Source organism: Balaenoptera borealis, assembly GCF_965194805.1.
Source record: "Balaenoptera borealis genome assembly, chromosome: 14".
Lineage (NCBI taxonomy): Eukaryota > Metazoa > Chordata > Mammalia > Artiodactyla > Balaenopteridae > Balaenoptera > Balaenoptera borealis.
This window is the reverse complement of record NC_138875.1, coordinates 63,846,524-63,968,214: the sequence shown is the minus strand read 5'-3', so window position 1 is coordinate 63,968,214 and position 121,691 is coordinate 63,846,524. Positions and strand designations below refer to the sequence as shown.

Below are 121,691 nucleotides of genomic sequence, written 5' to 3'. Positions count from 1 at the left end.
GGATCGTTAGGGTGGCCCTAATCCAATATGAGTGGTGTCCTTATAAAAAGGGGGAAACGTGGACACAGGGACAGACAGGCACCCAGGCAGACGCCTGTGAAGACTGGAGCTGGGCTGCCTCACGCCAAGGAACCCCAGAAGCTGGGAGAGAGGCCAGGGCACGTCCTCCCCTGGAGCCCTCAGAGGGAGCACGGCCCTGTGACACCCTGCCCTCAGACGTCCAGCCTCCAGAACTGTGAGAATAAATTTCTGTTGTTTAAGCTCCCTCACTTGTCGTACTTTGTTATGGCAGCCCAAGCAAGATTAAAAAATTGTGACCTTGCTTTACACACAAGGAAACTGAGGCTTGGGGAGACACAGTAACAGTCCTTCAGTCCCCAGGTGGGTGGGGAGGCAGAGTCACGAAGCCAGGAGAGAAGAGGATGAGGGCGAGGTGGTCCTCGGGGTCCTGCCACACCCAGCTCACCCTGCTGCCTGGCACCCCTGCCTTCGCCTCACTTGCCCTGGCTCTTGCCACTGCTCCTGCTCCAGGGCCTTTGCTCTCGCTGTCCCCTCTGCCTGAAGGGCTCCTTCCCCAGACACCCAAACCGCACTCCCCCTCGTGTCCCGCAGGTCTTTGCTGAAGTCCCGGGCAGTTGACCTGTCTAAGGCAGTCTTCCCTCCCTTGGTCCCTGCTCTGCTTTGCTCTGTAACAGAAAGCGCTGTCTGATGTGCTGTGCATTTTGATTGACTGTTTCTTGTGTGTCTCCCTGTCGGAACAAGAGCTCCAGGAAGTCGGGACCTTTCCTCTCTTGTCTACCCCTGTATCCTGATGCCCAGGCCAGGTAGATGTTAGAGCTGAGGATGACAGTGCTGGCCCTTCCCGGGCCCCGTTGGCTCAGGCCAGTGTCTGGAAGTGAGGTCGGTGCTGTAGGTGGGTTCAGGACCCTGGGAAGCTGTCTCCTAGAATTGCTTTTGACATGCCCAGAAAGGCCTCTGTGCTTGTCACCAGGTGCATCTGATCCCTGAGTCCCCAACACGGGTCTCTTCTCCTGGGCAGAGGAGACTCTGCCCCTTCCCAGATGAGCTGCTTCTGTTCTCCGGCTCCAGGATGGCCAAGTGGAGGTGTGCAGGCACAGAGGCTGGAGGCGTGGAGCTGAGCGAGGCAGAGGCATGTCTACGAGCACACGTGGCCAGCCCAGGGACACAGGGGACCTTGGGTCTAATCCCATCAGGCCTGGGCTCCTGGCCTTCTGCCCATAGAGACCCCCTCCCCCCCCATCATCCCATCTTTTGGTCTCATCTGCCAGCAGATGGCATCATCCAGGCTCTCCAGAGGGAAAAGTTTCCTCCCCCAGCTTGGGCTGGAGTTCCAACTTCCAGGTGTTGATCTTTGTGACTCCAAGGCTGGAGCCAGGTGGGGATGGTGGGGAGGTCCCGTGGTAAGGTCCTTGTTCATCACCCGGTTGGTGCCAAGCCGAGTGGAAGTTGGCTGTAGTGTGCAGGGCTGAGGTCTCAGGTCTGACTGGGGTAGGCGGGGCCCCCACCTCACCAAGCAACAAAGCGTGGCGAGGTGGCTAGTTGGAGGGTGGTGTGCTGAGGGTTCCCATGGGCTCTGACTGCGCTGGACAAGGTCAGCAGCTGGCTGAGTCCAGGAGCCAGACCCTTACGGGGCTCGGTGTCCACTGGGGTTCCTGGTGCTGTCCCCTGGCACAGCCTGACAAGCAGAGGGGCAGGCAGGGAGGGAAGGGCCTGGGTAGGTCTCCAGCTTAGTCACCTGCAGCACCCCTGCCAGCTTTTCTTTAGGAAATGATTTCAACTTGCTACAAACTTGAAAAAATAGAACAAAGAATCCAGTATGCTTTGCCCAATTCCTCCCAACTGTAACACTTTACCTAACCACAGTAAACTGTATTACAACCATGAAATTAGCATTGACCTTTTCTGAATTTTACCAACTGTCCTGCTAATAACCCTTGTCTGAGTTCAGACCCCTCATCCCACTTAGTTGTCTCTCCTTCAGTCCAAGACGGCTCCTCAGTCTGTCTTTGACTTGAACGATCCTGACACTTTCTGAAAAGCACTGGCCAGTTTTTTGGGTAGAAGGGCCTTCCTATGGGTTTGCTGGATCTTTCTTCACGATTACATTCAGGTTTTGCCTTTGGGGCTTTAATGTGGATACATGTCCCTCTCAGGAAGCCCTCCATACGTCCCTTTACTGGTGCTTTTTTCATTTTTATCGAGGCATCAACACACAAAGCAACACACGTCTTTCAAGTGCATCCTCTGATGTTGGTCATGCGCACCTTTGGTCACCTGGTGAAGGGGTCTCCCAGGTTATTTCTTGCAAAATCACTGTATTCATTTTGCAGTTAGAGTCTGGGGCGGGTGGGAACTCTGCAACTCTGCCCAACTGACAACCCCCGTCTGTTTCTCATTCTTTGCCCTCTGTCTAGCACCCCTGGCTTTTGTCTGCAGCAGCCACCGTGCCGGCTGCCGACGGGAGAGCGTGTTCCCGGCGTTCCTGGGAATTCCCGCCTCAGCAAGAACGGTCCCTGCTCCACGGCTCAGCACCTTTGTCAAGGCTCCTCGCGCAGGATCAGCAAATGGAAAAGTGCCAGACACTTGCGCACACTTGTCTTTTTCCCCCTAGTGGTTATGTTTAATGCTTTTAAATGGAAAAATGGGTGATGTTTCTATGTGTACGGTCTCGTCCGCACCGTCCACACCGGATAGGCACCCTCTACTCCCGGTTCCCGGCGTCCTCCGCGTTCTCCCGTTCCCGGCGTCACCCGCGCTCCCTGTTCCCGGCGCCCCTCGCGGCCGCCGTCCTCCGCGCCACGAGCCCCGCCCCGGCGGCGACCGTTAGCGCGGCCCCGGCCTCAGCTCCTGGTCCCGCCCACGTGGCCGCGCCATTGGGCCGTGCGCCGTGGCCGGGAGCGCCGCGCGCCGCCGATTGGCTGCCTCTGCAGCCCGCTCTGCGGTTCCCCCAATGCGGGGCGGCCGCGCGCCGGATTGGCCGCGCGCGCCAAGGTCCGCCCTCCGCTCGCCCCGCGCGGCAGGCGGGTCCCGCCGACTGGAGAGCGCCCGCGCGGCCCTTCTGGAGGGCGGCGGCGGCGGCGGCGGCCGGGCAGTAGGGGTCTCCGCTGCAGTTGGGCTGCGGGCAGCTCGGGCCGGCCGCGGGCGCCGGAGGTAGGTGCGGGGCGCGAGGGGCGCCCCGCGGCCGAGCGAGCGGGCGGGCGGGCGGGCGGCGCTGCGGCCTGTGTGAGGCGCGCCCTTCCCCTCCCTCCCTCCCGGGCCGAGGCCGCGGGCCGGGGTCCGGCGGGCGGCGGGGGCGCGGGCGGGCCTGGCCTCTCCGAGTCCCGGCCTTTGTGAAGCATCATGGCCACGGGCCTCGGAGCGCGGGCGGGGGGCCCGCCAGGGCCGGGTTCTGGGCTGGGGCCGGGGGCGGCGGCGGGCCCCGGGCCGGGGGGCGCCGCGCCGGTCGCTTTCCTCCCGGGCAGACACCGGGGTGTGAGGAGGTCCCTCGTCCCGCGGGCCCGAAGCCGTAGATGGCTTTCAGGCGGGAAAGGTACCAACAGGGGCGGTGCTCGCCCAGGACCCTGCCGGGTGTGACACAGTTTGGGAAATCTGAGAAGTCGCCCGTCTTCACCAAATGCTCACGGACTGAGTGTCACGTAGGTGATCAGGATATGGTTTTGTCGTAACAATGACCATGATAGAAATAAGTGGAAGGTGGCAACCTGTTGACAGTGGTACCTGTCAGGTGTCGTCCGATGGACTTGGGTTGCTCAGGGTAGGAACTTGATTTGTCATTTGCATGCTTGCATGTACCTTGTTACCCGGTGCACGACAGTCCATTCTGGGGCTGGGGACTGTGCCAGGCCAACCACTAGGCGGGGATCCTGTTTCCTGGCGGCGGTAGAGTGGGCCAAACCCTGCCACAGGCGGTCACCCACCAGAGGGAGTGAATGGCCAGTCGGCAGTGCCGCCTGTAAGCGCGGGATGTGAGGCCGATGGAGGATGACAAAAGGACGGGATGAGGTCATACTGCTGCTGGGTTGGGCGGGAGGCTGCAGCGCGGAGAGGCTTGAGCGAAAGGCAGCAGCCACAGCGCTGGACCATCACTGACGGCACCTCCAATGCCAGCCCAGCAAACGGACTCCAGTGAAGGGCACTGTCCAAGCGTCTCGGTTTTACCCTGTGCCGGGATCCAGGGGAGCCTGCTGCAAGTCTGCTGCTGGCTTACGGTCCACTTGGCAAGCAAGGTTTGCATCCGTGTGTGCAGTCAGCTGAAGCAGTAGTGAGGCCGATGGCAGGAGAGCCACCCTTTGAGCCCTTTGTGGCCAGCCACTGTGCAGGGCACTTCCCAGGGGTTTTATAATCTAACCGTGACCTTGGGGGTAGGAAAGTGAGTCTGACTGGTTTGGCCAGTCTCGGCTTCAGGTTGGAGCTGCCCTCTACTCCTTGGTGATCTCGTCCAGTCTCCTGGCTTTAATGCCGTCTCTCCTTGACATCTGCATCTCCATCTCCAGCCCTCGCCTCCCTTCTGAGCTGCAGCCTTATGCCTGTGGCTGCCTCTTCCACATCCCCACGTGTTACTTTGATGCCAAGTAGCCATGTGTAAACCTAAACTGTGATCTTCACTTACCCCAAACACTCCCCATGCTGCCTTCACCACCTCTGCGTGTGACACCTCTGTCCTTGAATATAGAGTCACTCCTAGGCCTCCATGCAACCCTCAGGACAGTTTCTCACCACCTCCAGCTTGACATTCTGGTCCAAGCTCCCGGTGAGCCTCTTTATTCTTTTCTTTGCTCTCACCCTTGCTCCTTCTACTGTCCACCCACCTGGGGTTTTTCTGGACCTACAGTGGTTCTTTTAAACTGCAAGACTCTAATCCCGAGGCAGTACAGACTGGAGCCAGCTTACCTGGGTGCTAAAGCAGCTCCACCACTTTCTAGCTGTGTGACCTCGAGCAAGTTGCTTCATTTCTCTATCCTTAACTTTTTCTCACAGTGCTGTGTAAGAGCTGGTGAGTGACAGTACATAAAGTGCTTAGAACAGGGCCTGCCTGAGGGTTGGTTGCCACTGCTGACCTTGGATCATGTGACCTCACCGCTTGGACCCTCCTGTCCAGTGGCCCATCTCTCAAGATAAGAGCCAGAGTCCTGCTCTCCCTCGCCCTCATTGACCTGGCCTCCTCTCTCCCCCCTGGGCATACTGCTGTCACCTGCCACCCCACGCTCCTACCCGGAGGCCTTTGCTCTTCTCGCTGTTGCCTGGAATGTCCCCTCCTCCCACCCCAGCTACCCACCCGGCCCACTCCTCTACCTTCGGGTGGACGTTGGCTGTGAGGCCTTTGCTGCCCACCCTTTTTGAAGCTACCTCCCCTTCCCCAACTCCTTGCCTTGTTTTTTCTTGAACAGTTCTCAGTTTTTCTTAGTTGTTACTTGTCAGTCTCTCTGCTAAAATGTGAGCTCTGTGGCCAGGGGTTTTGTCTGTCTCATGTCTTCAGCATCTAAAACGGTATGTGTGTACCACCTGGAAGGTATTGATAGGTACCGACAGGCAACAGGAATGGTAAGGAGCTTGCTTAGGATGGCCTGCTGTGGAGCCCTCAGCATGAGCTGCTGCCCTTGGGGCTGGGCAGCTTCCCTGAGCTCCAAGGACCACACTCTCCACGGCTCCTTGGAGACTCCACTCTGCAGCTCTTCAAGGCTTCTATTCTTCAGTTTTTATCATTATCATCCTGGCTTCGTGCTGCTCTTAGCCTTTGAACGTGGTAGCAGGTGTCCCCGTCCTATGCCGAGTGTATCTTCAGTGCCCCCCGTCTCCTCACATCTCTTCATGTTAGCCTTTTCAGCCCCAGAATCACGAGTTGGCTCTTGCTAGGGTCTCTGCAGACCTGCCTGGTGCCGAGGGGTTTGGTCCTGGTCACATCTGTGTTCTGTAGCACTGGGTATGCTGACCTTCTGTCCTTCTCTGAAATGATCTTTCTTGGTGCCAGGAGACTGGCCCTACTCCACTCAGTGTTCCTCGTGTGTGTCTGGCTACAGCCTCAGCGATCACTGCGGTTCTGAGTCTGTCATCATTTGTGTGCTATGTTTCCTTGGTCCTTAGCACCTTTGACAGACATACCTGTGGGGGAGGTATTATGTTAAATTCCCACTGAATTCAGAAATGTGAAGACATCTTAGAATCTAGGAAATAGATTGACAGTCAGTGGTCGTTGCCCTGTAGTTCATGGTAGCGCCCCCATCAGAGTAGGTAGTCTTTGGGTAGTTGTTGGATGAGTTAATCAAATCTAAACAAGTCTCTGGTTTTTATGTTATGTCCCCTTCGAAGTTCAACCACCACGCTCTGTCCCTTCACTGTAAACTTCTTAAACATGTGGTGTCTGCTGTTTCCTGTTCTGTCTGCAACCAGCAAGGTGCCCCGAGTGGGCTTGGGCACGCACATGTGTCTGCATCTGCGTGCATATGGCATGTTTGTGCGTGTGTCTGCACGGTGTGGGGGTGTACGTGTGAGCACATGCGTGCGTGTCTGCACGTGCTTCTGCTCTGGTGGGTGCCCTCCCTCCTGCAGGCCCCTGTGTTTGGATGGCCCCCTGCCCTGCCTTCTCAGCCTTGTGTCTTCCTTTCCGTTGTGCTTCTCCAGAGTTGCGTCCTCAGCCCTCTTCTCGGTCTGCATTCCCTCTCTGGGCGGCCTCTCCTGCGGTTTGGGTGACCGCCTGGCTGATGTGTCCTGGCGGCCTCAGCCCCGTTGGCCGGGTCTGCCCAGAGGCTTGGGGCGCCCTCCTTTGCAGACCCTGCTTGACTGTCCCTCTGGGGAGAGGCCTCGTTGGTCGTCACGGCCCCCTTGTCCCAGCTCTTCACCTCTGCCCACTCAGCAGTGCGGTCAACTCTATGTCTCTGCTGTTCTCGAGGGCGCGGGCACTGTGCCTGGCGCAGCTGTTGGCCTCCCTTCTCGAGTAGGGACTGAATTGTGGCCTAAGGGTCTCTTCACTCCCGGTGGCTTCTTGTTGCCCCCCAGGATGGAGCCAGGCTCCGGGTGGCTCCCAGGATTCCCCGTGCCTTGGCTCCAGCTGTCTCCTGCGGCTCCCCCGACCCACCCTGGCTGGGCTCCCTTCCCTGCGGCCACCACCCCTACCTCTCCCGGGAACAGAACCCCGCCACCTCTGGCTCCCCCAGCCCGCTGCATCACTGTCCCCATCCACGTGCCCCAGGGTCCCGGGTGACAGAGCCCCTGGCCCTAGTGCCGCAGAGTTGAGCCGAGGGTCTCCCGCTTGCCCTCTGACTGACCCAGCCCTCGCAGGTGAGTGGATCCATGTCGCTCTGGTGCTGGAGGGAAGCTGCACACCTTCTGTGTGTTCTGGAAAGGGCAGCCTTGCATTGCATGCTGGCTTGCCTTGTAAACTGAGTTAGGGGGTGCTGCGGTGAAGTTTAGTGGAGGATTTTTTTTTTTTTAATCCTTTTTGAGCCTAAATATAATATGGTTTTTGTGCTTCTCAAGTTGGAATTACAGTGGACAATTAAAGTATTTAATTTGGGACTTAAGGTACAATTTAGGTTCTGAAGAAAAAAGTAAAGTTCGATTGTTTTGAAACATAGAAGGTTCTCTTTTTAGGCAGCATTCTTTTAAGTTTTCACTGCGCTGTCAATAGCACTGGGCTCTTGGTACCAGGACACGGAGGGCTCTGTTGCGTTGTGACGACGCCTTTACGTCTCTTTGCAGGTGGAGGAAGACGGGTGCCCCTCCGGCTTGAGGACAGACTCGCTTAGTCGTCAGTCATTTAAGCTGAGTGCATTGTGATTTCCAATAATTGAGGCAGTGGTTCTAAAAGCTGTCTACATTAATGAAAAGAGCAATGTGGCCAGCTTGACTAAGCCGCCAGCGTGTGCAGCGCGGGCAGGACGGCACCCAGGTCTCGACGGACTTGTGCATGTTAGCTGTATAGATTTATGTAAGGTTTTTTAAAACTCTGGTCTTTTAAAATAGTCTTAACCACTTTTACTATGGAGACATGTGAGAGCCCCTCTCCTCTCCCGCGTGAGCCCGCAGGAGGAGCGGTGATGGAGAACCAAGCTTGCCCCCTCCGAGCGCTGCCCCGTGGACAGTCTCCACCACCTCCCCTGCAAACGTCCAGTGATGCAGAGGTAATGGACGTTGGCTCTGGTGGTGATGGACAGGCCGAACCCCCTGCTGAGGACCCACTCAACTTCTACGGAGCTTCTCTTCTCTCCAAAGGATCCTTCTCTAAGGCCCGCCTCCTCGTAGACCCGAACTGTAGTGGCCACAGCCCGCGCACCGCCCGGCACGCACCTGCGGTCCGGAAGTTCTCCCCTGACCTTAAGTTGCTTAAGGATGTAAAGATTAGCGTGAGCTTTACCGAGAGCTGCAGGAGTAAGGACAGGAAGGTGCTGTACACGGGAGCGGAGCGCGACGCGCGGGCAGAGTGCGGTCTGGCCCTTAGCCCTGTCAGTGGAGACGTGCATGCTTGTCCCTTTGGCGGGAGTGTTGGTAACGGGGTAGGCGTAGGGGGTGAGAGTGCGGATAAGAAGGATGAGGAGAATGAGCTGGATCAGGAAAAGAGAGTGGAGTACGCAGTGCTGGATGAGTTAGAAGATTTTACTGACAATTTGGAGCTAGATGAAGAAGGAGCAGGCGGGCTCACGGCTAAAGCGATCGTGCAGAGAGACAGAGTGGACGAAGAGGCCTTGAAGTTCTCCTACGAGGTATGTCGGCGTCCCCTCCTTTGGAGCACTCTTAGCAAAACCCAAAGAGAGGTGTTTGGGAATCGCAGCATCTCTGTAAAGCTGATGTTGCAGAGGAAAGAACACCCACAGGAGGTGGAAACGTAAATGTGAAAAGAGAAAGCCATCAGGAGTCCAGGTTTTCAAACTTTGCTAATGAAAAGTTTGGCTGACAGGTCTGCCTCGTACCCTTGTCCCAACTGAGTTGGAAGGAGCTGCTGGCCACGCTCCCTGGTGGCACGGGCACCTGCCTGAGCGTGTGCTTCAGCTGGCGGTTTCATCCCATTTGTTTTTCAGATGATCACGCAACATAGAGGCACACCTAGGCCCCCGAGAGCGCCTCCTTTCTGTGTCGTTGTCAGTGACACTGTGACACTTGCCTGGAGGGCACCGGGGGGCTGTGGTGTCTGAACAGCATATTTTGCAGGATGATTTTGACAACGATGTTGATGCTCTGCTGGAAGAGGGCCTCTGTGCTCCCAAAAAGAGGCGGATGGAGGAGAAATACGGAGGAGACAGCGATCACCCGTCAGACGGAGAGACAAGTGTGCAGCCAATGATGACCAAGATTAAAACAGTGCTCAAAAGTAAGTCGGGCCAGGAAGTAGCGAGTGTTCACGGGGCTTTGCACGTACGGGCATGAGAGCCCTCGGTGTCAGGCAGCAGGTGTGCGTCTGAGGCCAGGAGGGTCCTGTCTGGTGACAGGAAACAGACAAGATGTGAGGACACACCCAGATGCATGATGGCCCAGCTGCAGGTGGTGCAGATGCTGTGGAAACCAGAGCAGCTGGGCTTGTGCGGCGTGGCGGGGAGAGGCCTTCTGAGGGGGTTGGGCAGATCCCTGGGGAGGGGGCATCCAGAGGTGTGGATGGTGGGCCCAGAGGCGGTTGCTCGGCGCGGTGGCTGGTGATGGTTGCAGTCCGGGTTCTAGATTCTGTGCCAAGTGTCGGGGGAGCCACTGGAAGCAGGCAGGACTCGTTCCACAGTCTGGTCTGAAAGCACGGCTCGCGGTGCACGTGTGACTCCTGCACTTTGAGTGGGCAGAGGTGGAGGGGTCAGAGACGCGGTGGGGAGCGGTCAGGGGGCGCCCAGAGCTGGCCCGTGCAGCCCCCCTGCTGACGCGGAGAGGTCTGAGGGGGCTCCGTGTCTGTTTCTGTCTTGGCCTGGAGGCGCCTCTCAGTGTCTAGGTGGAGGTGTCAGCTGGGCGGTGGAAAGGGGCTGGAGGGACACAGGACTCAGGCACACAGGTTACACCTTCTGCTGAGCACCAGCGCAGGTGGCCAGCATGATGGGAGGAAACCGAGGGTGGCCGGCGTACAGTCTCCTGGCTGCGGAGTGGACATGTTGGCAGTGCTGGGCTGCGCGTCTGCCAAGTGGGCCGCAGCAGGAACAGTAACAGACTATGAGATGCACGCGAGCTCTCCGGGCAGCCGGGCCAACTCTGTGACAGCTCACTATCGCAGACATGCCTTGTCCCATGATGTGCTCAGCTTGAGCTGTGTGAGTGCCTCCTTCTCCTTACTTAGCCCAGAGCTGGTTGCAGACAGCTTCCAGCTCAGCCCACGGTGGGCATGGGGGTGCCTGACGGGGTCTGTGCGTGTCCAACTTCACATTCCCTCCCAGGGCCGTCCTGACACAGGTGTCTGCTGGTGTTGGCCACGTGTGGGTGTCAGACCTGGCACAAGGGTGTCATTCCCTTTTCTGTGAGAGTAGCTGGTGCTGTTTTCATCTCATATGTGTCTTTTTAGATTTCACTTGGTTTTTCACTTTCGTTTCTGAATTTTTAACTTGTTCCCAATACCTGTAAGAAAAATAAGTTTTACTTAAGTCTTTGCCATGTGCTTTTTTCAGCAGCCAGGGCTGTCAGTGGCAGCTCGAACAGCACAGGCTTGTCACCTGGTCACAGGGAGCAGTGATCCACAGATGTGCAGTTACTAGCGAAGCCTACCCAGGCCCTGCGGTGCCTCTGGCCACACCTGTGGGAGGTGGGCGGGGAGTCAGTGTCCACGGTGCTTGCCAGCCGTGGAGGCAGAGCTGTGGCGAGGCCCTGTGTCTTGCAGAACCCTGCTCTGGGCTCCGTGGTGTGCCTGTGCCGTTCTAGGCTGGGGAGTATAGCAGTGAGCAGGGTGGACAGCTTCCTGCTGCACGGAGGGACTTGGAGCCTGTGGGTCACACCCAGAGGGACAGGCACAGCAGCAGAGGGAGAGCAGAGTTTTGCAGGTGGGGCTGGCTGGGGCTTTCTCTAGTGGAGGGCGGGGTGTTCCCCCACTACTACTTCTTAGAGGTTCTCTGTAACGTTGGGTCCACCTTGCTGTTGTTTCTGACACGGGTTGTAACTTTGGAAACATCCTGACAGTTCTTACTCAGTTACAAGTGTCTTTAAGTGATTGCAGGGTGTTCTTGTCTTCTGTGCAGGTCGTGGCCGCCCACCTACAGAACCACTGCCGGACGGGTGGATCATGACGTTCCATAACTCCGGAGTCCCCGTGTACCTGCACCGAGAGTCTCGGGTGGTCACCTGGTCCAGGCCATACTTCTTGGGAACGGGAAGCATACGGGTAGGGGACGCGTCAGTCGTGAATTTAGTCTCGTAAGTTGTAGGAGGAGCATGCATGTCTGCTCACGTTGCATTGCAGCCAGACAGGCAGGTGAAAGGCATCGGACGTTCAGACGTTTGGGGCCATCCTTGTAATCTGTGTTGCAATTTCACTATCCACAGAAACATGACCCTCCTCTGAGTAGCATCCCCTGTCTGCATTACAAGAAAATGAAAGACAATGAGGAAAGGGAGCAAAACAGCGAGCTCTCCCCCTGTGGGGAGGTGTCCCCTGCCAAGCCCCTGAGCCGATCTGCAGAGCTGGAGCTCCCCCTGGAAGAGCCCGACTCCTTGGGGGCTGACTTGGGGCCCCCAGATGAGAAAGACCCATTGGGGGCCGAGGCCGCCCCCGGGGCCCTGGGGCAAGTGAAGGCCAAGGTGGAAGTGTGCAAAGATGAATCAGTTGGTAAGTTTCCAGAGTGAACTTGGTCCCTGAGGAGGAAGGGACCTGTCCGTGCTTGCCTGTCCATTCCCTCATGGCTGGAGAGGCCGTCTCCCCGAGCTTAGGAGATTCTGCCTGACCTCTTGCTCCCAACCCGCACACTGGTGCTGCCCTGCCTTTTTCTCTGGTCATGTTCGCGATCTTTCCTCAAGTCTGGCTTTTCATGAAAATGGGACATGCTCGCATGGAGTCCTGGTGTACCAGTGCGCAGAGTGGGCGTCTCCACCATGTGGTGTGGGTGCCGCCCCCTTCTCAGACCCTCAGTTGCTCTCGGGTGTGGGGCGTTCCTCCCTGTCCCTCCTGCATCTCTTCCGTGGTGGCATGCTGTCTTAGCCCCCACGCGTTTTCGGGGTCTCTGCCTCTGTCCTACTGCCCGGCCTGTCTGGGAACTCCTGCATGTGAGGGGCTGGAGCTGCTGCTGAGGAGGGGGACAGTGGTGTCTAGCTCCCCGTCCTGGCCAGCTCTGTCAGCGTGTGGGCTGTTCTCGGGACCCAGCTGGAAGGGAGCCCTCCCTATAAGACTCTAACTTGACGGTCTGCCTCTTCACAACGTCCTTCCGCACACGCAGGACACACCTGAGTGTGCTCCTGTTTTTCTGAAAACACCTGCCTCCCACCTCTGACCTCATGGCGCTTGTTTCCAGACTCGCTTCTCTGCACTCATGTGTAAAGAACTATGTGGTTTCGGTTTGTCACTAAGTGTGCAAGCATGTTGTTCTGTAGCGCACGTGGAATCTCAGGCATCTGCCTGGCTGGGAGGAGGGGTGCAGGCAGGGCACCAGCGAGGCTGACAGGAAGCCTTGGGGTCCTGGGGGAGAGGTGGGACGAGTGCCATGGCCCTGAGCTGCATGCTTGCTGCAGGGCGTGGGGGCAGCCACGGTGGGCACGTGGTGCCTCGGCTGCTGCTGGCCGTCTGGCACCTGTTTCCGTATGGGGAGAAAGGTCCCAAAGGCTGGTTGTGCTTGGCTTTTTTTTTTTTTTAGGTTCCTTTTTGTTTGTTTATTTTTGTATTCTTGCTCTAAATAAACTAAAGGACATGCCAGAAATTTGTCCCTAGGGGACCTGGCAGGGTAATTTGAGCTGGCAGAATGAAGGAACGTGACTCTTTACTTCCCTCGCCCTTGGAGAGGAAAGGGGAAGGGGGGGTATCGTGTGGCTGGGACCTGTCCTGCTCACTGGGTGGAGGGTGTGACCCACTGGTTGGGAGTCCGTGACTTGGGTCTCTGGTGAATCCCGTATAGACCTCGAGGAGTTTCGGAACTACCTGGAGAAACGCTTTGACTTCGAGCAAGTTACCGTGAAGAAGTTCAGGACATGGGCTGAGCGTCGGCAGTTCAACCGAGAAATGAAGCGAAAACAGGCTGAGTCAGAGAGGCCCATCCTGCCGGCCAATCAGAAGCTCATCACTCTGTCTGTGCAGGACGCGCCCACGAAGAAAGGTGAGCGGGACTCGCAGGTCTGATGTTCCTGGGATGTGTGCTCCAAGGGTGCTGCATCGGCCTGTGTCTGCCTTGCGGCGTAGAGGTCCTCTCCCTGCGGGCTGAGGTGTGGTCGCTGCGGCCCCTGCTGTTGCTGAGATGGCCCCTCCTGTCACAGAGTTTGTCATCAACCCCAATGGGAAGTCGGAGGTCTGCATCCTGCACGAGTACATGCAGCGCGTCCTCAAGGTCCGCCCTGTGTACAACTTCTTTGAATGTGGTGAGTGTGACCTTCCCCATCTCACTCCTAAAGCATCAAGCACGTCACTGGGGTCACCGCCGGGGAGGCGGGAGCTGACTGTCAGTCCCCTCTGCTGGGTAGGAACGAGAGGGGTGGTCGAGGGGGATCAGATGGTCACCTCCCCACACCCCCTCCCCACTGAGCCTCCGAGGGTGGAGGGGCCGCAGCCCTGCAATGGCCACCAGCTGTCCTCTGGATGCCCTCATCACTCTTTAGTGAAAACCAGAAGCTCAGCGTCCGCCATCGTCTTCCTGCTTCTCTGGCTCACAATGTCTGCGTCCCACCGCTCGCGCTCCTCCATCCATCTTTCTCAGACATTGGTCCCTGTCCCCCTCGACTTCCTGGCCATGCTCTCTGCCTGCTGACTGTCCCTCAGCCCCATCCCAGTGCCTCAGGGACCCCCCCGCCAGGCCTCTGCCTTCCAGCAGCAGCCCTACCCCCACCTCGTCTGTCTGTCAGTGTGAGCAGATTGTGTATGTGCACGTATGCTTTTAACGTCTTGGCAAGTGTGTTTTAAAATGGTAATTTTAATTTTAAGAGAACCCAAGTGAGCCTTTTGGTGCCTCGGTGACCATCGACGGTGTGACCTATGGATCTGGAACGGCAAGCAGCAAAAAACTTGCGAAGAATAAAGCTGGTAATGTGCCTGCTTGGTGTCAGAGACCCGTGTTGGCCCACCAATGGCTAGGGAAGGCTGTGGATGGGGCAAGTCTGTTTTATTTTTGTAATCTACTTGGATCTTTTTAAATTATGTACTCACTGGAAAAGATTCAAATAGAAAAAGTAAAACGTGAGAAATGAAAGTAGAAGGCCCTTTTCCACTCAGATGGCTGGGCCAGCGCCTCCCGCCCCGTCCCCAGTGCTCACAGATGCTGGTTTCTTTGTGCTGCCTGAGCCCAGGGCACCGTCTGTTTAAACCCAGCAAGCCAGGGGTGTGCTGAGAAGGAGAACAGGCGGCATCTTCCTCAGGTGGTTTTGACGTCCATGAGGACCATTTTCCAAGTCCTTCCAGCTCCAGACTTGGGACTGCCACTCTCGGAACACAGCCAAGCAGGCCCTTGGGAAAGCTGGTGGTTTTTGGTGGACGCCTGATGCTCCTCCTGCCCGTGGCCTGCCGCTGGCTATATTCCTGGTACACCTTGTTGTTGGCGTGCTTTTCCAGAAGCCACTTAGCCCCAGCACCAGGGTTATTTGGCCTCTTCTGGGGAGTGGACCACATCGCAGGCACGCGATGGATGCACCCCGGGCCCTGGCGCCCCCATCGCCACACTGTCTTCAGAGCAGCTCTGCCCCTTACACAGTGCGAAGCGTTTATCGCAGTCTAACCGAGTCTTGGGTTGGTGGAGTGTGCTCCGGGGCTCAGAGTGCCCCTGGGCCTTGCTCTCTTCTGGTGGCGAATGCCGAGGGTGATGGGACCCCACCTTACTGTCTGGCTGACCCTGTGTGAAGCTGTGCTGGGCTCACAAGCTCTGCCTGGTCCCCAGGAGGCCTCCTGTCCATTTTAGAGAGATTCTCTCCAAAGGCTCTTCCTGCTTCACAAGTGGGGTGTTCCTGGGGTCTCGGAGCAGAAGCCTGTGAGGGTCCCATAGTGGGTGGGGCCATCCTCGTGGTGCCCCGCCTCCCCCCCCCCACCCCATGCTCCTCCCCACGTGCTCTTCATTTTGCACCCCTGTTCATGGGGTGCCTGCACTCGGCTTCCCGCCACCCCTGCTCTCGGGCCTGCAGGCACCTCCCCAGAGTGTCCTTTTGGCCCGGCTGCTGCTCCCCACCGCACCCTCTGCCCGTGCCTCACCTGCAGGCTCTTGGGGCTCTGTCCCCGGGGCCCAGGCTCCCCTCGGCCGTGGGGACCCCACCCTCACCCTCAGGGTTCCTCTTTCCACAGCCCGGGCCACGCTGGAAATCCTCATCCCGGACTTTGTTAAACAGACCTCTGAGGAGAAGCCCAAAGACAGTGAGGAGCTGGAGGTGAGGGTCGTGAGCCCGCCCTGGTGTCAGGCTGTGCTTGGGTTTAATCGCCCTGGTGCCGGGTGCTCCGTCTCTTGTACTTCATCAAAGAGACCTGCTTGTCTTTGTGCAAGCAGAGGAAATGTTCTTGTCGGAGATTTCTGTCATTGTGTCTTGCCATGGGTCGTGAGAAACTGCGGGTAAATGTTTCGGAAGGAAGCCACGCTCTGCTGACAGCAGATCCAAAGTGGAGTGAGCCTTTGAGGCAGAGGCTGCAAAAGCTAGATTGTTCTTTATGTTAAGAACCATTTAAAACTATTTGTTAAGTTTTTTGGGTAAATATGGTCCTATGATTATTTGTAGCAAGGGCTTCTCACTCTGAAGAATGCATTCTTATTTATAACACCATAAATTTTTCCCTTTTAAACTACACAGTACAGTGGATTTTTGTACATTCAGAATATTTTCATCACTCCAAAAAAAACCTCTGTCCCCATTAGCAGCCACCCCCATTTCTCCCCGTTCCCAGCCCCTCAACCCCCAGCAGCCACTCATCTACTTTCTGTCCCTGGATTTGCCAATTCTGACGTCTTCTGTCAGTGGAATCATACGATGTATGTTCCTTTGCGACTGGCCTCTTCCACTTCACGTGCTATGTGAGTTGTGAGTATTATCAGATTGAGGACGTTTCTTCCACTCCTGGTTTGTTGACAGTTTTTGTCAGGAATGGGTGCTGGATTTTGTTTTTTCTGTTTCTGTTGAGATGATCTCGTGGTTTTTGTCTTTGACTTTACTGATGTGGGGGGGTGTTTCATTGACTTTTGAATGGTAAACAAACCTTGCATTCCTGGGGTAAATCCCACTCAGTCATGGTGTATAATCATTTTTATGCGTTGACAGGTTTGGCTCGCTGATATTTGTTAAGGATTTTTGCAGCTGTACTTACAAGGGATACTCTTCTGTATTTTCTTTGCTCGTGATGTCGTTGGTGTTGGTTTCAGGGTAATACTTGCCTCATAGAATGAGTTGGGAAGTGTTGCTTCCTCTTTCATTGTGTGGAATAGTTTGCGAAGGATTGGTATTAATTTTTTTTTTTAAGATATACCACACGCTTCCTTGGTGGTACAGTGGTTAAGAATCCACCTGCCAATGCAGGTGACATGGGTTCGAGCCCTGGTCCAGGAAGATCCCTGATGCTGTGGAGCAACGAAGCCCTGCGCCACAACTACTGAGCCTGTGTGACACAACTACTGAAACCTGTGAGCCTAGAGCCCGTGCTCCATCACAAGAGAAGCCACCGCAATTAGAAGCCCGCACACTGCAATGTGCAAGCCCCCGCTTGCCACAACTAGAGAAAGCCCGCGCGCAGCAACGAAGACCCAACGCAGCCAAAAAAAAAAAAGATATACCATGCAAGCACAATATTTATTCATTCATTCATTCATTCATTTATTTATTTATTTATTGGCTGCACTGGGTCTTCGTTGCGGCACACAGGCTTCTCTAGTTGTGGCGTGCAGGCTCTGTGGTTTCAGCACACGGTCTTAGTTGCTCCGCGGTATGTGGGATCTTAGTTCCCTGACCAGGGATCAAACACACGTCCCCTGCATTGGAAGGCAGATACTTAACCACTGGACCACCCGGGAAGTCCCGTTATTAATTTTTTAAACACTTGATAGAATTCACCAGTGAAACAGTCCGAGCCTAGACTTTGCTTGGTTTTGAAGTTATTTATTTACTGATTCAATCTTTTTGTTATACATCTTCAGATTTTCTACTCCTTCTTGAGCCACTTTTGGGATTTTGTGTCTCTCTAGGAGTTTTCCCACTTGATCTAGGTTATCTAATTTATTGATAAATACACATTCATAGTATTCCGTTATGATCCTTTTGTTTAAACTTTTTTTTTTTATAAATGTATTTTATTTTTATTTTTGACTGCATTGTGTCTTCATTGCTCTGCACAGGCTTTCTCTAGTTGCGGCCAGCAGGGGCTACTCTTTATTGGGCTGCGCAAGTTTCTCATTGTGGTGGCTTCTCTTGTTGCGGAGCACAGGCTCTAGGCACGTGGGCTTCAGTAGTTGTGGCACGCGGGCTCAGTAGTTGTGGCTCGCGGGCTCTAGAGCACAGGCTCAGTAGTTGTGGCGCATGGGCTTAGTTGCTCCATGGCATGTGGGATCTTCCTGGACCAGGGCTCGAACCCATGTCTCTTGCATTGGCAGGCGGATTCTTAACCACTGCGCCACCAGGGAAGCCCCTTATACCTGATTTTTAGCAGCTAGAGTCTTTCCTTTCTCTTGGTCAGTGTGACTAAAGGTTTGTCAATGTTGTTGGTCTTTTCAAATATCCAACTTCCGGTTTTGTTGATTTTTTTTCCTATTGGTTTTTTATTTTCTATTTATTTCTGCTCTTGCCTTTATTATTCTTTTTTTCTGCCAGCCTTGGGTTTAGTTTTTTCTTCTTTTTCTAGTGTCTTAAGATTAAGGTATTGATTTGGGGTCTTCTTTTTAAATGTGGAGTTCACAGCTATAAATTTTCTTCTGTGTACTACTTTGCATCCCGTAATTTTGCTTTAATATATGTTGTGTTTCTTTTGTCATTTGTCTCAAGGTATTTTCCTAATTTCTCTTGTAATTTTTTTCTTTAAACCAGCGGTTATTTTAGGAGCATTTACTTTTCATATATTTGTGAATCTCCCAAATTTCCTTTGGTTATTGATTTCTAACTTAATTCCATTGTGGTTCAAAACATAGTTTTTGTGATTTCAGTCAATCCTTTTAAGTTTATTGAGGCTTGTGTTGTGACCGCCTGAGAGGATGTGCACTGTGTGTTTCTGAGTGGAGTGAACAGGCGTCTATGGGTTGAGCTGGTGTGGGGTTTGCTCTTCTCGTTCTTGGTGGGTTTTCTGTTCTGTCTGGACTGGTGTTGAGTCCCCAGCTGTTACTGTTGAATTGTTTATTGCTCCCTTCACTTGTCAGGTTTTGTTTCATGTATTTTGGGGCTGTTAGGTGTGTATGTGTTTGTGATATTGTGATATAAAATACACGTTTGGTCTTTGTCCTTGGTTCCTGGTGGGACCTTCTAATGTAGTAAATAAATTAACGTTTGGTTTTTGTCTCCAGTTCCTGAAATAGTTCCAGTTGATAAAAGTGAAGGGAACGTTCTATTCTAACCCCTTCAACTACGCCTGAGTTCATGTTCAGGAGGTGACTTTTGGAAGCCCCGAGGATGGGGGTTGGTTGCCAGGGGAACCGTCGTGTAGTCAGAGGTTGGACTTCCAGCCTTGTCCTCTGCCTCCCCCAGTGCCCGGGGAGGGGTGGTGCTGGGGGTTGGGTTCATCCTTCGTGGCCAGGGTCTGAGCAGCCTGGCTCACACAGCGATGCCTCCGCAGACACCCTGACTAAGGGGCTCGGGGTGCCTCTGGCTGGCAGACCCATTGAGGTGCTGGGGGGGCGGGGTTGTGCTCAGAGGGGGATGATTTCCTGCTTGCTGGAACCAGGGCCGCCTCCTGATGCTGGGTGGGGAGGAAGCCCCCTCCCTGCCAGAGCAGCAGGTTCCAAGGCTTCTATACGAAGAGGGCAGGGCTGGGGTTGATGCTGCCACAAGCCGAGGGACACCTGGGGCCCTAGTAACTGGACAGTCTGGGAAGGCACCTCCCTGAGACGCCTCGAAGGAGCGTGTGGTTCTGCGTTATGGCTGCCCCGGGAGGAGGGCCACAGTCCTGAGTGGGAGCCGGGGGCCATGGGGTCAGAGCCACCTCTGGGCTGGCAATGCCCCTATCACCAGCTTCCTTTTTCTCCCTGAACCAGCTGGGCGTCGCCTCTTAAGAACCTTTCACGTTTCTGTTCTGCCGTATCTGGTCACTTTCTCTCTTCTATAACCTCACTTATGATGGTTTTCAAGCTTTTCTTCGAAGGTTGTGTGTCTTTAGACTTCTGACCGGTCGTCTGATCAGCCTCTGATTCAGGATGGGCTCCCCAGGCCAGCGGGCAGGCAGCCCGGCCCTTGCCATTCCTCGTTTGTGTCACGGGCTGCTGGGCGGGGAGGTGTGGGATGTGGGGTGCAATGTCTCCGAGAGGTAGTGGTGGGGGCAGGAGGCCCCTGGGAGAGGCGGCAGCACGGGAGCCGCTTCACGGGGCTGTGGGTGTGGCCAGCACTATGACCGGCTGCTTCATTTTGTAGTATTTTAACCACATCAGTATCGAGGACTCGCGAGTCTACGAGCTGACCAGCAAGGCTGGACTGCTATCTCCCTACCAGATCCTCCATGAGTGCCTTAAAAGGTAAGGGGGGTGGGGGGTGGGGTGCTTCCCTGGCCATTGGGCATGGGGGCCTCTCTGGGGTGCCCAGCACCCTTCCACCCAAGGGGCCAGATGGCGTGTGGTGGGAGAGTCCCTCCTCTTGGGCAGAGCAGCGGTTTGGGGAGAAGGGTTGGTGCTGTCTTGATGGGCCCTTGGAGGGCTTTCTGGAAGCAGCCATTTCGTCCCCCTCAGCTGATGTCACCTACTGTCTGTTTTCTCCTACAGAAACCATGGGATGGGGGACACCTCCATCAAGTTTGAAGTGGTTCCTGGTAAAAACCAGAAGAGTGAATATGTCATGGCGTGTGGCAAGCACACAGTGCGCGGCTGGTGTAAGACACACACCCCTCCCCCAATACACCCACACACAGGCTTTCAGTGATCCCGGGGACCACTGCCCTGGCATAAGCCGAGCCTCAGCTGTATGCTGACTGCCCACGGTTGTGCCCACAGCATCTCATGTCCACGTCTGAGTCACAGCTGGCCTGAGTGCAGCTGTGGGTGTCCCGTCCCCGGGCTGGTCATTTTGGCTGGGCTGTGTTGCTCCCCGGCTGCCACCACTGCCCCTGTCCAGCCCTCGATCCCCGTAAAGGGAGCAGGAGCCTCCTAAGACAGCAGCAGAGCCCCCCCGCAGGGCCCTCTGCTATTGCTGGGCACCACCTGTGCTCTTCACCTAATCTGGTGTTTGGATATAACCTTACTTGAAAAGAAACTTTGTGTAACTACTGTAAACACAGACCAGCACTGGGTAAGTGAGAAGGTCATGACCAAGCAGGCCCTGGATGTGCCCTGTGCCCTGCAGACACCATTCCTTGCTGAGACCAGCCCTGAGCAGGTGGGCAGGGCATAGGATAGATCCCCCATCTGAGCCAGAGGCCCTTGCTGCTCTCCAGGCCTGTTCTGCACCCTGGCCCCACCTTCTCTCCATCTAGAAATGTCCCCAGCACAGGATGCCCTCTGGATGCTCCCCGACCCCTGTGTCTGCCCTGCAGGTGCGTCCTCTGTATCGGCAGATGTGGACTGGGGGCCGTGAGGCCTCATAAGCTATGGCCTTGGGTGTGTCCTGACCTCCCCGAGCTTCTGATGGGCTGTTCTGCAGGACGGGCAGGGCTGAGGTGCTGTGCCCAGTGCAGCGGCTGCGCCTTCTGCCCCCTCCCGTCGGGAGTGCCCCTGTCTGGACGAGGTGGCCCTGTGGATGGCTGGTATCTGTGACTCCCTCTCTCCATGTTTCCTCTCAGGCAAGAATAAGCGAGTCGGGAAACAGTTAGCTTCTCAGAAGATCCTTCAGCTGCTGCACCCACATGTCAAGAACTGGGGGTCCTTGCTGCGCATGTACGGCCGTGAAAGCAGCAAGATGGTCAAACAGGTAATGGGGCCCCCTGCTGGCACGGGAGGCCAGGGGCAGAGTCAGGCTCTGGCTGCACGGGGAGGGGATGGGGTGCGGGCCAGGGCTAGAGGGAGAGCGAGCAGACCACACACAGCTCTCCTCGGCCAACTAACCCAACTTTCAACAGCCCGTGTGTGTCATCTGTTTTGTTTCTGCTCTTTGGGCCAAGATCTCAAGATTTTAGCCAATACCCTTAGGTTTTTGTGTTTGGGGTGGAGAGAAGTACAGGGAAGCGAGGTTTATGTTCTTTGATTTTTTTTTTCCCTGACGTTTACAGAAACAGTCTGGGTCACCAGCCACCCCAGTGAGTGGTGGGTGTGGAGGGTGGGGACTGTGGGTGGTGACCCCCAGGCCATCTGTGAAGAGCTCCTTGCTCTCGCCCTGACAGGGTGGGTGAGGGGAGGGGACACTGGGCCCCAAGGTGCTTGGCCCTGCGTTGCTGAGCCTCTGCCTTCAGGTCTGTGCTTCTGTGCATCGTGCTGGGCTGTGAGTGAGGGGAGAAAGCTTGCTTGGGCCCGTGGTGGGAGCCCCCCTGGAGCTGGCAGGCAAGGTGTCCTTCCAGGGGCAGGGGAGTGTGGCACCCATGGCCAGCAGGCATCCTCAGATGTGGTTTCTTCACCCTGGACGGGCCTGCAGGGAGTTCAGCGTCTGGGCCCCACAGGCTCCCAGGGGCCGCAGTGCCGGGGCGAGTCCTGTCCTGCAGTGTGCTGTCCCCCCGGCCGAGGCTGTGTCCTGGTCGCTCCTACCTGAGGGCTCTGGGCATGTCGAGTGCCTGGCCAGTGGCTATGTCAGAGGCCAAGGGGGCCGGGGAGGAGGAGGAGGCAGTGGCAGAAGTGGAGACAGCCGGTAGGCAGCCAGCCAGGCGGGTCAAGGGAGGGGTGGCCCCAGACGGTCCTGCGAGCCGGCTCTGCTCCCCAGGAGACGTCGGACAAGAGTGTGATTGAGCTGCAGCAGTTTGCCCGGAAGAACAAGCCCAACCTGCACATCCTGAGCAAACTGCAGGAGGAGATGCGGAGGCTGGCGGAGGAGAGGGTGAGGCCCGCCCGCATGCCCTCGGGCTGTGGCAGTGCTGGAGAGCTGGCGGCCCTGGCCTCCTGTGCGCTGATGTGGGGTCCCCGTGGGGCTTGTCGGGGCAGCTTCAAATCCCTGGTGGCTGTGACCTCCTTGACCCTGCACTCCCGAGCATGCGTCTTGATGCTCACAGGAGTGCCAGCACGTGGTGCCCTGCGAATCGCGCACATTCTGCAGCCCCGCCACCAGCCTTTCACCGAGGTTGGGCTGCAGGTTCCCATGTTGCCTACATCCCTGACCTTGGCTATTCTTCCAGGAGGAGACGCGGAAGAAGCCCAAGATGTCCATCGTGGCATCTGCACAGCCTGGCGGCGAGCCCCTGTGCACTGTGGACGTGTGATGGTTGGTGGTCCGGGCTCAGGGGCTGCCAGCTCTGCTGCGGGGGAGACCTGCCCTCACTCTGCAGCCCCGGGTCTCCAGTCCACAGTCCCCCGCCACTGCGTGTCTGACAGCCAGGTCCACGCAGCTCTTCCTTGGGGGCCACCCACAGGTCTGGGTGGCCGTGTTAAAGCATCGACTCAGCCTGCCACACAGGTGGACACAGAGAGGTGGGAGGTCGCCATGGACCTCTGCTTGTGTGGACATGCTGCAGACTGGTGTTATGAAGGTTTTCACGAATTTTAGTATGTAACAGGCGCTGACAAGAAATGATAGTTGGATGACATGAAATGAGAAAGCCCTGCGCCTGGGGCTCCCGTGGGCACCGTAGGGACCTGGCCAGAAGGTGCACGCTGGCACCCCATCCCCTTCCCCGCCTCCTGGGTTTTCCTTTTTTCTCTGAAAAAGTTATAGTTAGGAAGGAGTATTTCAGACCTCTTTGGTTTAAAATAAACACAACTTAGTATCAGAACTATTTTTCAGAGGCTGTAGGCAAACCACCAAGGTGATCATTCTTTGCCTTGAAATGCATTGCCCGTGATGTGGATGAAGGCACCTGTCCCTGCCCAGCTCGCTGCCCCTGCCTGGGCTGGGGTGCAGTGCATTCTTCTAAGTCTTAATGCCCCCAAAACATGCCTTCTTAGACACTGAGGCCCCTCACCTTCGCTGGCCTCTGGCAATTTTTTACTAGATTTTTGCACAGTCAAGTCTGTCCACCCATCAATTTTTAAAGCTTTTATGATATTTTAGCGTTTGGAAAGAAACTTTTACAGTGAAAGTAGAAGATAGATTTGGAATCATGTAGCAGATATGAACAGTTAACGCATTTTAGCTCGTGGACTTGAGAGGAAACGACTCTCAGTGCAGTGCGTTCACATGCTGGTGCTCCTCTCCAGAGCTGGTGCGAGCATGTTGGGGCGGCACTGGATTTTGAGAGCAGCCGCCTGGTGCAGCCAGGTGACTAGGTGGCCCCTGTGGACAGGTGTGGGGTAGATCTGTCCCCTCTGAGTCCCAGCAGTCCAAGTTGGTTGTGAGCCGTTGGCTCCCCGCCCCTGGCACCTGTTCAGGGCACCGTGTGCTCATGGCACAGTGCTGGACACCTCCCCTTGTGTGGTGTTTTTACAGGAGACAGTATTTTCTGTTCCCTGCCACCCCTGTGACTGAGGTTGGCGCCTGTGCTGACCTTTGTAAAAGAGTCCGCAAATCAAGTTGCTATAATTACACACTTGCTTCTGTCCTGCCCCATCTGCAGTTGTGAATAACCATTTGACTATAACTGTTTGCCCTTAAAACAGTCAGATGCACCACCTCGAACCAAAGCTTTGTGCACACTGGAGGCAGGTGAGCCTCACTGAGGCCTCCCCGAGTCCTTCTTTCCTTCCTCTGTCCTGTGTGTGGGTGCAAGTATCCTGTGAACACAGCCATACTGTGGGGGCAGAGGGCAGGGGGAGCCTGTGCTGAGGCCACTTCTGGGTGGCCACCACCCTGTGTGTACCTCCCAGGTGGCGGCTGGGCCATGGCTGTAGGGGTGAGCCTTGACTGTCTGAATGCATAAAGCAAAACTGTCCAAAAGGAAATGGCTGGTCTGTTTTTCTTCTGGCCATGGGTCCTGAACTGGCCAGAGCTGCCCTGAAGGCCAGAGCAGCTGAGCAGTGTCCCAACCCCACCCCTAGCTCTTGTGGTCACTGGGAGGTATATTCCTTTGGGGATGGGACTGCAATGAGGGTGGGGAAGGGCAACAGGGCAGCATCTTGCTCTGTGCTCCCCATGCCATGTGTACAGTTGGCCCTTGGCCACAAGGCCTGTGTCTCTCGTCAGACAGCAGGCTCTCTGCTGGGACGCCAGGACTTTTGGCCACACGAAGAGCTGGGAGAACTGTTCCAACTGGGCCAGTTCTTATGAGCGCTCCTGGCCCTGCCCCTTTGCACCTGTGGCGAGGGTAGAGGGGAGTCCCTGTGTGCCAGGCTCCGAGTTCTCATCACAAACATTGGTAATTCAGCACTTGTTTATTCCAGCCCTTGTGGCCCATTCTGGGGGTGAGGGGGGAGCAGACCACAGGAGCCCACGGGGACAGGGGTCTTGTACCCTCTGTGGCTATTGCCTGAGTATGCCAGGCAGGGCAAGGACTTGGGGAGCCCCTGGATTCTGCCCGTGATGCAGTCTGGGTACTGTTCTGGAAGGGCTGGTTTCCGCTGCCCCAGAGGACTAAGAAGCGGGGGAGGCCCTGGTTTCTGGTGGGGTGTCACCTGGGGGCCCTGGTGGGGGCTGGACTGGAGGATCCTGGGGCTCCAGGGCCCCCATGCCATTGGGGTGCTCCACTCTCTCAAACAGGATGAGCATCTCACAGTGTGGGGTCTGTGGGAACAGGTCCACGGCCACAGCCTTGACTGGCCGAAAGGGACTGCCCTTCACCCGGTTCGACGGGGCCCTGCAGAGGCTGTATGGGAGGGAGCGCCATGGTCAACTGCGTGGGTACAGCAGGGTCTCCTGGGGTGAGGCCCCGTCCACCCAGGCCCCACACTCACTCCACAAAGTTGCCCATGGCTGCCCGGGGGTTGCAGGAGACATATAGGAGTCGCTTGAGGTTCTCAGCTCTGCGGACAGCCAGGATCACTTTGGAATCTGGGGAGGCACAGACCCCTCAAGGGAGAGTCCCCAGTGGCTCCCCCTCAAGGAGCGGACAGGGGCCCGAGGCCAGGCAGCCTAGTTGGCCACCCTCTGCCTCCCCGCACCACGCCTCAGGTGGAGACCACTCACGTAGACCAGCGCGGGGTGGGTCCAGGACAGCCGTGAGCTGCTGGGACGCCAGTCTGCTCACCAGTGCAGGCACCAGGTCCTCGGCCCTCCCGCAATGGAACTCGACGTTGCTCAACTCTGGAGGTGGCACAGCAGCAGCCCTGCCATGAGGCCCGGGACACCCCCCAGAGACCTGCCCAGCCGTGTCCAGAAGCCCCCAGAAGACACCTCAGGAAAACCCTTCCCTGCGGGGCAGCCCCAGGCATCGTGGGTGCACAATAGGTCCACACAGTAGGGGCCCTTTCTGCCCTCACCCCATGAGCCCTAGGAGCCACTGGGTGGGTCCCAGGTGCCGTGTGGAGGGACACACAGGACCTGCCACCCACTGCGAGGCCCGCTGGCTCTCACCGTTGTCCAGGGCATTCACCCGGGCGTCCTCCACAGCCTCCTGGCACAGCTCGATCCCCACGACTCTCTTTACCTTCTGGAGCAAAAACAGGTCAGACTGATGGCGCCCCTCCCCACCCCGGACCTTCTGGGGGGGGGCAGCGGAAGAGGATCTGGAACAGTCTGAGGTTCTCTTGGGGGGACATGACAGAATGGGTGACGACACAAGAGTGGGGTGGGGGAGAGCATGCTCTTGACCGGGGTAGGAGGGCTCACCCGGGCCAGAGCCAGGCCGATGGTGCCAGTGCCGCAGCACACATCCAGCACCGTGCTCCCCGCGTCCAGCTGGGCCCAGTCCTGGATGAGCGTGTAGAGCACCTCAGCCGCGGGAGTGTTCACCTGGGCGTGGGTTACGCATCAGAGCAGCCTCCCTGCTGCCCTCCAGCCCCCGTGTCTGCATCCCCAGGCACTTGTGCTCTTGGTCGCCGCCCGCCCCCCCGCCACTCCCTTCCCCACCTCTAACTGCCTGAGAGCCCCAGGGTCCCTCCGTCCACACCCAGTCTCCTGGCCCGAGAAAGCAACTCAATGCCGCCCCCCTCCCACCTCCTTGAGAGCTGGACCCATGGGACCCCTGCAGCAGCAGATACCAGACCCCACCAGCGCCAGAGCCTGGTGTCGTGCCCACAAGCCACCCTCCCACAGGGTGGTCACCAGGGTCTAGCGAGTGGCCACGATTAGGAGCCCTTCTTCCAGGTGGCCGACCTCGCAGCCCTGGCAGCTCACTGCCTGGATGCTCTCCCCTCTCTGCTGCACCAGCCCGGAGCCCAGGGATCTGGTCACCTGGAAGAAGGCGTGAGGGGAAATCCGGAAGGTCAGCCCCAGCAGGTCCTCGCGGATGCACTGGTCCCCGGCCACATGCTCCAGAGGCAGGCCCTCTTGGCTGGGGGTCTTTCTGTAGGCGGGAAGGTGCGTCTATCGGTGTCACCAGTCCTCGGAGAAACCCACCCAGCCTCACCTGAGCTACTAACCGCTGTCCCTCCTCCACGAAGTAGAGGCAAGTCACCCCGCTGGTCTTGCCCGGCCCCTCCATGAAGTGCTGTGCCAAAGAAGCCTTCAGCCCCTCCAGCTCCTCAGGGCTCAGGTTCTGGAGCAAGCAGTAGAAAAGGCCCGTAAGACTGTGTCGAAGTCTGCTTTGGCCCAGACACCCCTCCCCCTGCAAGCCACCCGCTTGAGACCTGCGGGTGGAAGTAGGCAATGGCCATGGCTTGCCCACGGCGGCTGGTGCGCACAGTCAGCTGCTTCCAGTGACCCGAGTATGTCTCCGGGTCATACGCCGAGTAGGGAGTGGACCTGTGGGAGCCACAGATGGCCCTAAGTCCCTGACATCTGCCAACCAAGACTGGGTGAGCAGCGTCCCTGCTCTCTCCTCCAGCCACACCCACCAGACCCCCCAGATAGGACCCAGGTCTTCTGCTCCCAGACTGCCTCGGGATGTCCTGGAGCCACCAGCCCAGCCACGTGTCCTCACCGGATGAACTCCTGGAAAGCCTTCACCACCTGCTTGGTGGCCCCAGGAATATGCACGGTGTCGAAAGGAGCTGCCACAGCACACGTCCCACCCTTGTACTTGCCAAGCCGGCAGCCAACCGTGTTGTCTTCCCCATCCACCCCGACACCAACCAGAAACTCACATTTGTTCCGATACTCAGTCTGCAGGAAGGGGAGAAGGAAACAGAAAGACACCCACCCTTACCCCGGCGGTCCAGCACTCGTGCACGGAGGGTGTACAGCAAAAGACGCTGGTGAGCGAGACCCTGGTTCCCCCGCAGGCCCTGGCAGCCCAGGGCAGAAGGCTGACAACTAACAAACACTTGATGACAACCATAAGCAGATACGCAAAAAAAAGAGAGATGGGAGAGCCAGGCAAGAGGAGTTTCTGTGAGAGCAGAGGCCCTGACCTGCTGAGGTGACGGCCGGACCCCCTCCAGCGGGCAGCAGGCCTTGTTGTGTTTGTGCCTCTGTAAGAGCAGCCAAGGGAGCAGAGCGCGGTTGGTGCTCCCAATTTCCCTGCGGGGCAAAGGAGGGGCAGAGGTCAGGCTCCAATTGCCCAAGCGCCTGGGCCCCTTCTTGGAACCTCACTGTCCCCACCGGTAACACAGGGTTTTTACTGGTTAGTTCCCCAAAGGGGTATCTGAGCAGGCTGAGCGCACAGGGAGCCACCGATGGGCGCTCTGCCCAGAAGTGCCTGCACCCACACTCACTTGGCGAGCTTCTGCAGCACCTGCTCACACTCCAGCCGCTTCCGTTCAAGCTGCTCCGCGTAGGGCATGGTCCAAAGAGGGGTCACCACATCAGCGATGCACGTGGCAGGGGTGGCAGGCGGCTCCCCCTGATCCTCCCGTTGCCTCTTCCTGGCCAAGGGGTCAGCCTTGGGCCTGGCCAGGCGCACGCTGAGCGGCCGGCCCTTCCACAGGGCGCCGTGCAGCACACATAGGGCTTTGTCGCGCTCGGCGGCGCTGCGAAAGGTCACGAAGGCGCAGGGAGGCTGCCCGAAGAGCTTCGTCTTGTGGGGCTGCAGCCCGAAGCGGCCCAGGAAGCGCCGGACGTCGCTAAAGCTGGCGTGGCGCGGCACGTTCTGAAGCTCCAGCTTGAAGATCTCCGAAGTGAATAGGCCGGCCCGGATGTAGCTGTAGGGCCCCGGCTGAGCACCCGGTCCCGCGGCCCCGGCCCCCGTGGCCTGCTCCTCCCCTTGCTGGGGGCCCGGGGCCGCGGGGCTGCCCGGAGCGCTGCGGCCGTCCTGGTCGGGGCCCCCCACGCGCGCCCGGCCCTGCGTGGAGACAGCAGACAGGCGGGCTGGCTGGGGCCCGCGCGCCCCGAGCCTCTCCCTCTCCGTCCCATCTCACCACCCGCCCCCGGCTCCGCCAGGGTCTCCCTTCACCGTACTTCGCCGTCGAGCTCGTCACCCATCGTCCGCTCCGTCCGCCGCCTCGCCCGGGGCCTGGCACACGGGGGGCGCGCGGAGAGCGGCTGCGACTCGGCGAGGCCGGCCCTGCTCCGGCCCGGGCGGGGGCGGGACTCGTACCCTCCGCGCTCAGGTCCGGGTCTCGGGCACGGGCTGCGCAGCCCGCCGCCCTCCTCGCCGACCACTCGCTCGTCCGCCGGCGCGCGCAGCTGAGGCGGCGCATCTCTATCGTCCCCACTTCCGTCGACGTCATCGCCACGCGCCGCTCGGACCCCCAGCACTGTCCGCGAGCTCTAGGGGCGCGCGCGGCCGCGGACGGAAGTGCGCGCGAGGGCCGCCGGGAGTGCGCGCTCCCCGGCCCCCGGGCGGGCCGGGCATGCGCCGCGGGCGTTTTGGCGGGAAGCGTGGGGCGGGCTGGACAATGAGAATGTCCGCCGCCTGAGCCAATAAAGCTGCGCTGGTTTTGAATCGCGGCGCGTTTCCCGCCGCCGGGGTCAGGGGTCGGGGTTCGGGTCGCGGGGCGGAGGGAAGAGAGGGCGGGTGGGAGGTGCCGGCGCCAGACGCGGAGGAAGGAGCTGCGACCAGCCGCCGAGAGGCCGCGGAGCCCGCGACGACCGAGCCAGCCGAGCCGCCGCCGCCGCCGCCGCGCCCATGGCGGCCGCCAAGGTGGGCCGGGCCGGGCGGGCCGGGCGGGCTGGGGCGGGGGCCGGACGGGCCGGGGCCGCTACCGGCGGCCACGTGGGAGGCCCGCGCCGCCGCCAACCCTCGTCGGCCAGCGGGCTCGGGCGCGGGGCCGCGTGACCTTGGGGCAGCCGGGCCTCGCGCTCGCTCCTGGTCGCCGGGCCGCGGTCGGGCCCAGGCCTCCCGCTCGATCCCCGCGGGCCCCGCACCGAGACGGCCCCCGCCCGCCCGCGGCCCGCGCAAAGCCCCATTCATCCAGTGCTGGTCCCCGAGCCGCCACCGGCCTCCGCTCCCGCGCGGCCCGGCGGGCGGCCTGTGGCGGCGGGGGCCCGGGGGTGGCCGTGCGGCCCGGTGCGATCCGGCCGAGGAGCCGGCGAAGGCCTGCCTTTCTGGGCAGAGCCCGGGAGCTAAGTCTGGGCGTCTTATACTCCTGGGCTGTGGATTGCCAAGCCACGTGCTCCGTGAGACAACCTAAAACATGATCCTTTGTGCTCTACAGTTTTTTGCACTGGATTAGAATTCTGTAGCTCTTGTGTGAATTCTTTTGAATTATAAAACGTAATTTTCCCAACCTAGGTATAACTGCCGGCAGAACTGTGAATTCTGTATAAACGCTAGCAGACCCATCACAACTTTTTTCCTTTTAAGCAAGAGCACAGATTTTTCTCAACCAGTAAAAACTCAAAGGGTTGCTTTGTTTTAAGGGTAGTGTTTGTTTCTAGGCCCTCTTTTCTCCATCATCGTGTCCTTAGTCTGTGCGTGGCAGTACCAGCATCTGCATCTTACAGATGAGGAGCCTGGGGCAGTTTCTCCCCGGCACTGGGAGTTTCAGGGTTTAAGGAGCCCAGTCAGTCTGTGCAGGTGTGGTTGTTGCATCTGGGGGAGGGTGTCAGAGTCCGGTGTCTCCCTGCAGATCCCGGAGAAAAGTTTTGAGTTGAAAGGCTTTTTTAATCCCTTGCTTTGTGGTGAGGCCCTTCACTAGTGGGGATGATGGCTCTGGCCACTGGTGAGCTCTGGCGTGGCCAGTAGGGTCATATCTCCACCCTCCTCCATAGGACACCCATGAGGACCACGACACCTCCACCGAGAATGCCGACGAGTCCAACCATGACCCCCAGTTTGAACCAATAGTTTCTCTTCCTGAGCAAGAAATTAAAACGCTGGAAGAAGATGAAGAGGAGCTTTTTAAAATGTAAGTAAGTTGGTGTTTTTTCAGAAGTAGGCATTTTTAGTATAAGATAGTAACTGGTTCTTACGGGTGTCAAGGTCTTGGCTTGACCTTTAACCACACTGAGGGTTTTGTGATGGCTACTCCCACGTGGAAATCAAGGCTGTTGTTAGAATCCACTCATTCCTAGGTCCTGGGTGTCCTTGCTGCCCTGAGGCCAGTCCTGGGGAGGGCATGGGCACTCCCAGGTGTCATGTTACCACTGCTCTGTCCACAAGGGACATCTCCCCAAGACCCCTGTCCTTGCCAGCCTTGCCTCTAAGACTGTCTCAGCCCCCTGCCGCTGGTTGAGCATTGGGTCTTTACTATTATCTTTTTTCCTTAAATGTGGAGGTACTTTAAGGTTTATGAATTTCAGATTCAATACTTTTAGTGTACAAAACAATGCCTGGAATTACAAATGAGAGTGGGCGGTGCTATAGTCATTAAAGTTACTCTTTAAAAATCATACGTGATTCTTGGTGCTTTCAACAAGAAGCTACGGTGGCCGTGTCACTTTGAAGCAGTGGTCACAGAAGCCGTGCATCCAGATGTGTGCGACAAAGTGACGGCACCGGCGGACAGGCAGGATCGCAGGAGACGCTAATGTAGCTACAAGTTAGTGGAAATCAGGGGGAAGCAAACTCTCCACCCCTTCAAATTCTGTCCAAGATGCCAGGTTATGGTTTGAGTGCTTTGCTGTGGGTCAGGGGAGGGAAGCAGAGGGGATCACCAGCACTGCGACTCCTCTCTCTAAAGCAGGGAGGCTGGAGAGACCAGCCCCTCCCCACCACTCCCAAGGACCTGGGGAAGGAGAGCTGTTTGCACCCCTTGGGTCTCAGAGGGTGCTGGGCGGCTCCATAAAGACACTGGTTTTCTGGGTCTCTGATCTGCGTAGAAATGCTGCTGCACCTCCTGGCGTCCTGAGGGAAGTGAGGCCAGTGGGTGGGGCCTTCATGATGGGCCTGGGGCTTCTTCCTGAGGATGCATCTCCCTTGACAGAGTTGAGTTCGGAGAGCAGTCTTCCACAGGAAAGGGACTGGCTGAGCTGGGGTCCTGTGGGGAAGCAAAGGGCAGGGCTGCTCTGGGCAGGAAGGTGGGCTGCTGGGCCAGAGCCTGGCGGCCTGAGCAGAGGCCTGCAGCCCTGTCTTCCCAGCAGAGGGAAGGCTCCTCGGCCCCTGCCTACTTCCGTGCTGCCCTTGTGGTGCCGGGGACGCCAGGGAGCCCCCTGCCCCATGATTGCAGCCTTGCCCAGGATGCGGTGGGCTCTCTGAGAGGTCAGGTCTTCCTGTTGGAATATGTTGCAACTGTAGAAATTCTTTTCCTTTTTTTATTGTGAAGTAAAAATCTGGAGTTTGTTGAGCCGTCTCACTCTTTTGTTGACGTCTTGACTTGTGGTACTGGGAGTAAAAAGAAAGGCAGGGGTGTCTTGTGACGCCGCGGGCGCAGGCTCGTTCGTCCCCTCCTGTGCTTGCCTAACCCCTCGCTCAATGGCTTTCCTCAAAGGCGGGCCAAGCTGTTCCGGTTCGCTTCAGAGAACGACCTCCCGGAGTGGAAGGAGCGGGGCACTGGGGACGTCAAGCTGCTGAAGCACAAGGAGAAGGGGACCATCCGCCTCCTCATGCGCAGGGACAAGACCCTCAAGATCTGCGCCAACCACTACAGTAGGTGGCCCCGGGCACAGTGTGGGGCATCCAGGGAAAGCCACCCGCAGCTTGGCTGGCAAAGGGGTGACAGTAAGATTCCCCCCATGTCAGTCCCTTGGTCACTGGGCTGCTCTGGAGTCGCAAGTGTGTGTCTGGAAGCAAACGTGTCCGGCGGGGCAGGGCCCCTCCTCTGGGCACACAGGTGGCCCTGGCAGGAGCCAGAGGGAGCGGCCTGGAGGGTGATGTGGCCAGATGAGCAGGGAGGGGCCTCCTGGCACCACAGTCCCCCGGGCCTTCACGGGCCAGACTCCATGTCCCTGCCCCATGGTCCTCCCACCCTGCCCAGGCCATCGGCTCTGGCCTGGTCCTCATCTTCCAACCCAATTTGAGGTGTTTCCCCGGGGGTTTTCCCTGACCCCCTGCTTTTCCCAGAGCCAGGCCGGTCACTGGGTTGTTTGCTGTGAGCTGCAGGTGGGTCCCAGGCCTGGTGCCCTGTAGGAATGTGGGCTCACTGGGTGTCTGTGGGCTGGGATGACCGCTCTCGGCTCAGAATGTGACGTATTCCTGGGGCTGGGCATGTCCTGTATCTCAGGAGGCTTCTGCCAGGGGCATGGGGTGAACGTGGCTCTGGGGTGCTCCTGTTTCTTGGGGAGCTCGTCCCCCTTGAGTCTGTGCAAGGTCTGAGGAGATGGACAGCTGTGCTTATTCCCGGCCATGGCTCAACCTTCTGTGACATACGAGCAGGTCACGAGGCCTTCGGTGTCCACTTCCGGTGGCCTCGTTCCCCGTGGTGTCCCTGGGCAGTGCAAGGCTGAGAGTGGTTGGCCTGGTCTGACCATGAGCCTTCCTGGGTGATCACTCCACTTCCTGGCTTCTGCTCCTCTGCCGCTCCCCACTTTCTGTGGGCCAGGTCCCGGATGGAGTGGCCAAGCATGGACACAGCCACTGGAAGGGCTGGGCCCACCAGGCCTTGTGGCCCATGTCTGCCCTGGGTCTGGGGGCTGCTCAGACAGGGGCAGGGCCATGGGGCTGAGCGTGAGCAGCCATGGTGGCATTGGAGGCCTTGGCTGAGTTGGGATTGGAAACCCTCGCTGAGGTGTCCTCGTGGTCAGGGAATGGGCCACCCTGTTCCCCGATTCAGAGCGGTCCTGGTTTTACGTGAACATAGGGTGTTTTCAGAGGTTTGGGTAAAATCGGGATCCCACAGGACTTTGTCTAAGCCTGGTTGGCAAACCCCAAACCAGGCCTGTTTTGCCCCAATTCGGGCCTTCAGGGGTCAGGGTGGGTGGGCCAGCTTGACAGCTGCAACATCCTCATGGGGCTTCTCTCTCCAGTCACGCCGATGATGGAGCTGAAGCCGAACGCAGGCAGTGACCGTGCCTGGGTCTGGAATACCCACGCAGACTTCGCCGACGAGTGCCCCAAGCAGGAGCTGCTGGCCATCCGCTTCCTTAACGCCGAGAGTAAGCAGGCCTGGGCCAGCCTGCCGCTGCTTCTTAACGGTGTAGTGGTTTGGTTGCAAACGCCAGTGCTGTTGCTTTCCCAGGAGAGTTGACGGCAGCTGGGAAGCGTGTGGTGGGGACTGATCCTGCCCTGCTGTCTGATGGGCCCTTGGGGAAGGGACCTAAGTGCCCTCGAGGTCTTGCCCAGACTCTTGAGTCCATGACAGTGCGGTTCCTTTGCTGAGTTCACAGGGGGCTGTGCTGGCAGTCTGCCCAGGGCCGACCTGTTCTCTCACCATGGTCTGGGTGCCAGCAAGGGCAGTGCCCAGGCAGACCTCTCCCCTGCTGGGACATCTTTCCAGCTCGGGTTGTCAAAAGCAGCACCCAGTGGGCCCTGGGGGGTTGGTTGGGTGCTGGGGCTCAGCACCCCAGTAGCTGAACATCCAATGCTGAGTGGACCTCACCTCTGCTCTGGGAATGGGGCCTGCAGGAGCAGACAGCAGAGCACCTGGCAGGAACAAGGCTACCCTGCCCTGCCCAGATGGGTGCCAAGTCAGGCAGGGAGGTGGAGGGTTGGGGCACCCTGGGATGGGCCTTGTGAACCTTGGAGTTTCAGACCCACCAGGACACGTACTCCTCGCTGCTCAGGGACCTTAGGGGGGTATCTTCTCTTATCTCTGCAGATGCACAGAAATTCAAAACAAAGTTTGAAGAATGCAGGAAAGAGATTGAAGAGAGAGAAAAGAAAGGTGCCAGATGCCCATGGGGTGGCGGGCGCCCGGGGGGGCTCTGCAGACTCACTCTGCACCTGGCTGCAGCCCCAGGCGGGTGCTTTTTCCGTCTGCCACAGCAGCATTCCGGGGGGCTGTGACCACTTTGACCTGTCAAGGGCAACGCAGCCACCCCGGTACACAGGTGCTTTCTGAGGGGCAAGCCAGCCGTTGGGGCCCCGTGCACGTGCCCTCTGGCCTGGCCTAGCCTAGCAGCCAAGTCACGACGTCGCCTGGAGTCTCCCGGGGGCTGCAGGGGCTTGGAGAGGTCCTCGTGATCACCTGCTTACTCAGGGCCCCATGCTGGTCGCCAGCATCCTGAGCGGGGTCCCAGGCGTGAGCACGTGTTTACCTGGAGGCACACAGGGAAGTGGCCTGTCCGCTGCCATGGGGCTGGGCAGAGCGGTGATTCCTTCTTACCGCGTTCCTGTGTCTTGGCAGGATCTGGCAAAAATGATAGTGCCGAGAAAGTAGCTGAGAAGCTAGAAGCTCTTTCGGTGAAGGAGGGCAAGGAGCCCGAGAATGAGACCAAGGAGCCCGAGAACGAGACCAAGGAGGTGGCTGAGGAGGAGCAATGAGTCGGCTCCCATTGTGTTCTTTCTCCCTGTCTTTTCCCTTTTTCTTTTTTTAAATTTTGCCCTGCACCCTTCTTTTTGGTTTGTTTTTATTCTGTTTTGTTTTTACAAGGGACTTTATATAAAGAACTGACTTCCAACATTCAGGTTGTTTTTTTCTAAGTTTTCGCCCTAATGAAGACGACTTCAGAAAATCCATTACCCAGTCGTGAGAATGTACTGTGCTAACTTTCTTTTCCATAGTGGAAACACTTATTTATAGTCATCAAAATAGCAAATAAACAACACGTTTGAAACTTGCATGGAGGCAGGACCATGTGTGCGTCGGTCCCATCCTGGGACAGTGGGTTCCTGCCCCTTTGGCCGTCACACACGCTCTGCTGTGTGGCCTTTGGGCCGCGGTGCGTCTGAGCTGGTGCTGGTGGGGCAGGTGGCCTGGGGAAGCCAGTGCTGTCCTGGAGACCTAAACAGCCCTGCTTCGCCCCATGGCCAGGAGCAGGGAGGTTTTTTTCCTGGCCTTTGGGGGAGAGAGGAAGCCCACCAGGTCCCCTTGGCTGCGGCACAGAGAGACCCAATGGGTCCCCTGGCTTCGGCCGGGCATCTTTTGTTGGCCCTCAGCCCTGGCGGAGCCACCCGTCCACAGCGTGCACATCTGGCCTGGTGCCTGGCGCAGGTGGGGCTCAGCCCCACAGCCATCCTCGGAGAAGACCTGTCTGTGTGCTCCTGGCCCTCCGTCTGGGTGGAGGCCGGGGACATCTGCGGGAGATTTCAGTAAGGGACGACTTCAGGGATGCAAGCGGGTTAGTGCCATTTGGAGTTTGTCCTGTAAGGCAGGTAGGCCTAAGCAACAGAGAGGTTTTCCAAGCACAGGGTCATGCCTGTAATGGCCTGTGTCCCGGGAGACCACCCGGGCTCGGAGGAGCTCCCGCAGGGGAGGGGGAGGAGCACGGCAGGAGCCGACCCTGGAGCATCTCTCAGAGGCTTCCATCATGGCCGAGCCCTGGCCTGTCTTCCCTGTGTCCCGTGTCCCATTTAAACCTCACTTCCTTGGCCCCTCTGGTGGAGGCACCTCCAAAGGAAGCCAAACTGAAGACCTCACTGGCCTTGGTCACATGCTGGCATCCCTAGGCCTCGCTTGCTCGCCAGGCACCTGTGGTGGTCCTTCCCGCCCAGGGAGGCCCAGGGAGGGACGTGGAAGCTTTTGCACCTCCCCATTTCAGTCGTGATGCTGGTGGAGGTCATGATGCATTGACCGGAAAGGCTGGTGCTGGGCCTTGGTCCTTCTCCGGGGAAGGGTGGTCAGACACCCCTGCCAGCACAGAAGGGACGTGGAACGCCTCTGCTTTGGGCTGTAGTACATGGTGAATCCCACTTGCTGTAAAATGCCAGGCTGATTTCCCTCCTCTTGGGTGAGGAGATGTGTCTCCAAGGGGGGAACCCTGAGCGGGGTGGTCCCTCAGGGTGGCTGGGGCACAGCCGTGCTGTGACCAGGCTGCACTGCAAGGTGTGACAGCCAGGATGAGCAGGGACACTGGGGGCTTCTCTGAGCCCCCAGCCAGTATATGTCCAGGTGGACTCCCCGAGTCCCGGGTGTGTGAGGGGGTGTGTGATGGGGTGGGGGTGTGTGATGGGGTGGGGGTGGGGCACGAAATGGCCACGCTGTTCCAGGTCAGTCCCCTGGCCTGCAGCTCAGGCACTCTGCTGTGCTCAGGAGAGGACACCTGGGCCATGGCCTCACTGGGTCCGTCCCACCCGGGACCCCTCTGCCCAGGCAGTCGGCAGGGACCTCTTCAAGGGGGACACGTGCCTTTCCTGCCCACGCCCAGCGACAGGTGCTCACTGCACAGCTCTCACCCCGCACAGACCTGGAGGCCCTCCGGGGACCTCTGTGTGCTGGGCCACAGAAGGGCAGGAGCCAGGGCCAGGCCTGGGGGGGCTACAGTGTGTCCTCAGGCCCCGAGGCCACCAGAGGCTGAGGCAGCCTGGGCAGAGCAAGGAGGTGTCTGCTCTCCGCTCACCTCTGGGCCCTGGGCCTCCTGGGGTGGGTGGGCTCCCCGATGGGCAGAGGCTGTAACTGGGGGTGGTGGGAGGAAGCCCATTACCACCTCTGCTGTCCAGCAGCTGCATTAATGCCTCTGTTCTGGCCCCCAAGCCCAGCTTCCTTTCTAACAGCTCACGGCCCTGCCTGCTGGGCTAGGACCTTAAGGCGAGGTGAGGTCTTCCAGTCTGAGGAGTCCCAGGGCCTGTGCAGCGTGGCCCGAGGAGGTGGCCGCTGGGCTGCGCGGGGTTCTGGCTGTAGAGAAGCAGATGCCCAGGGCCAGGGAGGGTGAGGGCCCCACATGGATTCCGATCTGGGGAGGGGGCAGATGGGTCTTGGTTTCAGAACAGAGGACCCAGGGATGTGTTGGAGGGGACAGACTTGCTGGTCCTCACTGTGGAGGCTGTGGTCCACCCACGCGCGGTCCAGAACTGCGAGGCTGCTGGTCCACCTTAAGCGACAGAAGTGGCGGTGCTGGTGGGGTGGGATTTCCTGCAGGAGGTGGGCCTGCCCGCGGGCCTATCCCAGGCACGGGCAGGGTGCCCGGCCCTTCCCGAGGGGCACTCCACTCTGTCCTGGGAGGCCTGCAGCCTGGGCTGGGATGCAGAGGGACCAGCAGCCCCGCCCTCCTTACCCTGCCCGCTGGCCCTGTGGCTCAAGGGCTGTGAGGTGGGCAGGGGATAAACAACCAAGGTGCCCCTGCAGTGTCACAATCCCCCACCCTCATAAATGCTGCGGGCGGGGTGTTGCTCCAGATGGGAGGGGCCTGGCCCTACCCAGGAAGAGCTCCGAGGTGTTTAGGGAAAGGTCGGTGCAAACAGGGACCCGGAAGGGACCTACATGCTCCAACGCCGCGGCCTGTGGGCTGGGGACAGAAGGCCTGGCGGTCGCCGCGTGTACCCCGGTGGGCAAGACCTCAGGTGTGCGGCGGCCGCATGGCCTCAGAGGGTCACGGGCTCCCAGCCTGGAGTTGGAGGAGAGGTCCCGCCGCGGGAGGGTCTGCCACTGGCTCTGCCCCGAGCGCAGAGGGAGGAGGAGGAGGAGGGAGGTGGCAGGCTGGGCAGGTGGGAGGGGCCGGCTGTCGTGAGGGGGGCCCCGCCCGGCCCCATGGCCCCTCACCGCCAGTCCACCTTAAGGGGCGTGCTGACATCAGCACGCTGTCTCCGCCGGCGCCTGGGAGGTGGGATTTCCTCTGCTGCCACCGCTGCTGCCTGGGTCCTGCCCGTCCAGCCGGCCCCGCCCGCCCGGCCCCGGGGAGGGATGCGGCGGCGCGGCGCCCAGGATGCCCCGCAGCCCCGGGACGCGCCTCAAACCCGCCAAGTACATCCCGGTGGCCACAGCGGCCGCACTGCTGGTCGGCTCCAGCACCCTGTTCTTCGTGTTCACGTGAGTCGGCTGCGGCGCTGGGGCCAGAAGGGGCAGGGCTGCGCACAGCGGTGGACGCGGCCTGGCGGGACCGGGGCCGGGGTTGGGCTGGCGGGCTGGGCTGGGTGGGGGCACCAGGGCCGTGGACAACGTGAGACCCCACTCTGGGCCAAGGCTGATGCCACGAGTGTGCCCGTCCTGGGGTGCCAGGGACAGGTGAGTCCTGGATGTGAGGACACTGGTGTCCGACGGCCACCCCGTGAGCATACCAGGCAGGCCCTGGGTGCGAGGCGCCAGCCCGGGCAGGGGAGTGCGTGCGGGGGCTGCCCAGGGTGTGGTTGCAGCCCTGCCCTCCCCACGAGGGGAGGGGGGCCGCCCAGAGCCACCAGCCCTCCTTGCGAGGAGCCAAGGACGACTCTCGAGTGCCCTCCTAGCCGTCCAGCCCCAGGCCGGAGCCAAGTTGTTCCCGCGTAGGTGTGGCCTGGCCCGGCTGACACGTGCCTGCCCCATGGCCACCGCCGACGCTGGCCTGGCAGTGCGCTCTGCCTTTTCTTGACCTCCTTCTCAGCAAGGCCCAGTGGTCACAGCTGGAGGGCCCAGGCCAGGCCACACCCAGGGACACTGGCCTCGGTGGGCGCTGGGACCCTTGAGGCAGAGGACAGGCAGGTCCCGGGCCCATGCAGACCAGGGTAGGCGCTGACGACAGTTCCCTCTGCATTGTCGTGCCACCCCCCTCCCCAGGGCTCCTCAGGCACAGGGAAGTGTTAGGGACCCCAGGCTTCAGCCATGCAGGTCTGCGACCACCTCCTGCCACAAGTCCCAGGCTGGGACACAGCCAGGTCACCAGAGTAACAACCACTCTAGCCTTCCTGGGGACCTGAGGCTTGGGGTGGCCGCAGCCAGTGGGGCATCTGTTCCAAGGCGGGGGTGGGCAGGAGCCAGCTGGGTACCCTTTCACCTTAGCCGGGGCGAGGGCAGCAGCACAAGGACGGAAGGCTGCATTGGGCACCTTGGAGGTAGGCGAGCCCCGACCTGGAGGCTGGGCTGGGTGGGCACCACAGGCTGCCAACAGCGTGTTTAAAAAAGGCCTGTGTGGACAGGCTTATTTCTGGCTTTGGCGAGCAGACTTGTTCTTGTCACTCAGATGCTGCTGGCTATGAGGCTGTGGGCAGCGGGCGCGGGCCGAGGTGGGATGCGTCCCGCTGAGGCTTCTGGAGGGTGGGGCCTGGGCAGGGGTCTTGCAGGAGTCTCGGCTTTGCTTCCCTGCAGCCTGGTCTCCACTTGCTGGTTCTGGTTTCTCACTCCCCAGGTGCAATTCAGCATTTGTCCTGACTTTAAAAGGAATATGTGTTCTCTGATGAGAACTTGTGAAACGCTGGGAAAAAGTTCAACAAGCAACTGAGATCAACCCCACCCCAGGGAGCTCACCCACCTCCTCTCCCCTTAGGTGCACACAGGCCCCCTGAAGGGTGCTTGTCCTGAGCCTTCCCTTGATTTCAGAGGGTCCTTACTGTCCTGTGAACTCGACCCACCCCAGGGGCTGGGCATGGAGGCTGCCTACCCTCCCTCTGCTCTCACCGCTTGGGTTCTGGGTTCTGGGTTCAGTGACCCAGCGCTGAGAGGTTCGGGGTTGCCTCAGGGCAGCACAGGCGTGCCCTGCATCCTGCCCTGAGTGACTCACTCTGCCTGAGAGACCAGGCGGAAGATGGAGGTGCAGGGGTGCTGGCCGGCGTCCAGGTGCAGCAATCATCTTGCCAAGGGACCCTCACTCGTCCCCCGGAACTGGGATCCCTGCACCCCACGGCCACATTCCTTGGCTGAATGGCCATCAAGGACCCTGGCCGGCTCCCAGCCCGGTTCTGCTGGCGTTGTAGTTCCTGACGGGGTCTGCTGGGTGGCCCAGGCCCAACGACACCACCCACAGTGGGCTGATTCCGAGTAAGCAGGGGGCCAAGCAGTCCCCTTCTTGGGACAGGCCTCTCGTCACCCTGGTACCCACACCTCTGCCCTGTTACTGATCCCAGGCCCACTGCAGACTCAGACACCCGCTCCTGGGCCCTTCCCACCCTGCCCTCGGGGCCCCGCAGGATTCTGTCTGCTCTGCTCCTTGGACTTCACTGGAAGCTGAGTGGTCCCCGGCCCTCGCTCTACACTCAGTAAATATGAGTTGCCCCTTTGAGACAGGTCCACGTAGGCAGCAGCTCCGGGTGTCACTCAGGGTGGGGAGCCCAGGCCTAGAGGACCAAAGACCCATCCCTTGGGCCAGCTCTCTGAGGGGCTCGGCCAGCAGGACACTCAGATATGTCACCAGGAAAGGCTGGGGTGTGGGGAGGATGCCCAGAGCTGGGGGTGTCCCCCCCCGAGGATGGGTAGCATGCCTCAGGGTAGGTTCCTGGTGGCCCTCCTCCTCCAGGAAGCCTTCCTGCGTTCTTGGTACAGTACTGTCCCCCTGGGCCCCAGAAGGCTCAGCGTCAGGCCGGGTCAGGTGCTGGGAGGGGTCCGAGAGCGCCGAGGCCAGGTCTCTGCCCCTGCCCCTTCCCCTTCCTCCTCCTGGAGCCACCTTACAGAACGACAGGGACCCTGTGAACATCAGAGGGCCAGGGCTGCTTGGTGGGATACCCATGCCTGGGGCCCACACTGGGCTGTCTTGTCTCTGTCTGGGGCCAGTGGGCTGACTTCTGGGATGTCACGGCAGGTCCCCAGGATGGGCCTGAGCCCTCCCTATGCTTAGAGGCCCAGTCAGCCACAAGGCCCAGCCTAGGACAGTGAGAGTTCCAGTCCAAGACCAAGCCAGCCTGTGGCGGGCCTAGGTGGATGGAGCCGCTGGCAGGGACCATATGCGGAGGGGGACACTTGGTGTTAGCCCCCTGCCAGGACTTGCTGTGTGTACCCCTGGTCCCCTGAGCTTCAGTTTCCCCATCTGCTTGGGTGTCTGTAGGGGGTGCATGTGGCCAGAGGCCCTGCCTGGCTGGACCAGGGCAGAGTGGCCACAGACCCTCTGGTTCCGGGTGTCCCGTGTGTGAGCTTCATTAGTCAGTGTTAATGAAGAACCTGATTTAAGTGAAAACATCTGAGTTAAAATTTTCCATTCTGCATTTAGCCGAGGCCGCATGCTACGCTGCAGAACCCCATCCTGCTGGGCGGCGTCTCCTGCCGGCCCAGGTGGGGCCATGGTGGAGGCTCAGGAGGGGGGCCGGCCCGGGGGAGGGGCCTGCAGTGTGTCTGCCACCAGTGGGCAGTGTCCAACCCCTGCCCGGCAGGGCGAGCCTGGAGCACACCATTCCCTGGGAGGGGAGTGGGGTGTCATCCCTGAGGGCAGAGAGGTGCTCCTGGAGCCTGGCACAGACTCAGGCGGCCGGAGCAGTGCTGCCTGCCAGGCCTCACCCACAGAGCTCGTGTGTCCTCACACATCCTCACACTTGCCCATCCCACAGGGAGCTGAGAGATGTCCAGAGAGGGCTGGGGTGTGGGCGTCAGTGGAGGAGGGGCAAGTCTGCATCTGTGTTTGTGCGTGAATGAGGGTACAAATGTGCCATTGTGTGCACGAGTGTGCATATCCGTACACACGTCGGCACACACGTGCCTTTTGTGTTGATCACATGTGCGTGTGTGTATGCATGCTTGTGCAGTATCCACACATGTACACCTGGAGCATTGTGTGTGTCTGCGTGTGTGCTACACACGTGTGCATGCATGGGTCCCTGCATGTTCATGTGGATGTGCGTGTGTTCTTTCGTCTTCTCCCCTACTTAGCCGTTCCTGGGCCCTGGCAGCATTGGCTAGTGAGCCAGTCCTTGTTGGGCATGACCCAGGCCTCAGCCCCTCTTATGGCACAGCCTGGGGGTAGAGGCCCCCGGGGCGAGGATGGGGGGACAGGATGCGTGGCAGTGCCTGATCCTGGGTCTGAGTGAAGCCTGGGGGGCTGGAGGTGGTGAGTGGAGGGTAAAGTGGCTCAGGTCCCAGTCAGAGAACCCATACCCTCCCAGACTTGCCCAGCACCGGCTAAAGCCCCACCCTGCCCTCCCCGGTATGTGCTGCCCACGCGTGCAGTGGGTGGGTGGTGTCCAACCTGGGTAGAGGCCATCTAGCACCTCACTGCAAGCGTTACTCCGTCACCTTGCAGCTGCTGCTCTCCCCAGCCCCACCCGTGTCACTCAGGGTCATCGAGGCCCAGGGAGGACAAAGCAGTGTGGGCCTCCGGGGAGGGGGAGGGTGGCCTGAGCTGCCCACCAGGGCTGGCCTGAGCTGCCCGGCAGGTCACTGCAAAGGGCCGGTGGGCAGTGGGCTCTCAACATCTGCCGGTAAAACTTGGAGGGCGATGATGAAGGGCCGCGCTCGGCCCCCGTCCCATGTCCTCCCACCTTCAGCGCCCGCCTGCCTGCTGCACTTCGTGTCTGCATGTCTGTCCATTCTCGGCCAGTTCCCTCCTCTCGAGAGCAGGCTGCCTTCCCAATGTGCGACATTGCAGGTGCCTGAAAGCCACGTTTTCCTTTTGCACAGACTACGTGGTCAGCCCTCCCAGAAGGCGCGTGGGGAGCTGGCTCACAGAGCCAGGGTGGGTCCGCGGTGCCCACCTCTCCCAGGTTCTGGCTGTGCCTGGCTCTCTCTCACCTGTCTTCACCGGCATCTGGGCTCCTAGCCCCCTCCCACCCTGTTGGGAGACCATGCCTCAGGGGCCCACCGTCATCCTGCCAAATGACATTGGATCGGAGGTCACAAACATACATTGAGCGCTGTCTGCACGCCAGGCTCCAGCGTGCAGGGATGGGGAGTGTGGAAGGTATCTGCTCTGGGCCGCCTGGGCAGGGGTGGTGGAGGAAGGCCTCCCGGCAGAGGGACCCCGTGTCCTCAGGTTGTGCATCACTTCCACGACGGGTTCTGGAGAAGAGGAAGGGGCAACTCACGGCTCCCAGCCCGCCGAGTGTGCTGCCTGCCGTGGGAGCGGAATCTTTAAATAGCCTCTTGCTTTCCACTAAAAATAGAGAAGTTCCGCTACCATGGAGGTGGTTGCTGGGGTGGCAGGGCTGGCTCCCAGCCAAGGCAGGCGTGGGCGTGCCAGTGTGGCCGGCGTATGCCGTGGGGGTGGGCAGGGCCACGGGCACGACTCACTCTGCGGGTGGCCACAATGCCCTATCCACATGGTCAAGTCTGGTGTAGGGGATCCCCACCGGCCCCCCAGCTCCACAGAGGGCCTGAGTGCGGGGAGGGAAGCAGAACCACTGGGTGCGCCCTGCTTATCACAGCAGCCATGGGAGAGATGGTGAGCCTGAAGCCAGAGGGGCTTCGTAGTAGCCTAGTGGGCAGAGACCCACCACAGGGTTGGGGCAGGGGGTCACAGGCCATGTGCCCAAGGACTGGCGAGTCTCCACTGAGGGGGTGCTCTGGTCAGGTCCTGCGAGGCCTGAGGAAGATGCTCTCTGTGCTGGAGTGTCCACCAGGGAGGCGTGTGAGACCTTTGCAGGGAGCCAGCAGTCTGAGAAGGCTTCATGGAAGAGGGGGCAGCCTTGGAGCCAAGTGGCGAGGGGTGATGAGAGATGGTGGAGGGGTGGGGGGCGCCATGCTTTTAGAGTCTCCAAGTATTCTGCACTGCCCTATGGAGAGTAAGGTGACAAACTAAAAAGAAGAGGCAGCCTGGGCAGGGATGCACCCAGGGCCCAGGTCCTGAGACTGCACCCCTCAGGGAAGAGCAGGCATGATCCCCCCATACATTTACAGACCGAGGATTGGGGCTCCCCACACCACACCCCAGAATCTCCCTGGCAACAGGGCCCTGCCAAGCTGGGGACAGGTCTGGGTGAGGCCCAGGGCTGGCCTGAGCTGCCCGGCAGGTCACTGGCCTCTACCCGTCAGAGCACATGGGCAGAGCCAGCTCCTTTCCCATCCTGGGCTCCCACCTCCTGTCTGTGTCTCCCCATCCAGGGCAGGGGACCCGGAAGGATGCCCAGCTGGGGCAGGAGGACATGGCTTGGCTCTGGCCTATGGGCCTCTCTGAGCCTCAGTCTGCTCAACTGGGAGTTGAGCTCCTAACAGGTGCTCAGGGGTGTCTGGGTCAGGGCTGACACACACGGAGCCTGTGCACAGCCCCTGAGGGTTGAGTAGAGAAGCAGGGGGCCCGTGGCAACAGTGGTCTCCCTGACTGCCATGCTGAGCACTGCACGCGTGTGGCCAAGCCTAATTCCTCTGCCTCGCGTCCCCTCCCCACACACCTGCCACACCCCCAGACCCAGCTCTGCACTGCTGTCCAACACAGGTGCCCATGGTTGACACGAGCTGTGTCCCCAGCCGTTCCTGTCTACAATGGCATCCTCTTCCTCTTTGTGCTGGCCAACTTCAGCATGGCCACCTTCATGGACCCTGGCGTCTTCCCCCGAGGTAGGGCCCTGTGCTGGGGCAGCTCATCTGGCTCATTTTCGCTAGAGTGTGAGTGGCTGACGAAGGAGACCCTGGCTGGGGGTGGTGTGGGGGGTGGGGGGCTGGCTGGAGAGGGGCTCTCCTGCCACGGAAGTCATTTTCGTGCTGCCCCCGGCCCACAGCGGATGAGGACGAGGATAAGGAGGATGACTTCCGGGCCCCGCTGTACAAGAACGTGGATGTGCGGGGCATCCAGGTCCGTATGAAATGGTGCGCCACCTGCCACTTCTACCGCCCGCCGCGCTGCTCCCACTGCAGCGTCTGCGACAACTGCGTGGAGGTGACCGCCTGCCCCGCCCCCAGCCCACGCCCTCCTCCCCTGCCCGTCGTGTGCCCTGACGCGCTGTTCCTGCCCAGGACTTCGACCACCACTGCCCCTGGGTCAACAACTGCATTGGGCGCCGCAACTACCGCTACTTCTTCCTGTTCCTGCTGTCGCTCAGTGCGCACATGGTGGGCGTCGTAGCCTTCGGCCTGGTCTATGTGCTGAACCATGCCGAGGGGTTGGGCGCCGCGCACACCACCATCACGTATCCTTGGCCTGACCACAAAGGCGATGTGGACCGGGGACGCTTCTCACAGGGGAAGTCGAGGCTTGGAGGGGTGGGTCGGCAGCCCAGAAGTCCCCAGGGAGTGGGTCTCCTTCCCTGAGTGGGCAGTGGGGAGGGGGTGGGTAGTCTGTCCACAGGCGCCTGCTCCATCCTCACCCACGGCCGTTAGCCTTAACGGGCCAGCATGGCCGTCATGTGTGTGGCCGGCCTCTTCTTCATCCCTGTCATCGGCCTCACTGGCTTCCACGTGGTGCTGGTCACTCGGGGCCGCACCACCAATGAGCAGGTGCAGACCCTGGGTGGGGCCATGCAGGGATGGGAGTGGGCATGGGAGGGTCCCCGATGGGCTGAGCGAGGAACCAGGGCTGCACAGGGACTGGGGTGGGGCGGGGCAGGGCAGGGCCGTGGGGGCCCGCGGCTGACGTGCAGCTGTGGTAGGGGAAGCTCTGGCCCTGGAGACCCCAGGTGGGGTTTGGCATGTGGGGTCTCACCTGCCCTGTCCCGCTCCTCACCCCCATCTGTGGGCACTGCAGCCACCAGTGAATCAGAGCCCAGAAATTCCACAGCTGCATGCAGGGGCAGACCCTGGTGACCTGGGTGGGGGGCACCCCTGGGCTGACCCTGCCCAACTCACCTCTGCGGAACCCCTGCTGTCCCTGCCTGTCCCCCTGCCCTCCTTGGCCAGACCCTGGCTAGCCAGGCTGGCTGAGGGGTCCCATGTCCACAGGTGACGGGGAAGTTCCGTGGGGGTGTGAACCCCTTCACCCGCGGCTGCTATGGGAACGTGGAGCACGTGCTGTGCAGCCCCCTGGCGCCCCGGTGAGGCCCGGCGGGTGTCCAGTGGGCCTCCTCGGGGTTTGGGGTGGGCAGCCATGGGCCCTCAGCCTGATCCACTTCTGCTTTTGGCAGGTGGGGTCCTGCCCTTGACATGCATTCTGGCCAGGTTGCCCTGGCCACTGACCCCTCTGCCCCTGGTGCAGGTATGTGGTGGAGCCGCCCCGGCTGCCGCTCGCAGCTCGCCTGAAGCCGCCCTTCCTTCGGCCGGAGCTCCTGGAGCGAGCGGCACCGCTCAAGGTCAAGCTTAGTGACAACGGGCTGAAGGCTGGCCTGGGCCACAGCAAGGTGGGGGCCTAGGGGTGGGGTAAGGGATGGGGTGAGGTGGGAAGCGGTCAGGTTGGAGGGGCCTAAGAGTAGAAAGGGGAAGGACTGGGTGGAATGGGGGAGGGGTCTAGGTCCCAGGCCCCAGGATGGAGTCCCCAGTTAAGCCCTGCCCGTGGCCTGTACCCTACACACCACTGACCGCGCCCCCTCCCAGTCCAAGGGCAGCCTGGACCGGTTGGATGAGAAGCCGCTGGACCTGGGGCCGCCGCTGCCCCCCAAGGCGGAGGCCGGCACATTTGGCAGCGACCTGCAGACCCCACGCCCCGGCAGTGCTGGTGAGGCGGGGTCGGCCAAACGGAGGGAGGGGCACAGACTGATCCCAGTCTGACAGTGGTCCATCTCCCCCAGAGAGCGCCCTGTCGGCGCAGAGGACCAGCCCCCCGACACCCGCCATGTACAAGTTCCGGCCCGCCTTTCCCACGGGTACCAAGGCGCCCTTCTGTGGGCCTGGCGAGCAGGTGAGGAGGCCTGGCCCTGCCCGGAGGTCCCGAGGCCCCGCCCCGGAGGCTCCACCCAAGAGGCCCCACCCGGGAAGCTCCAGAGCCCCCGCCCCCAGACTTCACCACACCCTGGAGGCCACGTCCCCAGGAATCCTACCTGAAGCCCCGCCCCAGGCCTCACCCTTGAAGGACCCGCCTGGGTCACAGTGGGTGTGGGCATCCCAGCTGGAGCTGGTAGAGGGGAGCGGGGCCGGGTGTCCTGGGAGGGGCTGGCGCAGGCAGTCCTAGCCACCTGGCCCTTGGCCAGTGTTGCCTGCTGGCTCTAGGCGCTGCCCCCGCGGGCACTGTGTGCCAGGATGCCTGGAATTCCACCATTAGTCACTCTATAAGGTCCTCAGGGCCCTCGGGAAGGCTTCAGAGGAATCTGAGATTGTTTGAGGAAGCACATTTATTCTCTGCGTTCACGTGGAGCAGCGGACGGCCTGAGCAGACACCCAGACCCCTGAGGTTCCCAGGCTGCCTGCCTCCTTCATGCCACCAGAGGGCAGACCCGTGGCTGAGCCAGCACACTTGGACCAGCCCCTCTCTCCCAGGGAACTCCCTCCAGGACTGATATCCCGCCTGACCCTGCCTCTGGGGCCTGCTGGTCAGGGCAGTGAGTCTGGGCCTCCCTGGCCAGTGTCCGGTGGCCCTTCTTGGAATGAGGGGGCTTAGGTGGGTTGCCTCCTTCCTGGGATTGTCCTGGATCCCATGGAGGGTCTGGCTTGTTGGTCAAGTGCCCTGAGGCCACATTTGTCCCCACCCATGCGCCTTCTGGGTTTTGAGGTTCTGCAGGCTCTTGTCCCAGTCCAAGTCTGTGTGCCTGGAATCACGGAGAATCAAAAAGTCCCCTCTCTGTCACTGTGGCTACCACCTGGGCTGCTGGGCTCCGAGGGCACTGCCCTGCTGTCTGCTTTGCACTGCCCGCCCAGACCCTCAGCCGTGGGGTGCCTGGGAGAGGCCCTGGGTCACTGTGCGTTTATTAAGTCTCTTCGAGGTCCTGATCCCAAGGCTGCCCCAAGGCCCCTTCCTCTCCCTGGGGAGTTGGGCTGGAGCAGATGCACAGCCTTCCCTGGAGAGATACTGGGGCCCCCTGCTCTGCTCCACCCTGTCCCCACTTCCCTCCGTGGGGCGCAGGGGATAGAGAGCTTCTGGGAACAGCTCGTCGGTTGCACCTGCTGCCACCCCTGATGCCACCGGGATTACAACTTCCTAGTGGGCACAGAGCACCTGGTGAGCTGGCAGGGCACAGTGGGTGGGCCAAGATGGATGTGCGCCATCTCCCCCTGCAGGTCACGGGCACTGACTCCCTGACGCTGGGGGAGGACAGCATCCACAGCCTGGACTTTGCATCCGAGCCCAGCCTGGACGTCCCTGACTACCCGCCCAGCGGCCTGCATGCGGCCTACCCGCCATCCCCACCACTCAGTGCTGCTGACACCTTCTCAGGCGCCTTGCGCTCCCTGAGCCTCAAGGCCGCCAGCCGGCGGGGCGGTGACCACGTGGCCCTGCAGCCCCTGCGCTCTGAGGGTGGGCCCCCCACACCCCACCGTGGCCTCTTTGCCCCCCACGCGCTGCCCAACCGCAACGGCAGCCTGTCTTACGACAGCCTGCTGAACCCTGGCTCTCCCGGGGGCCACACGTGCCCGGCCCACCCCTCAGCTGGCGCAGCCAGCTACCGCTCGCCCTACCTGCACGCGGGGGCAGCGGGCGACCCACCACGGCCCCCGCCCCGCAGCTTCAGCCCCGTGCTGGGCCTGCGGCCTCGGGAGCCCTCACCTGTGCGCTACGACAACCTGTCCAGGACCATCATGGCCTCCATCCAGGAGCGCAAGGACAGGGAGGAGCGTGAGCGGCTGCTGCGCTCTCAGGCTGACTCGCTCTTTGGCGACTCGGGCGTCTACGACGCACCCAGCTCCTATAGCCTGCAGCAGGCCAGCGTGCTGTCCGAGGGCCCCCGTGGCCCCACGCTGCGCTGCAGCTCCAGGGACGACCTGGTGGCCGGGCCCGGCTTCGGGGGCGCCCGCAACCCCGCGCTGCAGGCGTCACTGTCCTCGCTGTCCAGCGCCGTGAGCCGGGCGCCGCGGACCTCCTCTTCCTCCCTGCAGGCAGACCTGGCCAACAGTGGCGCCCCGGGGGCCCGGCCCGCCAGCGGCTCGCACAGGTCACCCGTGCGCCAGGTCCCTCCGTCCCCACCTAGCACTCCCCGCTCGCCCTCCTACGTGGGCCCCAAAGCCGTCGCCTTCATCCAAGCGGAGCTCCCAGAACCGCCGCCCTCGCTGTCTGTGCAGAGGTGGGTGCTCAGGGTGCGGTCAGCTGCCGGGCACAGGGCAGGTGTCTGGCTGCCTGCAGGGCCTCTTGGCCAAGCACGTGGGGGCTGCCCAGGAGGCCTGAGGCTACCTAGGGGGGTGGGCCTCACCCACCTTGGAGGATCCTGGCGGCCAGTGTGAGGGTAGCCCGGCTACAAGGACGCCCTGGCATGTCCGGGGACCAGGAGCAGGAGAATTTGCATCTTGAGCCCAACACCCACACTCTCCCCTGGCTGGCACAGACCCAGCATGTGGGGGACCCTAGGGTTCTTCCTCTAGAGATGGTGCCACTGTCCATGTCCAGAAGGCCAAGTCTGGGGGACATCCTCCCACAGCAAAACATGCCACTCTGGGCACCACAGTCCTGGCCCTCGGGGGGCACACAGCCCCAGGAAGCAAGGGCTTCCCTGCTCAGAGATGGGCAAACCGAGTCTCAGAAGGGCAGGCTGGTCCCAGGCCCAAGTACAAGAGCTGAGCACCTGCTGGGCATGTTTGCTCACCAGAGCTTCACCTGGCTGCCGTGAGCACAGGCTCAGTTGACAAGGAGGTTCCTGTTGTGGGTGTAACAGGCCCAGAGGGGGCAGCTGTGAGGCAGCCCAGGGAGGGAGGGGCTCCTGCCCGCATGAATGCTGGGCAGCGAGGTCCATGCTACTGGTCAGTGCTGGGCAGGCTGGAGGGCAGAAGGGCAGCCCCTCGTCTCCCTTGGAGGGAGCAGGGAAGAGGCCACATCGTCACCGCTGGGCTTCCCAGCTCAGGGCACCAGGACAGGGCAGGGTCCAGGGACTCGCCTGGCCAGCATCCACCTGGCCTCCCTGTGTTCTGTGGTCTGTGCCGAGAGGCCTGGGAGGGGATGGCGGCCATTATGACATCTGTCTGTCCTGTGACAGCACGGCCCTCCCCTGGCAGGCTCTGCTCCCCCACCCATTTCCATGTGGGACCGTCCAGGGTCAGAGGCAGGGGCTGCCCAGTGCTCCGTCTGTGTCTGTGTCCTCTGTCCTCTTGCCTCCGCTGGCCCCTGTCCTGCCATGGTCCCGTGTTCACCGTGTGTGTGCGTGTGTGTGCTTGTTTTGATGCAGGGACCACCCTCAGCTGAAGACCCCCCCAAGTAAGCTTAATGGGCAGTCCCCGGGCCTGGCCCGCTTGGGGCTTGCCACCGGCCCCCCAGGGCCCTCCGCCAGCCCCGCCCGGCACACGCTCGTTAAGAAGGTGTCCGGCGTGGGTGGGACCACATACGAGATCTCGGTGTGAGGACTGACTGCCACCCGTCGCCGTGGCGCCATGGGAGCCAGGACCCCCCCCCCCAGCGGCTGCCCCCACTCCCAACTTCTCTGCCCTGGGAGAGGAGGCCCAGGCTTGGTGTGGACGCATCAGCGGGAGGAGAACCACGCCTCCACGGGCCTATCCCTCGTCCTCGGCCCGTGCATCCACTCATCTGCTCACCAGGGCACGGCTGGGCCAAGGGCCATGAGGCTGCAGGATCTGCGTGTTGGTGGCCCTGCTCCCACGAGCTGGGGCAGCAAGGGGGCGTGGACTGCACAGGTTGTCACCAGGCCAGTCCCTACCCACTTCCCTTACACATGGGTCACCATGGCCCAGAGATGGACAGAGAGGCCTGGGCCCCTGGCCGTCCTCCCAGACCAAGGGCCCCACCGCCCAGCTGCTCCTAACCATTGCCTTTCAGGGACCCGCTGGAAGCTTGTAGCTTGGCAAGGCCCACTCTTCTGCAGGGAGTCCAGGCCCGGCCCACAGGCACCCAGCTCCGGGACTGCTCTGGGTTCTGACGGACAGGTGCACAAATGGACAGACGGACGGACAGCCAGCTGTGGGTGGGGTCCTGGCTCCGTGTGTCTCGTCTCGCCCAGCTGGTGGGCGCGTCCCCGTGTCTGTGCGCTGAGCTGCCATGCCACGTCCCATGTGTTCACGCTCGGGCCCCCGCTGCTCCCACTGCCCGGAAACTCGCTTTAATTGAAGCCTTAATCTTTGCTTTATGCTCTTGTGGGAGGTGACGGGGGCAGGGGGAGCGGGCACAGGAGGCCGGATGCCACCACAGGGGGCCCACGCGACCCCGAGTCCCCTCCCTGCAAACTGGAGACCCCCACCCGAGGCATGCAAAGTCCAGGCCCTGCTGGAGCCTGGGCGCCCACGTGGAAAGCACATCGGGGAGGGGTCGGAGTTTTGTCTGGCGCCAGGGACCCGAGAGTAAGCACACGGCAGCGTCCGCTTGCGTTGTGTCTGTTTTATGTTTTTATATCTACATCTATATATCTATAATTTTATTAAAAAAAGAAAAAGAGTCATTTCGATCCTTTCCTTGAGCAAGGCCAGGGGCTCCGGGCGGGGGCAGAGGGGGTCAGGCTCCGGGAGAGGTGGTGGCGGACAGTCCAGGCGTGGACGTTCTGCGTGGGTGTTTCCGTGGACTGAAGCCATGTTGGAGGCCTGGTGGGTGGGGGCTGGCCGGCAGTTCTCTGGCTGACCAGCGTGAGGCTTCCCTGGGTCTGCGTCATCCCTGGCAGTAACAGGGCGTTTGGAGAGAAGCTGGGGCTGTAGCCGCCCCAGGGGCCCAGGATCCCAGGAGCAGGGAGTGCCCGCCCGTGCTGCAGCTGCGCGGACTGGAACTCATCTCCCGTCCCCCCTGAAAGTGTCTGGGGTGGGGACGTCGGGAATCCACAGCTTTTCAGGGGCTGGGGGACTGGGGCAGGGGCTGGCCCCGCGTGGTAGGCCAGCGGGTCCTCAGACCCTGAACCGGGCAGCTCTGCCCCTTGCTGACCTCCGCCTTTCTGCTTCTCTCTCACGGGACGCTGCAACCCGCAGGGGGCGGATCGGCACCTGCAGCCGTGGATGGGGGCGGCGTGGCCAACCCAGGGTGCCCCCCGGCCTGCACCTGTGCCACCTTGGCCTCCCGGTGGACCGCCCGTCACTGCGGGTCCCCTGGAGCCCGGCCACTGGGGCGCCCCCCCGGGGGGCCGTGTGCCGTCTACACTCGGCCGCCTCCAGCCTCTTCCCCAGCCTCTCAGGGCCCGAGCGGGACACCAAGTAGGAGACTCCGGGGCCCAAGAGGCCAGGCTGCCGCAGACCCTAGGGTGTGGGCTGGGGGTCCCCTCTCCACCAGCTGCACCTTGACTGACCCCGAGCCCACCAGGGCCCGTGACCCTGTGCCCTCCCAGCTCAGGAAGTCCCCACCTGCTGCAGAGGGTCCGAAACCCCAGGTGGGGGCCCTGGAGCTGCTGGGACCAGCACAGCCTTCCCGGGTGTCACCATTACCTGACTCCTGCCTGACCAAGCACTTTACACGCCACTTCCTCCCAGGGAGCCCCGGCCTCTGTGGGTTGGGCTGGGTGGGGGTCTCAGGTCGCCCCTGCAGGTCACTACACTCCCCCCTCCCTGCACCCAGCACATGAACAGATGCCTTAAGCTCCTGGAGCCGCCAGCTGGAGGAGACCCCAGCCCACCGGCCCTGCCCGGGTGGTCTTCACTCCTTCACTCTGAGATGTTGCACCTGGCGAGCTCAGAGGGCCCTGCCACCCCCAGCCTTGCAGCCCCCAGCCGGCTGGGCTTGGATGCTCCCAGGGGCAGGGCCGGGCCCTGGCCGTCCCCTCTGCCTGGGCAGCGGCTCTGTTTCTCCCACTTGGGGATGAGCAGCCACAAAGCTATTCTCTATTGTTCTAAAAGGTATTGCCCCGCCCCAGTTTAATGCACTAAATAAAATTTTTGGTGTTTACCTCCATGGCTCTGTCCACCAGCGTGGTCCCCCTGTCCTCCAAGCCTCGGGGAAGCGCCAGGAGGCTGGACTGGACAGGGACCCTGGGATGGGGAGGGAACAGGAGCCGGGGGCCGGGTGGTGGCTGGGCCGGTTTGGGAAGGGGGGTGGTCGGCCAGACAGGGACGTGGGTTATGTGAAGGGTCAGCAGAGCCTGGGCTGAGAACCTGATCCCCGAGGTCCGCCAGTCCCAGGGGTGAGGCCTGAGGACCTCACTTTCAGTGGAGTCCCTTCTGCACACCTTCTGCTCAGAGCCCTTCTGGTGGCCAGGGCGGTCTGGGGGCGTCCTGCGGAGAGGCTGCCCTGGCAGCGGATGGGGCTTGGGGGACGAGGCAGGGGCGCCACCCCTAGGGACCCTCACTGCAAGATCGGCCTCAGAAGGCGGCAAAGCCTCCTGTGCCCCGCTCCCGTTTCCATAGAAACAAGTGCACAGGCCTTGTGTCACTACTATATGTCCAGCTGCAGGCCCAGCCCTCAGGACAGACCCCGCCTCCACCCTCCTCCAAGGCTCCGGGCTGGGAAGATGTGTGGCAGTGCCATGAGCGGGGACTGGCACGGCCGCTGGGCACCCTGGGCCACACCGGCCGCCTTGCTTCCTCCTCGCTGGGGCTGCTCGGCCTCCGGCCTAGAAGGGCAGGAAGTCGTCCACCTCAAGGCGCAGGAACGGGCCCAGCAGGGTCCGGAGCTTCCAGACGGTGGCGCGGCTCAGCAGGGGCGGCACCAGCCCCTCGAAGGGCGCGGGGTCCACCACGTACACGTAGGCGGCAGTGCAGGCTAGCAGGGCACCCAGCAGCAACCTCAGGGCCAGCAGCCTGTGGACGGCAGTGGTCAGGGGGCGGGGGCGCCCAGGGGACGGTCCCTGGGGACTGGGCTCTGCCCTTGAGCTCGGACAGCCACCTACCAGAGCTGGCGTTTGAGGCCCTCAGAACATCCCAGCTGCGTCCGCGCCTTCTGCAGGAGAGGGGCTGAGTCAGAGCAAGTTCCTACTCTCTCCCAGGACAAGGGTGATTCTGGTCACAGGGATCCTCTCCCGCTCCCTGAGTGGGGCCTCCAGGGAGAGGGTGGGGTGGGGGACTTACCCCTATGCACACCATCTGCTGCTCCTTCCTGACCTGGGTGCAGCACTGGGCCCGTTCCCTGGCGGGGGGGTGGGGCGCACAGTCAGCGCCACGTGTACCCCCCACCTCAGCCTGGCACCACCTGGTCTGGTGCAGGGGAATTGGGGAGGGGTCAGGGATTGGTCCACCCCATCCTGACCCGGACACCTACCCCCATCCCGGCCCAGCCAGGCCCTGCTCGCTCCCAACCCTGCACATCACCCCAAAATCTCCAGCTGGATGTCCTCCATCTGGTTCAGCACACCCCGGATGTCCTTCTTGAGGTTCTGGGGGGCAGAGAGGGTAAAGCTGGTCCCCCAACCCCACTGCCCCCACCCAGCCCCCTCATCCTCTGGGTGTCGCCTTTAGGGACCTACCAGGAGCCCGGTGGCCTGGTTGTTCAGGGCCATGTGTACTTCGGCCACGCCGTCCCACACCTGGTGGGAGGGTGGAGGCTGGGTCACGCCCCAAGGAGCGGGACCCACGCAGGATGCGTGTCACAGGTGGGTGCCCCAGCGCCCCCTCCCACCCTTGCAGGTGGGCACCTCGGTGATGGCCATCTTCTTCCTCTCAAAGGACAGTCGGATCTGCTGCAGCTCGTTCTGGGGGCAGGCACAGTGTGGGCAGAGGGAGGGCCGGCGGGTGGTCAGCTCCTTCCTCCCCGCACGCCCCCGGTCCCTGGGGCCCACCTGGGACTGTTGCACGAAGGACTCTTTCCCCCGGCACAGCTCCTGCCGCAGCAGCTGCAGAGGGGCACTGTCCTCCAGGGGCCGGGCACTGGCCTGCTCAAGGGGCTGCAGAGGAGCCACCGGCTCAGCCCCAAGGCCATCGGCAACATCCGTGGTCAAAGACTGCTTAGGAGTGGGGTGGGGGTAGCGCATGGAGCCACAGGGAGCTCCCCAGAGCCTCCCATTGTCCTGCTGGGGCTGCACCCTGCCACACACTCACCCAGGTCAGGGCCGTGCAGCTCGAGTGCTCCGGGCACAAGGGCAGGAACTGCTGCCCTGGCCCCAGGAGGGCCCCCAGCTGCTCCTGCAGGTCCTGGTTCTGCCTTTTCTGGGGGTGGCGGCAGAGAGATGGGAACAGCCACTTCACAGGCAGGAGGCCGAAGGGGGCGGTGGTGGAGGGCTTGGGGCCTGGGAGGGCTGGGAGCGCACTCACCAGATTCTGGTTCTCCTGCTCCATCTGGAGAAACGACTGCTCTGCAGGCCCCAGGAGTACGCTCTGGAGCTGGGAGGGGGCTGCCCTGGGTGAGGCCGGGATCCCTGCCCCCGGGGTCAGGGGCGGGCAAGGGCAGGATCTGGGCCCTGAGCTGGGCCCCGCCCCCTGCCTGGGTGTCCCCTGCTCTCGGCCTGAGTGCAGGGGCCAGCCCCACCCCAGCCCCATCTCTACTTGTCCTTGTCTCGCCCCCGCCGGGTGGTCTCGCGGCCTCTGCCGCTGCATCTCTCCCTCTTCACCTGTAATAAAGTTCCCAGGTACCTCGTCACCGACCCTGGGCCCCCCACCCCCTGTCCCCGGGGCCGGGAAAGGCCTGGCAGACTCCACTGAGTGGGTGGAGCTGAGAGGCATCATGCAGGGCCACCTTACAAACCCCTAGCAGGGTGGGTCCAGGCATCCTCCATGGCTGCTCGAAGCTGGGGGTTGGGGGCACTGTGGGTGGGAGTGGCCACGGGGTCCCAGGGTTTTCGGCCCCTCCATACCTCCCTGTGACCCCTTCCTGACCCCAGGTCCAGGCTTTGGCCTGGCCTGACCTGCCACCCTCTTACTGAGGGCCCTCTGGGTGTCATGGCTCACAGGTGCCTCAGGGACACCTGTCACAAAGGCCTGGGCATGGCCAGGGAGGTCATAATGGGCTGGGGCGGTGGTCAGAGCAGGGCTGGCAGGGCCCCTCCCACCACGTCCCTGTTCCTCAAGTAACCTCAGGGGGTCACCCCCTCTGCATCGTCCCCACCACACCCACCTCAGCTATTTTCTTAAAATGTACAGCAGATCATGCAGACACGTGGTTAGAACAAAGTCAAACAACAGGAAGTGTCCAGTGTGACCCTGCCCCCAGCCTGTGATCCCAGTGGCTGAGATCTTTCTGGAGGTGGCCGCACGTCTCATGGTCTCTCTCTCTTCACACAGAAGAGATCATCCTGCAGCCTGGCTTTTTCACGTAACGTATCTCCAAGGTTTTTTTAGAAATCATTTATTGAACATTCGATGGTCCTGCAAGGACTATTATTATCCTCTCCCTGTAGGCGGGGGACTGAGGCCTGAAGACACTTGCCTGAGGCCATGGCCTATTCAGTGATGGGACCAGAGTCCAGCCTGCTCTTCACCACTTTGGGGGTCTTTTCAGTGACAGCAGAGCACGCCTCTCATGCGGAGCCAGATCCAGCCCCTGCCCCCCAATGGTTTCTCCTCCCTTCCTACAACATCGTGTTGTGCTATCTGCCCCACTGCATCCCCACTGCTCCTGGAGCCCCTGCCTCACATCCTCCTCTTTCTCAGTTCCCTCCCTTGTTCTGTGGAAGCACATCCTCAAGCAGCATCCTCAGAAAGGTGGGTCGGTGGAAACCCGAGTGCCTGTGTGGTGGAAACAGCCGCAAATCCCTCCTGTCCCCGGGTCCTTGGCCCTCTGCAATGTGACCCTGGGCTCTGGGCTAGCCTGGGAGTTCGCTTGGGCCACTGGAGTCGTACCAGCAGAGGCCTGAACAGTGCTTGTGTGTTGGGCTGTGACTGTCCTGCTGCTCTGGGGACCCTCTGTGGTGGGAGGGGGGCATGGCCTTGCTCTCAGATACCAGGTCGTGGGGAGGGAAGCTCTGGTCATCCCAGCGGGTTCCCAGCTGCCAGAAGCTGGGTTGAAGAGCCCAGCGAGACCACAGAGACCCACCCCGTGGGGCCGGCCAAGTCGCCAAGGCCCGACTGACTTGTGCTTGTTTTAGCCTCTGAGATTGGGAGCCATCTGCCCCTTGGGACTAGATCATGAGACACCTCACAAGTCTGAAAGCATCTTACTCTGACCTCACGCTTGTTGGCTGTGAGTTTGGGCAGAGTCAGCTCAGAGGGCATTTTCCCACAGGAATTCAGGGGCCCCACAGTCCCTGGAGCTGCTGCCCGCAGGCCGTGCTGCGATCATGCTTTAAAATTTCAAGACATCTCCATTGTTCTTTGCGTGCCCTTATTCTTTTTTCAGAGCTTCCTGTTCTGTTTTAGGGATAACGTGGATTTTGGAGGGAGGGGAACTTTTGCTTCCTGCTTTTTCTCTTTGTGGTTCTTTTTTTCTGTTTGGTAGGACTTCCTATTAGGCCCTGTCCTCAAATGTCTGGCTTTTCTACTCCTGTGCATAGGGGGCAGGATGGAGCTGAGGAGTTTCTCTCCCCGTTAGCAGCTGGGGTGTCCCAGAGTCAGTCCCCTGGAAGGAAGGCCTTCTGCCTCTGGGCAGACATCTGGAGAGGGGGACAGCTTGGGGAGTTTGCCTGGCAGTCCCCGTGTCACCTGCCGTCCCTCATACATGCTGGAGGCCACCCCAAGCCGTCCCATTGCCAGCCCAGTTTTGCTGCCCTGCCTCATCCACACCCAGGTGATGTCAGACCCTGTCCTGCTATGTCAGTCCCCGCTTCCCGTCTGAAGAAGTCTGTCAAAATCCCTTATCTGCTGGTGGTCTCACTCCTGTCCTCTTTGTAGGACAGATACACTACAGGGGCTGCCGGACGGGGGCCACCCACAGAGGAGGGGGCATGCACAGCCCACAGGCTGTGTCCACCTGGACACAGGTGGCCCAGCCCCAGGAGGTCACTCTGTTTCTAGGGGTGCATCTGTGAAGCATTAGCAACAGGCTCTGGCTGGGGATGGGCCGGGAAAGATGGGCCTGGAGCCCCACTCAGGCATCAGCGGCCCCCTGAACTCTCCCCTGAGCAGACTCTGCTTAGCCACCAGGGGAGGAGGGGGCCTCCGGGGTGGGGCAGGGGGTGGCTCCCTGTCAGGTGCCAGCAGGTGCCTGGGAACGTTAAATGGGGAGAGGGAATCTCCTCATGGAGACTGGGGAACCCCTGTAATAACAGCAAGGACAGTGGCGGCAACCCGGGGACTGCTAGCAGAGGCCTCAAGTCTCAGGAGCCAGGCAGGGCACCCAGGCGGGGCTGCAGGAGGGGGTGCCTGGGACACCCGATGACACAGGAGCCTCGGCCCCACCCACCGTGTCCCGGCCTGGAACCCCATGCTCCTGGATGCAACATTTACCCTGGCTGCGCCCCATCTGGGAAGTTTGCTGGTGGCTCACAGCCCAGCCCTGAAGAACCCAACACCCTGAAACCTTCCTCACACCCTCCCTGTGGTCCTTGCTAAGTGGCCCTGAGCTTGAGAATGGCCCAAAGGGTGGGGGGCTCTCAGAGGGAACCTCAGCTTTGGTGGCATTTCCACAAATGGGGACAGGTAAGGTAATGTATGCGGGGCACCCTGCAAATCCGTGTTGATTGGGGTGGGGGGGGTCTGAATTGAGTCAGGGCTCCAGGATGGGGCGGGGGTTAGTCTGCATCATCAGATTTCCTTGCCATGGCGGGAAGCGAGGCTCAAGTGCGTTGTGGAAAGAGCCAGGCCAAGGCCCTCCTTGTCATGCAGCATGCACCTCCCTGGACACCAGTTGCCATGGCAGCTGCTTCCTGCCCAAGTTGCCATGACGCCCAATAGCCTCAGGGAGCCTGGAGCCTGTGAGTAGGGGTTGGGCTGCGGAGGGAGAGGAGGTGTGGAGGCCCGCGTCCTTCCTGCTCCTGCCAGGACTCACCGTGGCCTCGACATTCAAGACCCCACGCTTATTTCCAAAGCTGGGAAACAGACCTGGAACTTGGGGTCCCTGGACCAGCCACAGACTCTCAGGAGGAGTCCCATCTCTGTATCCCCTAGCCAGGGCCCTGGCCCAGAACCACCCCCTCCAGCCCTCAGACCCTCAGGCCCTGCAGGCTTCCTGGAGCAGCCCCAGGCTGGGGATCACCCCCTTCTCTGGGGCTTCAGGTCACTCATGGGATCTCACCTCCTCCCTGGCGGTTCTCCTCCCAGAGCCTCCCAGTTCTCCTGTGCTCTGAGTTTGTAGCAGACACAGGTGGCCTGAGGCTGGGGCCCATGGGGCTCTGAGGGTGGTCTTGTGCCCTCTTGGGGCACAAAGGGGTGGTTAGGCCCATAACCAGGAGGACAGGTCCACTGGGTGTGACTGTGTGAGGGGGGGCGGCCTGGGGAGTGACCGCCCCACCCCAGGGCCAGAGGGCAGGCACACTGCAGGCAAGTGGTCACAGGCAGCTGAGCGCTGGGCAGCTCCCTCCCCTCCCCAGCCTGTGGGGCAGCCCTTCGGGAGGGAAAACAGGCTGGGGGTGGGCCCTGGGAATGGGTGCAGGTGAAGGTGAGAGGAGGTGCTGGGGGTGGGCCCATGGGGTCCTCCCACAGTGGTTCTATTTCAGAGGCTGTGACTGAGCAGCTCCCAGGGCATGGGCTTGGCAGGCCATTTGTCTCCCCTCCCTCGGTGACTCTTTGGACAGCTGCTGCTCACATTTTCTATTTAAGAATCAGAGGAGACTGTACATTTGAGATTCACCATGAGATAGTGTCAAAATGTATTTTATCATAAGATCTACAAATAATTTTCTGACAAATCTGTGATACCGTATATGTGTAACGTAAAATCACAACCATGGAAACTGTTACTTTGGAAAACTATGCCTAAATCTAAGTATGATTGGAGCTTTAAAATTTTTTCCAGTAATAATGCTTGTTACTTGTTCACTTATTTTGTCAAGCAGAAAATCAATAACTGATACTACAGATTTAAGCAAAATGTATGAGAAAATTATTTCAAACTAAGGCAATGCTCTCCATGAGCCTAACTTTTATCTGCAAATTAGGAAAGACTTTTGATTCAATCAGTGATCAGACCCATGGATCATTGGTGCAGGAAAAAAAAAAAATCAGAGGAGATAATGTCAAGGAAAATACTCTCTATAAATTACCATCAGCCAGGGTGTTGAGGGCTGAAGCCTGGGGAGGTGGCTGTGCTGCGGCTGCAGGGCCCCCTGCACCCCAGGGTGGGTGAACTGGGTGTGCCTACCCTGCCTGAGCCCAGAGATCCCCCCCAAGAGGGTCTCACCCAGCTAGGCTCACCCCCTTTTCGATACCCCCATGCCCATCTGCCCCTGCTAGCCCGACAGTGGTGCCCGGGAAGCCAGCATGGCCAGAGCGCCTGATGGTCAATGCTGGGCTCACCTCACCAAGTCCACACTGCGGCCAGAATCCATGACATCTGCCCACCTCGCTCTCCACCCTCTGCCCCTAGCCAGCTCTTGCTGGGTCGTGAGCTCCTGGGGTCCATCCCTGAGTCCAGGCAATGGGCCCAAAGGGGTTGAGTGAGACTGGGGGTAAGGTGAGGGACGGAGACCTTGGTGCCAGGCGCTCCCTCCCTATGAGGGACGCTCCATCCTCTCCCGGCTGGCCCTGTGTGGGTCCCAGGATCCACCACCAGATGGCGCCAGAACCCTGCAGACGGGCTGCAGGCTTTGGGGAACACCAAACCCAGGGCAGGGGGCAGCACTGGGCTGAGGAGGAGCCAGGGGTGGTTCCACCGAGGCCTAAGCTTCTGGCAGTGCTGGGGGAGAAACCCCCTCCCAACTTGGATCTGCAGTTCTGTAGGGGTCTGATTGCCTCCTGCTGGTTCCATCCCACTGTTCACACTGAAATAAATGACCCTGGGACTCACCCCCCACTCCTTCTGGCCCCTTGCCTGCTCCCTCCCCAGGGTCTGGGCTCCCAGAGTGGGGGGGGGACTTCCCCAGTGTGGGAACCCCGCCCCCACCCCCTGCCAGCAGCCCTGGGCTGGCCACATGATGCCTGGTTGTCAGTGGGCAGCCAGAGTTGGTGAGGGGGGTCCCAGGTTCAAGGCTGTGAGGCCTTGGCTAGAATGTGGCTCAGGAGCTGGGAGGTGAGAGCCCATCTGCAGGGGGCAGGCTGGGGCGTCTGGCACCCTTAGGGGGCCAGTGCGGCAGGGGCAGGTTGTGGTCACCTGCATGGTCTCCAGGGTGTCTGGGAAGCTGTGCAGGGGGACAAGGAAGGAGACGGAGGGGTTGGGGAGAAAGAGCCCCCACCTCCAATCGTTGCCTCAGCCCCCAAGGCAGCAGTGGCGGTGGCGTGGGGATGGGGGACGCTGATGCTCTGTGCCCAGAGATGCCGCCCCGAGCCTTGCCCTGGGGTTATGGGCTGGCTGGGCAGCAGGGCACAGCCACTGTTTTGGGGCGACCACGTGGTGCTGGCACAGAGAACAGGCCTGGAACCATCTCTGCCTCCCACAAGATCATCAAGGTGGACACACCGGATGTTTGCTTGCGTGATGGGGACAGGGCCTTGGACGGGTTCTCAGTGCAGGCTCTCCGGACTTGGGACTGGACCCCCAAGGCTTCCGCGTCTCAGCCCTGGGGGGGCCCAGCCCTTTCTAAGGCCTTCAGGCCCCTGGGCAGCCACCCTACTCTTGGAGCCAGGCCAGGGGTCTGGGCTCTGTCCTGGTGAGATGGGGTTTTGGGGTGCGGAACTGATTGCTGGGGTGGTGAAGTTGGCTGTCTGGGCTCTGGGAGTGGGCCTCAGAAGTCGGAGGGAAGTGGGCCAGGACTGGGTCATGGGTTGGGGGTTCCCGGGTTGGGGCCTGCAGGCTGGAGGGGACACAGGCTCTCTCAACCCTGGGCTTTTGGGGCCTGAGCCTGGCTTCCTTCCCAGGCAGGCTGTCCCTTTAACTACAATTCCTGCATGAATGGGGAGATGTGATGAGGGAGTGTCAGAGCCTCCCTTGGCCTGGCCCAGGACACACAGCTGGGAAGTGGACCGAGGTCACACTGTGCACCTGACCTTGGGGCTTCAACACCAACCATACCACCAGAGCCTCCAGTTGAGCCTGGGCTGCAGGGCCACAGTGGTGGGGGTGGGGGGAGCCAGTGGGGGATGGAAAGGAGGCAGGCGCATAGTTGTGGGGTGCAGTCATCCCATCACCCACCCCCACGGGGCTTCCATCATCCTCCCTGGCTGCCCATCTGGTCCCCTCCAGGGCTCCTCCAGAGGGCTCAGCTTCAGGGGAAGGTCGGACCTCCAGAGCCAGTATTCCAGGGCCCTGGCAACCCCAGGTTGTAGCCCTTGGCCAGAGTCCGCCCAGACATCCACAGTGGAAACTGATTTGGGACCTTCCCCCTCCCCTCCCTACGGAGCAGAGACCAGCACCTACCCCCCAGCTTTCTCTTGTGAATAGTCTCACTGTTGGGTCCTTTGTCTGAAGGTGGGTCAGCTGAGCACAGCGGCCAACACTTGTAGCAAACTCAGTCTCTTGTCTGGGCATCTCAGCTTCCCCACCACCTGAAAGGCCACCCACCCACCCAACCAGCAAGAGGCACGTTTCCGCACCCACCAGCCAACTGTGACCACCAAACCCACCAGCTAACCAGCTCACAAACTTACTGACCATTCAAACACTTGTCACCTATTCCGCCCTCCCTTCTGGCACTGACCCTGAGATGCCCCAGGACCCTTGTGTGCCCAGCGCAGCGCAGTGGGCAGTTAGCTGCTGGGGTCAGCTTTGGTCAACAGGAAGGGGCAGGTGGGTAACCCCCCTCCCTTCTTGCCAGGCCTGCTCTCTGCTGCCCTTCCCTCACCCCTCTCCGACTCCGGTCCCCTACCAACCACCCACAGCTTACAAGCAGAGGAACCCACCGCCCACACACCTCCAGAGCCGACCGCGGCCCACTCCGGACTGTGCGGTGGAGCCCAGGCGCCCCCCGGGAGGCAGCGTGAGGCATTCTTCCTAAGAAGGCCCCAGGTCAGTGATAAAGGGCAGGATCACCCCTTGCTGATGTGCCATGAGCCGCCCGCCATACAGGGAGACGTTCATTTATCTCAGGAACTGGGCACAAGTTATAAAAATGGTAATTTCTTGGAGATTCAATTACGTGTTTTCACTGTTACCCTCAGTAATCAAGGAAACGATTTTTAAAGAAATTCTGTGGGATGATAGGAATCTGGAGGGGAGGATCGGGCCGGGTGGTCGCTGGTTTGAGGACTGGGAGAAGGACGGTGTCTGCTGCGGGCAGGTGGGCGGAGTGGGGCTGGGCTGCCTGGCCTCAGTCTTCCACCCAAGATGGGCCCATCTGGGACCCTGCCAGCCTGCAGCAAGACGAAGTGATCCTAGGGCTGCCGAGGACGCCCACTCCCCGCCCAGCGCCTGGGCGGGCCTCGTCTGTCTCCCAGGGCCTCTGTGGGAACAGAAGTGGCTCCTTGTGGGGTTTGGACTTGATTTTCCCTGAGTGATGTCTTGGCTTTAAATAACATCCCCAGGATTAATGGTGCTGGCAGCCAACAGCTCCAGGTGATTGGAAAAGGGTTTTATGGCCCCTCGGGTGAAATTGAACTTGCTTCCTTCGTGTGTTTCCAAGATGAGATTGTCCTCCCTGGCAAAGGCGGCACGTTTCACGCTAATTACAGCGGCTTTTGTTGCTGCTCATCACCCACGCTGCCTGGGGTCGGGGCTGGGGTCACTGCCAGGTCCCCTAATCTCAGCAGACCCTGGTGCCAGTTCTGGGGAGGTGACCTCACCCAACCAGGGGCCAGGGAGGCCAGTCACACCGGGGAGGGGGCTGGAAGGAGGCCCCAGCCTGTGGGGTGGGTGGTCTGGTCTCCCTCCCACCAGGCCCACAAGGTGGCTCTACCTGCCAGTGGTGACCCTGACAGCAGGGGTTGGTGCCCAGAATCCCAAAAAGGGACTTTTCCCAGAGTAATCACCTTTGATTCACTTGCAGTAAATACTAGGCTATTTTTTTCCTTTCCAATAATTGAACTTATTTATTTTTAACTAAGATTAAATGTTGTCTGTCAGCTCAAGATATACCACTGTGCTGTCAGGCCTGGTCTAGGCTCTCTTACCTGCTGCCTTTAGGGACAGCCCACAGGCAGGGATGGGGCCAGTGGCTGGGGTGGGGAAAGTGGCCAAGACATTGTTTGGGAAACTCTGGGTCCTGGAGAATCAGTTTTCATTACCATGCTGTCACCATGAACATGACCATCATTACCATCACCTCTACCTCCACAGCTGCCACCATCACCTCCACCCTCACCTCCACCACTACAAACACCATCACCACCACCACCACCACCACCATCACCTCTACCACCACCACTACCAACAACAATACCACAACCACCACCACCACCACCACCACCACAACCACCACCACTACAACCACCATCACCTCCACCACCAACACCATCAACAACAACAAAAACAACAACACAACCACCATCACCTCCACTCCCACCACCACCAACAATACCACCACCAACAATACCACCACCACAACCACCACCACCACCACCACTACAACCACCATCACCTCCACCACCACCACCACCAACAACAACAACACAACCACCACAACCACCAACACCACCAATACCAACACCACAACCACCACCACCACCAACACCTCTACCACCACCAACAACAACACAAACACAACGAACACCACAACCAACAACAACACCAACAACACCTCCACCACCAACACCAACACTTCCACCACCACCACAACCATCACCAACACCACAAGCACAACCAACACCAACACCATAACCAACACCAACACCAACAACACCTCCATCACCACCACCACCACCATCACCTCCACCACCACTACCAACAACAATACCACAACCACCATCACCACCACCACCACAACCACCATCACCACCACCACCAATACCACAACCACCACAACCACCACAACCACCACAACCACCACCTCTACCACCAACAATACCACCACCACCACAACCACTACAACCACAACCACCATCACCTCCATCACCACCAACAACAACACAACCACAACCAACAACAACACCAACAACACTTCACCACCACCAACACCTCCACCACCACCACAACCACCACCAACACCACAACCACAACCAACACCAACACCACAACCAACACCAACACCAACAACACCTCCACCACCACCACCACCACCACCACCTCCACCAGCACCACCTCCACCACCACCGTCACTTCCACCATGACTGCGATCACTGTGCCTGTGCCATCAGCACCACTGTCACAGCACCGTGTTGACATGCCGATTCTGGGTTCAAGCCTCCATCCGTTGGCACTAATCACTCCAGCACAGGCACCTTTATGCGGTTCTGGTCACACTTGAGGGGAGGTTGGATGTTGCTGTCTGTGGGGGACATGTGGAGGAGGAGGGAGGCAGGCTTGGCAGGTCTGAAGGACTCAGGCTTTGGGGGGCCCCAGCCCAAGGACACTCCCAGTGCCCCCTCCTGTCTCAACACTGACCCACATTCTGTCTTTGGCCACATGGGGGCAGAGGAACTGTTAGTCCTTCTGTCCGTCCACACCCACGTCACACAGGCTGGCCTCCCTAGGGCAAAGGAGGCCTGGACGAGATGCCCAGCTGTCCTCCCCTTCAGACCCCAGCCAGTGCTTGGGGAGCCAAGGGGCTGGGCGCTGGGCAGAGGTGGCCCTGGGCGTGGCAGCCAGAGCTGGGCCAGTCTCCTGCCTCTGAGCTCGGTTTGCTCATGTGAGATGGGGTGACACAGTGCCCTCTATGCAGCAGGCCATGAGGGCAGGGTGGGAAGATGCCCATGAAGGGCAGCAGGAGGGGCTGTGGACCAGCATTAGCTGGCGGCCTCACTGTGTCAACTTGCTGACAACAGCGGGAAGTAAGCGGGGAGCTCGCATTCACTGTGGTTCTAGGTCATTGGTGTCACATAATGTTACCCCACAGTGCCAGCTCTGTCCCCGCTGGGATTCCCAGCACCAGTCAGCTGCCAGCACCACTGTCCTGCCCTCAGAACCGACACACAGCGAGAGAGGGGCTGCTGGTGGCTCCTCCCTGGTCTGCTGGTCACAGGGCTGCAGCCAGAGTTCCTGGGGATACTGGATGGTGGTGGGGCTGAGTGGTCAGTGAGGCCTGCGGGGTCATACAGGCCTGGAGCTGACCTGGGACAGCAGGGCCCTCAGTGGCACCTGACCTGTGATGGGCACCCTCCCGGTTGGCCTTGGTGCCAGGGCCTCAGAGAGGCTGGCGGGTGTGGGGTGGGCATGGACACCAGGAGTGGGCCACTCTCCTGTCCAGGTGTTCGGGGGCCCTAAGGGGAGCTTGGGAGGGCTGGGTCACGCCTGAGGCCCAGGACACACGCGTGGGGGAGCAACCCTGCCAGGGCGGCCCGGGGGAGGCCCCTCCCTGCCTCATCCAGGCAGGGGGGAATATATCGAGGTGCATTAAACCTCCCTCGTGTTTGGGAAATATTATTAACATCAAAGATCTTAAATCTTCACGACTCTCCCGATGACCAGAAAATTAATATAAGAGCAGATAATAATTACTTAATGATTAATAATTACACTTAATAGTTTTCGAAGTAATTGTGATAAAGAAAAAGTTAAATGAAAACCCATCAAAATTGCTGATGCTCTGCACACTGCAGGAATCTTGGTGCTGGGGCGTAGGGGAGGGGTAGACAAGTCATCCGGGCCACGTATGGTTCCTCTGGACCCCTGAGTGGCCCACTTTCCGGGCCTGCACCCCAGGGGTGGATGTTACCCACACAGAGACGGTGAGGACCCCACACTCACCTTGCATGTCTTGCCCACTCGCACACATGTCTTGCCCAATCACTGGGCCTGGTGGATGGAGCCTGTCTCCCTCCCTTGAGGGCTAGCGGAGTGGCTACAGGGTTGCCTCAGTGAGCCCATGAGTCTCTGCCCTGTGCCTATAGGTGTACTGGGTCTCAGGGCTGGCAGGCAGGGACATACGCTGCCCCCATCGGCCGATCCCTGGTTCTCCCATGGCCTGTAGACCCTCTGGGCCCTGGGAGTACCCCTCTGCTATCAGACTTACCCTGCCATCTCCTGGATCAACCCACCAATTCTCACTAAAGTGTGAGTGGTTGCTCAGTGCTGCCCTAATCCTCTAGGCCTGCAGTCTCATGAAGCCTTCACCTGAGGGAGAGGAACAGGGCAATTCCAGGCAAAGGAGGCCCGGTACTGGCTGCCCTGAGTTTCTGGACTCTCCCAGCCCTGGACAGCATGTCAGGAAGACCAGAGCCCTGGTAGGGGCAGGACCTGGGGACCTGCTGCCCTTCATGTCAGTCATTTTTTCTGATCTTGGTTTCTGGCCCCACCTGGTGAGACTACCAGCTGACAGCGCTCTGCAGCCCCCTCACCTTGGCCTCAAAGCAGGACCACCTTAATTATGCCCCTCCTCCAAGTCATCACAGCTCCCAGAGCCCTCAAATCCATGTTGTGCCCTAGCCAGGGCTAGTACTGTCTCTGCACAGCCTGCCACAAGGCGATGGTGGGACAGAGAGGTCCCCCAGCGCCTGCTCTGGGCAGGCAGATGGCCACTTAAACTGCTCTTGCAGCTTTTGTGAGGGTTTAAAGTTTTTCAAAGCACAAGTTAGGAAAAGGTGTCAGCTGGAGGAACAAAGAGAAGATGGCAGCCCCACAGGGAGGGCTGGGTGGGGATCCCTGTCACTCAGCACAGACAGACAGTCGCCACGCGCAACAAGCAGGCAGGTGCGGTCCTGGCATTGGCTTCCGCGTCTCCCGCTGTGGAGCGCGCCCTTCCCTCATCAGCCCTGTTCCAAGGGCACCCCTGGATGGGTAAACTGAGGCCCCAAGAGGTTCAGGGCTGCCCAAGGTCCCAAAGGCCCTGCGCCCAGCCTAGACCCTCATATTCAGACCCTCTTGACCTCTGGCCTCGGGTGACTGCTCTGAGTGTCCCTCAGTGTCCCCTCATTAGGCCCGTCATGGTTCCCTTCTGAGTTCAGCGGCTCTGAGGCCATTAGCGGGATTGCAGCTCCTACAAACTCAATTGCTCATTAAGGCTCCTCCACGGGCCCACCCTCCCTCTGCTCCTGGCGAATGGCCTTCCCAGGGCAGGCATTGGCTGTCCACCCACGCGAGCACCCAGTGTCCTTGGCCCTGACCCATGGGTGACACAGCGGGGTGGGTGAGTCTGCCCACCACCCACCCTTCCCGCCTCTGCCTGACACCACCCCACCCCTGACTCCTTGCATCAGCCGGGAAGGGACAGATGACCTCGGGCCGGGCTGTCCCAGGATGCACCCCAACCGATCCCAGGAGCCAGGAGGGGGCTGGGAGGGGCCTGGTCCCAGTCTCTGCTCTGTAGTTGGGGCTGCCTACCCCTGGGTCTCAGTTTCCTTGTCTGTGAAGTGGGTTTGTGTAGCCGTGAGGCATTGACCTTGATGCTGAAGTTCCTGTTTCCCAGGGTCCTTGGAGCCCAAGCCATCCTGAGGGCAGCCTCCACGCAGCCCTGGGGCAGGGGTGCAGGGTGCGCTCAGATTCTGTCCCCAGCTTCCCTCTCACTGTGAGGAGACCGAGTCCCACTGTGGGCCCAGGTCGGAGCAGAGGCTGCCTCTGCCCCCAGGGGAGGGGTGGACAGTAGGGGTCAGGGCAGGCCCCGAGGGCAGAGGACCAAGACCGTACTTGGACACATTTGTTGTGGGCAGTGCCTGTGCTGTGGACCCTACCTCGGCTCCCCTGCTGGGGTCAGAGGCTGGGGGTGGGGTGCTGCCCACGGCTGCCCCTGGCCCAGCAGTAGAGGCTCAGCTGGTAAAATGTGTGGGCTCAGCCAGAGGCGGATGGAGCTGGGGGTCCCCAGGGCAATGGCGTGGGTAGTCCTTGTGCCCCTGCCCCGAGGCCTGGACACCACTGGGGTCCTCGGTGCTCAGGGGCCCACCCCCCTGCAGCCTGGCGGACCCCCCTGAGGGCTCGATGACTCCCTGTTAGTCTTCAGGGATTCAGAGTGAGACTGGTGATTCAGTGGTCTGCCTAATTAGGCCTCCTCATTAATAATCCATTCCTGCTAATGACCTTCTCTCCTCCATGACATTAAAACTGTCAGTGGGCTGGTGGGTGGAGGGAGGCAGCCAGGAGGCCTGGGGTCCCCAGGGGTGGGGCGCTGGGGGAGGCTGGGTGGAGCTGTGTGCAGGGTCCCTGCTCCTGGCATTGTCATGAGACGCTCTGGAGGGTGGGTGAGGCTGGGCAGGGAACCCAGGTGAGGCCCCTGCGTCCTGTGGTCAGCAGGCGTGGGGTGTGGTCTGTGGCTGGGGTGACCCAGGCCCTGGGGGGAGAAGCCTGGGGATGGTGGAAACGACAGGATGAGGTTTGGAGGGAAGGAGGCTTGGAGCACATGTTTGGGGCAATCCCATGAAGTGATAGATCGAAGTAATGGCAGCCCTTCCTGTGGAGTGGGGCCTGGGCCACGGGGCAGGGGGCAGATGAGGAAACGGGTCGGGTGGGGAGGCACCCAGCACCGGCCACTTCCCACCTGACCAGGCTCTTTCCCCAGGATCCAATCCCCACCCAGCCAATTCTGCCCACGGGCTGAGAATCATAGCAGATTGAGGACAGAGGACACGGCGGCCCTGGGAGGTGACGGAGAAGTCAGGCCAAGGCCCAAGGACGCCCAGGTGCCAGCCCTGCCCACCTCTGGGGCAGGCCGGCTGCAGTCCTGCTCCCACCGTCCCCTCGGCAACACAGAAAGGAGTCCTCTGTCAGGTACAGTCACAAAACTTCTAAGACTTAATTAAAATCAATCTCCAATTACTCAGATGCCATTGACTCGGGTCTCGACCGGTGGGGAAAATATGATCATCATTATGGGAAATGTCGATATTAGGCCATCGACCATTCTTCTCCGCACAGAGCTGGCCAGGGCCCTACTGCGCTCTGGCCCAGGCCACTCAGCCCTGGCTCAGAACCCCCGTCCGGGCCCTTCTGGTAGGGATGACCCTGTCACTCCCCGGCTGGCATCCACATCCGTGCCCCGCTGGCTGAGCTCCAGGCACTCACAGAAACGGGAGCTGTTGGCAGGCTTGACAGTTTCTGAAAAGTGTGCATCTTGGGGTGGCTCCATGGAGGTGGCTGCGGTCTTCCTGCTGTTGCAGTGGGGACGCCTGGCTGAGTCTCACTGGGGTCCACGGCTCCTGCCGAATCAGCCCCATGGCCTTGACAGAAACCCCTCTCACTCAAGTGGGTTTTGAGGCCTGGAGCCCATCGGGCAGCAGCTGTCCAGCGACCTGCATCGGACACCTGGGCCTCTGTGCCCCTTAGTTCAAACCCCTAGGTTCAGCCTCCGCAGGGGAGTGAAGATGGAGAGCAGGACACATCAACAGAGGTAGATATCCAGGAGGAAGGAGGTGATGCTGTGTGGGGCTGGGAGAAGTCGCTTAGACCAGGGACCCTTGGGCCTGTCCTGGGGCCGAGGGGCAGCATACCTGTGAGGCCTCAAGGGCAGTGAGAAACCCCGGGAGACAGTCAGGGTTGTGGGAGAGTAAGCCACGTAATCTAGTTTTCTGTTTTTCCTTAGAGAAAGAAATATAAACCCTCAATTCTCCTGCTCTTAAAATAAAAAGTCGGATAAAGCGCTTCTCGTAAATACTCAAGCCTCATGCGATTCTTGATCAGGGTGCTGGGGGTGAAGGCCAGGCAGGGGTGAGAGGGCGGGAGGTGAGGGGACTCAGGCAGAGGGAGATGGAGGGGCCTTGGCCTGTGCTGGCTGCAGCGTCCGTGTTTTGTCTCTGTGTCCCCTGCCCCCTCCCCGGGCCGCACGTGGCCCGTGGCCGTGCGAGGTCAGGACTCGAGGCTCCAAATGGCCTTTGACGTGTTGGCCAGGGTGGAGAGGATTAGAGGACGCTGGGCTAAGGGGGTCGAGAGCTTGCGGGACGAGCGTGGGGCCATCCCTGCTGGCCATGCTTGGCCTCCCCTGACCACCTGGCCACAGCCTTTCCAGCCGGGCCCCACCCGTGTTGTGCTGAGTCTTTGTTACTTTAATTAATGCAAAGCTTCCTGACGCCTAATTAAACTGGAATCACTCCATGTCCATGCGTCCCATTAGATACAAGTTAATGCAAGCGTCGCTGTGGCAGTGCAATGAGGCTGGCGTGTCCCCGGGGAGGGGCCCAGAACACAACGGGATGATGGATGGATGGATGGTGGCACACAGGGAGGGCACCAAGCCTGGGCCCGGGACGGCACCCTTCACTGGACCGCGCGTGTGGGGGCCCAGCCCGAGGGAGCCTGACCCCCTTGGGGCCCTGGGCCTCCAGCTTCCGCCGCCCGAGGGGAGCCTGGTTTCTCCCTGCTGACGCTCTCTGTTCTGATTACCTGAGAAACTCGTGCCCATGTAAGAAAAATTGGAAGTGCAGAAAAATGAGAAAAGGGAAACTGCAAAAACAGGTGCCCATTTTCCTGCCTTGGGCTCCTCTGCAGCTGGGGCTGGGGGCTGGGGCAGGGGTCCCAGGAGTGGGCCGTGGGCACAGAGGCTGGTAGGGAGGAGCCCTGTACCCCAGGACCTGGCCGTACCAGAAGGACCCCTGGGCAGGAGGGCAGCAGGGCCGGGAGCAAGCTGGTGGTCCGGGCTCCTACCCTGTTGGCCCTACTGACCAGGGCAGCCCTTGTGAGGGTTCTGTCAGGGGCCAAGGGGCGTCCTGCCTGGTTGGCCTGTCACCCCTGAGTCTTGGTTCTGTTCCAGGAGGAATTGGGTTGGGTGAGGAGTGGACTAGAGGAAAGGCCACTCTGGGCAGCTCCATGGAGGCCATTACATGGGCGCCAACTGTCCTCAGGTCTGGGCTCCCACATAAGGCCTGCAGGACCCCTGAAGTGGGGGCGGCCCTGGCCGGAGGGCAGAGCTCAGGGTTGGGGTAGCTGCACCAGTGGTGGGGTAGGCACAGGTGTGGGGGCCCGGGCTGGTGTTGGGCTGGTGGTGCCACGGGGCTGGGCACACCCTCTATAGCTCGTACGCTGTCTGGTCCCCTCCTGAGGCCAGGGCCATGTCCACCCTGCCCCTACGGTCCTTCAGTGTCCAGCTCGGTGCACACGAGGGCTGGGTGGGCGTGTGTCTTAGGAGATGTCCCATGCCCCCAACCCAGGGACACCCCATGGCTCGGTGTTCCTGCCATGTTCCTGCCCGAAGGACTCGGCCCCCAGAGCCCCACTGTGCGTTTGGCTCTGCAAGCCCCTCTTTGGTGCTGTGGCATTGCTCCTGTTTGCACAGAGCTAATCCGGGGCGTGTTTGTTTAGCGAGATTGCCTCTGCCGCTGGACGCGAAACAGGAAACGTGTGGGTGGTGGCCCGAGGGTAGCTCTGTCCGCTGCCCGCACTCTGCAGCCACCCCGGAGTGCAGGAGGCACGGTCCTGAGGCGGCCACCACCGTGGGTCACTGGACCCGCACAAGCGGGTCCCTATCCGGTGGTCCATCACATCCAGCCCTTCGTCCAGCCTCCAGGGCTCTGAGCTGCCCAGGGAGGGGCCTGGCCTTGGGCCCGAGGTCAGAGGAGCAACCCCCTTCCCTGGGGGAGGGCAACCCAGAGCAGCCCGCCCACTTGCAGGTACGGGAAGAGTGGGAGGTAGCAGATGTGGACTCTGGGGACCTGGCTGCGGGGAGGGGCAGTGCCAGCCTGTGGCCAAAATGTGACCCTAGAGCCAGGGACAGGGCTCACCTCCTCGCTTTGCCATTTATTTACAGGCCGGGGGACCTTGGGCAGGTGGGTCTCCTTTCTGAGCCAGTGGGTGAAGACCAGGATCTGGGATGATGGGCCACGTGCTGGCTAAGCTTGGCTGCCTGGGCATCCTCGGCAAACAGCAGCCGGGCAGCAGGCGTTGAAGGCAGCCGGCCCTGCCTCTGAGCCCAAATCCCACTTCAGCACCAAGACCCCATCTTGGCAAGGGTTCACCTGCTGAGGTCCTGGGTTTACCACACACCTGATCCACTCAGGACTAGGAGGCCTTGGGCTGCTTCTTACCCACAGTCTTGGGGACGTTTCTGTTCATTTTTTTCCAGAAAGGAGCCCACGAGGGGATCTGCCCAGAACCTCGGGAGCTTCAGTTGGACCAATTTTCCAGGGGTCTGGGGTCCAGGTGGGCCTCTGCCCCTTTGCCTGCCCCGGCACTCTGGTCTGAGGCAGGCCTGTGGGGACCCAAAGAGGTCCCTGATCCTCCATAACCTCGGTCTTTGTTCCTCCCTGGACCCAGGTGGCCTGGGATAGCTCTGACCACAGATGGAGGGCAGATGTGATGCTGAGCTGGGCCCTGGGCCTTCAGAGCCTGGAGCTTCTGCCTCCTGCTCTGGGCCTCGAGCTGCCACTTAAGGAGTCTCACCACTGGCATGGCCACATGGAGAGGGGCGACCTGCTGAGCCTGGCCAGGCAGCCAGCCCGCCAAGGCCAGGAATGTGCTGAGTGGCACCCAGGGACCCAGTGGACGCCACACAAAGGGGAAACTCAGCCCCCACAGCCCAGCCTGGATTCTGACCCCCAGACTGAGCACATGGGAGCCATTGGGCCTGTCTGTCACCTGCGGAAGGTAACCAGGCACAGGCTCTCCCCTTTCCTTGACTTCCCCTCAGAGCCTGTGGGGAAGTGACTGGTCCAAGGGCTGAAAGCTGGTGCCCAGGAGCCTGGCCTCCTGAAAAAGTCCCCAGCCAGGCCGGCCTGGGGGTCCAAGAGGGGTTGGGGTCAGGGTCTGACTCAGAGCTCCCTTTCTAACCCTAGTCTGGATCCCATCCAGCACCGGTTCTCACACTGGTGAGCTCCTACTTATGCCTCAAAGCCCAGCTCCACAAGGCCCCTGCGATCCCGCATTGGGGCATCACGGTACCCATGACTTCCTCTGCTACAGCACCAACCACTCTGTGGTTTTAAGTGTTTAAGGAAAGTCCTGTGCAAGGTTTAGCTGACCCGGTCTGTCTGCCTGGGAGGCCATGAGCTGCTCAGGGCGCTTGGGTCCCCTATCTTGCCAGGCACACAAGGGACACATGGACGAGAATACAGAGCGTGCTGGTGAAGGTCCTGGTCAGGGCGGGGGGACACAGCAACCCCCTGGGAGGGGCAGGGGCTGGCGGGGCTGGTGGGGCACCCGGCTCCCACCCTTCACCTCCCGTTGTTTCAATAGCATCTGAGGAGAAAACAAGGACTTTCCAGCTGGCACAGGTATTTCCTCCTGCGCGTTTTACAGTCCATGGCTGCTGTGAACTCTGGGCTCCTGTCGGAGCCGGAAGATTCATAGATTACGCCTGAGTTTTTATGTTCAATGATCCCAGTCCCCATGGGGGGCCCATGAGCTGCCCCATGTACCACCCAGGCCCCTGATTCTGTCTCAGCCCCATCCCCACCCTGGCCCCCACCTGCCTTTCCAGGGGCTCTGGTGAGCTCTGAATGCTATACCCGTCCCATTACCCCCCCACTTCTCTCCCCTGCCGTGGGGCTGGGTGACCTCCGTTGTTACAGCCAGGGCTGGGGGACCTGGGCCTGGGGGTGGGGGGGTGGGAGTGGGGGCTGTGTGCCCGCCAGGACCCATTCCTCAGGCTCAGTCTCCCTGGGCCTCAGCTTCCTCTCCTGGAAAGAGGGTATATGAGTAATGTGGTTGCTGAGAAAATTCTTGTCCAGAGCTTGGCACTTGGAACTGTGACGGGGCTGGGCTGGCGCCTCGGCAGGACCCCCCAGCAGGCGGAGGGCACGGGTGCAGCTCATCAGTTGCGGCCTCACGTCCCTTCGTTATGGTGCCGGCAGAAGATGTTCTCTGATTAGTCCGCTGAATTATGAATTAGGTTCCAGGTCCCTGTGCAGCTGTTCCCGGCTTGTCATCCCCACCACTTTATTTCCCCATCTGCTTATAAAACCAGGAGCGCCGTCCTGCAATAAACACTTCAAACTCTTTTTTTAGGGGCTAATTAATCATGTTGCATTTCTCCGACACAGCAGCAGGCTGGACCTGCCCCGAATTCCCAATGCCGGTGCAGCTCACTGAGGGCCTGGGGAGAGGCTGGGGTGTCTCGGGGCCCAGAGCCTGGGGCTGCAGGTGGCCTCCCCAAGTGCACGTCCCTGCAGGCAGCGCCCACCCCTGTTCTGGCAGGGTTCTCCCCGCTGCCTGTCCCCTGGACCACTGGATGCCCCTCCCCTCCAACTCACCGTGACACATCCAAGGTCAAGTTCATGCTCCTCCCCTCCCCCCACCACTGGCAGTGCAGACTCTGTGGCCCCCAATCCCCCTCCTCACCCCCAGCATCCAAGCCCCCTCGGCGCCCATGCTCACGCCTCCTGCCTTCGTGCAGCCCATCTCCCTGCCCCAAGCACCCCCAGCCTTCATCTGCCGGAGTTTCTCCCGCCCCTGAGATCCTGTTCCCACGTCCCCCTCTTTAGCGGAGTACCCCTCTGCTCTGCACTTGGAGGCCCAGTACAGAATGTGGTGGAGGAAGTTTAAAACAATGACATAGCTCAGTCCTCGAGGCGTCGGTGTTGTGGTGTTGGAATCTTGTTGATTGTTGGCCTGTGCGCGCGTGCGCGGACATGGCCTCAAACGACTATACCCAAAAAGCAACCCAAAGTTATGGGGCCTACCCAACCCAGCCTGGGCAGGGCTATTCCCAGCAGAGCAATCAGCCCTATGGACAGCAGAGTTACAGTGGCTACGGCCAGTCAACGGACACTTCAGGCTATGGCCAGAGCAGCTATGGTAGTTCTTATGGACAGACCCAGAACACAGGCTATGGCACACAGTCAACTCCCCAGGGATATGGCTCAGCTGGTGGCTATGGCAGTAGCCAAAGTTCTCAGTCATCTTATGGGCAGCAGTCCTCATACCCTGCCTATGGCCAGCAGCACCTCGGGAAGTTACGGTAGCAGTTCTCAGAGCAGCGGCTATGGGCAGCCCCAGAGTGGGGGCTATGGCCAGCAGTCTGGCTATGGTGGACAGCCTCAAAGCTATGGACAGCAGCAAAGCTATAATCCCCCTCAGGGCTATGGGCAGCAGAACCAGTACAACAGTAGCGGTGGAGGTGGAGGGGGTGGTGGAGGTAACTATGGCCAAGATCAGTCCTCCATGAGTAGTAGTGGTGGCGGCGGTTATGGCAATCAGGACCAGAGTGGTGGCGGCGGCTACGGGGGAGGCCAGCAGGACCGTGGGGGCCGTGGCCGGGGCGGTGGCGGTGGTTACAGCCGCAGCAGTGGTGGCTATGAACCCAGAGGTCGTGGAGGCGGCCGTGGAGGCAGAGGCGGCATGGGCGGAAGTGACCGTGGTGGCTTCAATAAACTTGGTGGCCCTCGGGACCAAGGATCACATCATGACTCTGAACAGGATAATTCAGACAACAACACCATCTTCGTGCAAGGCCTGGGCGAGAATGTTACAGTTGAGTCTGTAGCTGATTACTTCAAGCAGATTGGTATCATTAAGACAAATAAGAAAACAGGACAGCCCATGATTAATCTGTACACAGACAGGGAAACAGGCAAGCTGAAGGGAGAGGCAACAGTATCATTTGATGACCCACCTTCTGCTAAAGCAGCTATTGACTGGTTTGATGGTAAAGAATTCTCTGGGAATCCCATCAAGGTCTCATTTGCTACTCGGCGAGCAGACTTCAATCGGGGTGGTGGCAATGGTCGTGGAGGCCGAGGGCGAGGAGGACCCATGGGCCGTGGAGGCTATGGAGGTGGTGGCAGTGGTGGCGGTGGCCGAGGAGGATTCCCCAGCGGCGGCGGTGGCGGTGGAGGACAGCAGCGAGCAGGGGACTGGAAGTGTCCTAATCCTACGTGTGAGAACATGAACTTCTCTTGGAGGAATGAATGCAACCAGTGTAAGGCCCCTAAACCAGACGGCCCAGGAGGGGGACCAGGAGGCTCTCATATGGGGGGTAACTATGGAGACGATCGTCGTGGTGGCAGAGGAGGCTATGATCGGGGCGGCTACCGAGGCCGAGGCGGGGACCGTGGGGGCTTCTGAGGGGGCCGGGGTGGTGGGGACAGAGGTGGCTTTGGCCCTGGCAAGATGGACTCCAGGGGTGAGCACAGACAGGATCGCAGGGAGAGGCCGTATTAGCCTGGCTCCTGAAGTTCTGGAGCAGCTTTCTTCCTGTACCCAGTGTTACCCTCATTATTTTGTAACCTTCCAACTCCTGATCACCCACGGGTTTTTTGTGTCGGACTATGTAATTGTAACCATATCTCTGGTTCCCATTAAAAACCATCATTTTAGTTAAAAAAAAAAACAAAAAAACAATGACATTAATAAGGAAACAAAATCACAATTATTGAGTTACAAAACAGGGAGCTCTGAGGCAATTAAGTTATAGCAACCATTTGACTGTTCCTGATGGCGGGGGAAGGGGCTTTTTATTGAGATGATTCTCACGGTGGGCTCTGCATTGCTCCAGTAAGAGGTTTGGGTGTTAAGCCCACGGCCAGGCGCCGGGGTCCCCATCTAGCCCCTGTGGGACCCGAGAGGCATCTTTCCCCAGGCCAGGAGGGCTCCCGCGGGTGGTGTAGTCATGCCCTTCGGAGCTGGTTCCTCATCTTCAGATGATAGGAAGGCAGGGCCTCGGCGGTGTTCCCCAGGAGAGGGTCCTGCCATTCAGAGCACAGGGCCTGACAGGGGCTGAGCCTCGGCCCCGCTCGCCTGTTGGGCCTCCAGGCCCAGGGTTCATGGGTGCCCGCCCTCACCTCGGTCCACACCACGGGGACCTGGGAGGGCTTTGCTCCTCGTTCCATCCTCACAGGGTCTGGGGAGCCTTGACCAGCGAAGGAGGCCGAGGCAGGGGGAGGCCGGGTGAAGGCCGGGCTCCCTCCCCATGAGCCCCAGACCCCTCAGGCCAACGGTGCAGGGTGACGGAGCTCGGCCTGGGAAAGGTGGGCCCCCGGAGACTTGGGGGACACCAGGACATGTGAGTCCTTGCACACGCGGGGAGCACACTAGCCGCTGTCTTGCTGTGGATCCCCCAGAGCGGCCCTGACCCCAGGCTGGTGGCGGGGGCTGGTTTGGGGGCAAAGTGGGGTGGGGCAGGGTGGGGGTGGGGGACAGAGAGGCCCGCTGGAACCGTGAGGCCTGGCGAGGACGCCCTGGAGGGGATGTAGACTAGCGTCCCACTGGGCCAGGCTCCGCTCAGGACACTTTGACGGGCTGTTAATCTTTACGCCTCCATTTAATTCTGAGTGTCATTCCCTGTCAGCCAAGCCTGGTGGCCGGGATTTACGCCCGGAGTTACAGGGCTCAGGCTGGTGGGAGGTGAAACAATCACCCATCAATCAGCACTGACTGGCTCCCTCGGGGCTGGCGGGTGCGGAGGGGAGGGCAGGTGTGTGGGACCCCAGTCACCATCTCCGGCTCCATTTCCGAGAGGTCGGCGGCCTGGCCTGGAGGAGCCTGGGGTCTGCACTTGGACGTTGTGGATGTGGACACTGTGACACAGGAGGCCCGTGTGTCCCGTGTGATGCTAACCCTAACCTAACCACCCAGGAAGCGAGGTGTCCAAACAACAGAGGGGGCCTCGACTCGCCTTCTGAGGACCAGCATGAGGGACGGGAGCCGCTAGGCGGGGATGGGAGCCCCAGATCAGCTCCTGAGCCCCTTGGAGATATTCTGTGCCTCGGTTTCCCTCCTGTGAGCTCCAGGCAGTGGAGGGTGGAGGAGCCTGGGGGGCCCCGTGAAAGGTGGGTTATGAAGATGCCCAAGCTAAACCTTGCAGGGATCTTCCTGGGGAATGAGAGGGGCAGTGACCTGGGAGCTCAGAGGGAAGAAGGGTTGCAAAGTGTCAGGGTGAGGTGAGGGGTGAGGTGAGTGATGGACATTCCCACACCTCCCAGTCTGGTGCTTCGACCTCCAGGGTGAAGGTGCCTTGATTTTGGGTCCCTGGAAGGGCTGCTCTGGGCACAGGGGTTGGGGGGCAGGGCTGATGCTTGCCGTCGGGGAGGGGCCTTAGGGACCCCTGCAGCTCTGGCCCAAGAAGGCAGTGGCTCTGTCGCACTTGCACTGGCAGACCAGCTGGGCACCCCTCTCCCAGGTGCCCTGTGTCATGGTGCCTGCTGTCCCCTGACCCTCCCCCGACCCCCGCCATGCCCAGGCGGCTGCACTGGCATTTGGAGCCCTGGGAGCCTGTCTGGAAATGTCAGGCTGGGGGCGGGGGGCTTCGCCAGAGACCACGGGGGTGCTGCTGGAGCTCTGAGGCCGCTGGAGGCGCTGAGGGACCAGGCCCGTCCCCATGGCTTTACCGCCCCACTAGGCCTCTGGTCAAAGAGTGAGGGTGCCCTGGGGCTGAGGCGTCTGAGGGAGGCTTATTGGTGTCACCGAGTCACGGGGCCCCTTGCTGTCAGGCACACGGGGGTTGTGACGAGGGGCACTGGGGGCCGTGGGCTGCCAGGAGGCGGGTGGGAGGGTCTGTGCTGGGAGAGGGCAGGGGTGGTTATGGGATGGGGGCGCCGGGGGACACAGTGAGAGGGAACAAAGTGCCCCGGGGAGGCCCCTGCAAGACAGAACCGCTGTCCCCGTGCTCTGCTGCCCAGTCTGGCCAACCAACCCGCCTGCACCGCCCCGTGGTCGCCACCTTCCCGGCCCCAGCGCCCTCCCTGGAGGTCCTCCTGGAGGGCCCCTTGCTCCTGACCCCAAGGAGGGCCACCCACCCCCGGGCCACGGCCCTGGTTGGGGAGAGTCCAGTCCCTGGCAGGTGGCTCTGAGGAGGCTTCCCCATGGGGCCGGCTCAGTGATGAGGGGCAGGACCTCAGCCCACCGTCACCATCATGGTCCACGGGGCCTCCGTGTGGCCTTGCTCCCTGGAGAGTCCGGGGCTCAGTCAGCCTGTGACTGTGGGCCCCTCCTCCATGCAATGGTTGTGTGGGCTGCACTGTACCCCTCCCACTCTTACTCTCCACCTCTCACTCCTCTGGGTGACAAAGTCCCCTTTTCCTGGACTCGTGTGTCCACCCTAGAGAGGGGCCTGCATCTGCCCAGCCTTTGGGCCGCATGGGATCTTTCAAGTGCGTGGACGCTGTACCGACGCTGACCTGGGCCCGGTCCCGGCCAACATGCTTCCTGTGCACCTGGCCCTGTCCGTACCCCCGTCTGCCTGCCTGCCCCATGGCTGGGGACATCTGCCTTGCCCGTATCGCTCAGGCAGTTCAGCCATGTCTGGTGGGGCTGCCCTTCAAGTCCAGCCACTCTGAGACGTGCTGGGCTCGGCCCTGTGTCTGCCCCATGTGGCCCCCGGCAAGTGCTCCCCGTCCCCCATCCCAAGCTGGCCCAGGCTCTGCCCCAGGTCAGGCTCAAGGGTCCCCCAGGACAGTGACTGGCTCCGAGCCGAGCTGAGCGTGGCCCAGGGGTCCACAGCCAAGGCCCAACCCTCTGTGCAGGGCCTCTGGGAGGCCCCTGGCCCCTTGAGGGCTCAGGGTTAGGCAGGGGGGACAGGTGGCTGTTTTGAAGTCCCTGGCACAGGATCCCACCTGGGGTGCCTGGTGCACAGTGGGACAGATGGCTCTTGGCAGGACAAGAGCCCCCACCCTTCAGGTCTGGCTGCCCCCAGCTGGCATGGAGCACAGCTTCCGGCAAAACCAGAGGGATCAGATCCAGTGGTGGCCAGGATACCGGGGATTCTTGGGGCCGGCATCTGGGGCTTGAGGTGCACAGTAGGGTTGGGACCCAGGAGTGCAGGGCTGCAGAGGAAGTCCAGGAATGCACATATGTGTCTGTTTCCTCCATGGGGTCAATTCCTGGCAGATCACCGGTCCCCAGTGGACCTGGCCGTGCTCACAGCCTTGCCGACACCGCCCCTGGGAAGCAAAAGTTTTGCTGGCTCCGTGCCATCTCCCACCACATGGGGCCAGCACAGACGCAGCCCCCCGGTGCCCTTGCCAGCCCAGCAGTGCCTTTGGGGCCTTCACCTGGAGTATCCCTTTTGGGGCCCATCCCAAGCGGAAAGACCCTGCTGGGAGTCCCGAGGTCAGGGACTGGACCCAAGGGGGTGTGAGTCCCCGTGGGGTGCTTGGGGACACCCCAGAAGCCCAGCTGGCCCCTGGCCTGGCAGCTCCATTGCACTCTGGGTCCAAAACCCGACATCCCCAATCCCAGGAACACCTTGGAAACCACATAAAACAGTGACAGGCTGCCAATTGTTTGAGCAGCACACAGCGGCCGGGGCCAAATAGCTGAGATTCTCAGGGGCTCCCATGGGCTCAGGGCTGGGGTGGGGAGTGTTGGCTCTGGTGCCACTCCACCAGCTGGGCCTCGTTGACTCCAGAGATAGAGCCTGCCACCCAGGAAGTGACTCCTTGCAGGAGTGGGATGTTTTTTCTCTCCTTTTTTGGTTCAGATAGAGGGACGTCAGTCGAGGTGCTGATAAGGCCTGCAGGGAGCACACGGCCGAAGGCTGGAGCTGGGTGGGGCCACCTCTGGACACAGACACAAGGCACAGAGAAGTCCTGCAGGGGATCCCTTAACCTTGTCTAACCCAGAGTTCCCCGGGGGACCTTCTTCTTGGCTCTGCCCTGGTCAGTGTGTGGATGCTGCCAGGCTGAGGCTGCCGTCTTCCTGCTCTGCCCTGGGCCTTGTGCAATGGCTTGGGGTGAGGCTGGGACTGCCCAGGACGGTGGGAGGTGGGGATCCCAATCCCCAGACACCTCCTCTGAACTGGGACCAAGATTCAGTCATTTCATGTCCCCACTAGACAGTGCTCACAGGAGGCGCCCACTTGGGTAAAGGAAGAGCTTTCTGACCCTCTGGTGGGGCCCCCCCATGTGTCGGGACCAGTGCCCCTCCTAGCTCTGCGTGGAGTTGAGCTGCCAGATCAGGGCTGCAGACCTGCGGGTACGGGCCTCGCAGGGTTTCATAACATGTTTTGTTTTCATTCTGTTTGTATGGATACCTTCTATTTGTCGCCTGCAATGCTTGTTTTCCATTTCCAGTGGTGCTGTAAGATTTCCTTTCAAAATATAATCATTTAAGTAAAAAAAATCCGTTTGAAGAAAACCCTCCAGTAAATAACAGTGAAGCAGGTGGGCAGATGCAAGATGGAGCAGAGTGTGGTGGGCCTTGGTGGTGGGCAGGGTGAGGGTTGCAGGCAGGGAAGGGTTGGGGAGAGGGTGGGGAGGGGTTGGGGACCCCCCTGTTGCTGCCTGGTCAGCTGGGCCCCCTTGGCCACTGTCCTGAGGCCGCGGAGCCATTGGCCGTCTGCGTGTTGAAGTGGCCGTGGCCATGCTTGTCCAGCCCTGGACTCCCCTGGATCTCACACCCACTTGTGCCCTTAACTTGTGTCTAACTGTGCTTTTTATTTGCCTGTTAACCTTCCAGCATATGTATTCATCAGGAAGGTGCCCAGGAAAGGAGTGTTTGGGGGAGTCTGGGGTGCCCTGAGCCAGCAGGGGGCTGCTCCCAGAGTCCACCTCAGTCGGGGCCTTCTGCCCATGGACTCACACGTAGTGGAAGGTCCTGCCTCCCCACACACTCCTTCTTTGCAGGGGTAAACTGAGGTCCAGGGTGCTGCCTCTGCCCGAGGTGTGTGGCTGGGGGACAGGCCCTGACCTCTGCCCCACCCCCCCCGAGGGCTGGCGAGGCTGTGCACAGGGCAGACCATCCAGGAACTGCATGTTGGGACTTTGTGGCTGTCGTCCTGTTCTCCCCACACTTTCCTGGCCTGTGGAGCAGAGGTGGGGTGGGTGATGAGGCGGGGGATGGGCTGGACTTGTCACAAGAGGTCACGTTGTCCAGCTGGTGAACTCACACGAGCGGGGTCCAGAATGGACACTGTCGGGGCCTGGACACCCCTTATGGGGGCAGGAAGGAGGGCACGGAGCCTGGCACAGTTGGGGCATCTGTGGGCCTGGGTCCAAGTCCTGACTTGGCTGCCCCTCGGTGAGGACAGGCAGGGCTTGGCCTCAGTGTGCCCAGCTGTCCCCTCTGCCAGGGTCTGTGGGCGTGGTGGGCCAGGGCTGCAGAGCCTAGGGGACGTTCACAGGAAGTGGGCTGGGGAGCCCTGGTGGCACTGGGCCCTGCGGCCTCTCTCCATACAGACAGGATGGGGGTGAGGGGTGCTCTGCAGCCGACTGTCTGGGCCTCACTCCCTCACTCCAGTTGTCCCCCCCATCCCGCAGGGAGACCCGGCCCAACACCCCCTTCCCACCAACTGAGGGGTGACTCCCACTGGGACTCGTGGGTGAGACCCACTGTGCACCCCCCATCCAGGCCACGCCCTCCTGGGACACCCTCCCCCAGCCCCATCACCCGCTGCTCTGTCCTGTGCCAGACCAATCCTGGGGGCTACATGTAGGTCATTTCCGGGATTTCATGACAAGACGCTCAAGCAGGTGTTGCCAACCGGTCGACCCCAGGCCGTCCTGTGGGGCATCCCCTGCAAGCAGGGGCCTTTCCAGAAGGTCATGGACTCCCGACCCAGCTGGGAGCACTGCCGGACAAGCTATAATCCCTGGGCGGGGGCAGGGGGTCAGGGCACCAGGGGCGGGGGCACCCCGGGGCTCCCTGCGAGCCAGCCTGGGAACCAGGCTGGCATAAGGATTAACAGAGGGTGTGTTGTAATAAAGAGAAGGAAGTCACTGGCAACCCTGCCTCACCCATGCCCCTCAGGGCCCCCAGCCTGCCTGACCCCTCCGCATAGGTCAGACCCACACGTGGCCTCTGGGGCAGGTGCTCTGCCCGAGGCTGTGCTGGGCTCTGGGGGGTCTCACAGCACAGAGCTCCTGAAGACCCAGCCCAGCACCCTAGGACCACCCCTCCCATCTCAGGGCCTGGAAAGGGTGTCAGGTGTGTGAAGCCAGGCACCCCGTGAGCATCTACAGTGTGCCAGGCTCTTGCAAGTGCATGGTCTCCCTGTGAATCAGGCCTGGTCATCCTAGGTGGGGTGGGGACACGGGGGTCCCAGAGGTGCTGGGTGCTCATGGTGGACCTTTGGGGGTCCAGGGCCCCTGTGCCAGACCGAGGGTCACCCCTGGGTCTGGCTGTGTGTCCTGGCGTGTGAGCTCTGAGCACTGGTTGGGCCTTGGGAAGGTGGGGCTTCCCAGGGGCAGGGGCCGGCTCTCAGCCGGATGCGGCCCTGTTTCAAGCCTGGATCAGTCTTGACCTTCAAGCGGGTGTTTCTGCACTGCCCACTGCTTGCCTCCCCTGCCAGAGGCCTGCGACCACCTACTTTGTGCCTACCTTTCACCTAAACCTTAGGATAGGGCCTGTTGTCAGCCCTGGGCCACCCACCCACCCCGTCCTCCCCCTCCCGGCCAGGACACTCCTGGTCCGACCTCCAGCTGCCACTCAGGGTCTGCAACCCAAGGGCCCCACCGAGACACAGGGCTTACTGTCACCACCTTGGCTCCCTGAGCCCTGGTCAGCCCAGGGAGGTCCGAGAGGGACCTTAGTGAGTGGAGCCCAGCCCAGCTGTTTATTTCCCTGTACAAACCTGTCCCTGCAAATGCTCAGCACCAGCCGCTGGGGCAGTGGGCAGGGGCAGCAGGCGGTGGACTCTGTGGGCCGCCCAGAGGCCTCCTGGAGCCTCACACCCCGACACATAGGAGCCCTGCTGCCTCACCCGGCCTCCTGAGAGTCCCTAGGTCTGCCCTCCTCCACAGGCCCCTGACCGTGCCCATTGGCCTCTCCCGGGTCATCACCACCTCCTCCACGCTGGCCTCTGAGGCTGATCATATGAGAATTAGGGGCAGAAATGAAGAACAGGCTTCTCTGGGGACGAGAGTTCAGGATGCTGGTCCTGGTCACCGCTTTGGCTAGTGGCCTTGGGATGGTCAGTGCTCCTCCCTGTAAGTGGGGTCATGAGGACTGTCCTGTCTCAGAGACCATGTGAGCCCCAGGGGAATGAGTCAGGGGGCACCCCCAGCTCCTCCCTGCACGTTTGCGTCCTCTATCAGTGGCAGCTGCCTCCCCTGGCACTCTTCCTGGCCCCAATCAGGGCTGGCCAGACACCCTGATGGGCTCTGTTCCTGCTTTGAGCCCATGTCCGTGGTGGTCCCTGCTCAGTGCGAGGGGGAGGGAGTAAGGGTCCTTTCTGGGGGTGGGGGGATGCTGCTATCAGGCGAGAGAGTGAGATGCTAGTGGAGGCCCTGGGGACACACCACATGACCGGCTCTGCAGGAACCACTGGGCAGGTCACCCAGCCTCCAGGGTCCTCATGCTTCTCTGCCAGGTGGTCAGACACTGGGCCTGTTGTCCAGGCTCACGCATGGGAGTAGGCCTCTCTGAGGGACCGGGAATGATGCCCTACAGACAATATTGATGCTGTTTCCTCCCTAAACAACCAAATGCCAGATATTAGTTCCAGCTCTGCTGGAAACATGGAAATCGATGCCCAAAGACCAAGGAGCACAGACCTGAGATGCCCTTCGTGGTGGCCTCCCGGTGGGAGGCAATGTCAACAGGAGGGTCAACAGAGCTCTTGACAGGTGGACCCATCCTGTCACCGCCCCTCCCCCAGCGCAGACATTCCTGATCAGGCTCCGGGAGGTGGGGGGCCCGGCTCCCCCAGCACCGTGAGGTTGACTCAGCTTCCCCAGAGGCAGCAGTGGGACCCCATCCCAGCACCTTCTCACTCCAGCACGGGGCATGCCTGGGGCATGGGGCATGCACCTTCCCGCCGACCTCCTCCTGGGAATCTCCTGCAGGAGGTTCCCAGTGCTCCTGGGCCCATGGCTTGCCTGCAGTTTCCAGGAAAGGCTCCTGGCCTCCTCACTCCCCTACAGCCCCCACGCTCCATCTAGGACCCCACCTCTGTGTCCCCCCGCCCTGCCCCCCTGCTCGGGAGCTGGTGCCTCTGTCAGAAGTGGGAGTGGGTGTGGGGCAGACTCTGGCTGGCTGGTCAGTCAGCCTCCTGGTGCCTGGCGCCCAATGTGAAACCAGGGAGGTGCCAGCGGCCTGGAGAATGAGGGCAGTGGAGCCTCTCGGGCACCCTCCGCACCCTGGGGGTGGGAAAGCCAGGCTCTGAAAGGTGCGGGCCTGCATGGAGTCCCCCAGCTTGTGAGTCTGTGAGCTGAGTGCCTGCTGGGTGGTGCAGAAGGAATGTCTCCATCCCCCTAATGCAAATATTGGAATCCTAACCCCCGGGGCATGGTATCAGGAGGCGGGGCCTTCAGCAGGTGATTAGGTCGAGTGTGGAGTCCTCATGAATGGGAGTAGTGCCCTTAATCAAAGAGCCCCAGAACTCCCTCACCCCTTCTGCCATGTGAGGACCCCGCAGGGACCTCTCACTAGACACCCAATCCACCTGTACCTTGATCTCAGACTCCCAGCCTCCAGAACTGCGAGAGATTCAACCCCATGGTTGATAAACTGCCCAGTTCCTGGCATTTTGTTATAGCAGCTGGAATGGACGGAGACAGCGTCCACTGCAAAACGGGGATGGGGTCGGGGGCATCTCCTGTAGACACACAGCAATGCTGGGGGTGCACGGTGGCCCGCCTGCCCAGTTCCCCTACTGCCCTGTCCAGCTGGACTGCTGCCATCTCCCAGGGGTTTCTAAGGCCCCCATCTTGCCCAGGCCCCTCCCCATCCATCCTGAGACCTCCTGGCCCCACTTGGGCGCCCAATCCTCCTTGTGGGGCTGCCTCTTGCGGCCCTGAAGACGGATGCTGCTCCACCTGCATGGCCCATCCTCTGCCCCTTCCTCTGCCCACAGCGGCCCCTCGGTCCCAGCATCCCTGGAGTGGGGTCCCACCTCCCAGGCCATCCTGGCTGTGCTCCCAGCCCCTGCCAAGGAGGTGTCAGAATTCCTGGCTTTTTGGAAGGAGTCCCTGAGCACAGCTCTATTTAATCTGGAAGGCTGAGATGCTTGGAGCACAAGCAACAGGGTGTTAATAATAATGGGCCAGCAGGTAGTGGAGCCGGAGATTTGCCCCCAAGAACTGCACAGGAGGAGGGATTTGGCACACACTGGAAGGAGGTGGGAGGGAAGGGCAGGGCCTCTGCTGTGACTGAGACTGAACCCAGCTACAGAGCAGACGGTCTGCTGGGCTCTGGCCTCCTCCCTGACTTTCATCCTACTTTAAAGATTGTTCCGGGATCAGAGGAGTGCAGGAGTGGCCAGGGACGGGCCTCCTCCTCCAGGAAGCCTCCCAGAGATGTCTCCAGACCTGGGCCTCCAAGCTGCAAAAAAGAAGAGTTTATTCAGGAGACACAGATTGGGGTAAAACAGAAAGAGCTTTCTGGGAAAGAGAGAGGGGCTTATAAAGGCTAAAGCCTTATATGCTCTGACATAAGAACCCCTTTGTCTTTAAGGAGTGGCTGTCATGAGTTGTTTTAGGGTAAGTGTCCAGTAAGTATCTTGAGTTTCTGGCAGATGTTCTGGGTGCTGCATTGGGACAGTAAGCGTTAGAGACGTCAGATTCTACCCGCCTGAGATGGGCGCTGCTCGCACCTCCTCGATGGCTCTTGTGGCAACACCGACTGTGCCTTGACTTTCCTTCCACACACCAGCCTTGGGAGGGCAGGGAGCGCACCATTCCCAAGAGACTGCCCAGTGCACGCCACCTCCTGAGCAGCCCCAGGGATCAGGACTCCAGGATGTCTGAGGCTGCGCGAGGCCTTGGTTCCTCAGAAGCTCATGGGAACAAGCAAACAGCCCCAGGGATCGGGACACCAGGATGTCTGAGACACAGTGACCGTGCTCCATCCCTGGGTGGGGGCAGGGCAGGCGCTGAGGTAGGCAAGGCCTGCCGGGTGGGGTGCCCACTGGCTGGCTGCTTGGCCTCCATTCATCAGCCTGCAGCTCTCCTACCCCAGCCTTTGAAGCTGCAATAAATATTGATTCGGGCAAATCGATGTGTTTCTGAGGACCCAGCTCGATAGCAAAGTTACAAGGATCAGGGCAAAGTCATCCACTCACTGAGTGTCCTCGCTGAGCCTAGGGCTGGGGGAGGGGATGGGCAAAAAAGTGCTGTCCGCCCATCCAGGGGCCAGTGCCAATGGCTGGGTCCACCTGAGGGGAGGGGAGGAGCTTGGCAGGTACCGGCCCCTGGCCCTCACCTGGCCAAGGCCGAGGGGCCTGTTTCATGCCACCCCTGTCTGGGTGTCTCCCGTTGGTACCTGAGCAGTTCTGTGCTTGGTGGCTGAGAGTCTAGGCCACAACAGAGGACCCTTCCTCAGGGCTCTCTCTGCAGCCTCTGCTCTCCTTCCCTTGGTGGCACGGCCCCCCAAGACAGGGAGCTCCCTACCTCACAAACTGTCTCTTCCATCACTGCCCGCAGCAGCGCCTCATGATGGACCAGGGCCCCAGAGGTGGCACCCTTTCCCAAATGCACACTCTGGGGTGGGGGGCAGCCTCTGCCTGCTCTGGCCCCTCCAGCTCTGATCACTTCCTCCCTGAATCAGTCCGAATCCCCGGCTGGCCCTTGGGGCTCCCGGGGCCCCGGCCACCTCTCGTTGCCTTTGCATGTGCTGCTCCCTCGGCCTGGAGCTCTCATCCCCCCGTCTCGCCCCCCTATTCAACACCTCCCCCTCCTTCCTCTGAGCTCCGACCTGCCTGGAACTGGGGCCCAGACCCTCAGAGGATCCCCTTGGAGTCTCTCCTTGGGGGGAGGCGGGCAGGACTAACTCCAGGCCACCTGGGTGGGTGGGCGCCTGGCCCTGCCTGTCTGTCTCAGGGACATTCCTTCCCTCTCCTCCCCCACCCCCCGCCCAGGCATTTCTGTGTCTCCAGCCCTCTCTGCCTCCTCCCTTCTCCTGGAACTCTGAGGCTAGGTCAGGTGCGCTCTGGCGGGCGGCTGTATTTATGAGAATTGGGGAAATGCAGATGTGATGTTTCCAGCTAATAGAACCAAATCACTCACACCTCCCCATTAGCGAGGAACCCGGCCCGTGTACATGATGCCCCGCACTGCCAAAGTGGGAGCCAAGACAGCGGTTTTATGACCCCATAAAACTTTGGGAGTTTATTGCTATTGAACAAACACGTAATCCAATGCTTCAGGTTCAATATATGTAGCCAACGACATCCCGAGCCGGTGGGGCTGCGGCTCCCGTTGCCAGGCCAGGCTGCCATGCAGGCCGAGCACTGAGACATCCAGGGGCTTTGGAGCTGGTCAGTGATTGATTGGCTGCAGGATGGGAGCAAGATTTATGGTGGCCAGGCCGAGGCCTGTCCTTCTGCACACTGAACAGCCCAGTGGTGGGGCAGAGGGGAGGAGCAGCACCTGGGACCTGGGCTCTAGGCAGAGGGTCGGCCTGCAGCCCCCAGGCAAGGGGCTGGTCTGAGGGTGCTGAGGTAGAGGCCACAGCAAAGGGAATGTGTGTGTCTCAGAAAGAGGTGGGCCCTCCCCTAGGAGGGAGGGGCAACAGGACAGGCTTGGGGAGGGGTCAGTGGCTATGTCTTACACGCCAGAGACCCCCATCCACTCCCCCATCCATTCACCTAGCCATCTCTCTGCACACGTCTGTCCATCCACCCCTCCATCCCTCCAACCCTCCACCCGTTCATGCATCAACCTGGCCATCACTCCACACAAGAAAGGCCACTCCAGGTGAAGGCTCAGCCTCTCACCACTCAGGATGCCGACGTCCCACCCACTGAGCCCGCCCCTGTGGATGGTAGATGGGGCCCTTCTGTGCTGCCCGGAGGGCGGGCTGGTGGGCCAGGGCTGGGGCGTTGGAGGGGCTCCCCTCTGGGGAGGCGGGTGTTCCCCTGGCTCCAGGGCCCTCCCTCCTCTGAGTTTGCTCGCGTCCTTGGTGCTCCGGCTTCGCTTAGGCTCGTGCTGTGTCAATGGTATTAACTTTGCCGGATTCATCCCTTGCCTTTTCAGTGTACGGCTCCATCTGAGCCCCTGAAAGTTTAGCTCCCGGTGTCCCTGCCTTTGCTTTTAGGAGGTTCTTCCCCCTGGGGCACTCGGTCAATATTTGTCTGTTGGCTTCAGCTCCTTTCAGTGGCTCCAGAGCGTTGTCAGCAGGCAACCCCCATCGCCACTCGAGACTCAGAGTCCCCCCTCCCAGTGGAAACTTTCCTCCACAGCCTGAGTTGTAGCTACTGAGGGGACGGACGCGCAGAGCAGAAGGCAGGTGTGGAGTCAGGGCTGAGGACGGGGCGGTCGGAGCTAGGGGGCTGGAGGAGAGGGTGGTGGGGCGAGCCGGGGATGCCCACAAACCCTTGGAGCCACGACTGCCACGGGGTGGGCAGGACTCGGCCAGGTGGCAGGGGGTGGACGGTGCTCTTTGCAGGCCCATTTTTTCCCTGTGTCAGGTGTTTGGGACACCTGGAGTGGAGGGAGGTGGCGGAGCTGGGTGGCTAGACAGGGAGCCATTGGAGGTGGATGGAGGGAGAGAGGGAGGGCCTGAGGCAGGGGGCCGGTTGATGCTCCTGGGTGGCGTGGCTCCCTCGGCCTCTGCCCCCTTTTGTGAAGACCTGAGGGTTTCTGGGGACGAGACCCTGACTTTGTTTGCAGCCGATGGAGGCACAGCTGGGTGACCATCCTGGTTGGAATCCCAGCTCTGCCTGTCACGTGTGGTGCCAGACGAGCCTCACTTTCTGCACCTACATAATGGAATGAGCAGGCATCGAGGAAACTCAAGATTTGCCCAGCCCGGTGCCTGGTGCACAGAGGTACTCCCAGAATGTTCTGGGAATACTTCCTCCCACCAAGGACTCCTGAGGCCCCTCTGTCGTAGGCTCTGCGCTGTCCAGGCCGGGGACGGTCTCCGGAGCCTCCACCCTCTCCTTCCGGTGCTCCCTGCAGTGTGGCTGGTGGCAGACACCCAGGCCTTATCAGCGCACGTCCTCCCCCCCGCCCCATAACTCAGCCCCACACAGCTCAGGCTCCCAGCCGACCTCAGCAGGGTTGTGGGGCTGGGGGGGGGGGGCAGGCCCAGTGGAGGCAGAGCAGGAGGATGGCCTCGTTCCTGCCCCTTGGGGGGTCACGTGTGGGGGGCCTGGGACGCAAGCCTGAACCCGGTGGGCTCAGCCTCAGCTGATGACAGCGAGAGGGATGGCACAGCCGCTGTGGGCCCTGCGAGGAGTGAGCTCAGGACATGGACCAGCCCCCAAGAGGGAGCTCCATCCCACGGCCAGAAGGAGTCTTCCTGGGGCTGCTGCAGAGATGCCTGGGGACGCTGCCCAGGTGTTACCAAGCCAACCAGGGAGCAGGGGGCACAAGGCGTGGCCTGCGCACAGCCTGGACAAGATGGGGCTGACCATGGTGGACTGGCTCGTCTTTGCCCACAAAACCCAATGACTCAGGGTCAGGTGGAGAGGCAGCCTTGGCCGGTCACAGAGAAGGAGACTCAGAATCAGGCTACAAAGTCCCATGAGTCCCCAGTGTGGTTGGACGCTGGCTCAAATACCAGCACTGTCCACAGTAACAGGGGTCGGGGCCTAGAGGGAGGGAGGGGACAGGTCTGCTGGGTGGGGAGGGGCCTGAAGCTGCGGCAGAAGCAGGTACGAAGTGGTCTATACCTAAAGCTGGACATGGGCCTGGTGGCTGCCTGGGCCAAAGGGCGGGGGAAGAGGAGAGCTGCCCCTGTGTGGTGGCCAGTGGCAGGGAGGCAGCCCTGGGGGGGTGGGGGGAGTAGGAGGCTGTCGTGTCCGATTGGCTGTGACACGGGACTGCGACAACCTGCTGGGGTACCCCACCCCAGGGGTGTGAGACGGCCGATTCGGGAGCCAGTGAGCAGGGCAGGGTGGCCATCTGGGGCTGGGGGCTGGTTCTGGAGGCCCCTAGCCCCCAGCCTCTCCCCATTCAATGGTCTTGTGGTTACAGCTGAGATGCAGCCCCGTTAGCTCCGGGGCAGGGCCAGAGCCACGTCCAAAGGATTAATGGTCAGAGAGGAGGGGCTGGGCCTCTTCCCAGCCTCCCCGAGTTCATTATCAGCCTCCATTAACTCTCGACCTGTGGCCAGCAAGGGCTCCGGTCACTCATTACTGCTAATTGTGGGAACTGGGTGGCCCCTCTGGCTTCTGTCACCTGGGCCTCAGCCCCTGTCCTGTGGGGGTGGGGAGGGGAATGCGGTGCCTTCAGCAGCCCAGTCGCCACCTCCGGGCGGCCAGGCTGCTCTGCCCGGCAGACGTTTAGGTCACCGGCCTGGAATCACCAGGACTCGGAGCCTCTGTCTTGCCTTGAGCCCAGGGGGTTTAAGAGTCGCCCCCTGGGTAGAGGGTCCGCCGGGAGGGGCTCTGAGAATGGACCCCACTCCTCCCCGGCCCCCCCTTGTCCTGCCTTGCGACTGCCCCCCACCCCGGCCCATGTTCCACTTCTCGCTGGGCCACCCCAAGGCCAGTGTGAGTGGGGGAGCTGTTCTGGCTGTGCAGGGGGTGGACGCAGCTGAACCCCCACTGACATCATCATCCTTCTGTTTTCATTGGGACACATGCCCGGCTGGAGGTTTGGGGCTGTGAATGGCCCCCCTCCCTGCTGCCCAGGCAGCTAACTATGGTGGCATGGAGGATGGCTCTGCTTTTGAAAGGCACGGCCTCCTCCCTGGTGACCCTGCCCTGGGTGTGGCAGAGGGTGTGCAGGGGCTGCCCAGGCGTCCCCGCCCCTCGCTTGTCTCTTCGGCTGCCCCGCCCCGAAGAACCCTCAAGGTCCTCCCCTGTGAGCCGGGCTCCGTGACTCATCCGGAACGTTCCACTGGCTTGGATTTAAACACAGCTCCTGAAACTTGGGGATCCTGAGAAGTCACGCTTGCAGCCGAGCGCGGTCATGGTGGCGGGCGGACTCTCCTTGCCATGGCCCAGGATGCGTCTCCTCGCCATGAATGATGGGTTTAATAGCAGAGGGCAAGCAGGCAGCCCGGGTTCTCCACGCTGGCCCGGTGGCTGGGGCTCGGGCTGCCCTCGCCTGGCGCCCGCCTGCTCCCTGTCAGCCGGGGGAAGCAAGCCGAGAGGAGATTTATCTTCCCCGACTTTACGAGGTACTAGCAGAGAGAGGCTGAGAGGCAGGAGCTAAATAATTGATGACCTGGCTCTGAGGGCTCAGAGAGGCAGCCGGGCCGGACGTGAGGGAGGGCGGTTGGGCGCTGACCGCGGAGAGCTGGGAAACCAGCCAGAGGGCTGGGGGACCCCGACTGGGGGTCCAGGGGTCACAGACGCCTTGGGGCACGTGTCCCCAGGAACAGAGCTCAGAGGATCCCAGGGCGACCTCCCCTCCCCACTTGCGCCCACCCACCCACCCTGCAACCACGCAGCTCCATCAGCCCAGTGACCACCCTGACGGTGGCCTGGATGTGATCCCTGCCGGGCCCCTGGGCACTGCTCTCAGCCATGTGAGCCGTGGGAGATGACTGGAGGGGGCTGTGAGGGTGGGCTGTGGTATCCCTTAGCACCCCTTTTCGGGCAGCCTTGGCCTCCCTCTGAGGAGACCACCCTCCACCACTGTGCACATCTGTCCTCATCCGCATGCACTCTCTCTCCTCTGTCTCTTCCTGCCCCCCCATCTCCTGCAGCGTGGGGACCATTCCCCTGCCCAAGAGCGGTGTGCCCCCAAGGAACCAGTGGGGGGGGTTGGGGGACCGCGCTTGGCTGCCAGGACCTGGGGGCAGGAGCCACGCCGTCAGGACCAACAGGCCGCCAGGTCGGACCCCAGGCCCCACTGAGCCACTTTCTTTCCTGGTGACAGGGCTGTCGGTGACCACATGTTTGGCGCCCAAGGTGGAATCCTCCAGGAAGGGGGGCTTGCAAACCCACCTGCCCTCCCGTCTCTAGTTCACTTTGCTCACCCAAAGCCAGCCGGGCTGTTTAAAGTGGAGGGATTTTATTCGTATTTTTATTAAATAAAAGTTTGTCATCCTCCCTCCTGGCCGGCCCGTGGTCAGGAGGGTTGCACGGGTGGGTCATTTCCTGTGGCCCAGGGCAGGGCACCAGGGAGGGTGAGGCCAAGAGGGCCCCCTGGGCACTGCTGCCAGGATCAGCCAGGAGGCTCCATGGCCCCCCAGGCTGCACCCGGTGCTGCCTAAGTGTCCCCTCCAGGCCCAGGCCTGTGTTCAAAGCCCAGAAACAGGATCTGGCCTGCTGGGCCTCAGCCTCCCCAGATGCTGGAATGGATGTGATAATAGAACACAAATCACATTCCCTCGTGCCAGGTCCTGGGCCCTCCAGAGGGTCACAGGCACAGGAGGGGACTTCAGCTGCCCCATGTCGACCACCCCACCTTCTCCTGGGGGCAATCCTGGCCCCAGGTGTGGCCTTGAGGGCCGGCGGCTCTGACTGACAGTGCCTGCTCCCTGTGGTCCCCAGAGCTGAATCAAGCTGAGGCAGACCATGCCCTTGACTTTATTTTCAATTAACACCTGTTTTAGTGCCGTTTCCCCGTCAGATCCCCCTTCACGCAGCATGGCGCCCTCTTGGCCCAGCATAATCTGCACTTGCTCAAATATAAGAAGCTTTGCCGCTTTCCAAACACAACTAATCCAGTTTGGGTTTTGGGGATTGGAGGTGGGCAGCGCCGGCCAGCAGACCACCTGGGAGGGGGCGGGGCCTGGGTTGGCATGAGTCCCCTCCCCATGACCTGGCAGCGGCAGAGGACCCCTGTAAGGACGCCCTCGAGGCAGAGCAGGCCTTCCACCCTGTGCCACTGCCCCCCTCATGTTACCGTCCCTCTGTGTGCCTGCCCTGAATGACAGCCAGCATGGTGCACGGTGTGGCCCTACAGCCTGACCGCTGGGAGACCAATGCACCCCTTTCCTGAAGGAACAGAGGGACCCAGGATTGGGGGTAGGGCCTGTGTGGTGGGACCTCAGCACCACGGGGGCCAGGGCAGACCCCCCCTCAGCCTGATACCCCAGCTGACCCACCTACTTCTGCCAGGCTTGGCCTCTGCCCCCGGCCCACCCAGCCTAGCTGGCCATGCCTGGAGGACACTGGGTCAGGCTCCAACTGGGGCCTTCGAGGGCTCTCTTGCTGGGTTACCCGCCCATGGCAGAAACGACAAAACTAACCAGAACACACACAGTCCCCAGGAGACGGATTCAATTCAATTCCACAAATATTGACCTCCCTCTAATCCACTGCCCCTGGTGCCAGCTTGTTCTTCTGAGGCGCGAAGCGCGGCAGCCGAATCAACCCATTTAATCCAGGCCCTGACCATGTGACAATATTGCCGGGTCACGGTGAGGGAGCTGAGGCCTTGCCAGGCTCCTGGCAGGTGGGGCTGGAGCTGGGGTCTGACCTCTGCACCAGGTCAGTCCCCCACAGCCATGGCACATGCCTAGAGAGGGAGGGGGGTCTCCGGCCACACAGGGTGGGCCGGGGACCATGCTGGGGAGGGGCTGGGGGCTCTGCCTGGACCCTGGGGGAAGCTGGGTGAGCCCCTGCCCAGAGTCCAGGCCCGCGTGGGGCACCTCAGCAGGGCTGGGTGGCTGGACAGAGACCAGGACGAAGCCAGCCCTGGTGAGGGTCCCTTCCCTGCTGCAGATGGGTCCCGATGCCCTGGGTTCACGGCTGTGCTCTCGGCCCCTCCCGTCCCTGCTCCTGGCAGCTCCTCTGCTCTGGGCCACTCACCTCTGCCCCTCAGACGTTCTGTCCAGGATTTGCATGCTCTGTGTGGCTTCCAGGCTTGGGATGGAGGGGAGGGGGTCAGAGAGGGGCTGAGAAGGGGAGGGTCCCAGGGCCCAGCACCTCTGCTGGGCCACGTGTGAACCCTTGTGCCTGTGGGGGCTCAGGGCTGGGACCGTGGCAGGGTGGAATCTGAGCCAGGTCTGCAGGGGGCCTGGGGTCGGTTCCCGGTCAGATGCAGGAGAGGCAGCCTCAGCGCCCCCGACCCCGCACTCTGGGGCCAGCCTGAGCGGCGTCCCTGAAACACCTGAGCAGAGGGAGGGCATCCACATGCTTCTCAGGCCCTGCCACCCTCCTAGCTGAGGCTGAGGCGAGCGGCTGGAGTGGCCCCTGGCGGGCGGTGAGCCCTGGACCGCCAGCACAGCCCCAGTCACCTCGCAATCCTAACCTGGCAGCCAGTCTCCGCTGGACACCAGGAAATTCATCAGAAAAGGAACTGACGGATTAAAGTGGAACCAGGAGAATTGATTTTTTTCCCTGGGCACTTAAACGCTGCTCTCAATCAGGCCATCAACTCCTAGGCAGGGGCAGCTCTGGGGACAGAGGTGGGGCCGGGCTCCAGCCCAGCCGCTGTGTGAAGTCCCTTCTCCGTTGGCTGAGTGGGGACCCCAGGCCAGTCCCAGCCCCTCTGAGCCTCAGTGGCCTTGGTGTAACTGGGTGGGTGTGTGTAGGGGGGGACTCACCATTCGCTCACTCACTGACTCACGCATGTGCCAGGCCCCGTGGCAGAGGGTGGCGATGATCTTCCACGGGACGCACGGCAGCAGCGTTGACAGCCCAGCCGGGTGTGCGGGGCCTCAGCGTGGAGGGACCCCAACACACCCCCTCCGCCTGCTGCTCCGCGGCCCCTGCCCTAGCCCTCCCACCCCTCTGCTGCTGTGGGGCCCTGTGTGGATCGACTTAGGCAGGGCAGCCACCCTCTGTTTCCTGCTGCATGAGCCTGAAAAGGTGGCTGGGACCCCGTGCACACTTCAGCTGGCCCTGGGAGTGTGGTCCCAGTCTGGGGCTCAGGATGGCTCCTGAGCAGCCAGAGTATTTTCTCCACTGTGCCCTACTTCGGGCCCTGGCTGAGAAAGAGGGTGAGCCAGCACTGGGCCTGGTCTCCGTGCCATGGCCCACTCTGGCCTGACCCCAGGAGGCTGTGAGGGGCTCGGTAGGCAGCAGGCGAGTCCTCAGGTGGCTTGGAAGGGGCCGCCTGGGAGGAAGGCACTCCCGTGCCCTGTGGCTTAGGGGCTGCTGGGTGGTGTCAGCACGACTGACCTTGGTGACTCTGAGGGTTAAATTCATCACTGGACACTCCCCAACACACTCTGCCCCTCAAATAAAACCCTGGTGCCAGTTACCCAGCCATCAGCCCGGGTTTCCAGGTACAGACCAGGTCCATCTCTAAGGGTCTGGCTGGGGATCCCAGGGCATGTCAGTTGTGCCCAGGCCTCGGTTTCCCCCTGCATTTGGCAACCCGACCAGCAGGGTGAGCGTAGGGGTGTGATGAAGCAGCAAAGCTCTCCAAGCCCCTGATTAAACACCCAGGCTGCTGACCCCGGCCCAGGGTGAGACAGGGCCCCCTGGGCACCACCTACCCAGTGGTCTCTGGCAGCCCATCCCAGCTGTCATCAGGGGCGACTCAAAAGGGCTGTGGCCCCTGACCTTTCCCGGTGGCCCCGTGGATAACAGAAGTGCTGACCTGGGAGGGCAGAGGGCATGTTGAGGCTGGGCTCCCTGGGATGGGGTACCAGTGTGGAGCTGCCCACTTCCCACCTAAGCCGGTGCCCAGGACAGACGGGAGGGCCTGAAGTTGTAGGTGGGCAGCTGTGGGGGTCCCCAGACCCTGATCAAACTCTGTGCAAATGTGGTAAACAAACCTGTTTGCTCGGCACCAAGGGCTCGGGGCCGCTGAGGTGTGGACAGGGGCCAGCAGGTGAGAGGTGGTCGGGAGCTCAGGTCTGAGCAGGTGCTGCCCTCAAGGTGACCGGCCATCTGTCTCTGACTAGCGTAGGGTACAGAGCTGGCCCCGCCCAGGGTCAGACAGCTCTGGATGCTCCCACGAGACCAGGCGCATCTCTGCCGGCTTCCCTCCTGCGCATGTTCCCCAAGTGTCCCCTCCGGTCATGGCTGCTCTGGGGGACCCTGCCTGAGACAGCCAACCATCAGCATGGTCCCAGCCTTCCTGCCCAACCCACCCCTTCCCCACCTGCCCTGCAGGCTCGGCTGCCATGGGGCTCCTGCCCGGTGCATGGAGGGGCTGGGCTGCCGCTGGCTGAGGAGGAGACCCTCCTGGTTGGGCCTCGGCTGTGGTCAGGGCTGTGGCCTGGGCCTCGGGGGAGCTGGGCTGCCAGGCCCGTCCCTCCATGAAAGCATCTGGCCCGGAGGGCCTCCCAGCTGCCATCCCCCTCAAAGTCATGTCAGACTGGCAGGCAAAGGCACAGAGGGCCTCAGAGTCCCCAGACTCCCGACCCCAACCAGCCTCTCCCCAAACTCAGACCCCGAGCCCTTGGGCAGGGCCCTCCTGGTCCCCCCAGACCTGCTAATGAGGGGGATCTGCTGCCTCTCCCAGCGGCTGTGCACCCCCAGTCAAGGGGTCTGCGTACGACTACCCCCTGCACTCTGTCCACCTGACGGTGTCCCTCTGTCTGACTCCCTGTGCCTGGGCCCCATGGTGGGTCGTGACCCATGCCCTGTCTTGGCCTAGGACCTCCCCCAACCCAGCATCTCCTCCCAGCCTCTGGGGCCACTCATCACACTGTCACCTCTGGATCAGGTGTCTTCCAGGCCTTTGGGAACCTCAGAGGTGAGTTTCATGGGGGGACGGGCTTTGTCCCCATCTTGCTGCCTGTCTCTGCCCTCTGAGTCCCACGGGGCAGAGCCCAGGTCCTTGCCTGCCCCATCTCCCCCAAACACCCACCCGGGCCCCAGTCCAGCGAGGTCTCCAGAGGGCCCAGGCTCACGGCATCCGGCTGAGCAGGCACGCCAGCTGGCTGCCAGCCCCACCCAGGGCCGTCACCCAGGGCCTCTCAGGGAGGTGAGGGTAGACCTGGGGTCCCTGGGCTGCAGGGGAGGGTCTGGAGGCGAGGGGGTGTCGTGGCTGCTCACCTGACACTTGGGAGGGGGCACTTGGCAGCAGCTGCCGGGGAGACACCTGCCTCTGAGCGCCAGGGAGGGTCTGTGCAAAGAGTCTGAGAGAGAACCAAAGACAAACTGTGCTTGTGTGTGCGTGTGAATCGTGAGAGAGCACGTCCGTGTGCACGTGAGACAGTGAGCAAGACAGTGTGATGAGCGTGTAAGTCAGCCTGTGTTGTGTGCAGATGTGAGGGCCATCCAGGTCTTACATCTGCATGGCCTCGGTCTCTTGGGAATGTACTCTGAAAGCTGAGTGAGCCCATGGGATGGCCAAGCCCCTGGGCTGTCTTAAGGCCAGAATATCCGGCTCCTGGCCCTGGATGACATGCCCAGGAGGACAGGGGCCTCCAGGTCATTACCAGCTTGGAGCAGGGCATGGGCCTCGGGGCTGGAGGCCACACCCCTGCCCTCCACTGGGCCTCTTGATAACCAGTGACTCGCAGGGAAAGTGCCAACAGGGTGGGCCTGCCACAGGCGCCCTGTCCACACCCCGCAGAGGTGACTGCCATCTTCCCTGTCCCCAGAGGGCAGACGGGGGCTCCCCTCCACACCCGGCTCCCCAAGGGACACAGCCCAGGGCCTGTCCACCATCTGCAGAGCAAACAGGCGCTGAGCTGAGCTCACCGTGAATCTGGGGGGTGGGGGGGAAGAGCAGCCGCTGGGTGGGGGTGTTTCACACACACAACATGGCTCCGTGAACCAGTGGGTGTTGGCAGGCGCTGGCTCAGCCGGCGGGAAGATCTCAGTCCCGAGGTGCACAGCCTGCAGCTGAGCAGTGCTTGGGGGCCAGGAAGGAGGACCCTGTGCTGCCAGGTGGGATCATCAGGGCGACCCACACCGGCCTGACCGTGTCTGGGGGGCTCGGGCCAAGGTCCCGTGTGCACTTGGCTTGTGTGTTTGCTTCCGACGACCCGGCTGGGACAGCCTGGCGCAGTTGCGGCCTACCTCGCACCCTAGACACCATTGCTGACCCCCCTCCCCACCAGGCAGCAGAACTGGACTCCCAGCCAGCTGTGTCTCTGGGTGCCAGGGTGGGGGTGGTGTGGGGAGAGCGCTCTCCCTCCAGTTTGGATGCCCCCCCTCCCCCGCCTGTGCTCGCACGCCCACCTCCATCACAGCTATTCCAGCAGCTCCTGGCAGGTGCCGAAAGCCGGGAGCGGCTGGCTCCGTGGGCGTTTTTTGGAAAACGGCCGCTCGAGGCGGGGCTGTCTGGCTGGGGGTCTGCGCCTCGCCTCTGCACCCCCAGGTTCTTGGCTCCCCCTGCAGTCTTCCTGCCTGGCCGCCGCCCGCCCTTCTTGGTGCAAGATTTTGCGGTGGTGTCTCCTCACCAGCTTGTGTCTCACGTAGGGGATGTTTCCATTTTTACAGCAGAAAGTAGCAGATCCAAGTGCCTCAGCCGAAGCCGGAGCGCAGCGGCCCCCCTGGGAGCTGCTGCCACGTCAGGTGCTTTGGGGGGAGCGGGCTGCTCTGCCAGCCGCAGCCCTAATTGCTGTCACTCGGGGAGCCAGCTCTAGCCTGGAGGGGCACAGAGTGACGGGGACGGGGGTGGCAGGGTCCAGTGGGTGGGGCCCTGGGGCAATCTCGGCCCTTGGGGGACTTGGGCCCCGTGGTGGTCCTGGGGCAGGGGCTTTGCCTGTGGGACACGTGTCAGGTGGGCTGCCTGATGGCCCAGGCTGGGAGGTTAGCCCAGGTGGGTTGGAATCCTGGCACCGTTCCTGCCAGCCGTGTGGCCCTGGCTCAGATCCCCCCATATCCTGTCCTCGGGCGGCTGTGAGGAGAGACCAGGACGGCTGGCTGCGGCTCGTGGTAACCATGCAGCCATGGCTGTTACCGGACTCTGTTCTGTTGCCATATGTTGCCTGCAGCCTCTGGCAGCGTCCCCAGGGGTGGGGGGGACACGGTGTCCTCTGTCACCTCCCAACCTTGCTTGGGGCTGGTCTCCCAGGACACAAGACTGTTGGAGCACGAGGATTGTTAGGAAGACCCAGGGCACAGCAGGTCCATGAGCTTGATGTCCGAGGGTCTCGCAGGCCGGTGTGAGCTCCACTCTACTCCTGAGACGTAGAAGGAAAAGGATGGGAAGGGCAAACGGGACACTTGGCAATTCCCCAGCCAAGTGATGAGAAGTCTTAGGAAACAGAGGAGTATGCAGCTTCACCTTCATCAAAGCCATGTGCCTGGGCACAGCTGGGTGCTGTTTGGCTCATCAGACTGGTGGCTGGGGGGACACTGCTGACCCTGCAGCCCCTGGGGCATTGCCAGCGCCGCAGTCCCACAGGGGACGGGAAGGGAGCCAAGGGCAAGACCGGCCACGGACGCTGGGCCCCGGGCACGCGGGGTGGGATGCTGGGCTGTGCCTCCACCCTGCCCAGTGGCTGACCACCTGGATGCGTCCACAGGCTCCAGACAAGGAGGAGAGGATAGCCTGAGGCTTGGGGCCCAGGTGGGTCAGCATGGGGAGGCGTGTCCAGCCTGGCCCTGCAGTGCCTGCCTTTTTGCAGGCCTAGTAGGGACTCAGGATCACCCAGTTTTAGTTGTGTGGCCAGGGGCCTGACGGGCCGGTGCTCAGTCAGCCAGAATCACAGCTATATGCACTTTTGATTTGAACGGCAAGAGGACAGTCTCGGGGCTCACAGCAGTGCCTGTGAGTTCTCACGCGCGGCAGGCTGGATGCAGAGCTGTCCACACACACACGACTGGGGCCGGAGCAGGTGCACTGGCCCCGGGTCCCCCGGGGGTCCACAGTGGTGTGGAACCGAGCCTGCGGGTAGCTGGGCACGAATCCCACCGCTCCCACAGAGCAGCCGTGCTATCCGGGGCCTCACTGCCTGCCCAGCCTCAGTGTCCTCCTGGCACCTGCTCCCCCAGGACCCTGCTAGGGTGACGTGTGTGCAGTTTCTGGATTTTCTGAGGCCTCCCTACAGCGATCCTTGTCTTCGCAGGGAAGGGAGCCTGCCATGGGTCGTGAGCCTTCCCAGCCCTCCCTGGGGGCTCTGAGAGCGGGGGTCCCATTTGAGGTTCCACAGCAGCTCCTGGCTCCTCGGTCATGACCCACATCCATCGAGCCTCAGTTTCCCCTCATTAAACGGGGCATCATCTCTGTGTGCCCTCCACCCTCTCCAGGCTTCTAGCCTCTGCCTGTCTTGTGTTGTCACCCCCAGCAGGCAAGGCACCCATCTGGGGGTCCAGGACCTGCTTCACTAGTGGGCAGGGCTGCTGTCTTCTGAGGTGGGGTCCTCCCTCAGACACAGGATGTACCTATCCTTCCCCAAGTGACTGAATCCGTAGCTCGAGTGCTTCCCAAGGCCTGGCTACCTCTGCCTGTGCTGTGGCCTCAAGCTTGGACTTGGGGTGTTGGATAAGGGGGCCCTGCCTGGCCTCTGTCCTCCTGCACCTGGGCTAGGCAGGGCGCCTTGCCAGTGTGGGGCTGCCTTGGCCTCTGCCCACTTAGGAATCTGTTCCCATGATGCTCCAAGTATATGATGATGCCAGGACCTGGGGACAGAGCCTCTCCTGGGGCTGGTCCTCAGGGAAGCCACCATGGTTCAAATGTCTGCACACCCACACATGTTCACATGCCTGTTCACACACATGTGCACACAATTGCATGTACACGCACACAGAGGCGCACACACACTCACACACACGAGGGGCTGGTGGCAGGAAGGTCAGATGGGAACACTGGCCAGCGGTGCCCAGGGAAGTCAGGCCTGGTGGCGGGCTGGGGCTGGGCTGGGCTGGGCTGGGCTGGGTCCGGCCCTCCCTCTGCCCGAGGCGGTCTCTGCGGGGGCAGGGAGCCCATGAGGCCAGGATTTGGAGTCCAAATCAGGGATTCGAATCCCATCTTTGGCCTGGGGATGTCAGGGGTCCTTCTGCCTGCCCAGCCAGGTACCCACCTCCCAGGTGCAGAAGGCACAGAGGAGGTGCCTCAGGCCTGGTGGCGGATCCCCGAGCTCAGGAGGGGCAGTGTCTGGGGATGGACCTGGCCTGTGCCCAGCGAAGCCAGGGCTCTGAGGCCTGAGTGCCGCTGAACACAGAGAGCCCTGGGCCGCAGACTCAAGGGCCACCCCAGGAGTCGGGCCCCACTGCTTGTTCACCCAGCCACCTTGTATGTAACGAGGCCAGTCAGTGGGGCCTCACTTGTGCCCACCAGGCCCAAGGACATGCCCAGCTCCTGGAGGTCCACCCAACAGCCTGCCCTCGTGACCAGCCTCCCTGCACTGTGCCGGCTGTGCTGCAGGCGCCCCTTCCCCTGCCCAAGACCCCTCATGGGGACTGACCACCAAGACCATGGCTCTGAGAGGCTGCCAGGGGCCAGGTAAGGTGCACCTGCGAGAGCAGCTTGTCCCCTGACCTCTCCTGCCCACTCACTGCCCGGCCTCCCTCTGTCCCAGCTCTGGCCCAGCCCCACGCTCTCCTTGACCCCGGGCCCTGGGCGTCCCCCACCTCCTCGTCTCAGCCCACTGGGGTTTCGGGCAGAGTCCCTTGCTGTCAAACATGCTCCCACCCAGCAGCCTGAGGTGAGGGGGGAGCACATCCACACTTGCTCCTGCCCACCTCCCTCCCCAGCCCTCGGCCCCTCAGGACCCGTGCCCCCCAGGTGCCCAGGGCTCTGCCTCCGAGCCTCCATTGGCCCCGGCTTCTCTGATGACTGACTTTCCCATCGATTCCTGTCGGCTCTGCCTCGGCTGCTCCACCCACCTGACACTGCGGTGGAGACAGATTCTCCTGCCTGTCAAGCCCAGGATGGGGAGGCCCCCAGGGAAATCGAGGCTATATAGCCCCACTGGTAATCACTCTACTCAGCCCACCACGTCCTTGGCCTCAGAGATGCCGCCTGTGCCTGGCAGACATGGGAGGACCAGACCAACAGGGCAGCTGATTGGTATCTGTCCCTGGAGGGTGGGGCGCCCAGGGTACGTCATGGCCTCCACCCCCTCCCACACACAGACACCCTCCCTGGCAGAAGTCTGGGTGCCTCCAGCAGTCCCATGCCTGCTGGTATCTGTGCCACTCTGGGGAGCCGGTGGTCCCTGGGAGGCCCCACCTGAGGGAGGAGCTGCCCCAGAGGGATGGGGCCCCCCATGCCCCTGCCCACCCCTGCACCTGGCTGACCTGAGAGTCGTCGTGGGCTGCCTGTTTTAAATGTAGGTCTTTTTATTAATATTATTCCTGTATGGCAAAGCCAACAGATCAGGAGACGGCCGTCACTGAGAAGAGAGTTGTTACAGATCCCAAGAGGAGGGGGCACACCAGCTCCGGGGGCCACATGGGGAAGCTGCAGGGTCGGTGAGGCAGAGGGACGGGGGAGCTGTGGGCAGGACCCTGTCTTGCCGCTTCTGAGTGAAGGAACTGTGAAGCAGGTGAGCAAGCTCAGGGTCAGCTCTGGGGCACCGGCCCTGGGTGACTAGGGCAGGTGGGAAGTGGCCTGGAGTGTGGGAGCCCTGGGGCGGGGGAGGGCTGGGGGCGGGCTCTGGATTGGCTGGTTTGTGTATGAAATGTGCAGACTGGGGCATGTTTGCTCTCTCCCAGGGCTGGGAGCTGGCTAGCCCGGGGCAGGGGCAGTCCCTCCAGGGTCAGCAAGGACCAGGATGACAAAGCATCAGAATACAGAAAATAAGGACTTCCCTGGTGGTCCAGTGGCTAAGACTCTGCGCTCCAAACGCAGGGGGCCCGGGTTCGATCCCTGGTCAGGGAACTAGATCCTGCATGCCACAATTAAGGCCTGGTACAGCCAAATAAATAAATATTAGAAAAAAAAAAAAAGAATACAGAAAGTAAAAGGCATGGAAAGCCAAGGGTAGGGAGTGGGGGTGACCAGCAGTTGCTGACACCCAGACCCCTGTCTGCCAGGACCCCAGGGCCCACCCTGGCTGCCTACCCCCACTGAGCCACCTGGGCCTGTCACCCACTAGAATCCCTGAGGGCCAGCGACCTGTCTGGGAGGTGGGGAAGAGCCTCAAGAGGACTGGCCCCCTTTCAGGCCTCGTCCTTCCTGGCAGCCGGCTGACCTACCTTCACGTGCTTTCTGGTTATTGTGGATTTTCATTACAACTTTTGTTTGAGGATATTTAAAAAGTATGAGAAGGAGGAGCCGTCCCCTCGGAGGGCAACTCTCTGACGTGGGGCATTCCTGCTTCTTGGTCCCATCTGTGTCCCCCTGAGAATGTCTTGTCTGCCCCATTAGCCGCTGTGTCCCGGAGCCCAGCACAAGTGTGGCCGCAGAGGCCTCTCAGGATGAAACCCCGCGTGTCCCCCCACCAACCCCGACTCCACTGCGTGGGACCCTCCCCCACGGCGGCGCAGGCTGTGGGGATGGCGTTCCGAGGCCTTGTCCCTTCCGAGGGTGTCCTCCTTCCAGGAAGCCGCCGTGGACTGTGGTGCCAGGTCCACTTCGGTCTCCAGTCCTGAGGGCCCCGTTTCATGCTCTCCCCCTTCAACTGAGATGACCCACGTGCTGAAAGATTGTGTAACCAGGACATTTTCTCTGCAGGCGATCCTGCGCAGTCAACCTCGAATGAAGCATAGAACTATTTTTACGTACTTTAAACAAGTTAATGTTTAAAATACATACATACAGACTTACAATGTTGGGGGTTTTTTGGAGGGAGGACATTCCTTTTTTCTTTAATGTGGTAAAATACACATAACACAAAGTTTACCATTCTAACCATTTTTAAGTGCACATGCACAGCTCAGCAGCATTGACATTCACACTGTCCTGCAGCCGTCACCTTCGTCACATCCAGAACTTTTCATCTTCCCAAACTGAAACCCTGCCCCCGTTAAACACTGAGTCCCCCTCCCCTCCCCCAGCCCTGGCAACCTCCATCCTACTTTCTGTCTCTGTGACCGTGACGACTCCGGGGACCTCATACGAGTGGAATCACGCAGCATTGGTCCTTTGGTGTCTGGCCTATTTCACCCCTCTGTTTCATGCCTTTTTGCTGCCTGGCACCTGGGCTTTCTGGGTCCTGCAGCCACGGGTGGTGAGGCAGACGGATGTCCCGCTCTTAATTTCGAGGACTCAAGTCTCGGTTTTCAAACACACACCTGTCTCTCTGGTTCTTCAATTATCAGGCATGTGTAATGAAGCGATTCTTGCGACTTCCCACCGTGCAGACTCTGGAATGACATCACAGACAGCATCCGGATTGAGCCGGAGTCCCTGGGCCCGGCACCTCTGCAGCCCAGCCCCCGAGTTAACAGAACCTCTGCGCTGACTCTCGTGGGCCAAGAGCCCAGTCTCTGCTGTGAACGCCCCAGGCCCAGGGACGTGTTTCAGGATGATGTGGGCTCCAGGTGGCCTCAGGACACAGAGTGCCCAAAAGGTCCCCCAGCCCCTGTTGCCACTTCCCTCCACAGTCAACCTTCCCGACTGCTGGGTCCCCAAGCTGGACCCGTGGCCCCAGCAGTGCCAGGCTTGTACCTCCAGACCAGGTGGAGAAAGGGGCTCTACCTTCTGCTTCAGTGTGAAAAATTCCAGGGAAGCATCTGACTTGGGGCATTTACTGCTTCTTGGCCCCGTCTGTGTTCCCAACCAGCCTGGCTTGGGTCACATGACTCTCCCTCCACCCAGTCACTGTGAAGTGACCAGCAGAGCAATGGTTGTGGCTGGGCTGCCCCCAGCTGTCGTCCCCTCGCTGGCCTGTGCCCAGCCGCATGCTGGCTCTCCCAGATTCCCGCCAGTCTTTCCTCCTCGAGCCTCAGGGCCACACAAGCCGGGCCAGCCCTGCTTCTTCAGCTGCCACCCTCTCACGTGTGGGGCGGGCCTGCAGGGATGGACCGGCCTCCTGTTTGCCCGTCGGCGACCAGGCTGGGCGCCCGGAGCTGCATGGAGCCCTTGGCCTGTAGTGCGGGGCCTGGGCTGTTCCTCCTGCCACCAACGGACCCAGGTCGCCTCATTACAACCAAGTCGGCACCTGTTTTGTAAATTATGAACATTTGTGAGTGTTTGGGGAGCCCTGGTGTGACTTTGGCTCGTGCCATTGATGATTCGGGGTGGGGGGGCATGTGGAAACGACAAGCCTTATAAATGGGAATCTGCTGGAACGCCCTGTTACGGAGGTTTACGCCAATCCTTAAATATTGGAGATTAATTTTTTGAAAACATCTATAAAATAAGAGATTTATACCTAAAACAATACCGTACACTATGACAGGAAGGGATTAGAGTCAATTTATTCACGTATTAGTCAAAAATTCAATTTCATATATTGTGAAGAAAAATTAAACCCTTTCTGCATTTTATTACAAATTATGTATTCTCCATATATGGAGATAAATAACTGATAGAGATACAAATACTTAATCTAGAAAATATTTATTAGGAACAGACAACTCTTTTTTTTTTTTTAATTTTTGGCTGCGTTGGGTCCTCGTTGCTGCGCGCAGGCTTTCTCTAGTTGTGACAAGTGGGGGCTACTCTTCGTTGTGGTGCGTGGGCTTCTCATTGCGGTGGCTTCTCTTGTTGTGGAGCACGGGCTCTAGGCACATGGGCTTTAGTAGTTGTGGCACGTGGGCTCAGTAGTTGTGGCTCACAGGCTTTAGAGTGCAGGCTCAGTAGTTGTGGCGCACGGGCTTAGTTGCTCGTGGCATGTGGGATCTTCCCGGACCAGGGCTCGAACCCCTGTCCCCTGCATTGGCAGGTGGATTTTTAACCACTGTGCCACCAGTGAAGCCCCAGACAACTCATTTTTCATGCATTTTCTTGAGGACAATATCGCACACTTTAAAAAATTAATGACAACTTTTTGCAAGAAAAAATATCTACATCCTAATTCTTTTGTTCAGCATCATGTTCTAGCTAAGGATAGGGAGCTGGGCAGCAGGATGAGGGTGTAGGCTGTGATATCCACCCCTTGACTCCGGCTGTGGGCAGGCCGAGGGGCTCCAGCGTGCTGGCACTCAGCCAGCAGAGCCTCAGACCAGGGAAGGTGCATTTGGAGACTATTCTGCTGCTCGAATGCTCCGTGGTTTGTAGTTTAAATCAGTGTTTCTGACTGAATCCCCGAGAAAGCATCAAGTAATGGCATTTGAAGACTGACTTGCAGAGCCGAGAAATCAACGCCCGCGGACTCTTGGCCCAGGATCTCACGAAGCTGAATCATCCAGGCCGCCAGCTCCAGTCCCAGGCTTGGTGCATGTAGGAAGGCAGGCCTCATGGGTGACGTGAAGCAGGGCTCGCCGGGGGGCCGGTGGCCTCACATCCCCAAGGCCTGCTTGGCCCACCCTCCCCACACGTGCTGTCCTGACAGGGGATGCCCAGCCCCCACCTGGAACTCTGCCGGGGCCACCTGGCCCTGGGCTCCCTCCACACACCTATCACTCCATCCCGGGTCTGCAGTGGGGGATGTGAGAGGAACCAGGGGGGGCTCTGGGAAGTGTGCACCTTGCCCACGACCTCTGCCCTCTGCCCTCTGCCCCACTGTGTGCCCAGGAGGCTGGGCCGGTGGGGTGCGGGCTGACATTGCCCCTGTGTCAGGCCACCCCAGAGAGCCTAGGGATTGAATAAATAACTGCCGTGTTTATTAAAGAATAAATTTGGTGCCTAACGGAAGTGCTGCTTCTATACATAGAAAAAAAGATTTAAAATAAAAACCAAAAGAGTTTCAAAGGCGCTGTGGCATTAATTATTCATCTCTTGCTAATGAAAACATACGTTTGCAGGCAGCATGCCCCTCATGGGGGTCTCAGGGCTCCCAGATAAGCCTGGCCAAGGGCAGGGGCCCTGGAGCGATAGCCGCGGTGTGGCAGAACTTGTGGGGCTGGGGCAGGTGGCCTGAGACTCGGTGTCCCCTTGTGTAAAATGGGGGGACCAGGTACCCGCTCAAGGCTGTTTAGTGAACACCTACGGTGTGCCAGGCACGGCTGCTCTAGCACTCAGGACCCAGCAGGAGACAAAAGAGACAGCCTGGCCTGGAGGAGTGAACAATGCGTGCTGGTCATCAGGATCCCCACCCTTCCACAGTCTGGTCAGGGAAGCAGGGAAGGGTCTGACCTGGAGTGGGAGGAGGGAAGCAGGGATGAAGGCCGGTAGCTTCGTCCTGATCACATGATTCAGCCCCGAGGACAGTTGGGTGCATGTGCCACTGAGCTGGCCCGGCTGGGCCACGGGGCTGCGGCTCTCGAGAGAGACAGACCTCACTGAGCTGCAGCCCAAGGCCCTTCACTGCCCTGCAAGGCCCAGGGGACTGTGGCTACAAGTCTGTGCTGCTGGCCTGCCCATCAGGTTCCCCCTCATGGGCTTCAAGTTTGCAGACTGCTGGCCCACCAGCTCGGACTTTTGCCTGGGAGGGGGTGTTACACCCGTGCCTCCCATGGCAGCCTCAGACCCTGCTTGTCACCTGTTTCTACGTCCTGTGCTTGTCCCTTGTATCCATCAGATGGACGTGTTATGCTGACGTAACAAACAGCCCCAAACCTTAAAGCAACAGAGGCCGGTTTCCTTCTCACGTGAAACCCATGGTTGGAGGGGGACCCAGGTCTACATCATCTGTTGGCCCAGGCTGACGGGCAGCCACCACCCGGGACGTCACTGGATCCCAGCCGAGGGAGAGAGGTAACCTGCAGGCCTTGCACCCAGCCCAGATGTGCTCCACCTGCTCCTGCTCACAGATTGGCCAGAACTGCACACAGGGCCACCTCATCAGAAGGGCCAGCCTCCTGGGCGGGAAGGTGCTGATGGGAAATGCTTGGGGAGCATGACTCTGCCCTCCACAGGCCACACAGCATATCCAGCCCACCTGGTACACTGGGTGGACCCAGGAGGCCCCGACTGTCCTGCAGTGGCCAGCAGGTACTGACAGGAACCCCAAACAAAGCTGGGTCCAGGGTCCTCCATGGAGGACCTCCATGGTCCTCCATGGAGCCCCCACCTGTGGGGGCTCTTGGATCCTGCCATCACCGGGGGCAGGAGGATTCCCGGGGATTTGTTCTTTTTTCCCATTCATTCATTCATTGACAAACACCCCTGAGCCCCCAGCACCACGCAGCCTGAGCTCACACTGGGTAGGTGGGTTCCCTGGGGGACAGAGGGTGCTAATCCCATTGGCCACCCCTCCGGACCAAAGGGCCTGGGGGCCAGAAGAGGAGCATCTTCAAGCTGCATTGACAGTGCGGGCGGTGCAGGTGGTGTCCATGGTGACGGCTCCCTGTGGAGATGAGATGTGCCCTTTGGCGGCAATGGAGGGGGACCCTGGAAGGAGCCTTTGAAGCTCTGCCAGCCCTGGAGTGGGGGGGTGGGGGTAGGGGCCTGCCAGGTCCCTGTCCTGGTGCCCCTGTGCTGGGGCGGGCAGTGGCGTGGTAGCTATGACCTGCTTCCTGCTTGCGAGGACCTGACCCCAGGGTTCATATGTCGGGTGCCTCCCAAGGGCAGGTGGAGCCTTGCGGGTCCTGGCCCTAGGACAGCCCAGCTTGGCCTACAGAAGGCACGTCGGGCGCTGGCACAGACGCTTTCAGCCTATGAGCGGGTGAGAGTAGGCAGCCTGGCCCACTCTCCCTTCCGCCTCCCCCGCCCCAACCAACAGGTCTGACCTCGCTGGTAGCATTGCTCAGCCCAGTATGGATTTCCTGTCTTCGCGGAGGCAATGTGCTGTGAGCAGGCGCTGAGCTGACGGCCGGCCCGGGGATGTTTTTCTGTTGTTGTGGGTAGGGCCGGGTGGGGTGAGCTGCCCAGAACTCAGGCTCCTCTTTCTGCCCATGACTCGGGGAAGCCTCACCCAACATGGGCACTGAGCCCCACCCTGCAATGCAGGCAGCTGTCCAGCCCAGACCCCTTCCCGGATAGGACACTCTGCCCATCCCCAGGGTACCACCCCAGAGCCCTTTCCAGAGCTGGGGTGACCAGGACACAATCTCTGAGCTCGGCGCACATGTGGCCTCATGTGGGGGACAGTGCAGTGGCAGCTTGTCCAGAGAGGGGTCATCAGCTGCCCAGCATCTTACGACCAGGCCCCTGGGAGAAGTGCCCCCTGCACTTGAAGGCTGGGGTGCTGCTTGGGGACGCGGGGTGAGAAAGGGGAAACTCTGGGCAGAGACTACAGCTGGGTGTCTGCCCAGGAGGGCTGACTCCATGACCTCACAGGTGTGCCCACTCACATAGCAAGTTCACGGATACACACACAAAACTTTCTGTGAAGACTGAAGTGAGGACAGCAGAAGCCTTGGGCAGGCATCGGAGCTGCTGCAGCGATAATTGGTCCCTGGTAGCTGGGCCTGGCTCACCCTCTCCAAAACCAAAGGGCAACCACAGCCCGCAGCTCGGTGAGGGAGCTCTGAGAGCCCATCCCCACCCCGCAGTGTTCCTGGGAGCTGTGGGGAGCTCCTGCAGCAGGAGCCTGGGACGTGGGACTGTGTGGTGTGGTCCCCGAGGTGGGGCATGCCCAGACCCCCCAGCTCCCATGTCCCCAGATCCCCCAGCACAGCAGTGGTGGGGTAGGGGTGTAGATGGAGGGGAAGAGGAGGAGCTGCAGGCCAGGACCGTGTGCCCATGGCAGGTAGACAATAGGGCTCCAGGCCTGGCTCGGGCCCTGTGAGGGTCTCGGGGACGCAGCCTAGGCCTGGGCAGGATCCATCACTCGCTGGACAGGCTGACCCAAGGCCCCGAGGCTTGCTGGGCTGCCCCACTGTCAGGGGCGGGGCCAGGGCAAGGGCCAGCTAGCAGGGCATGGAACTCCCAAGGCCCTCAGCCCCAAGCTGCACAGAGAAGAATAACGGCTCTGCTGTTAAAACAATTTATTTTGTTCTCCAAGAGACTAACAGCTGTTTACAGTCAGTGTGTCTGAGCTGCTCCCTGGGGTGGCTATTCTGCCAGAGCCAGCCTCCCCTAGGCTTCCCGTGTGAGGAAGGGCCCTAATGGGCCTGAGGCTCAGGAGGGGTGGAGGATGCCACAGGGGGCCAGGCAATGTCCTTCCGGGCCACTTCCATGACCCTGAGGCATCTCAGAGCCCCCAGGTCCACTTCCCCTCAGCCAAGGCCTCTGGGAAGCGTCCTGGCGTGGACAGCACTCTGTGGCTTGGACTGCCTTGGGGAGGGTGTGGGGTGCAGCTGGGGAGTTGGGGAGGCCCTTCAAGACAGTGAGCTGTGAACACTGGCCCAGAGGAGGAGGGAGCTTGTGCCCAGAGGGAGTGCAGTGGGGATGCAAAGGCCCGGGGTCCACACTGGCCATGGCCAAGGCTCGTTTAGCTCCACAGCCTGTACCTGCCACGAGGGCCACACAGCACCGCACTCAACTGTGTGCATACAAGGTAGGTGCTCAAAAAATGCTTGCTGAATTTGGAAAGTGACAGTTGTGGAACATGGGACTGCAAAGCACGGGGCCATGCACACGTGGGGTCTCCTGCTGCCTGGAGCCCTGGGCTGCTCTCCGGGTGAGCCCTGTGCGCAATGGCCCCAGGCCACTCCCACCGCACCTGCTCCTGGGCTCATCTCCGGAGAGGCCCTAAGCTCTCAGGAGGCTCTGGGTGTGGACACTGGCGTCTGGGCACCCGCCCCAAACCCGGCCAGCCCCTCCCACCACGCTCCCAGCTCACTGAAGCGACTGCCCTTTGGGGCAGGGATTTACCTGAGGTTCAGCAGCAGCTTGTAACGTTAATGCCAAGTGAACTGTGAACAACCCGCCACAAGGCAATGAGGGGCAAGTGAGCTAGGAGCAGAAGCCCTGGCCCCTCCAGGCCACCCTCGCTCCCTTACCTGGGTGCAGGTACCCCACAGCTGGGTGGGTGGTGCCAGGGAGAAGGAGGGCGACACTGCAGACCCACCCAAGCCTGAGGGCAGCTGCTTGGGGTCAGGTTATGAGGTGGCCTCCCGCCCAGCACCGTGTCCCAGGGCTGAGCACCAGTGAGCGTCTGGAGCTGATTAGCGCCCAGCGTGGGCGCGAGGGCTGTTCCCAGGGCCACGTGGTCAGGCCTGGGCAGCTCAGGGGTTGGTCCCTGGGCTGACGATACGTCTGCTGTCAGTAGCTGCTGTGGGCTGTGGGGCGACGGGAGGAGGCCTTAGGCTGGACGAGGGGAGACGCGGATACGCGATCCTCGGAAGAGGGTGGAGAGTTGGAGGGCTGGGTGACATGTGGGCGCTGTGCTCTGTGCACTGTGCACACGTGTGCACACGTGAGAGTCCATGTGCACGTTCGGCGGGCCCCTCCCGGGCACAGCCCATGCACGCGGTGAGTTCCTTGGAGAGTGTGCACTGCTGGGCTGAGGAGGGCGGGCCCGGGGCCTTTTGGTGATTCCCTGAGGAGGTCTCCCTATCACCCCATTTCGCAGAAGAGAAAACAAGGCCTGGGTTGGTGAAATGGCCCCCAGGGTCCCCCAGCAGCGGGAGGCCAGACTGTCGGCCCTGCCCAGTCTCCTTGCTGCCCCCTGTGCTCCTTTCGGAGCCTTTGTCTGTGCTTTCCCCAGGAGGTGGGATGGCAGTCGATCTTGGGGCCTCTTGCGTCCTGCTGCTCAGGCCAGGTGCTCAGAGACCATAACCGTGCACGTTGGCTTGGTGCAGTGGCCTGAGCAGGGCAAGTCCAGGCAACGTCTGTGGCCCCAGGCTGTCCCCACCACACCTGGGATCCATGCCCCTCCTGCTCCTGCTCCTGCTCCGTGGCTCCCAGGGACCAGGAGCAATTGTGGCTGCGCTGGCCTCTCGGCTCTGCCAAGCTTCGGTGAGCAAAGATTGTGCCGACGTTGACAGAATGGGCACCACGGCGCCCGCGTGGGCCCTGACAAGGCCCAATTAGAGGGGAAGTGTGGGGGCGGGGCAGGTCCGGCCAAGAGCCCTCAGGCCCAGCCTGCCTGGGGCGGCCACACGCGGCCACCAGCTACCAGTGCCAGCGGGTGCACAGCACACACTGCGGTGACAATGCTGGGTGCTGGACAGGGAGCCTTTCTCCCCAGGATCCCACTGGATACCACGCCCGCCAGACCCTCAAGCCAGTGTCCGAATGCATTCTGGGTGTGGGACCTGGGTGCACAGACTCCAGCCAGGTGCAGAGAGGAGGTGGAGGGTGGGCATGGTGCCCCTGGGCGGACACAGGAGGACCAGGACCTCCTGTGGGCAGCTGCACTGGGGGCCAGGGACCCCCTCCTACCCACTCAGCATTGCTGGGAAAGCGCTCATGGGCTCAAAGCTCTCCCGGGTGCCAAGTGCCTCCTCATCTTGCTTCCTGGTGCGGCCGCTCAGCTCCCCTCTGGGCAACATGCACTCAGCCAGCTCGCCAGCCAGCCTCAGTGACAGAGCCGTAATTGGGGAATTTCCTTATAAATGAACAGTGGGCCACAGCGACCAGCCTGGACGGTGCCCTCATGGGCACATGGAGCCATGTTGCTGGCGTTGAGATGTGAACGCTCTGGGAAGGTAGAGGCCTTGGCAGGGTCCCCGGCTGACCCCCTCCTCCCTCCATCCCCCTCCCACTGGCACCTCCCACAGACCTCACACGCTGGAGGGGTCCACGAAGCAGCTCCTTGTGGCCTGTGTCCCTGACTCAGGCAAGGCCTGCCCTGCCCTGCACAGGGCCCAGGGAGGGGTCCTCACCCTGCCCCCAGCCTCGTGGCTGCAGCCTGTTCTGTGGAGACATCTAACCCTGATGCCCTCCACACTACCCTCGGGTCACCCCGTCTGTGTGCCCAGCTCAGCCCCTGCTGAGGTTGTCAGCTCTCTGTCCCCTCAGGCCCACCCTGCCAGCTCTGACTCCCTATGGGGGACCCAGAAGGAGGGAGGTGAGCTGCTATTTTCAGGACTGAGGACCACCCACACTCAGAGCCACAGCAGTGGGGCTCCTGACTGGGGCAGGAGGCCCCTCTGTTGTGAGGCCCCCAGAGCCAAGATGGAGTGTGGGAGGGGTCACGCAAGACCCCTCACCCCAGACCCCTCCCACAAGGGCACAGGGAAGGGCTGGGCCTGCTTAAGGCTCTGGGACTGGCAGGTGGGGCACTGTCCCTACAATTTGGGCTGCCTACCTACTCACAATACACTGTCCTTGGCCCTGAGCAGGCAGGGCCCGAGGTGACAGGCCCAGGGTCCCCTGAGCCCCACTTTCTCCACCATCACAAGCACCCAGGCCAGACCTGGGTGTTCTGCCCTGATGCCTGGATTTCAGGTCCCTGCCCCCACCCCTATGTGAGTCTGTCCTCTTATTAGCACTGTTTTGCCGATTTTGCAAGTCAAATCCTTCATTATTGAGTCCCTAGCTTGATATGCAGCCAGCCGAGCTGGAGGCCAGCTGGGAACAGGGAAGGCTTGGCATCACATGACGGCAGCCGCCCATCATGGCGGCCTGGGGACCCCAGAGGCAGGTGCAGCAAACCCTCCAGACTCATCCACGGGCGCCCAGGGTCACCTCCCTCTGCCCCCAGCCTCGCCCTGCCCGGCCCAGCACCCCTCACTGGGTTCCCTGGGGAGACCCTGCCCCCACCCCTCACGGGCTACAGGTAAGCCTGACAGGTGAGCCCAGGCCCTGCCCAGGCTGCCCAAGCTCAGGGTAGGCGGTCAGCCTCTTGCTTTCCCGCACAGTCTATTCCTTCTGCCAAGACCTGCTCAGCTGGGGTGGGGGTGGGGTGGGAGGGGGTGAGCCCCCACGGCTCTCAGGGACTGAGAGGTGAGACACAGCAGAAGAGGGTTCCACCGTCACAGCCTGGCTCTCCACCGGGCTGAGTGTATTTTTAGTTTCTCCAGGGCCGGAATCTCCTTGACTGAAGGCTCAGCTGCTCCTTGGCCCCCCTGGCTTTCGGCAGCGTTGTGGGTGGAAGGTGAGGGGCTGGGGGTGCCAGGTCCCTGGGCGTGAGCTTTCTCCTGTCCAAGCGGCATTGACCCCCACTGCCCTCCCCAGCCTTTCCTCCTCTGTAAGTCCCAGTCCCCTCTTGTACCCTACCAGTGACGGTGACGGTGGGGCCCAGCCCAGGGGCTGCAGGAGAGAGACCCTCCCTGGCCCAGGCAAACGGCAGGTACGGTGGCAGGCGGCTCAGGGCTGGTGGAGGCCAAGGCCCCCTCAGCTGTGCTGTCCGTCGTCGGTGCTCCACTCTGCCTCAGACTGCCTTGTGGTCCCAGGAAGGGACCAGGTGCTGTTCCAGGCATCACAGTTGTTCCCACGTTCCCTCTCCAGACCAAGGAAGCCTTTCTGGGGAGTGGGGGTCAACCCATGCCCGATGCTCGCTTGTCACAGGCAGGAGACCGGGTCACCCCAGACCAAGTTTGGAGGGGTTGAGTCAAGACCTAACAAAGTTAGGGCTCTGTCAGGAGGTGGGTGAGGGCTCAGACTCCAGGGCTGGGTGGATGCAGTCCGGGCCGGCTTCCAGGAGGAGGTGGCCCCAGATCCAGGTGTTAGAGCATCCATAGGACTCATCGCGGTGGAGAATGCTGAGTGCCAGACACCGTGCTTGCTGCCTAGATGCCCACAACAGCCGGCAAGGACACAGAGGCTCCCTGAGACGCCGCCATGGGGACAGCGGATGCCAGGCGCCCCCTCACTTCACCGCATGGCAGTTCTCGCCCCGGCACATGTCCTATTTCTGGAGTACAGCGCTGGGTGCTTCTGTGTGGTGGTGTTAATTAGGGTTGGTTTCCACAGAACATGCCTAATGTGTGGGAAACCTGCAAACGTCGCTGTGCTCAGTTCACCTGCACGGAAGGAGTGGGTTTGGGGGCCATCTCACCCCTTGGGCACATCAGTGCCCAACAGACAAGGTGCACGTCCCCAGCCTGGGCCCCTGAACAGTCCAGACCCAGCAGTCGGCATGGTGGGCGGTGCACAGGCTTCCCTGGGCACGGCAGGCATGGGGGCGACAGCGCCACTGCCCTGGCCTGGGTGGTCACTCTGAGTCAGGCTTGGCCTGGGACAGGGCCTCGGGGCCAGTGTGTCCCTCTGCAGGTCTGGAGAGGTCCAGGGCTGGAGCAGGGTGTGTGTCCTGGGTGACACTGACCCAGGGACAGGAGAGCCTTCGTTCCCCCCCGCCCCACCCCACCAGGGCCTGTTGAGGGAAGAGCAGAGAAGTGTGGCTGGACAGAGTGGGACAGACAGAACAGGTGGACGGGTGTGTGGGCGGGGCCCTCAGCAGTCAGGGAGAGTCAGATGCTGACGGGCGGGTCCAGTAGAGGGGAGAGAGCAGAAGGGTCCTCGGGTGGAGGGGCAGGATGGGAATCAGGGATGGGTGGTGGTTGAGAGCCTGGAGGTGGGCAGGTGTGGCTGCAGCCGCTCCTGGGGGGCAAAGGGGCCCCAGGAAGGGCTCAGCCATGAAGTCCCCCTTGGTTCTCAGGAACCCCAGTGGTCCCAAGGCCAAGCCCCTTGAGCTCCTGAGACCCTGAGACCCTCCTCCCCTTCGCAGCACAGCAACTGCACCCCAGAAGCCCCTGGTATCCCGGAGCCTGCAGCACCCCGCCATGCCCCCACCTCTGCTCTTTCTCTGTTCCATCATTTTTCAAAAATAATTGTGTGGCATCAGGCTGCCCCTGACCTGGGGTCGCTGGCTCTCGTCCCCAGGCCCACCCAGGCTGGCCTCATGCGATGTGTGTGTCAAGGTGTTTCCCCTGCAAGGCCTTCATCGTTCCCTGATTGTTCACATTAATTTTTCTCCCTCCTCGGTGATCCTCCCCTGTGCTGTGCTGGTTGGGAGGGGGCTGCCTCCCCCCATCCTGCCCTGCTGCTGCTCTTCTGCCCTCCCCTAGATGGATGTTCCTTTATTGTCCATAAATCTCTGCACAGCCCTTTGTGAAGACAGATCGGAGGCCTCCTGCTCCCCGGTGTTTGTCGGCGGCGGGTTTAATTAGCACTCCCCACAGAGGAAGGGAAGGGGCTCTCCGCCGCCCCCAGGCTTCTTCTAGGGGACAGAGGCTGGGGCTCCATCTGTGTGGATTCAGCACGCCAGACCACATAACTAGCCTCCCCACGTTCCATCCCAGGCAGCCCCATCTCCCTAGTGGCCCAGGGGGTGGAAGCCCAAAGCCCAGCAGCACCCCTACCAGCCCCCAGCACACAGTAGGTGCCTAATAAACACACAATGAGTTGGTAGATGCCAGGATGAAAGGCCCCACCTTTCATCCCACAGTGGCTGCTGGCTGTGAATCTGTCTGCTTCCCGTTTCCCGGCCGGGGTGTGCAATAGGCTGCAGGAAGGAAGGGAAACTCATGGGGTGCTCCCAGCCGCCAGCTCCAGCAGCCCCACAGGGGCGAGGTGCACTCACGCTGGCCCCACAGCGTGCCGCCCGGCCTGGGAATCCAAGTGCGTGCTCTGTGCCGAGGTCTGAGGGTCAAGAAGACAGGCCTGTGGGGGGTAGTTTGGGGGGGTGGCTGGAGGGACGACCTCAGGATGGTGTGGCAGGAACGTCCCATCCGCCTCTCCACCGGGGCCTGCAGCCGTCTCAGTGGCTTGGGAGTCCCTCTGGTGCTGGCCCAAGCTGAGCCTTTCTCACAGCGGCTCCATGAGCCACGGGGACTCCTGCCATGAGGGTTTACTCATTCCTCATGACAGGAAGGAAAACCGAGGGCCAGTGAGGTGTGATGGATCTTCCCCGACTCAGGAGCCAATCCTGGACCTCCCCAAGCCTTGGCCGTGTAGGTCTGGGCACTGTGGATCCATTCCATGACTGCCTGGCTGGGTGGGAATCAGCCTGGGGGGATCACAGAGGGCTTCCTGGAGGAGGGGGTTGTGTCGGAGTTGAGTGTTGAAGTAAATAGAGGGTGCTGGGAGGAGGATCCTGTGGCACTTTGTGGCTGGGAGCTGGGGTGGGCAGTAGTGGGGGGGGATGGGGCAGGGCCCCTGTATTCCTGCAGGATTCCAGCCTGGCCACGTGGGGTGGGCTGCGTCCAGATTGCTGCTGTCCCCCCAGGGCCGCCCAAGCTTCACGTGCAGAGCCTGGCCAAGCCCCTGGGCTGTTACGTGCACTGGCCGGACCAGCTGTCCAGGGCTCTAGGGCAGCCTCAGCCCAGCACAGGGTGGGAAAAGATGGGGGCAAGTCAGGACCAAAGGCAAGGCTGCCAGAGGGGCCGGGCACAGTGCGACACATCATGCCAGTGGGGTCAGGGTGCATCCATGTGCCATGTCAAGTGATGCTCTGGGCAGAGGGACACCCCCAGGCTGACTGGCACAAGGAGGAGAGATTAACGACAGGCCTGTGCCGGCCCAGCAATGGGGTGAGGACGCTGAGGCCCAGCAGGGAGCCACATGGCGCTCTGGGCAGAGCCACGCTGGCCGTGGGCGGCTCTGAGCAAGCACGGCCTCAGGCAGGTCCAATGCTCCAAACATGTCATTTCACACCTCTGGGCCTCAGTGTCCTTGTGTGCACGCAGGGGGCGTCAGCAGCCTCTTCCTGGGAGGGCGTCGTGGGGGGTGACGGTGGGCTGGGTCACCCTGGCTGTGAGGAAGGGCCTCTGCCCTGCAGCCCCTGGGCCCCAGCTCATCCAACAAATAAATATTTCCTTCCCATAGACGCACTCCCAACACGTTCTCAGTCTCACTGGACATCGGTCTACAATCAGCTGCTGAATATTCTACTGCTTCTATTATTTCAGCACTAATTTAAGGATTAAAATATAATTCTACCAATTACTGTGCAAAGCCCTGGGCACCAGATAGACAGGGGCAGGTGCTCCTGTCCGAGGACCTGGGCCAACCCTGCAGGTAGATGGCAGGACAGTGTGGCCCTAGGGGCCCCTTGGCCCCCAGTGGGCATACAGTCATGCCCCACTGCCCTCCCAGGGCCCCAGGGTCAGGGCTAGCAGAGAAGTGGCCCCTGGAAGGAACCCAGCCTGAGCCCAGCACCCTGCTCACCTCCCATCCACCCCTGCAAGCCCAGGCCCCAGGTGCCACCCTCCACTGACTGCTCTCGGTAGCACCAGCCTGGCCGGGCTTGTGACACGGGATGGGTCTGTGAGCTGGGAAGGACCCTGTGCACAGGCTGCCCTGTGGCTGGCCTGGCACCCTTGCATGAGGGCCAGGAGCATCCTGGTAAACCAGCAGCTGACCTGGGGAGGTGGACACTCCCAGTGCGCTTCTCGTGGTCTGAATTAGCTTCCTGCCCAGCCAGGTCCAAGGGTCTGGGAGTCTGAGGCTGGACATCGATCACCTCCTGTCTGGGTCCAGTGGGCCTGACCCCAGGGGACCAGCATGCCTGGTGAAAGGTAGGGGTCAGGGTCGGGTGGGGCAGGCAGGAGCTGAGCCTGCCGCCCCGGGCCCAGTGCCAGCTGGTGATGTCATCGCTTCCTGGGATGTAAATATCACCCAAACTCACAACTCCCAAATTGTCCTCCAGCCCGGCCCCTCTCCTGAGCTCAGCCTGCACAGCCCACGCGACACCCCCACCCAGATGTCTCCTGGGCCTCGACAACGGGGGCCGCTCCTCTGGGGGCCCCCACCTCGGGGATGGGCTGCTCAGCACAGACGCCGGGAGCCCTGCCCACCTCTGCCTTCTGCTGGGTCCAACTCAAACACAGCCGCAGCCCTCCTGGTCCCCCACCGGACCCTCCTTGGGCCTGGCCAGACCTGTGTGCCCACTCACAAGTCTCCACTGTGTTCGCAGAGGCCAGATGGGTCTATTCAGGAAATCAGAACCCATCTCTGCCCCTCAAGACAAAGTCCCCAAGATCTGTACCCCACCACCCCCCAGGTCCACCTGCTTCACCCTCAGAAGGCCTGTATGGCCCCTTGTCCCCATTTCCTACTGTGGCCTGGGTTTCTCTCGCCTGGGGGAGGGGAGGATGCGGGGCCCCAAAGGACAGGCTGGGGCTCTGGCAGTGCCAGGAGGAGCATTTGGCCGTGGAGGCATGGCATTTGGGGGTTAGCCAAGTCCCAGCTCAGCATGGGGCCCTGCAGCCTCCTGAGTTGCTGGGGGGCTCCCAGGCCCCACCTGAGGGCCAGCTGGTGGTGACAGGCACAGTCAGCCTGAAAAGTGCCCTGAGGGCAGATGGGTGTCTCTCAGCAAGAAGCAGGCTCAATAGAGGTAGTGAGCACGCTATCCCAGGAGGTGTGCAAGCTGAGGAGCTCAGGTGTGCCTCAAAGATCTTTGCAAATGCGTGTCTGCAGTTTCCTGGCTGCCAGGAAGGTGGTGGGAGCCCAGGGGCCACCATGCTGAGCAAGAACCCTGCACCCTCCCCGGATTTAGCAGCTTGGCTGTGTCTTCTTGGGCATGGCAGGGGCTGCTCAGGAGAAAACTGATAAAGAAACTCCTGCCTACGCTCCCTCTGCCCACCAACGCCCAGACGCAGGCTGGCAGACTCCCGGCCTGGCTGTGCAGTCACAGGGACGGTGTCCGGGGGTGCTGATGGTCACCAAGGCTGCCCTATACCTCCACACCAGACTGCACGGAGCTGTGTGTGTGGAGGCTGTCTAAGGGGGTGATGGGGTCTCTTGGGCTCAAAGGGGCCTGCCCATGCTGCCCACTTGGAGCCTGGGGGCAGCGCGGTCTGGTCTTGGAACTCAGATGTACCCGCATCCACCGTGCAGAGGGGCAAACTGCCAGGGCTTACACAGGGGGTGCCAGGGGGCCCAGGCCCAAGGGTCCCTTAGAAGAAGAGATGGGGCATGTGGGAGGACCCGGCTGAGGAGGGGGACGGGCAGGACAGGAGAGGCAGGGACCCTCCCCCAACAGTGCCCTGACTCTGCCCTGGGCTGGGGCAGGGAGGGTCTGAGCTCTTACCATGGGCACAGAGGGGCCGGGTGGGGGAGCAGGGCCTGGTTGCTGAGCACACCCCCTCCCTTCCCCCCTCCCCTGGGCTTCTGGAGCCCTGGCCGCCCCCACGGCCATCTGGCTCCACCAGCAACGTTCCCCCACTCCCTCTCCCAACTCACGGTGTGTTCCTCCCTCTTCCTGCTCTCCCAGGCCCCTGCCCCGAGGGGGATGGTGGGATGGCCACGTGGCCTCTTTTGTTTCTGAGTCCTCATGCTCAGTAAGGACTGAGAAAATGTGCATGTGCATATTTTTGCCTGTGCTGGGTGTGAGCACGCATGCGCGTGCATATGTGTACACACGTGATCCCTGCCCCGCCTGTGCGTGCACGTGTGTGCGGTATGGTGTAGGTATGCGGCACCCTGGGCACACGCCGGAGCCGGCATGGCCACAGCACTGGCATGAGACCACAGGCAGTGGAATGAGGGTGGCACACGGCCCCTGCCAGGCCT

The 121,691-nt window shown here is 61.0% G+C and overlaps 5 protein-coding genes and 1 pseudogene across 14 annotated transcripts; 4 read left to right on the top strand and 2 right to left on the bottom strand.

The window, feature by feature from the left end:
• The first annotated feature begins 3,011 nt into the window (after positions 1–3,011).
• DGCR8 (DGCR8 microprocessor complex subunit) lies at positions 3,012–24,149 on the top strand. 3 transcript variants are annotated; one of them, XM_082354937.1, is made up of 15 exons: positions 3,013–3,171; positions 7,717–7,945; positions 8,044–8,717; positions 9,163–9,322; positions 11,151–11,293; positions 11,455–11,737; positions 13,014–13,211; positions 13,369–13,470; positions 14,030–14,128; positions 15,374–15,456; positions 19,618–19,718; positions 19,962–20,068; positions 20,975–21,102; positions 22,042–22,155; positions 22,451–24,149. In XM_082354937.1, the coding sequence occupies exons 3-15, from the start codon at positions 8,055–8,057 to the stop codon at positions 22,532–22,534; spliced, it is 2,265 nt and encodes a 754-aa protein (XP_082211063.1). In that variant the 5' UTR covers positions 3,013–3,171; positions 7,717–7,945; positions 8,044–8,054; the 3' UTR covers positions 22,535–24,149. The 3 variants fall into 3 exon arrangements, with proteins under 3 accessions (XP_082211062.1, XP_082211063.1, XP_082211061.1); XM_082354936.1 differs by having other exon boundaries at positions 3,012–3,171; positions 7,717–8,717; positions 22,045–22,155; XM_082354935.1 differs by having other exon boundaries at positions 7,717–8,717.
• A 410-nt stretch (positions 24,150–24,559) lies between these two features.
• On the bottom strand, positions 24,560–29,035 carry TRMT2A (tRNA methyltransferase 2 homolog A). Its single transcript, XM_082354938.1, has 12 exons — positions 28,639–29,035; positions 27,957–28,522; positions 27,654–27,762; positions 27,224–27,405; positions 26,931–27,045; positions 26,724–26,839; positions 26,536–26,647; positions 25,972–26,094; positions 25,717–25,792; positions 25,330–25,446; positions 25,098–25,194; positions 24,560–25,009 (listed from the first exon to the last, which is right to left on the bottom strand). The coding sequence occupies exons 1-12, from the start codon at positions 28,660–28,662 to the stop codon at positions 24,778–24,780; spliced, it is 1,869 nt and encodes a 622-aa protein (XP_082211064.1). The 5' UTR covers positions 28,663–29,035; the 3' UTR covers positions 24,560–24,777.
• A 130-nt stretch (positions 29,036–29,165) lies between these two features.
• On the top strand, positions 29,166–35,278 carry RANBP1 (RAN binding protein 1). The gene is made up of 6 exons (XM_082354955.1): positions 29,166–29,323; positions 30,394–30,530; positions 32,052–32,209; positions 33,526–33,654; positions 34,317–34,382; positions 34,845–35,278. The coding sequence occupies exons 1-6, from the start codon at positions 29,309–29,311 to the stop codon at positions 34,979–34,981; spliced, it is 642 nt and encodes a 213-aa protein (XP_082211081.1). The 5' UTR covers positions 29,166–29,308; the 3' UTR covers positions 34,982–35,278.
• A 2,545-nt stretch (positions 35,279–37,823) lies between these two features.
• Positions 37,824–53,010, top strand: ZDHHC8 (zDHHC palmitoyltransferase 8). 7 transcript variants are annotated; one of them, XM_082355328.1, is made up of 12 exons: positions 37,824–37,936; positions 38,153–38,402; positions 44,632–44,753; positions 44,915–45,072; positions 45,150–45,322; positions 45,527–45,629; positions 46,071–46,162; positions 46,324–46,465; positions 46,659–46,779; positions 46,853–46,962; positions 48,276–49,276; positions 50,369–51,589. In XM_082355328.1, exons 2-12 carry the CDS (start codon positions 38,299–38,301, stop codon positions 50,538–50,540), a joined length of 2,298 nt encoding a protein of 765 aa, XP_082211454.1. In that variant the 5' UTR covers positions 37,824–37,936; positions 38,153–38,298; the 3' UTR covers positions 50,541–51,589. The 7 variants fall into 7 exon arrangements, with proteins under 7 accessions (XP_082211454.1, XP_082211459.1, XP_082211458.1 ...); XM_082355333.1 differs by lacking the exons at positions 37,824–37,936; positions 50,369–51,589 and adding an exon at positions 52,104–53,010 and having other exon boundaries at positions 38,075–38,402; XM_082355332.1 differs by lacking the exon at positions 37,824–37,936 and having other exon boundaries at positions 38,078–38,402; positions 44,915–44,988.
• A 404-nt stretch (positions 53,011–53,414) lies between these two features.
• On the bottom strand, positions 53,415–57,854 carry CCDC188 (coiled-coil domain containing 188). The gene is given in 10 exon segments (XM_082354007.1): positions 53,415–53,861; positions 53,951–54,000; positions 54,129–54,186; positions 54,369–54,433; positions 54,524–54,583; positions 54,692–54,748; positions 54,836–54,940; positions 55,095–55,202; positions 55,308–55,739; positions 55,743–57,854. Coding segments are annotated over 10 exon segments (1,224 nt in total). The 5' UTR covers positions 55,845–57,854; the 3' UTR covers positions 53,415–53,674.
• Positions 57,855–75,441: 17,587 nt separating this feature from the next.
• LOC309610670 (RNA-binding protein FUS pseudogene) lies at positions 75,442–77,216 on the top strand (annotated as a pseudogene). The gene has a single exon. The product of its transcript is annotated as an RNA-binding protein FUS pseudogene (transcript).
• The last annotated feature ends 44,475 nt before the right edge of the window (positions 77,217–121,691 follow it).

What these genes read in the sequence shown, in the direction of transcription:
- DGCR8 (XM_082354935.1), top strand. Translation starts at nt 7,998, where the DNA reads ATGGAGACATGTGAGAGCCCCTCTCCTCTCCCGCGTGAGCCCGCAGGA. An exon ending in GGACGCGCCCACGAAGAAAG is followed by an intron (nt 13,212 to 13,368) that starts GTGAGCGGGACT and finishes CTCCTGTCACAG; the next exon opens with AGTTTGTCATCAACCCCAAT. An exon ending in GTACAACTTCTTTGAATGTG is followed by an intron (nt 13,471 to 14,029) that starts GTGAGTGTGACC and finishes TTTAATTTTAAG; the next exon opens with AGAACCCAAGTGAGCCTTTT.
- TRMT2A (XM_082354938.1), bottom strand. Translation starts at nt 28,662, where the DNA reads ATGGGTGACGAGCTCGACGGCGAA. An exon ending in GTGACGAGCTCGACGGCGAA is followed by an intron (nt 28,523 to 28,638) that starts GTACGGTGAAGG and finishes GTCTCCACGCAG; the next exon opens with GGCCGGGCGCGCGTGGGGGG. An exon ending in TTCGTGGAGGAGGGACAGCG is followed by an intron (nt 26,648 to 26,723) that starts GTTAGTAGCTCA and finishes TCCCGCCTACAG; the next exon opens with AAAGACCCCCAGCCAAGAGG.
- RANBP1 (XM_082354955.1), top strand. An exon ending in GATCTGCGCCAACCACTACA is followed by an intron (nt 32,210 to 33,525) that starts GTAGGTGGCCCC and finishes TTCTCTCTCCAG; the next exon opens with TCACGCCGATGATGGAGCTG. An exon ending in TGAAGAGAGAGAAAAGAAAG is followed by an intron (nt 34,383 to 34,844) that starts GTGCCAGATGCC and finishes GTGTCTTGGCAG; the next exon opens with GATCTGGCAAAAATGATAGT.
- ZDHHC8 (XM_082355333.1), top strand. Translation starts at nt 38,299, where the DNA reads ATGCCCCGCAGCCCCGGGACGCGCCTCAAACCCGCCAAGTACATCCCG. An exon ending in CCCTGGCGTCTTCCCCCGAG is followed by an intron (nt 44,754 to 44,914) that starts GTAGGGCCCTGT and finishes CCCGGCCCACAG; the next exon opens with CGGATGAGGACGAGGATAAG. An exon ending in TCTGTGGGCCTGGCGAGCAG is followed by an intron (nt 46,963 to 48,275) that starts GTGAGGAGGCCT and finishes CTCCCCCTGCAG; the next exon opens with GTCACGGGCACTGACTCCCT.